This window comes from Gopherus evgoodei, chromosome 3, assembly GCF_007399415.2.
Source record: "Gopherus evgoodei ecotype Sinaloan lineage chromosome 3, rGopEvg1_v1.p, whole genome shotgun sequence".
NCBI lineage: Eukaryota > Metazoa > Chordata > Testudines > Testudinidae > Gopherus > Gopherus evgoodei.
In genome coordinates, this window is record NC_044324.1 from 124,292,096 (window position 1) to 124,436,274 (window position 144,179).

The 144,179-nt window shown below is 43.4% G+C and overlaps 1 protein-coding gene across 1 annotated transcript; it reads left to right on the forward strand.

Annotated features, from left to right (window-relative positions):
* The first annotated feature begins 55,615 nt into the window (after positions 1-55,615).
* PPP1R14C (protein phosphatase 1 regulatory inhibitor subunit 14C) lies at positions 55,616-119,055 on the forward strand. The gene is made up of 4 exons (XM_030554261.1): positions 55,616-55,936; positions 103,687-103,770; positions 105,053-105,085; positions 117,734-119,055. Exons 1-4 carry the CDS (start codon positions 55,649-55,651, stop codon positions 117,806-117,808), a joined length of 480 nt encoding a protein of 159 aa, XP_030410121.1. The 5' UTR covers positions 55,616-55,648; the 3' UTR covers positions 117,809-119,055.
* The last annotated feature ends 25,124 nt before the right edge of the window (positions 119,056-144,179 follow it).

The following is a 144,179-nucleotide window of genomic DNA, read 5'->3' on the forward strand; positions in this document are numbered from 1 at the left end:
CACACGTCAATAATAAAGGTTCTACAGGTCAATTAAATCCACAACCCTATTGCCTTGAATGTCACCTTCTCTAAAAAAGGTACCCAGGGTCACCTCTGCTTATTTTAATAGTTTTTGTACTCCTCCCTGCACAGCCAACACAACTAAGAAAGAAAGTAAACTGGATTCCCTTCCTGCTGTGCATTAACAAAATAAATTGTTTACTAGCTTCCAGTTAGTTGCCCCAGTACAACCCTATGTGCCTGGAACTTGATAAACGGTTATGTGGGTGGTGATCTTGGTTGTTTTGATTCTGCAGGTAACAGGAACAAAAAGCTCTAAAAACTAATCTATCATTAATATAAGCAAAGATGACTCTGATACATTCCTTAGCTTAAGAGGTGATTGTGGCAGATGTGATTGCAGAGCACTCACCTTTGTATCTGTAGCAGAGCGCAGCAGAGCCCCCCTAGCTCCTGCCTCTGCTAGGTCCACAAAGTCACTCTGAAACTCTGGGGGTAGTCACCACTCGTGCAGTTTATTCACAGGCAGAGCTGAATTAACAAATAAACTGGACATAACCACCCTAACCATGCATGTGATTTTTTCATTATGAAGGGCAAAAATAAGCCAATCATCCCTCCTCATGATCAATTATATATAGAATTTTTCATTCACTCCCCATATATATTTCATTTGTTTCTCTAGATGAGAAATTTTGAATTGCATTCTATTTCTGGATATTGTTTGGTGGTTTCAAAGGTCTTCACAGAATGAATAAAACTCTGCTTTAGAAATGCTCCATGGCTCTGCAAGTGATCATGATAGGAACCAGCTCGACTTTTTACTTATAGTATAGAAGGGCAGAAATCTAATAATGATGCTATTTGGCCTAGCAGCAACAATGGAATTGAGAAGCTTATTGGATATTTTGACCTCTAATGGACTATTTCCTCAAACTTCCCTGGATTTATTTCAAACGTTCCCTTTAACTGTATCTCACTACAAAGTATATAACCCATTTTAGAACCACATCTACTTCTATCTCTCACATACTTGCTGCTGTCTAACAGATTATTCCTGTAAGTGATAAACAGAAATACAAAATCTTGAAATTATTGTAGTTAACATTACACATGTTAAAAATCCAACTGTATATCAAGTTTCCCTCTACACTACTTTTTGTGATGTTTTTCATATTGGGCATTTATACACATTGCAAAATGTGGGAATCCTACATTTGGGTCTTGGAATGTCAAGGGTTATAACTACAACAGGCTGGTGAAAAACTATCTACACATTTCATTTACTCTACTTTCTATTCCAGTAAGAATAAGTCAATGGAGAAAGGAATTTCTCTAAGTATAAATTAATGAAAATGTATCTGCATTCCTCTATGCATCAAGAATGGCTCAGATTTCTTTCAAGCACTGTATTGCTAAAGAATGAAATTATTTCAACTTCTCTAACAATGAAATTTCACCAGTGAAGAACATGAAGTGAATTTTCCCACTGTTGTGTATGGCCATGCAAGTTCAACTTCAGTTACATTGGCTGTGTCATATACTATATGGTGTGATGGGCTATACGAACCTCACATTAGCCAGAAAAGGGTTAATGAGCTACTGTGGTCTCAGTCAGTCCTGTCCTGTTACACTTGCCATAGGTGTCAGGCTTGGAGAGAGAGGTTAAAAAGCGAGAACACAGCTCAGCTGGTAGCTGACTGGCAAGGAGAAGAGATCTCCAGCTCTTGCTTTGTGACATCTTTTAAGATGGCTGTCACTCAGAGCTTTCTTCAGGGAAGGTAAGCCTGATGAGGGGCTACTATTCTTATGACTTGCTAGGGGTGACTTGCCAGTGGTTGTTGAAGCAGATAGCACACTGCCTGAAGGGGGTGACAGCCAAATAACCTCTCTGGGTTTGTTTTTTTTACTCTTGACTGGGGCCTTGATAGTGGTTTTGCCTGAGCCCAGAAGTGATCTGGGGCCACATGGTTATAATGACTGGACCAAATTCTGCTCCCAGTTATACATGTGCCACCCATTAATGTTTTTATCTTATGATTAGTATATCTTAGTTTATTCACCTTTATTGCAGTTGTGATGCAGAGGCTTACCAAGTCACAATATACACTACTCTATAATTGACAGAAATAAATCTGTTTATTTATACTAAATTAACTAAGGTGCAACATACATGACTCCAAAAAATGTGGGCTTCGAAGTGATCAAGAATGGCTTTTACCTATTGTCCAAGTTGGACATCAACAGGATTTGTAGGCTGACTCCTATCTGGAAACTTCTACATTCAATCTAAGATTTTCAGGCTGCCTGTAGGATATTTCTGGATCCCTAAAACTTTTAATATCATTACATTGCAACATACATTTTTGATGCAACAGCATCATTTTGTCAAAGGTTGGTGACATTTTGGTGCAACACAATGCAAAACAGTTACTGGTGAAATCTTAGGAGAGCAGGCTTCTTCAATTGCCAATAAGGAGGAGGAACACTAGAGGGCATTTGGTGTTAAGTGTGTCATGGGAGTTGACTCCAGCTTTGACTTTAAAGCTGAAATTTCCCTGTTCCCTCATTGAAAGGAGTGGAGTGTGTATACTGTTGCTAGGAGTTTGCAAAAGACTGAGGAGAGATACATAGGTAGAGGAGTCAGGATCCTTCCTTTAATGGCGATAAAAGAGAGAGCTTTTGCCAAAGTGAAATCAGGACCCGTGGTGTGCAAAATGCATGCTCATTTTCATCAGGCTGGTAGAAATGGCCTTGCTATCCTTGTATAGGAAGTGCCGCAGATGGATGAGGACTGAGTCTTCTCACCTTTCTCTCTCCTGCTGGTTAAAGCAAGGTTGACACTAGAGTGCATTGCAGAATGTCAAGTAGCTGAGTTATAATGGAAGAGATTTCTTCAGCTGATTACAGCAGAGAAAGATAGAATTGAGAACTTAACCCTAAAGCCATTGTTCTCCCCTGAAGACAGCCTTTCGGAAATGTTTGGGAGCCTTCTCTAGTCATGCTGCACAATTAGATAGGTAATCTCCTGCTTAGTTTAAATGTAAATAAATGGAGTTACACTAGGGCTGAATTTGAACTATTTTATCTATAACAATTCACTGAGACATTTGTAACCAAGAGAATATATATATAACACTCACTCACACATTCTCTGTCACACACACAACCCAGACGGTCTTTGTTACAAACATCTGGAAGCAGTCTTTTTATCTGAAAGCATACTTCAGCTTCACGTCCCAGTCTTCTGTAACACACTCCTTGGTGAGCTCAAACAGTCAATTCTTCCTTCCTGGAAGCAGCTCAGTCTCTGATTATTCAGGTTTGGTATCCATGTGTGCTGGTGATTAGGAGAGCAGAAATGGTCAACTGCTGGGAATGGGCCACATCCACTTTGATTGCATTGGGCTCATTCGCATTACAAAAGTGATTTTCACCCCTTTTTGTCAACTGTTGAGAATAGACCACTTCCACCTTAATTGAATTGGCCTCGTTAGCACTGATCCCCCCATTTGACAAGGAAACTCCCATCTTTTCATGTGCTGTGCATTTATACCTGCTACTGTATTTTCCGCTCCATGCATCTGATGAAGTGGATTATATCCCATGAAAGCTTGTGCCCAAATAAATTTGTTAGTCTCTAAGGTGGCACAAGGACTCCTCGTTGTTTTTTCTATAACCTGAATTGCACATAAGATACATACTTTATGTTCAGGATCAAGCTGATATATCTTTCATGTTTCCTATATGCTCTATACCAGTTTTTCTCCTAAGTGTGGGGCATGCCTCCCACCGACAGGGAAGAGGGCATGAGGAACTAAGTGAGGGCATGAAAGATGTATAAATGAAGATGGACTGTCTTTTAACACCACATGTCAGGGCTGAAGGAGGGTGAGTGCTAAGTGATTTCATTTCCCTGAAGATTGGCTTAGCTTTCTAAAGGTTAGAAAACACAAACTATGAACACAATCCAAGCAGACAGGATTAATGAGACTTCAACATAATAGGTCAAATTCAGGCAGGAGTAAGCAGGTGCAACTATCATGTGAGTCTTTGGGCTCACAACCATAGGCGCCGACTCCGTGGGTGCTCCAGCAGCCAAACTCCCCCCTCCATCCAGCGCCTCCTGCCCTCTGGCATCTTGCTGATCAACTCCTCCCCATCCCTCCCAGTGTCTCCTGCACACTGCAGAACAGCTGTTCCATGGCATGCAGGAGGTGCTGGGAGGGAGAGGGAGGGACAGGGATGGCGTGAGCTCGGGAGTGTGTGTGTGTGGAAAGATGCTGGGCAGGGGCAGAGCAGGGGTGGGAAGAGGCAGGGGGCTTGCAGGAAGGTTTAGAGTGGAGGTGAGCCTGGGTGGGGGGCAGAGTTGAGCACCCCCTGGGTAGAGAGGAAGTCGGCGCCTATGATGTCAGCAGTGACAATACACACGGCTGTTAATTTTACACACCAATGCATTCAGTTGACGTCAGTGGAGTTACTCCAGATTTATACTGCCATAACTAAGAGCAGAATCTGAATGGAGAGAAGATGGGGTGTCAAGGTTCCTTCCCCACTCTGAACTTTAGGGTACAAATGTGGGGACCTGCATGGACACTTCTAAGCTTAATTATTAGCTTAGATCGGGTAACTCTGTCACCATCCAGAAATTTCATTGTCTGGAGCACTTCTTGTCTCCCCCAAAACCTTCCCCTCCCTGGGCAGCCTTGAGAGGCTTCACCAATTCCCTGGTCAACACAGATCCAAACCCCTTGAATCTTAAAACAAGGAGAAATTAACCATCCCCCCTCCTTTCCCCCACCAATCCCTGGTGAGTCCAGACCCAATCCCCTTGGATCTTAAAACAAGGAAAAATCAATCAGGTTGTTAAAAAGAAAGCTTTTAATTAAAGAATAAAGGTAAAAATCATCTCTGTAAAATCAGGATGGGAAATACTTTACAGGGTAATCAAATTTGTATAGCCCAGAGGAACCCCCTCTAGACTTAGGTTCAAAATTACAGCAAACAGAGGTAAAATCCTCTCAGCAAAAAAGGACATTTACAAGTTGAGAAAACAAAAATAAAACTAATCCGCCTTGCCTGGTTGTACTTACAATTTTGAAACATGTGAGACTGGTTTAAAAAGATTTGGAGAGCCTGGATGGACGTCTGGTCCCTCAGTCCCAAGAGCGAACAACACCCAAACGAAGAGCACAAACAAAGACTTCCCTCCACCAAGATTAAAAGTATCTTGTCCACTTATTGGTCCTCTGGTCAGGTGTCAGCCAGGTTTACTGAGCTTCTTAACCCTTTACAGGTAAAAGAGACATTAACCCTTAACTATCTGTTTATGACATGGGAAGATGGGAAGGCTGCTTTATTTTATATCTGTTTAGTTAACTTCTTCTGATACCCTGTCCTTCTATTCCATTGACATGTAGGTTTCAGCAGTTTTGCACACCCACTGGATGCTGAATTGGTACAAGTTAAATAGCTTACCCCTCCTTTCTGCCTCAGAGCCTTTCATGCCGGCATGTATGTCAGGGCTAAATTTGCCCCACTAACTTAAAAGTATAAGACAAACTTTAGGCCTACTTTTGATCTCACACCAGTGTAATGCCGTTGAGGATAATGAAGCTGCTCCTGATTTATTCTGGTGTTGATCAGATTTGAATCACGCTCATGCATCACTAAAATATACTTTCTTTAGTTAACAGCTGTGAGAATGTACAGATGTTCAAATTGTTCCATTGATATAATAGAAACTTATTAAGAATTACAGTGTGAAATATTAACAATTTCAGTGGCAGGCCATAGACTTCAAACAAAACGAATTCACAAGTTCCATAATTTACATCAGGACCTATAGGCATAGAAAAGTTCAGTCTCCAGGTCCAATCAACCCTTGGATTTTCTGCTGAGACCACCAACAAGGGTTTCAGGTGTGATACTGGTTTTTGTTCTATGGGCTTCTAGCAACTGGCCTGAGACCAATGAAAAAATTTACTGTGTGTTTTGTAGGTTTGGTCTTCTAAAAATGGAACGGTAGGGTACTTTTACTAACATGGCTTTGAGTCATTACTGTGATGCTCAGAGGAGGAGAAAAGCATATATCTTGTGTGGACAATTGCTATAGCATGATTTTCAAAGTGGAGTTATGAGGAGCAGACCTCTCTGGGAGAGGAGAAGGTGGAGCTGGATGGACTGTTTATAATGTGTGCAACTTATGTTACTGGGTGCTGAATTAAAAATCTGCTCCTCTGCCCAGGTATGAGAATGTCTAAGGGTAAATTAATCCCATTGAAAATGTTACTGGGTGTTACTCAGTGGAATTTGATGACTGATTTATGTCCTGGTAAATCTAATGGGGCATTGTGTAGTGAGGACCAGTCAGGGATTGGTGGTGGCACCTAAATGTGGACAGGGGAAAAAATATGCACTGATACCTCACCTGTTGCAAGTGGAAAATGTTCCCTCATTCGACCCTACCAAAGCGGTGACTCTCCTATAGGACAAAATATAAAACATGTCATCTCTACTGATATTCAGGTACCTACAATGCAAAATATTGAGTCACTGGGTACGTCTTCACTACCCGCCGTATTGGCAGGTAGCAATCGATTGCTCAGGGATTGATATATCGCGTCTTATCTAGACGCGATATATCTATTCCCGAACGCGCTTATATCGATTCCGTAACTCCACCAACTTGAACGGAGTTGTGGAATCGACAGGGGGAGCCGTGGACATCGAGCCCACGCTGTGAGGATGGTGAGTAATTCGATCTTAGATACTTCGACTTCAGCTACGTTATTCACTTAGCTGAAGTTGCAAATCTAAGATCGATTTTCCCCCGTAGTGTAGACCAGCCCACAAAGACATCTGAGGGGAATTCAGATTCAAACTGAAGCCTGAAGTGCACATAAATGCCCTTGTCTCTTGACTTAGCAATCAAGTATATACCTGGTTGCCAAGACAAGCAGTAGTGGCATCTATTGCTTCAGAGTGTGAGTTGTATTCCTCAGGGATGTGCTTGGCCACAGTGCAGTAGATAAACATCATTTGCAGTGCTTTGTGGAGCAGGCTTGTTGTTCAGAGTTGATGCAGGGTGAGAGAGCATCTCTGGCCTGAAGACAGATGTGATCATTGAAGTGTGAGGTAGGAAGACAACAGTACAAGCCACTGGCAGCTTTGCAAACCCTGGTGAGAAACAATGACATTAGCCCTGGAGAACGGGTGATGCAGCAAACTAGCAAGTGAGTGAGTCTTGTGCTGGATGCCCCCAAAAATTAATAGCGACTTCTTACTTTCATATTAGGGACAATTAAAAACTAACAGGGAATAAACCAATCTGTATCTACTGGGGGTTAATAAGAAACTTTCCTTAGAGTTATAGACTAGTTTATGCCCAGAAATATTTGGTATCAATTGAATACAGATTTGTGTATCTGTTATTTGCTAGAAGGTGTGTGTAAGCTGGAGGTTTTTCATGGAGACTTTGAGTCAGGCTTTTTTGAGTCAAATGCAATATGATCTACACCCCTTGCTGCAAGATGGCCCTGAGCTTTTGTGTGTCAGTTTTGTCTATCCACGTTCAGGTATCACTAGTCTTTACTGCTACCTGAATGGAGTCGAGAAGTAGATTGTAGAAATTCAGTCAGCAAAATGGGTCGTAAACACACATGAGAACAAGAATTGAAAATATACCTGTTTTGTGGATAAGTGAAGGATTTCAGGGCCAGATTCTCCAATAAGCCCAATAAGCACTGGACCCAGCTAAGGAGGGGAACCATAAAGATGCTGTTTGTGTCACCCTCTGCCCCAGTCTTGGGGCCATTTCTGCACTGACCTGGATTACTCTAAACCAGGGGTAGGCAACCTATGGCACACATGTCAAAGGCAGCACACAAGCTGATTTTCAGTGGCACTCACACTGCCCAGGTCCTGGCCACCAGTCCGGGGGGGTCAGCATTTTAATTTAAAATGAAGCTTCTTAAACATTGTAAAAACCTCGTATACTTTACATACAGCAATAGTTTAATTATATATTATAGACATAGAAAGAGACCTTCTAAAATGTTAACATGTATTACTGGCACGTGAAACCTTAAATTAGAGTGAATAAATGAAGACTCAGCACACCACTTCTGAAAGGCTGCCGACTCCTGCTCTAAACTATACCAACAGCCTAAGGCCAGTGTTTGACAAAAAAATAATTGTTTGACAAATTTCAGCCTTCTGTAGGTTGCAATTTGTTGTCTATATTAATTGTTGAAATCTTATCAATAATTATCTTGCTTTCTTAATGATTTTCCTTTGTTTAAGTGTTCTGAATTTAGAGATCACATATGGCTGGTACTCTGCAGGCCTCTACAGAGAAGCTGGACATACTCTGTATTGAATAAGGTCCTCAGTCTATGTAAAAGAAAACTGCTGGGATACTGGGCATGTTTTAAAAGTATAATGTGATCCTAAGTCACGGGGACCCTACAAGTCCCATTGAAAGTCAGTGGCACTCTTGAAAATCCCATCCATGGAGTACAAAAAATGCAGTACGGATACACAGCTTTGAATCTTTTTTTTCAAGCAATGTTGCACGAACCTAGTTTGGCTCTGTGGGTATGTCTACACTGCAGTGTAAGCCCAGGATTAGTGGAACTGAAGTCTGAGGACCAGGGGTCTGAGAACTCACGGTTTGAGCGTATACATGGAATGCTGCCCCTAGATTGAGAATTTTTGAACCCAGGCCCCAACCTGGGGCTCCAGTGCCCACACAGCAGTTGACAGGTCTGAATCCAAACAACCATATCCCAGGCTTCCTAGAACCCTCCTGAAATGTAGTTGCTCTAGCCTTTTGTTCATAATGCCGTGTGAGAAAACTTGACTGTCCACCCCCATGCATCACAGGAAGTTTGAGCAGCTCACCAACACACCCTGCCAAGCCTTCATTTTGGTCTGTGGGGTCCCAGCAACCGAAGCCAGCAACAGGGGTGCCATTTCAGATTTTGGTGCGGGGGGGGGGGCAACTTTAACTAATTCCAGGAGCTATTTAGGCATCTGAAAATTCTAAGTTTTTTTTTGGGGGGGGGGGGTTGGGAATAATAACTTCAAAATTAGATAACAGGAGCACTATATCTAATTCCTATATAAAGAAAGAAAAATATATATACAAACACCAGTTAAAGCCATATTTTAAATTTGTATGTAAGTTTAGAACAATCAGGAGATAATACAGCAAGATATTCCCAATCCCAAATCTTGAGGTATTATACTAACAGCCATACTGGGCCAGACCAATGGTCCATCTAGCCCAGCATCCTATCCTCTGACAGCAGCCAATGCCAGGTTGTTGTAGGGCTAGTACACCCCTAGGGGTGGGGCAAGGACAGGGTAGGCCCACGGTTAAAGCCAATAGGATTCCCCTGGACTGCAGGGAAGTGCGGCTCAATGGCCAAAGTCAGTAGGGCTCCCCTTGGCTGCAGGGAAGCACAGCCTAATGGCCAGAGTCAGTGGGGCTCCTCTTGACTTCAGGGAAGCATGGCCTAATGACCAGAGTCAGTTGGAAGTGGTTAGGTGGGCTACCCCCCAAAAGGGGGCAGCCTGGTAGGAGGACCCGGACCCTCCCTAGTCTGAGAGAGCAAGTGCCGCCCCTGGAATTGTGTCACCCCAAGCATGTGCTTGGTTTGCTGGTGCCTAGAGCCGGTCCTGGACACACTGTGTGTGTGTAAGAGAGAGACAAACACAGTGTGTATGAGTGTGTGAGACATACACTGCTCCTTTAAGTATGCTGCCTCTTTAAGTAGATCAGCACTCACCAGTCTGAAGCCTGCTTGTTCAGACACAGTAGCTGCCACCAGCAAGCTCCATCCCACGTCTCACTCCTAAGCCCTGTTGTGTCCCTTCTCCGCTCTGTGGATATGGGGTACAGGGGTGGGGGACACCCTGATGTCAAAGCCCTTCCCTCCCCACCCCTCCCCCCAACTCTGCACAGCAAGCAGGAGGCTCCCAGGAGCAGCTCCAAGGCAGACAGCAGGAACAGTATGGCAGTCGGGGGAGGGAAATCTGAAGTGCATGGCACTTGATAGACTGCTGGGCGGCCATGTGGCCATGCAGCTTAGAGGGAACTTAGGTTGTCACCACCTGTCCTGTTAACTTGGGTGCCTTAACTGCCCTGGTTCAGTGTTCTGACCCCAGCAGCCTGCCTACAACACAACAGTTCCACTGTACTTTCTATCATCCACTTACCTAATTCAGGGGTGACCCTCAACACACTCCCAGACCCACATTTTCCCAAAACCATGTGCTCGGCAACATCCTGCCCTCTCCTGGACCCTTCACAAACATATTAAGGTTTGTTTGTTCCTTTAAAGATACAAGACCCAGAAGCTTGCCACATTAACTGGAGTTAATGTTCACTTTAAATCAGACATAGCATTGTGGCGGTTTAGATCAGTGGTTTCAAAGTGGGGTCTGACATGGGTTATGTGGGAGTCTGTCCCTTGAGCCAGGGCAGGGACATGCTGAAATGGCATTCTGGCACTTTTGCTGCACGGAGGACTCCATTTTGTTCTCAAATTCTGTGAGGCAAACATAGCGTAGACTAGAGCTGTAGTAAGCAGCCCTACATTGCTACTTCAAAAAATCTACAGTTGAGTTGGCTGGGTGCAAGAGGGGGTGGATCAGCATGGGCCCAAAGTGCTTAGTGTTCTAGGGATTATAGGATATGCTATTCCTGGGGGAATTCTGTACCAAAAAAATTAAAAATTCTGTGCACAATTAAAATCCTGCAAAATTCAACATATTTTATTTGTCAAAATAACACAATATAGTCATGCTAGTTCCAATTATTTTGGTAATTTATTTCAAAATATCTGTCAGTAAGTATGTCTGTAACAATACAGACAACAAAAAAGATTCAGGAATTTTTTTTTACAATAGATTCCTTACTAGGCATATTAATATAGAACCTGAGTAATAATTCATTTAAATTACAATACAGAAATGTGTTCCTTCACCCCACAGAAGCAGTGCAAAGGCTTGGAGGAGTCAGGAGTACCAGATGAGCTGAGGGAGAGGGAAGTAATTGCTGGGAGTGAACTTGGACCACTGTTGGATGTGGGGTGGGAGAAGTATGGAACAGGTTTTTTGTGGAGAGGGATTATTAGGGAATTGTGGAGCCTCCCCCATGCAGATCCTGGCTAACCCTAGCCTCTCCCATTCAGTCAGATACATCTGCCCAATCCCTTTGTGTACCTGCATCCCCACTCAGCCATCTCCCTCCCCACATCCCCATGTGGCCTTGCACTCCCACCTCCATTGAGCCCCTGGCCCAATGCTAGCTTCCGTGCCCCTGCCCCAGTCTATTTCTCCCCCCAGTCCTTCTGAAGCCAAGTCTATGTGATCCCCCAGCAACCCCCATGCCCCACTCTGTCTGTCCTCTCCCATATCCCGTGCCTCCTCACCTGGCCGCAGGATGTTGTGAGGAAGGCAGCCTCTCTTCCTCCTTCATAGTGGCTGTTTTGGCCTGGAGCAAGCTGCCTGCTCTTTGGGTGCCACAGCAGCCTTTGCTGAGCAAAAGGTGTAATTGCAACATCTCCCCAGCAGAATGTATTTTCTGTGTGAAAAAAAATCTGCAGGGTTCATGAATTCTGGACATGCGCAGTGGTGCAGAATTTCCCCAATGGTAATAGGCTGTAACTCATAGACAACCTGGGGTGGGCTGCAGTAAACTAGAGTAGCTAGCTTAGGGGAGGTGGTGTGGTGCCTCCTGGAATTGTAGCAAAGAATCAAACCTTGTATATTTAATATAGAGTTATTGCTTTTCCCCCCTCCCAAGTATTATTCTTTAGTATGGATATTTACTCAAGAGCAGATTAAAATCCTTCCATCTGATGTTCCTATTTATTTATGACATGAAGTAGCCAAGAGGGTTGATCACATACATGCTGATGCAGACATTTTGAAACCTTTCAGTTTCAGATACATGGCATTCTGTATTAAGAATGGAAATATTGATTGTGCTATAAATTATAGTGATTATAATTCAAAGCCTATCACAAGCCAGCAAGATGCCTAGAGGGTTTCTGACTCTCGCTCATTTTGAGAGGAATACAGTTTAACCCTCTCACTCTTGCAGTGTAAGACAGTATTCCTGTATGCATCTGCCATCAACTCTTTCACACTCTCTGCTTGGATGCGACTTTTGTGTTATTTGTTTAAAGATAACTAAAATATAGGGCAAAATTTCAATAACACTACACACACTTAGCCCCTTATTCCACAAGAAGTCCCAATGGCTGTGATATTGGAGGAACTATCAAGACAATGCAATTATCATAAAGAAAAGAAAAATCTGACACAATCAGGTTTGCATGTTTTCCTAGACAGTGTTGTCTGGCCCGTGTACTGCTAATGCTACAACCTAAAATTGATTTTTCAGCATTAGCCAATCAATATACTAATTTTCAAGAGAAAAGAATGTAAAAAATACAGAAATCGCTAACACTATCAGTTGGTGGAAATGAAAATTGAGAGTAATTCTTGCCAAAGTAAAGGTAGGGATTGCGGACGCTATCTCTTGGTGAGAATATTAAATGATTCTCACTGATTTGTATTTGTTTCCAGTGTTGCTGTAGCCATGTTCGCCACAGGATATGAAAGAAACAAGATGGGTGAGGTAAGTAGCTTTCCCAGACCTCAAGAAGAGCTCTGTGCAAGGGTGAAAGCTTGTCTCTTTCACCAACAGATTTGCATCCAATAAAATATAGTACCTCATCTACCTTGTTTCTCTGATTTGTGTGTTAACTGAGATGGGCATATTGTAAAAATAACTCGTAGTTGTTTTAATATGTATGTTAACTACTTGTGACCAGAAGTACCCAGGTATTCACACCCTACACACTATTGTAATAATCTTTGTGCAAAACCATTTAAAAACTAGAATAAATTGCTTGTCAATATTCTTGTGTAATGTATGTATGATATGTGAGAGTTGTGAACATAAGCTGAAATTATGATGACAATGTAGTTTACCAAAGAATTCTGGGGTGTGGGTAAATTGGTTTCTCAAAGACAAAGGACAAGCTGATGCCTCTAGCCAGGTGTCACCAAAGATGATTGGCTGTCACCTGTCAAGTGGCAGTTCTTTGGTAACAAACCAGGGCAGAAACAGATTGATCTGCATTTTTTATGGTTAAGAGGAGCCCCTAGATATTGAACCTGGTCTTTGTTGCTGCCAACTCCACCTGGCAGAAAGGTTACATAAAGGAAAGCTGACATTCATATGTAATCACGACTCCCAGAGGTTAGGTTTAGGCACGTGCTATTAGGTCCTGAGCTCAAACCCAGTGGTTCTGCCTTAATCCAGCCCTAGCTGGAAGGCTACATCTTCTTTTTGGTGCTTAATTCCATGTGAACATTCAGTTAAATCTTGAGTTTGAAACCTGGGCTTTACATTGGCAAAAAGGAGAGGAAGAAGATTCTGCCTATTAAATGTTTGCAAAATTTTAAAATTAAGTATTCCTACTGCAGATCTGGGTTTAGAGGGTTAAAATATGTGGTGGAAAACATTACATGCCATTTCCATTTTCCATTACTTGCCCAGTGTAAAACTACTTGATGCAGAGAATTCTTCTCTGGAGGGATCTAACTCAAAGCTCGAATGGCTTAATTCTGAGAGGACTCCAATACTTTTTTTTTCAGTTTCCTTAGTTCACATCACTGCCAATTCACAGGTGGGTTCAATGACAGTCAGAAAGACTGGGTCACCGCAGGAGCACTGCAGTATATGCATGAAAACAGAGTGATCTCAACACTCAGACTCGTAAGTGTTCTTTTGAATTCACTGCTGTTGCCAAACTACAGCCAATTTTTCATCTGACACAGCTAGATACCTAACTCTTTGGTGACAAGGGAGTTTATGATGGATCTTGCTAAAGCAGATTAGACCCTCTCTATATTTCATTCTCTCACAGATCAAGAACCTTCTCTTCTTTCATCCTGGCTGGATGTATTCCCTTTTCATCCACATTCAAGTGATTAGATTTTTTTTTCCTCCCCATGTAGAGATTTTGACTGCCTTCATGCTGCATCTTGTTCTGGTTACTAGTTGGATGACTTTAGGCAAGAGTAAGTTATATGATAAGTTGCTTTTGTTATTGGCTGTCAGACTATTTACTTGAATTTTCAGCCTGTCCTCAAAAGAACCCTTTCAATTGCCCCAATAATTGAATAATGATCTGTGGTACTTTGTGTCTCAAGATTACTTTAAAAGAGTTTGCACAGGAATTTTCCTACTGCTCTGTGAAATCTGTACTTATTGTGTAAAATAATGCACACATACTGTACAGTGGTCATGAAATGTAATATGCAATAATATAATTGCTAAAAGTGTCTACAGTACGGCTAATAGTGCGAGTATAAATGCCATTCTGTTTCCCCCAGATATAAAAACCGACAGACTGTAAGTTGTATGATTATTTGCACAGCAGAGCACCACCATGATGCTTCAGGCAAAATAATAATAAGGTTGCAGATAAAGCACGAATCAGCACAAGTCAGCAGCACTAGTTAATGTGTTCTGTTGCATTATTAGGGATACCTCCTTTCAAATTCTAGCAATTATCTTCAGGCTGTAATTTTTTCTGAATTCTTGCCATCTTGAGGTCTTACTTCTTTATTGATGCTAATGTTTCAAAGCAGTATCTAGGGACTATAAATTCCATTTCCTTTGAACAAGCATAAGGCTAAAGGAAATACTTGGTTATGAATTAAGCCAGGCAGCTAGTTTTCTTGAGATTGAAGACTTATGGTTCCTCATAGTTGTTGAATTTTTTGAGTAATTTATATATGTTATTACTACTTCAGATCTATAAAATATAGATCCTATGTCCTGGGTGCCTATCCCATAAGGCGAAACACAAAACACAACACAAAAGGATTGCCTTATCACCAACCCAGTTCTTAGCCCTTTTCCTCTTTAATAGCTGTGATATACCAGGGTACAAACCAGACCAGTGGGAGCTGTGTCACCCTTGACCTGCAACCTTGGGTGCCTTACAATGCCATGATGAAGTTGCTCACACTTGGGCTACTCACAAACAGCCTTCTAGCATGCAAGCCATACCCTGAGTGTCTGTGTGTACCTGCAGCCTGCCAGCTATACCCTGGCTCCTACCAGCCTTAGTTATACTGCAGAGTGACCCCAACACACCCCCAGTCCTGGATTTTCCCCCAGAAATGTACGTCCTGTACTGCCCAACCCTCTCCTGGACAGTACAGATATTTTAAATCTTTTATGTCTTTAAGAGAATAATATGTCAGCTGATTACCTCAAATAGTTATTCAGAAACTTCAGTTTAAATGCACTGGATTAGAAAAAAATGTAAAACAAGTTTATTACCTAGAAAGAGTGAGATTTTAAGGGAAAACAGGAAATGAGGCATAAAAATCAGAAATGGTTACAAGACAAATAAAGATAAGGCATTTATGAATGCCTATTATAACAAACTATATTATATTCAAGTAAAGTTTCTCACCAAATGCTTCAGCAAATTATTGACCAAAGTCTTAGGTCAGGACCCCTCTCCCTGAGTCCAACACCTGCTTCCTTTGTTGCTTCAAGTGCAGTGAATGCAATGGGCAGGGAGAGAGAGAGAGAGAGAGAGAGAGAGAGAGAGAGAGGGGTGTCCCTTGGGGTTTTTGTCCCTCCTTTTTATAGTTTCAGTCCTCTTCTTGAAAAATCATTTCCAGCTGAGAACCAGGAAACAAAGAGTCTGTGTGGAAGGATGTTCCCCACTGATTTTTGGCAAATAGAGTAGCACCACCTTATGGTATGCACCCTACAGGGCTTTCTGTATGCCCAGGCAGTGTCTCCCATGTCTACACTGCTATTTTGAGCACTGTAGTGCCCTGCTGCCTTATCATTGCCTTCCCCAGAAAAGTTCTGGCAGTGGGGAAAGGCTTTGATGGGGGAGGCTGCAAGGAAAGGCTCTGGCAGCTCTGTCCTTCCAGAATCTTTCCCTGCTGCCTTCCTCCTGCAAGAGGCTTTCACTGCTTCATGTAGCTACACAACTCACTATGGATGCAGACTGCTCTGCACTGCAGTGAGTAGCTACATTTGTGTCTACATGCTGCTGCAAGTGTAGGAACAAAGTACATTAACACTTACTGCACTATATGGACATGATTGTGAGCTGCAAAGTTGTATTTCATAAACGGCACTTTCAACAATGACCCAAAACATGCATAGTTGGTCTTCAAGAGGGTCACTTATGTGACTAGTTACTAGAAGGATCTAGAACATAATTCCATTTCAAATTCAGTTCCAGACTGAAACTGGCTGCGTGCCTAGAGCATTTTAATTTCTTCACACACTTGATGGTTTCCAGCTACTTATCTCTTTTCAGCAAAGCACTTAAGTGCCTATTTAAGTGCTTTGTTGCACTGGGATGGACTTGAGCATGTGCTTAAGTATTCTTCAGAATTGGGACCTGAGTGTCTAGATACTATAAAACTAGGCAGGTGAGTGCATTTAAATCACTTCTTCTTTGACACTGTTTGACAAAGGCCCCAGTTTGACACTAAGAGCCCCTAAATGCCAACCATCAGACAGTTCACTGTCATGTAATAGCAACTCTTTATTAGGCCTGACAAACTGACTACACCTAACACACTGCTATAATAGTATTTATCTATAAAGAAAGTTGTGTGAGATATCAAGTGAAAGCTTATATCATACTGGTCATGATAAGTATTGTGAGATGTACATATGGGCATCATTCAAAAAGTTGTATGTATGTGCTAAAAATATGTTTAAACTATGTAGCTAGTTGATAAACAAGTATTTCCCAAACAAAGGAATGTTAATTGACCTGTCTGCCTAAATCTTTGATGTAAATTAAGCAGGATAAGCCAAATACAAGTGGAGTGCATTTGCATCTGAGGTAAACAGGAAGAACAAGTTAACAGGAGGCTGAGCCTACATCCACACTACAGCTTTAAATCGATATTAGTAAAATCGATTTTATAAAACAGGTTTTATAAAATCGATTTTACGCGTCCACACTAGGGCACATTACTTCGGTGGTGTGCGTCCATGGTCCCAGGGTACCATCGATTTCCAGATCGGTGCACTCTGGGTAGCTCAGTAAAAGAATAGGACCAATAACTTCGATATCCGTCCACACTAACCCTAAATTGATTTAGTAATATCGATTTTAGGGTTACTCCTTTCGTTTAGCTGGAGTACAGAAATCGATTTTAAGACCCCTTAACATTGATTTTAAGTGCCTTGTAGTGTGGACGGTTACAGCGTTAAATCGATTTAATGCTGTTTAAATCGATTTAACGCTGTAGTGTGGACCTGGCCTGAGAAAGCAACATGCTGTGAGCACACCTGAGTGCAAAGCAATAGGAAAGAAGGCTCTTATCTGGGAGTATACTTCAAAAGGATACATTTCTGAGATTTGCTGACCTATAAGAAGAAGGAAGAGAACTGGTTTGTTATCCATCACTGTGGAAGTAAAAAGGACAGTGCTTTTTGCATCCATGAAAGTTGGTTCCTGGCCTTGGGGGCTGGTGACACTGAGAGATTGCTTCACTGGTACCAGAACAGGGGGAGTCAGAGGACCATGGCCTTCCCACATTTTGAAAGTCCAGTTTTCGCCATGGCAAGCCTGACCCCTTCCTCTGCCTCTTCCCCCAGTATCCCCAACCCCCGGGCTCCTGGCCCAGGGCAGATGGAGCTGGAGGGTCTGTGCTGGCTTCCCACAGCTACCCGCACAGTTCTTACTCCAACCCAGCTCCAGCTAGGGGACAGGGCCTCGGAGCCGCAGCCCAGCTATAGTAAGAACTGAGTGGGCAGCTGTGGGGAGCTGCAGCAGACCCTCTCCACCTGCCCATGGTGTGGGGGGGCCCGAGCAACCCCTGGCCCATGTCCCCACCCCCTGGACCTCCCCACCCAGGGCAGGTGGAGAGTCTGCGCTGCTGCTCCCCACAGCTGCCAGCAGGACTCTGACCATGACTGGGCTGTGGCTCCAAGGCCCTGCACCCTGGTTGGAGCTGGGTTGGGGTAAGAGCCGTGCCGCGCAAGCCACTGTGAGTAGCCTGGGTCCCTCCACTGCCCTGGGCAGGTGTCCAGGGGCTGGGGACACAGGCAGGGGGCTGCTTCAGCTTGGCCGGGGGGAGAGGCTCTGGGGGGAAGGGGAGAGGTGGAGATGGGGCCTTGGGGGGAAGAGGAGGGGCCTTGGGGGAACGGGTGAGGTGAGGGAGGGGCCTCAGGGGAAGGGTGGGGCCTCAGGGAAGGGGCATGGCCTCAGAGGCTGGGTCCCTGGCCCCCCCACTTTTGGGAGGGCTCTGCCACCCTTGGGTTGCTTTAGGTGAGAAACTTATCTTAGATAAAGGTTATAGCCTGTTAAAAGTTATGATTAGTCTCTTTGAAGTATGTTATACTTTTGTTTTATTTGTAACCATAACTTTTTCCATTCTTCTTAATACTTGAATCTATGTATCCGTGTTCTTTGTTAATAAATTTATTCTCCTTTTATGATAAAGTCATCTCAGTGCTGTGATATTAAGTAGAGTGTGCCTCCTCAGCTGAATCAAGCAAGCTAGTCTGTACACTGTCTCTTTGGAGGCGGCAGACTTGGTAATTACTGTGAGTGTCCAGTGATGGGGCTGGACACTATAGGAGGATGCTTCTGGGAGGTTCAGGAACTGGAATACACCAAGTATTAACCAGTAAGACAAAATGAGGGCTGCCAGAATGCTGAGAAGTTGTCTGGTGTGGCTAACAGACTGGGGGCAGGGAGTTGTCACCCAGTTAGCAATCGCAAGTGTCTGTCACTGAGGCAGGGGAGCGGGACAGAGTGACCCATGATTCTGGATGCTCAGAGAAAGTGTCACAACTAGGAACTGCAGAAATGCTATGTTACATAAGCTTAAAAATTTTGCTTACTTGGCTTTTGTAGGTACATGTAAGAACGTCTTTATTTTTTTGCTGCCTTTCTTGAAGCACCTAGAATCTAATTTAAAGGGGCCTGGTCACACAACAGATGCCAGATTTCTAGATTTGTCTAATTTAAATTAAAAATTTTAAAAAAATTCAATAGTCTGTCTTCTGCTTATGGGGTATTTACAAGCAGTTAGCAGTTTTTCTCACATGTATTTGTTTGAAACACATTTTTATGTCTGTTTTAAAGTCTGTGGATTGATAGCAAGCCATCTGTCAGCTATCTGAGCTATGTTCGGTAGCTGTGATTGTGCAGATAAGTCATGTGGTACTAATTCTCTTCCCTGATGAGGGTCCCAGTTCTCGAAACCATTCTTGTTCAAGACAGTACTTAAGCATGTGCGTAATTTAAGGAAGTCACTGGGATTTAAGCAAATGCTTAATGGCTTTCCTGAAGCAGGGCCTAGGTAAATGCACAAGCACTTCTGGCAAATGCAAATCTTAAATTCAGTTATGTCAAATACTTCCACATGCATCTTTGCATCTTATTTTTTGTGAACAATATTGCCAGTAAATATATATATACATATTGTACAAAAGTTCATGGAAAGCTAATGCAAAATGGCGTGAACGTGCTGAAGCAAATTCACTGCAAAATATGAGTACATAATTGTGAAACTTTTCCAGTATTTACCTTGCTCTGATATTTGAGTTTAAAAATGGAGTTGTGTCATTACTATAAATGCTTTTTCTATCATTGGCCCCTTAATAATAGAAAACCTGATTGATGACTGAGCTCCCCACTGAGCTAGAGGAGTGCTATTTTAGTCTCCTGGGATAAGAATAAGTGCCTGGTAGTACATAATGATCTCTGATTCAGCAAGAGGTACTGTAGGAACTCTTTTTTATGATCAAACTGAAATAAGACATTGGAGAAGAACTCTGCTTAAATGAATGGTTGGACACTCTGGAAGCTGTTTGGAGAAGCTCACCCTGTCAAGCAATTTTAGCCTCAGTGAAAGAGCACCCAAAATAATCCAGCACTAGTCAAACTACAAACCATGGGCCAAATCTGCAGTTGGAGAAAATTACTATAATTTCACTGAAGTCAGTGGAGTTATAATGATTTATTGAAGCTGAGGTTCCGGCCCCATAACTCAGTCATAGGAACTAATTATAATTATGATGAAACTATGTTTCAGATACTCTGTTCTTGCTAAATACTGGGAAATTGGGTTGGTGACTATGTAATCTAACGTATACTATATACATATATGCCATTTTCCAATATGGTGAACGATGTACGTGATGTTCAGCTGCCTGTTGATGTTGCCAAAGTGGCCACAGGTTTCCCCTCTTATATGCTTGCAGATATGGAAATATGCTAAACTGACTGGAACTCTATTGTCTGTAGATAGTAGATCAGGGGTTGGTGACCTTTCAGAAGTGATGTGCCAAGTCTTCATTTATTCACTCTAATTTAAGGTTTTGCGTGCCAGTAATACATTTTAACATTTTTAGAAGGTCTCTTTCTATAAATCTATTATATATAACTAAACTATTGTTGTATGTAAAGTAAATATGGTTTTTAAAATGTTTAAGAAGCTTCATTTAAAATTAAATTAAAATGCAGAGGCCCCGGACCAGTGGCCAGGACCAGGGCAGTGAGAGTGCCACTGAAAATCAGCTCGTGTGCTGCCTTCGGCACGCGTGCCATAGGTTGCCTATCCCTGTAGCAGATTGACTATCTTTCAACAGTGAAAAAACTTCCTTCTACCTACTCCATTTGATTGGCTACAACAAATTTGTAAAGTAGTGGAGCTGAGCAAGATTGGCCTTGCAGGGGGCTGAGGCTAAAATGATTAAGAGAACCTCTTTATCATGGTGGGATCATTTCCTAGGAGACCACTGCCAACTATAGCTCTGCATGAGCATGGCAATGGAAACTCATCTGAGTTTCACCCTGTGCACAGCTTCCCAAATCATTCCCTTCAAGTGGAGGGGGTGAGGGCATGGCACATGGAGTTTTAGGAACAGTGGTTAAGGTGGTCATTGCACCTTTAAGGTCTGGAACATATTGGGCTGGCTGAATTCAAAATGATTTTTCAGTAGTAGCTGGATGTAGCTGGAGATTGTACCCTAACAGGCCCTCTCAGAGGTCCAGAGAGGCCCGAGTCACTTCCAGCTTTTGAGGCCCCTAGCCATAATAAAAATAAAAAATGACGACACATGGTTTAATCTTGTGCCATCAGACTCGGTGTATTTTTATTAATATTTATGAGTATTTTAAACTCTTTAATATGACAAAAATCTATATCAGTTAACAAAAAAATTATGTCTTTTACCAAATCACATCTCTTATTTGCTTAAATGTGCAGCTCTAAGCTGAAAGAGTGTGTCACATTTTGGTCCGATAGGGATGTGCATAAAAACAAGTTGCAAAATTTATCAAATGCCAAAAAATTAACTAGTGTCTAAATTTGAGGCCCCCTTTGAGCTTGAAGCCCAGGCCAAATGGCCCTCCTGGTCCCCCTTGATTGCTCTATACCCTAGAATTATGTGGAGCTGGATGTCACTCATTAACAAGGACATACTCGATATACTAACTCAATTGTTTCCCCTATGATTTAATTTTCTTGTTATCCTGATAACATTACATCACATTTAGTTCATTAGAAAGGCAAACTTGTCATACCGGATTTTGGGAGACAGTGGTGCTTTGGGGAGATAGAAAAGGGTCTGATCTTCCAAATCCATGATCTGCCATATTTTATCTCCTCTGCCCAGGGAGATGGAGGGAATAATCTGACACAACAGTTCTCTTATTTACACATGATGCATCTAGTGACCATACCCACTATGAGGTCAGGGGAACAGGGTTTGGCCTGTTTTGCATGTTAGAAGGAAAGTGTCCTTCACATAATGCACTCAATCTTCTGTTTGGCCTGTATTTATGCACACTAAATTGTGCCTTGAGTTGTTAATTACAAGCTGAAGGACTCATCTTGCAACCCTCTCACATGAGCAAGATTCACTGCAGTCAGTTTAAAAGAAAAGTGTGGTGTGTTCAGAGGCACAGTTCTGGTTTGGGCTCACTTCTAGCTTGGAAAGGAACCCTGGAACCCCTAGGGAGAATTGTGCCTCATTCTGTGAAGTTCCTTACACAATGCCTCATGTGCTATGAAAATGCAGCTCTCCCCTCTCCTTTGTCTGCCTTGCTCCACTGCTGCTCACTCCTATTCATCCCTTTTCCAATTAGCCACCCCCCGCTTCCCTAGCCTTTCCCTGGTTCCTGAGAAGTGCTAAAACACCCTTTCCTCCTCCTCTGCCTGCTCCCCAGGACAGGTGGAGAGCCTCAGGCCCTACTTCAGTTGCCTCTCTGCGGCTTTGGCATCAGTGACGCTGCTGGCTGTATGCTTGTTCCTTCCTGATTCCTGACTTTAGCAGCATTTGTGTGTAGGGCCGGTGCAAGGATGTTTCGCACCCTAGGTGAAACTTCCACCTTGCGCCCTCCCTGCGTCCCCACCCTGAGGTGCCCCCTTACCCCCGCAGCAGCTCCCCCCTCGCCTTGAGGCACCCCCCCATGGCAGCTCCCCATCCCCCAAACTCTGGTACCCCCCCCCGCTCACCCCTGCTCCGCACAAGAGCACAAGCATCCCAAGCACGCCGTGGCTGCTTCACTTCTCCCGCCTCCCAGGCTTGCGGCCCCTAAGCTGATTGGCGCCGCAAGCCTGGGAGGAAGGAGAAGTGAAGCAGCCACGGCGTGCTTGGGGGGTGGAGGCGGGGCAGGGATGAGCTGGGGCGAGGGAGTTCCCCTGCATGCCGCCCCTCCCCTTACTTGCTGCAGGTGGCCCTCCCCACACTCTCCTGCCCCAACTCCCTCCGCCTAAATGCCGGCGGTGACTGGGGTGGCCGAAAATCCATCCTCCATGGTTGCTGCCGAAGAAAATGGCGCTCTCCGCCAAATCCCAGTGCCCCAGGTCGCCTAAATGGTTGCACTGGCCCTGCTTGTGTGCTACCTATTTCCTTGATGATTCACAACAGGGAGAGGAGTCTTGGAAGCAGGAGGGAGGAAAAGACGGTTACTCACCTTTGTAACTGTTGTTCTTCGAGATGTGTTGCTCATATCCATTCCAGTTAGGTGTACGCGCCGCGCGTGCACATTCGTCGGAAAACTTTTACCCTAGCAACTCAGTGGGCCGGCAGGTCGCCCCCTAGAGTGGCGCCACCATGGTGCTCCATATATACTCCTGCCGGCCCACCCGCTCCTCAGTTCCTTCTTGCCGGCTACTCCGACAGTGGGGAAGGAGGGCGGGTGTGGAATGGATATGAGCAACACATCTCGAAGAACAACAGTTACAAAGGTGAGTAACCGTCTTTTCTTCTTCGAGTGATTGCTCATATCCATTCCAGTTAGGTGAATCCCAAGCCTTACAAAGGCGGTGGGGTCGGAGTGAAATGTGGCAGAATAAAACTGCCGAGCCAGAGGCTACAGCCTCTCTTGAACCAGGGCATACTGCGAAGCAAAGGTAAGGACCGAGGACCAATGGAGCTTCGCGACAGGTCTCGTGGGTAGAAACACGAGCCAGCAAGGCGGCAGATGAAGCCTGAGCCCTGGTAGAATGCACGGTGATGTGGCTTGGGGAAATATGAGCCAAATCATAACAAGTGGGGATGTCCGCCATCACCCAAGATGAGATCCTCTGAGAGGAAAACAAGCAAGCCCTCCCTTTGGCCCGCTACCGGGGCAGAGCTGGGGCACCTTAGGAAATGATTCTGTCAGCACAACTAATGCGAGCACTCCACAGATGTCCAAGGAGTGCAACGGTTATGCCCATTGCGTTGAGCTGTGGGTAACATAAAAGGCCAAAACACCTTAGGGAGGAAAGCCGGGTGCGGTCATAACTGCACCTTGTCTTTGTGGAACCTTCGTAAGAGCTCTGATCTCAGAGACCCGTCTGGCCAAGACTAGGTTGAGGCCCCAGGGCGGGGCTGGGCGGCGCACCCGAGGGTGCAAGCGCTCCAAGCCCTTGAGGGACCTCGAACCCATAGTGGGACACTGAACGTCCATCTTAGCCTGCTGGAAGGTAGGGATGGCTGCTGAGAGTATCCTCAGCGATGATACCGCCAGATCCTGCCGCTGAAGGCCAGAGGCAGGCCAAATAGAGGGGATCGAGACCTCAGCAGGAGCAAGATCGAGCGTACTGCAGCTGTAAAGGAAACGCTTCCACCTGGCTCGGTACGTTGACCAGGCGGAAGGCTGCCTGTCACCCCGACTCAGGTACGTGAGGCGAAGAGGCTGCAGGTCCAAGTGACGAAGCCTGTCATTGCCCTGAGTGATGAGGTCTGGGCTGACAGGCCGAGCAACGTGGTATGTCAGTGCTGCCTGGACCACTCTGGAGTGATCATGATGATGATGCACGCTCCGCCCCTGCGGAATTTGAGCAGGACGTAACGAACCAGTGGGAACAGCGGGAAGGCATAATGCAGTTGGCCGTTCCACGGCATCAGGAATGCGACCAAGGTCGATTCCGAGGAGAGACCTTGGAAGGAGCAGAACATCTGGCATTTCCTGCACTCGCGGTGAGCGAACAGGTCTGTGCGAGGAACCATTTCCACTTCCGGAAAGCGGGACGCCTCACATGGGGCAGAGTGATGACTCGTAAGACAGGAAAGACCTGCTGAGTCAAAGAGATAAGACGTTCCGAACGCCTGGGAGAAAGGACGTCGCCAGCTCCATCGAGTGGGCCATGCAAAAGACCCGGAAATGGATGGCCTCCTGACAAAAAAGGGGGGAGGACTATGTCCCCCCTGAATGCTTATGAAGCACCTGGCCATTGTGTTGGCTGTAAACACCGAGATACAACGGCCTCGCAGCTGCCGATGGAACCCCTGGCATGCCAGGCGGACTACTCTCATTCTTGGGGCATTAATGAGGAATGCCAGCTCCCTAGAAGACCGAAGGCCTTAAGCTCGGAGGTGACCATGAGCACTCGAGCAGAGAGATGATGCGTCCGCCGTCAGGGGCAGTGAGGGCTGGGGCGGATGAAACCGCATCCTGTCCACACCAAGGAGGGAGTTAGCCACCACTCTAGGGAGCCTAAGGCGTTCGAGGGAACGGTGACTACCATGACCATTGGCTCCCTGTCCAAGCGGTACGCCGAGGTGGGCCGGACTTGGAGAGGACGGAGGCGGAGCTTGGCGCGTTTGGTTACAAACTTGCGGGCAACCATGGACCCAGGAGACTGAGACAAGAACGAGCTGAGGTCGTTGGGAAAGCCTTCAGACCTCAGATGATTGATGCCATCGCCTAAAACCGCAGTTGCGATAAGCAGGCTCCGGCTAGGTAGGAGACCAAGATAGCCCCTAGGAAGCCCAACCTCTGCGTGGGAACCAGAGCGGATTGCTCTATTAGTAATCATCAGGCCTTGATCTGTGAATAAGACCGTGACGATGCCCACGGGCTGAGTGGTTGTGTGTCAGAGTCTCCTCGGATAAGCGAATCGTCCCAATACGGAAAAACGCATATCCGACATAGCTACGGTAGGCGGCGACTATGGCCGTAAACCGGGAGTATTCACCGCTGGCTATAAAGCGGAGGCATCTCCCATGCGGAGGGAAGATGGCATTGCAAAAGTACGCGTCCTTCCTATCCAGGGCGGCATAGTAGCCCCCCGGAGGCAAGGATGGAATAATGGTTCCCAGGGATACCATGCAGAACTTCAACCTTATCCCAAACCGGTTGAGTCCATGCAGGACCAGGAAGGTCTGACCTGTGGTCGAGTGGGGGACTAGGGCATAACGGGAGTAAAACCCCTAGCCCCTTTCGTCCGCTGAAGGGGGACAGGGCTGGAGCAATTTTAAGGTGGTACCTATGCTCCATCGTGCGCAGGACCCAGCGACCTAAAAGTAACTGGGGCCATGCCAGGAGAAAGCGGGATCAGGATCCCGTCCTGCGACTGGTACACCGCCCTCCGGTGAACCTTGGAAGGTCCGTCTTTGGTCCCAGTGGTAATTGCGAGGGACCTCGACTTTGGCTTTTTAGGGGGCCTGACGTTTGTCTGCGACCACCTTGGCCTTGCCGTTTTCCAGAGTTCTGCCTCTGGCTAGGCACAGAGTATGGCGGCTGGGGCCATAAAGGCCTGCGTTTGGTCGCAGGCGTATACATGCTGAGACGCATTAGGACCCTATTGTCCAGCAGGCTTCGCAGTCTGGGGCTGTCTCTGCCGCGAAGATGCCTTTACCAACAAAGGGTAAATTCTTTCCCCCGTCCTCCAAGACGGCAGCGAACTCTAGGTGGGAGGTTCGAGGGAGAAACTCCTCCACCCAGGTGCTATAATTATCGCAGCTAAGCAAGGCTTGTTGCTTTGCTACCCAGAGGTGCAGGGCCCCTGCAGAGTACACCTTGCATTCGCCAAGGCTCTTTCCGCTTCGGGGCTGGCGCCCGCTGGCCATGATATCAGGATCGTGGTCCTGAGCATAAAATCCGCGCATATGGGGTGACACGGATGCGTGTCCGGACGGCCATGGAGGTACTAAAAGAGGGCACGGGCCGAGTCCCTGACTCACTCGGACCTTGCCCAACTCGGCACCGGGGACCGGCATCGGGAGGCGTATCGGTACCTGGAACGAGATCCAGACCCGCAACCAGAACGGTGTCGGGAGGTCGACCGAGATCTCGAGGCTCGGAGAAGAGCTACAGGAGTCAAGGTACCTGCCCCGGTGCCAGATGTCGGAACGGTGCCGATAGCGGGTCGGCGAACGGGATACCGACCGGTGCAGTGAGTGTGACCAGTACCGAGGAAAACAGTACCGGGACTGCCAGTGGTGTCCGGCATGCCGACAGGACTTGGAGCGTCTGCGGGACCGTGATCATAGACGGTGCCGCTCTGCTGTACTGACAGGGGACAGTCCCTTGAAGAGACTGTATTACCCGTACCGGCGGTGCCCGGGTCAGGCAGCACTGACTCCGTCATGGCACTGAGAGCCCTCGCCGTTGGTAACATCTCCGGCGCGCAGGGAACAGCAGGCTCAACCACAGTGCGTACTGGGGAGCTGTCAGGCACCGGATTCGACGGCCCTCGTGGGGCCGGGATCCATGGTACCGAGGTCATCAGAGCTTCGGTAGGTGCCGGTGCCGGGAGAACCGAGTTAGATAAGCCGTCTGGCTGGGGTGCCGTCAGCACTGAAGCAGCGGGAGTAATACGCTCAACCACGGCGCGTGCCGGGGAGCCGTCGGGCACCGGATTCTACGGCCCTTGCGGGACCGGGATCGACGGTGCCGAAGCAGGTGTCGGTGCCGGGCGATCCGACTTAGACTAGCCCTCTGGCCGCGGTGCCGTGGGCACGGAAGCAGCCGGAGAAGTAGCTCGACCACGGCGCGTGCCGGGGAGCCGTCAGGCACCGGATACTATGGCCCTTGCGGGACCGGGATCGACGGTGCCGACGTCATCGGTGCCGCAGCAGGTGTCGGTGCCGGGCGATCCGACGTAGACGAGCTCTCTGGCTGCGGTGCCGTTGGCACGGAAGCAGCCGGAGCAATACGCTCAACCACGGCGCGTGCCGGGGAGCCGTCAGGCACCGGATTCTACGGCCCGTGTGGGACCGGGATCGACGGTGCCGACGCCATCGGTGCCGCAGCAGGTGTCGGTGCCGGGCGATCCGACGTAGACGAGCCCTCAGGCTGCGGTGCCGTTGGCACGGAAGCAGCCGGAGCAAAACGCTCAACCACGGCGCGTGCCGGGGAGCCGTCAGGCACCGGATTCTACGGCCCGTGTGGGACCGGGATCGACGGTGCCGACGCCATCGGTGCCGCAGCAGGTGTCGGTGCCGGGCGATCCGACGTAGACGAGCCCTCTGGCTGCGGTGCCGCTGGCACGGAAGCAGCAGGAGCAATACGCTCAACCACGGCGCGTGCCGGGGAGCCGTCAGGCACCGGATTCCACGGCCCTTGTGGGACCAGGATCGACGGTGACGACGTCATCGGTGCCGTAGCAGGCGTCGGCGCCGGGCGATCCGACTAGACGAGCTCTCTGGCTGCGGTGCCGCTGGCACGGAAGCAGCAGGAGCAATACGCTCAACCACGGCGCGTGCCGGGGAGCCGTCAGGCACCGGATTCTACGGCCCTTATGGGACCGGGATCGACGGTGACGACGTCATCGGTGCCGTAGTAGGTGTCAGCGCCGGGCGATCCGACTAGACGAGCTCTTTGGCTGTGGTGCCGCTGGCACGGAAGCAGCAGGAGCAATACGCTCAACCACGGCGCGTGCCGGGGAGCCGTCAGGCACCGGATTCTACGGCCCTCGTGGGACCGGGATCGACGGTGCCGACGTCGTCGGCGCCGGGCGAGCCATCTTAGACGAGCTGTCTAGCTGTGGTGCAGCTGGCACAGAAGCAGCAGGAGCAGTAAGCTCTACCACGGCGCGAGCCGGGGAGCTGCAAGGCACCGGATTCCCTGGTCCTGGGGGACTGGAATCGACGGAGCCGAAGTCATCGGTGCCTCTGCAGGCCGGATAACGCAACTGAGGCGAGCTCTCTGGCTGCGATGCAGGTGGCACGGAAGTAGCGGGAGCAGGGGGCTCAACCACGGCGCGTGCCGGGGAGCCGCCAGGCACCAGCAGGAATCGTAGACTCTCTCGACCTCGGAAGAAGGGAACGGTGCCGAGTCGACATCGGTGCCGGCGACGGTCGGTGCCGGAAGGCCTTGGTGGTACCGGCGGGGTCCGGTGCCGAGGAGGCGCTTCTGCCCGCCGCTTGAACATCGCTCCGCGCCCAAGGTGGAGGGGCAAGTGAAAGTCCCGCACCTTTTTGTTCTCGGCTTAAAAACCTTGCAAATGGGGCACTTATCTGTCAAGTGTGATTCTTCAAACAGGAGTCATGTAGATCTCTCTTCGGCCGCGGCTTCTGGTAAGCCGGGCCCCTTTTGAAAATCCGGTGAGCCATGCATGGCTCCGGCACTGGGCTCATGGAAGGGGCTACTTCCTGAACCCCGCTAACTAAACTAACCATGTTAGCAAGGAAAACACGTATAACCATACAAATATATATATATATAAAAGTGTTATAACTGCATAATTATATACGAGAAAACGAGTAGCTAGGGAAGTGGAGGTCAGCTAAGCCGCGCTCCACTGTTCCAACGACCGACACGGGCGGTAAGAAGGAACTGAGGAGCGGGTGGGCCGGCAGGAGTATATATGGAGCGCCATGGTGGCGCCACTCTAGGGGGCGACCTGCCGGCCCACTGAGTTGCTAGGGTAAAAGTTTTCCGACGAATGTGCACGCGCGGCGCGTACACCTAACTGGAATGGATATGAGCAATCACTCGAAGAAGAACTTTCTAGCATTCAGACCTCCTGGGGAAGAGGAGTAACTTGAGAAAGGATGTTGAAAACTGGCTAGACCGAACCATCTTCAATCCTGGCCCACATCTATGTAAGGTGCGTCAAGTGGCAACTTCTCTTCCAGTTCCTTCAGGACCTTCTACTGAGGTTCTGGCTGCACTTCTTCCCCTATCTCCTCATTTAGGCACACGCCACCTGTGGCCCCATGAAGTTGCAGGACCTCCTTGTCAACTTCCTCCTGGTGCCGGTCAAGATAGCCATCCATCACTCTTGCGGAGGAAGCTGGATGGGTTGTGCTCTGTGACTGTAATGTACGGCCTATTTCCAGTCTCTTGTTCAGTCACGTCTCTGGGCAGAGTTCCACTGGATAGTGTCCAATGATTTCCTGGATACCTTTGAGGAGCAGTTGGTACTACCCGGGTTCTCTGCTTGGTGTGCCCCGCTGGATACCTAATTTTTTATCTTTGTCCTCACTCTCACTCTTGTTTTTTCATTTATTGTCCCCAGAAATCAATTGTAGCCTGGGCTTTGAGGTTTCTGCCCCTTAAATAAGGGGGGTGAGCCTAGACCTGCCTGGACCAGTATTTCAAATAGTAAGGCCCCTGTCATAACCTATTCCCAGATTTGGACCTTAGCATCCAAAATATTGGGGTTAGCATGAAAACCTCCAAGCTTAGTTACCAGCTTGGACCTGGTAAAGCTGCCACCACCCAAAAAATTAGAGTGTTTTGGGGCACTCTGGTCCCCCCAAAAACCTTCCCTGGGGACCCCAGACCCAAATTCCTTGAGTCTTACAACAAAGGGGAATAAACCATTTCCCCTTCCTTCTCCCTTCCAGGTGTTCCCTCCCTGGGTTCCTGGAGAGATACACAGAAGCAAGCTCCGTGAATCTAAACAAAGGGACGCTACCCTCCCTATTTCCAGTCCTGGAAAACACAAGTACCGAGATCTCTAATCTCTCTTCCCCCTTACCCAGAGGGCATGCAAAGTCAGGCTAGTAAATCTAACACACACAGATTTCCCCCTGACTTCTTCCTCCCACCAATTCCCTGGTGAGCTACAGACTCAATTCCCTGGAGTTCCCCACTAAAGAAAAACTCCAACAGGTCTTAGAAAGAAAGCTTTATATAAAAAGAAAGAAAAAGTACATAAAAATGGTCTCACTTTATTAAGGTGACAAATACAGGGTCAATTGCTTAAAAGAAATATGAATAAACCTACCCTTGTGGAGCATAATGCTGGACTGGGACCATAGATACTAGGGTGCTGTGTGCTAGACAGATGACTACTATTAAATAAATATACAGAAAACATTGTAGTACCTTTTAAAAAGAAATACCTGCCATTGTTTTAATATCTCGCTAATTGTCAGTGGTTCTGGTGTGCATTGTTCACAGCTGCCATTGTCCTATATTTCCCAGCAGGAAGTCTAGATTGCTGACAATGCTTCTCTCTTCTTTATCAAAAAGGTGAGGAAAGGAGGTCTACCTGTAAAGAGCTATCACTTCTGCTCTCTTGATGTCCCACCAAATCCTGCCATACTGGAAGCAGGAGTCCAGGGCCATCTATACTCCTCCCAGGCACATGCAGCAGCAGCAGCAGCATAGTTATTGTCCCTACGTATTGCCATTGGCTGGCTGCCCACTAGCTGGGTGCTTGTGCCTCTGTGCAGTGTGTAAAAGCTATGGAAATTACAGCTTGAGCGGCCTGGAGCCTTAGTAACATACTCTTTTTGCAGCATAAGGTGCTGGAGATGAGAATACTCTGTGCAAAGCCAGCTGCATTCCTCGGTAGTCAGGTTACGACTCTTTTTGTCACACACTCAGTCACATTAGTGGATAAAGGCAGTGTGGCAGCTACATCATGGGAGCTAACAGTATTTGGGATAATGGAGAAAAATATAATGGCTATTCAAGGTTTCACTAGATACTCAACTCAGAACTGAATTCCTGAATATTCACTGATTTCCTTCTGCTCTTTGCCCCCCTTTCCTTAAGTACAGTTGGATTCATAGTCGGTGGAGTTGAAATACTGATGCATGTTCAAGATTTCAGCTTCAGGCAATCCAGCTGATTTCAGAACGCAGCAACTATAAGAAAAGATATTACACATAATTCATTATAAAAAAGGAAAAGCCTCATTTCAGCAAAACACTTAAACACTTAAGTGCTTTTCTGAATTGGGGCTTGAAGTCTGCAGCTCAGTCCTTGTAATTATAGGGCACTCTTTGCATGGCTTGATCATTGCTCCACCTGCTGGATGCTTGAGCACCTCTGTGCACAACTATGTACTTCCAAATATCCCACCAGTAGAACACGGGGAATCATTTGTAACAAGTTTTAGAGTTTCGCTACTTTTTGTCTGTTTGCAAACAGATCACACCATTTTCAAATGTATTGGTAGTTTCTTAACACTATTCTTTTGCTTAGATGAATAGCTTTGGAAGAATTCATTGCAAATATTTGATAGTCAAGTTTTGAAATTCACATTGTGTTGGTTTGTTATATAAGATGCATGGTATTGTTTCATTTCCCTGATGGGTTAACTTATATAATGAACCAACACAGCATGCATCTAAAGTAGACTCTTGCAATCAAATATACAATGTGAAATTCACTGTCAGTGAATGTTTGAGCATCTAAGCTTAAAGAGACAGTATCTTTTGTGTGATGGCCTCTATGAACAGGTCTGGCAGCTCAAAGGGGCTGAAGAGCAGTCAGAGCTTGCCCACTAAGAATTACCCCCAAAGTTCAGACGTGAGGTCTCAGCTGGCCCAGGCCTGGCACACCTGCCCTCTGCACTATCTCTTATGCAGTGTTGGAGGAGCAGGCAGGCATGGGGGTGGAGCTGGGGCAAACAGTCAGAAGGAGTTGTGCTGTGTTTATCCCAGATGGCACATGGCTCCTTGGAGACCATTGACAGCTGGCATAGATCTGCTCCAAGCTATGCAATAGTGTAAATACGACCTGAGAAATGGATCCCTGATGTGTCCCCCATTTTACTGTGCCGAACAGAAACATGGTGCAGCAGAGACTCTGGACCAAAATGTGTGTTTTGAGAGTTTTTGTGCTCGTAAAGCCTGATCAGTCAAATATCTGCAGAAAGAAATCACGACAGGGGTATGAACACAGCTACTTTTGAATACTTTTTCAAATTTTAATGAGTATTCATGGATTTTTTTCACCTTGGTTAGTTCAGCTTCCCCCACTTCCCCTACTCCTCCCCATCTCTGGTTATACTCACTACCAGTGTAAATTCCTTCATGAGATTTTAACGTTCTATAACACAGGAACAGAACGTGTTAGCGGTCCCAAGGACAATGCTTGCGGCAACATCTCCTCTTGTTATGGCACATTCCCTTATGCTAAGACCAGAAAATAACTTATCAGGGCAGAAAATCCCATGGTTTGAAGCAAAGGAGGGGTGACAAACTTGCATTTGAATCAACAAGCCATCATTTTAGCCAGAGAGTCAACACAGAAATTGCCAGGCCTATAGTCATAGAAAACATTCAGTGTAAAAGAGAAGTTATACAGCCTGGTATACTTACCTAAGTAATAAATAAATGCTGCTGAATAAAACAATGTCATGTGTTCTCCTCCAGAGCAGTTCACTGGACTGGATTAACTCTCCTGTGGGCCTGGGGCTATTAGATTTTGTGGGGCCCCTCTATACAAGTCTTTTTCCTGGCAAGGAATTTGGTGCAGGAGGGGGCTTGGGCAGAGGATTGGGGTGCAGGAGGTGGTGCAGGATCTAGGAGGGAGTTTGGGTGTAGGAGGGGATTCTGATCTGGGGCAGAGGGTTGGGGTGCAGGAGGGGGTGTGAGGTGCAGGCTCCGGCCGGGAGGTGCTTACCACAAGTGGCTTCTGGCCGGTGGCATAGCAGGGCTCAGGCAGGTTGCTTGCCATAGTCCTATGCTGCTCCCAGAAGTGGCTGGTTCCTAGTATGTCTCTACGGCCCCAGAGGGGAGGGGGACAGCCACTTCCCCCCCACCCGAGGCTGCATAGATGTGTCAGCAGCCAGCTGCTTCCTGGAGTGGTGTGGGGCCATGGCATGCAGGCAGTCTGCCTGAGTACCCTTTTTAGCTGCCTGGAGATCACTGCCTGTGACTTATTTTTGCAGGGCCCCCCCTTGAGCCGGGGTCCTGGGCTGCACCCCTAAAAGCCCTGCCTTAATCTGGCCCTGCAGCTCACCACTACAAGAAAATCTCCTGGGAATAATGGGGAAAAACCTATGGAATCATTGCTTTTCCCATTCAGAAGATAAAATGAAAGAGGAACAATGATTTATTTATTGCAGTAGCACCAAATTTTTCATGAAGAGCTAAGACCCCAGTTTGCTAGACCCTGTACAAACACACAGAAAGATATGAGCCTTGAGCACTGAGTAGCTCAAGAGATTCAGAGAAGCTGTGGGAAGGCATGGTAAGTCTCCTGGCATGGGCAGAATCAGTGTGACGTAGAGATAGCATACGTCCATCTTTGCTTCCTCCGAGGCTGTGTTTTCTGGGAAATGTAGCACAGAATCTAGCCCAGTACCTTTAAAAATTTATTTCAAAAGACAATATTTAATATGTACCTTCTTTTTTTAGCAATCCTTCAGGATTCTTCATAAATCTTTCTAAATTTGGGAGGTAAGTTGCATAAACATGCCACTTAACTAATTCCCTATTTAATACAATGTACATTTCTCTCTATATTTTAAGCAGCTCCTTAAGTACTAAGGGGAGAAAAAAAAAGATTGATCAGTTATAACATTAGCTCTTTATAGCCTGTGTTCATCATTCTTCAAATTAAAACATCAAAGCATTATAATAAGGAAGTAATGTAGCATTTGCAATTTAAGACCCAGAGATTGCAAGCTGCCCCTCATGGGCACAGGCCCACTGAAGTCTTCCATGAAAAGCAATTTGCAGGATTGGGACCAAGGAAAGCAAGCATAAAAGAAAGCACAAGTCTCATGGGTCATACTGTATTGTATTGCTGCTCCTTAGTTACAGTAGGGTATTTTAAAATGTATTTTAAAGTGATGTCAAGGACAGCTAAAGCATAAGGGTAAGGGCCATTTTTTTCAGCATTTGTGAAATAAAATAAATCAATAGGTAAATAGGAAGGCCAGAGAACTACAATTAAAAAATCAGGAATAAGAAGGATACTTTCAGAAATCATCTCAAAACCATTGACCATGCAGCAGTCAAGAATAACTTCAACACCACCACATGACAGAGGTTCTAACCTTGAGGCAGTATAACTATTATGAATAAGGTTAAAAGTAGGCATGGCAGAATTTAATTTATTTTTATAACTTTGATGGATAATATCAATGTTCATTTTTAAGCATTTGTTATTTGTATCTATTTACATTTTCACAGTTGAGCAAAATTATGGGTTAAACATTTTTTTCCTTTTTAAAATTTTCATAGTGGCAAGAAATTATGGGTGTGTGTGATGGGGTGGACTAGGTTTGGAGACCTCCTTCTGGAGGCCTTCTATCCTGCCTCACCCTGCCTGAGAAAAGAGCAGAGGAGAAGTGCTCCAGGCAACCTAGAGTGGCTGCAGGGGACTGCTGGAGTGACCAATCAGGGGCCAGAAGGGCCATATAAAAGGAAGCAACAGAGCCAGAGCAGTCAGTTACTACCTAGAGCTCAAAGAGGGAGTACTGGGTGCCTGGAAGAGCTGTAGGACTGAGCCCAGAACCTAGCCAGATCAGGTGAGGGTACCATGATGGGTCCTGTTGATCTGGTTGAAGACTGAGCCCTAGTGAGGGCTGCTGAAAGGACACCAACTGAGCATACTGAGAAAGGCCCCTGTTGGTCTGTTAAAGAAGGCAGTGCCTCTGGGGAGAAAGCCTAGATGTTATGGCCCCATAGGAGAGCCATGAGCAAGAACTAGAGACCGTATACCCCAGAGTGGGGAGACAGTGTGTGTGACTCAGCTGGAAGGCTGAGTCATGGAAGACCTGCCAAAAGAACCATTGGCCAGGGGGGTGCTCATGAGAGGTAGGTGTCACCCCGTTGTAAGAACAGAAAGAAAAGCAGGCTCACACCCAACCCGAAAGAGGGTGCTCAGAAGAGATGGGTGCTGCAGCTGCCCTGTTCAAAACTGAGTGATTGCAGGTACATATCAGTAGAGATGGGGTACTTGTGAGAGCTGGGTGCTGATGGCGTTACAGGGGGTCAGACAATAATTATTTAATGACAATAGACATTGAGATTCAAAGAGTTAAAGCTTTATAACTATCAAAACAGAAATCCCCAACATCAGATGCCAAAATATACAAAGTTAATAGCCTTAAATCAAACTCAAGTCTCAAGCAGCATTTTTGTTAGTTTTCCTACCTGTACATTTCAGTTATTAATGGAAACTTGTTCATCACTTTGTATATACAGTGAAAAATGTTTATCAATAAAATTCTAATCCTTTGAAGCTTAGTTACAAGTGTGATTGAACAATCATTTAATAAACATGGTGTATTTTTTAAAAAAGCACATTAGTAAGCCAATATTAACCCCCCCCCCACGCACACTTCAATGTGATGAATTTTTTTGTTTCTAAATTAAGTCAAGGCAAGATGGATCATCTCAGAGCAGTGCATCGTAGACATAAAGTGGGAGGTATTAAGATGCCAGAGCAGATGCATCACTGTCAAAGGCAATGGAAATTCCCATAGAGAGATGGAGGGAGAAAAAACACAGCAAAGACAGAGCCCCTACTTCTACTCAATCACGATGTGGTGGCAAAATTGCTAGGCATTCAGACCATGCGACAGCAGAGAGAAAGATGTGTCATTGTTAATAGACACACTAATGGAAAAACATTTAGACTGACATTGCAGATAATGCAGAGGACTCTGCTATTGAGAATGATGTTTAAAAATGAAGGTACTGGTAAGAAAATTGGAAACAAACAGCTTAGTGGTAGTATTAGGAGACAGGCTTATTTAAGACCTCCTATTTTTTATTTATTGTACTTCAGCATAAAAAAAAAGTTGTCATGTCATGTTAATCTATGAACCTAGAAAACTCGAAGTCCATGACCGATTTACAAAGGGAAGAAATAGATCTGTTGAATAAATACACTACTAAATAATCAACTGGTTACTGCTGAATTACTACTTAGTGGTATAATTGATGGTGCCATTAATATCCTGACTGACATAATAGGTATTTTACAAACAGTCTGATGCCCTGAAACAGATGGAGCAAAATGGGGTGCAATATTAATTCAGAACTAATATCTCCATTTCTGATGAGTCACTGCTGGGGATGCTTTGCTTATTTTATTTTAAAAAGAAGCTTCCAAATGTAACCCACCTGGATGTTTTTGCTGCTTTCCTCTGCAGTGATCCAGGAATGTGCTTCTCTTAGCAGACATGTCAGGCTAGAGGTTAAGCCATCAGCCAGGCATGTCTCATTGATTTTTAAAGCATTATTTTCACTTCTAAAACACTGTGGGCCCAATTCCAGCAAACCTAATGGATAGACTCCCCCCCAACTAGAAAAAGTGCATCCAGCAATGAGAGTCAGGGGCAGGAGTTGAATGCACCTATGCTGGCTGTTCTTAAAATCTGGAGAGAGGCTGCTTTGTAGTTTTTCCAAGAATGAAGCTATACAGAAGTTTTCCCAGAGTGTGACAAGATGGACTAGCTGTTGAGGGGACATGGTCTTTGTATTTATGTGTCTATGCTTCAGTGCATAGCTCTGCAAGGCAGATTATTCCAGGTATAATCTACATGAGTGAAACGATACATAGCCTACTGATAGTTGAATCCAAAGCAGACTGAGAAGAGCTACAAAGGGATCTCACAAAAATGGGTGACTGGGCAACAAAATGGCAGATGAAATTCAGTGTTGATAAATACAAAGGCATGCATATTAGAAAACATATTCCCAACTATGCATATAAAATGATGGGGTCTAAATTAGCTGTTACCACTCAAGAGAGAGACCTTGGAATCATTGTGGATAGTTCTCTGAAAATACCCACTCAATATGCAGCAGCAGTCCAAAAAGCTAACAATGTTGGGAATCATTAAGAAAGGGATACATAATAAGACAGAACATATAATATTGCCTCTATATAAATCCATGGTACACCCACACCTTGACTACTGCTTGCAGATGTGGTTGCCACATGCAAAAAAGATATATTGGAATAGGAGAAGGTTCAGAAAAGGGCAACAAAAATGATTAGGGGTATGAAACAGCTTCCATATGAGGAGAGATTAATAAAATTGGGACTTTTCATCTTGGAAAAGACATGACTAAAGGGGGATATGATAGAGGTCTATAAAATCTTGACTGGTGAGGAGAAAGTAAATAAGGAAGTGTTATTTACTCCTTCTAATAACACAAGAAGAAGGAGTCACCTAATTAAATTAATAGGCAGCAGGTTTAAAAGAAACAAAAGAAAGTATTTTTTCACACAACACATAATCAATCCGTGGAACTCTTGGTCAGAGGATGTTGTGACAGCCAAGACTATAACAGGATTCAAAAAAGAACTAGATAAATTCTTGGAGGATAGGTCCAGCAATGGCTATTAGCCAGGATGGGCAGGGATGGTGTCCCTAGCCTCTGTTTGCCAGAAGCTGGGAATGGGCAACAGGGGATGGATCACTTGATGATTACCTGTTCTGTTCATTGTCTCTGGGGTACCTGGCATTGACCACTGTTGGAAGACAGGATACTGCACTAGATGGACCTTTGGTCTGACCCAGTAGGGCTGTTCTTATATGCAGCAGGTGACAGTGTAAAAGTACACAATTCTGCTACTTTTGTAGCATATATACTTTTGTAGCATATATATAACATGTGCCTGATTGGAAAAGCCATTTCATATAGTCCCAGAATCTGGTTCATTCTTTTCCACAGATACTATCCGTATTTTATTTCATTGTCACCTTAAGTTTTTTAGAAAACTGCTTTAGAACTAGCCTACTCATCAAAAAGCAAGTCATTTAACAGGTGTGCCTCCTCAAATGCAATTTCCTCTCATTTTTCTTAGATTCATTAATCTCTTCCTCCTGTTCTAAACATAACCTATGACAGATTGCAATCTTTTTCCATTTACAGCATACCAGGAATATTTTACATACAATATTTTAAAGGTGCATTGATAATGTACTACACCACAATGTATTAGACATCCAAATCTGGGTGGTTTTTTTTCTGTTTAGAAGGGAACTTTGGCATCTTACGACCAATCTAATGAATTTTTGAGCATCATTCTGGAGGAGGCTGGGCTAGTGGAATAGCTGTCACTGAAAATGCCTAAATGGACAGGCAGATTATTAGGATTAATATTAGGCAGTTCTTGTATTTACAAATTAGTGTATTCACATTTAATTCTAAAATGTTGTAAACATGTCCCAAGGCCATGCTATTTCACATGGCATAGCACCTGCATATTGATGGAATTAATTTTTTCCCCCATAACTCATCACATTATGTAGTGGTGCATGAATGAATATAAGGTGCAATCTACAGGACAGAAGGAAACTGAGCTACGTTACAAAATTTGTGCATAGATTGCTGATTTTGCTCTATCTAAAACTAATATATTGATTAGGCCTTGTGAATAGAAAACTGCTCTAACTGATTCCTCCAATAGTTGCTTGAAAGAGACAGATAATAACCATGATGTTGTTTTTACCACTATAGGCAACAAAAAAGGGCTTCTATTACTATGATTCTCTGAATCCCACTTTAGGACACAATTCTATGAAGTGCTGAGTACCCAAACTCCCAAGGGTGCTTAGAACCATCTCTGCCCCAAAAGAGAGAATACCTTTAAAGTCTCAAAGAGTTATAAAAAAAACTGGACTAGTGTGAGTAACAGAAGGGGGAAATTAGGTTTAGGTTTTGTAATGACCCAACCATTCCCAGTCTTTATTCAGGCCTAATCTGATTACTAATACTAATTTCTCCCTACTGTTACTCACACCTTCTTGTCAATTGTCTGAAATGGGCCACTCGCATTACCACTTCAAAAGTTATTTTTCCTCCCTTGGTATCCTGCTGTTAATTGAATTGTCTTGTTAGACTGTCCTCACACTTGGTAAGGCAACTCACATCTTTTCATGTATTTATACCTGCTCCTGTATTTTCCACTCCATGCATCTGATGAAATGGGTTCTAGCCCACGAAAGCTTATGCCCAAATAAATTTGTTAGTTTCTAAGATACCACAAGGATGCCTCGTTATTTTTGCTGATATAGACTAACACGGCTACCACTCTGAATCTTGCTCCTCAATTTTCTGAATGCTCCATTTGCACTGCAAATGCTCCCAATCTTTGTTGAGTTGTTTGTACTAGCCATTCATCTTGTTTGCTTGCTTGCAGTTCCCCCCATCAAAATAACTTTCAGCAGGAAGGACCAGGCACTATGTTGGGAACCAGGTGATCATAAGTTCTAGTGTAACAGCTTTCACTGATCTGACATTAATCATTCTGTGCTCTTCACAACTCTAGTTATCTAGACAAGACCCCAGAGTCTAACCATAGTAGATTGACAACTATCACTCCCACATTTTAAAGATAAGGTAAATGAGGATCTGTGAGATAGCATAAGATTACTTTTCATATCTAGGAATAGAACCCAGGTCCCATCTACTCAGCCATACTACCTTTCAAAATGATTTGATCAAGTTACATGCTTGACAATGCTCTGTAAACTAGGGCTAATTCTGCAGGCCTATCTTCACAAAGCACTTTGACGCATTCAGAGGAATGACCGTTCTGTAAATGCAAAGGATAATTAACAAATAGAATACCCAAGAATCCTAATTCTCAGCTCTCTGCCCCCACTTGACAACACTTCTTGCGCAGAGAAAAGAACAGACTCCAGGTCTCTTGAGTCTCAGAATGCCACTGTTCGTTAGCAACCACTTGTTTAACCCCCTGACCAAGTGTAAGGCCTTGTCTACACTACAGAGTTGCAGCGCTGGTGAGGGGGTTACAGCGCTGCAACTTAGGATGTGTACACACTTGCACAGCACGGGCAGCGCTGCAACTCCCTGGTTGCAGTGCTGGCTGTACACCGGGTCGAGCCTCGGGTGTAGAGGATCCAGCGCTGGATCAGCAAGTGTAGACACCCACCAGCGTTTTTATTGACCTCCGTGGCATAAGCAGGTATCCCAGCATACTCATAGACTCATAGACTCTAGGACTGGAAGGGACCTCGAGAGGTCATCGAGTCCAGTCCCCTGCCCTCATGGCAGGACCAAATACTGTCTAGACCATCCCTGATAGACATTTATCTAACCTACTCTTAAATATCTCCAGCGATGGAGATTCCACAACTTCCCTAGGCAATCTATTCCAGTGTTTAACTACCCTGACAGTTAGGAACTTTTTCCTAATGTCCAACCTAAATCTCCCTTGCTGCAGTTTAAGCCCATTGTTTCTTGTTCTATCATTAGAGGCTAACGTGAACAAGTTTTCTCCCTCCTCCTGATGACACCCTTTTAGATACCTGAAAACTGCTATCAGGTCCCCTCTCAGTCTTCTCTTTTCCAAACTAAACAAACCCAATTCCTTCAGCCTTCCTTCATAGGTCATGTTCTCAAGACCTTTAATCATTCTTGTTGCTCTTCTCTGGACCCTCTCCAATTTCTCCACATCTTTCTTGAAATGCGGTGCCCAGAACTGGACACAATACTCCAGTTGAGGCCTAACCAGCGCAGAGTAAAGCGGAAGAATGACTTCTCGTGTCTTGCTTACAACACACCTGTTCATGCATCCCAGAATCACGTTTGCTTTTTTTGCAACAGTATCACACTGTTGACTCATATTAAGCTTGTGGTCCACTATGACCCCTAGATCTCTTTCTGCCATACTCCTTCCTAGACAGTCTCTTCCCATTCTGTATGTGTGAAACTGATTGTTCCTTCCTAAGTGGAGCACTTTGCATTTATCTTTATTGAACTTCATCCTGTTTACCTCAGACCATTTCTCCAACTTGTCCAGATCATTCTGAATTTTGACCCTGTCCTCCAAAGCAGTTGCAATCCCTCCCAGTTTGGTATCATCCGCAAACTTAATAAGCGTACTTTCTATGCCAACATCTAAATCGTTGATGAAGATATTGAACAGAACCGGCCCCAAAACAGACCCCTGCGGAACCCCACTTGTTATACCTTTCCAGCAGGATTGGGAGCCATTAACAACTACTCTGAGTACGGTTATCCAGCCAGTTATGCACCCACCTTATAGTAGCCCCATCTAAGTTGTACTTTCCTAGCTTATCTATAAGAATATCATGCGAGACCGTATCAAATGCCTTACTAAAGTCTAGGTATATCACATCCACCGCTTCTCCCTTATCCACAAGGCTCGTTATCCTATCAAAGAATGCTATCAGATTGGTTTGACACGATTTGTTCTTTACAAATCCATGCTGGCTATTCCCTATTACCTTACCACCTTCCAAGTGTTTGCAGATGATGCCTTTGATTACCTGCTCCCTTATCTTCCCTGGCACAGAAGTTAAACTAACAGGTCTGTAATTTCCTGGGTTGTTTTTATTTCCCTTTTTATAGATGGGCACTATATTTGCCCCCTTCCAGTCTTCTGGAATCTCCCCCGTCTCCCATGATTTCCCAAAGATAATAGCTAGAGGCTCAGATACCTCTTCTATTAACTCCTTGAGTATTCTAGGATGCATTTCATCAGGCCCTGGTGACTTGCAGGCATCTAACTTTTCTAAGTGATTTTTTACTTGCTCTTTCGTTATTTTCTCTTCTAAACCTACCCTCTTCTCGTAAGCATTCACTATACTAGACATTCCTTCAGACTTCTCAGTGAAGACCGAAACAAAGAAGTCATTAAGCATCTCTGCCATTTCCAAGTCTCCCGTTACTGTTCCCCCCTCCTCATTGAGCAGTGGGCCTACCCTGTCCTTAGTCTTCCTCTTGCTTCTAATGTATTGATAAAAAGTCTTCTTGTTTCCCTTTATTCCCATAGCTAGTTTGAGCTCATTTTGTGCCTTTGCTTGTCTAATCTTGCCTCTGCATTCCTGGGTTATTTGCCTATATTCATCCTTCGTGATCTGACCTAGTTTCCATTTTTTATATGACGCCTTTTTATTTTGTAGGTCCCGCAAGATCTCAAGGGTAAGCCAAGGTGGTCTTTTGCCACATTTTCTATCTTTCCTAACCATCGGAATAACTTGCTTTTGGGCCCTTAATAGCGTCCCTTTGAAAAACTGCCAACTTTCCTCAGTTGTTTTTCCCCTCAGTCTTAATTCCCATGGGACCTTGCCTATCAGCTCTCTGAGCTTACCAAAATCCGCCTTCCTGAAATCCATGGTCTCTATTCTGCTGTACTCCCTTCTACCTTTCCTTAGAATTGCAAATTCTATGAGTTCATGATCACTTTCACCCAAGCTTCCTTCTACTTTCAAATTCTCAACAAGTTCCTCCCTATTAGTTAAGATCAAGTCTAGAACAGCTTCCCCCCTAGTAGCTTTTTCAACTTTCTGAAATAAAAAGTTGTCTGCAATGCAGTCCAGGAACTTATTGGATAGTCTGTGCCCCGCGGTGTTATTTTCCCAACATATATCTGGGTAGTTGAAGTCCCCCATCACCACCAAATCTTGGGCTTTGGATGATTTTGTTAGTTGTTTGAAAAAAGCCTCATCCACCTCTTCCGCCTGATTAGGTGGCCTGTAGTAGACTCCCAGCACGACATCACCTGTGTTTTTTACCCCTTTTAGCCTAACCCAGAGACTCTCCACCCTTCCGTCTCCTATGTCCATCTCCACCTCAGACCAAGTGTGTACATTTTTAATATATAAGGCAACACCTCCTCCCTTTTTCCCCTGTCTATCCTTCCTGAGCAAACTATACCCATCCACACCAACATTCCAGTCGTGTGTATTATCCCACCAAGTTTCAGTAATGCCAATAATGTCATAGTTGCATTTATTTATTAGCACTTCCAGTTCTTCCTGCTTATTACCCATACTTCTTGCATTTGTATAAAGGCATCTAAGATACTGGTTTGATCTCGCCTCCCAGCTTTGCCCTGACCCTCCTTCCTCTCTGCCATTATAGCCCGTGCTCCCTCCTGTTTCCAACCCATCTCCCAGGTCTTGTTCCCCACTTACCTGTGGGCTTTGCTCACCTGTCCCCGTCGAACCTAGTTTAAAGCCCTCCTTACTAGGTTAGCCAGTCTGTGTGCAAATAAGGCCTTTCCCCGCTTCGAAAGGTGAACACCATCTGTTCCTAGCAGTCCTTCCTCAAATAGCATCCCGTGGTCGAGGAAGCCAAAGCCCTCCTGGCGACACCATCTTCGCAGCCAGGCATTCACCTCCACGATGCATCTGTTTCTGCCCGGACCCCTACCTTCAACAGGAAGAATCGAAGAGAACACCACCTGCGCTCCAAACTCCTTAACCCGTACTCCCAGAGCCCTGTAGTCACTCTTGATCTGCTCAGCATCACACCTCGCAGTATCATTTGTGCCTACATGGATGAGTAGCATGGGATAGTAGTCAGAAGGCCGGATAATCCTCGACAAAGCCTCTGTAACATCTCGGATACGGGCCCCTGGCAGACAGCATACCTCCCGGGATGAACGGTCAGGGCGACAGATGGGTGTCTCCGTCCCCCTCAGCAGAGAGTCTCCAACCACCACTACCCTACGTTTCTTAGCAGTGGTGGCAGCAGTCCTCCCAGCCTTAGGGGTATGAGGCTTCACCCCCTTAACTACTGGGGGTGATTTCTTCTCTCCTGTATCAAGAAGAGCATAATGGTTATCTTTTACCACAACAGGAGGGTTCGCAGCAGCGGTGGAGCACTGCCTGCTGCTAGAAGTAACCAGCTGGCTGTGTCCGCCCTGAGCCTCCTCCTCCACTGGAGTGTGAAGCATCTCCTCCACTGGAGTGTCAGTAGTCCTGTCAACAGGGACAGCACCATCAGCTGTCTCCACATGGATACTGTCCAGGAATTGCTCATGGACATGGATGTTCCTCAGCCTGGCCACCTCCTCCTGTAGCTCTCCCACCTGCTGCCTGAGAGATTCCACCAGCAGGCACCTTTCACATTGGATGCCACCCCCAGCCTGGATATCAGTAAGTGGAAATTGCAAATTACAGTCTTTGCAAGCCCACACCAGAATCTGGGTAAAAGCATCCATGCTTTGGTGCTCTGTCTGGCTACAGGCGCAGGTGGAGGAGACAGAAGTAGTGCTAGCACAGGTGTTGCGGGTCCTCCTCACCATTGTAAGCCTCCCTCTGTCAAACTCTCTCAAAGTCCTCTCTGCTGTAAACAGAAAGGTTTTCAATGTGGTCAGGTTATGGGTTCAGGGGACCAATGGGTCACAGATGAGACCGACAAGGGACACCCCCTCCCTTCCTACTCCCCTTCCAAACTCCCTTGCAAAACTCCCTGTTAGCAGCTCCTGTTCGCTAAGCTCCCTGGTCACTTGTGCGCAGCTTTATAAAGCCCTGGCCTGAGTGAATGCCCCGCCCACTGGTTAAGGTTCAGCCAATTACCAGAGGCTTCTAGCTTTCAAACCTTCCTAGTAGCTCCACCTCCAACTGCCAGCTACAGCACACGGTCCTTCAAACAAACAAACCAAACAGACTGACAAACACAAGCTCAGCACACAGCAAGTAACCCCCAAACACACACACAAACCCAAACACTGCAGACAGTCACTTACCCCACAGATGCTGTAGGTGCTTCTCCTTCACCTGGAGAACTCCCTTGCAAAACTCCCTGTTAGCAGCTCCTGTTCGCTAAGCTCCCTGGTCGCTTGTGCGCAGCTTTATAAAGCCCTGGCCTGAGTGAATGCCCCGCCCACTGGTTAAGGTTCAGCCAATTACCAGAGGCTTCTAGCTTTCAAACCTTCCTAGTAGCTCCACCTCCAACTGCCAGCTACAGCACACGGTCCTTCAAACAAACAAACCAAACAGACTGACAAACACAAGCTCAGCACACAGCAAGTAACCCCCAAACACACACACAAACCCAAACACTGCAGACAGTCACTTACCCCACAGATGCTGTAGGTGCTTCTCCTTCACCTGGAGAACTCCCTTGCAAAACTCCCTGTTAGCAGCTCCTGTTCGCTAAGCTCCCTGGTCGCTTGTGCGCAGCTTTATAAAGCCCTGGCCTGAGTGAATGCCCCGCCCACTGGTTAAGGTTCAGCCAATTACCAGAGGCTTCTAGCTTTCAAACCTTCCTAGTAGCTCCACCTCCAACTGCCAGCTACAGCACACGGTCCTTCAAACAAACAAACCAAACAGACTGACAAACACAAGCTCAGCACACAGCAAGTAACCCCCAAACACACACACAAACCCAAACACTGCAGACAGTCACTTACCCCACAGATGCTGTAGGTGCTTCTCCTTCACCTGGAGAACTCCCTTGCAAAACTCCCTGTTAGCAGCTCCTGTTCGCTAACCTTAGAAGCCTCTCTGATAATCATGCAAACTCCACTGCCCTGGGCTCACCTGACCCCTCCTTTAAATGCCCCGGGAATTTAAAAAATCCCCTTCCTGTTTGCTCAGCCAGGTGTGGAGTGCAATTAATCAATCAATCACTCAGCGACCATGCCTCCACGCACCAAACGAGCCCCAGCATGGACCAATGCAGAGCTGCAGGACCTCATAAGTGTTTGGGGAGAGGAGGCTGTGCAAGCACAGCTGCGCTCCAGAAAGAGAAATTATGATACCTATGGGCAGATATCGCAGTCCTTGAGGAGAAGGGGCCATGAACGGGACGCGTTGCATTGCAGGGTCAAAATTAAAGAGCTGAGGAGTGCTTACTGCAAAGCTTGTGAGGGAAATCGCCGCTCAGGAGCTGCCACCATGACCTGCCGTTTTTACCAGGAGCTGGATGCCATACTTGGGTGTGACCCCACTGCCAATCCTAGGAGCACGATGGAGAGTTCAGAGCAGGGAGAAGTGGGGGAGATTGTAGAGGACGGCGACAGTGAAGCTACTGGTGTGGAGGGAGACACCCCGGAGTCCCGGTACACATGCAGCCAGGAGCTCTTCTCAAGCCAGGAGGAGGCTAGCCAGTCGCAGCAGCAGGAAGTTGATGGTGAGGAAGAAACTGAGGATCGTGCTCGGGGTAAGTAGATTTTTATGTTTTGGGAGAGGAGGGTTTTGGGTATGGCTGCCTGCATGCATGCCTAAACGTGGAATAGCCCATTGATTTGCTCTATCACGGATCTGTAATCTGCCTCGGTAATCTCTTGAAAAGTTGCAGCAAGAGCGTTTGCAATTTGCTTTCTCAAGTTGATTGGGAGAGCCACCGTGGTCCCTGTCCCGGTCAGGCTAACTCGTCCGATCCACTGTGCAGCAAGGGGTGGGGGGACCATGGCTGCACACAGGCAAGCTGCATAGGGGCTAGGGCGGTATCCACATTCCTGTAGAAGACCCTCCCTCTCTTCCAGGTAACACGCAGCAGTGATATGTCTGGCAGTAGGAAACCCTGTTGAGAATTTAGGGATACTTGAGTGCAGGGCGCCAGGTTAGCGTTTCCCCAGCCCATTGCGCTCTGTTGTTAACCCCCCCCAGCACGTAGCCAGCCACGCGGTGTGCTCCAGTGTTCCCCACCTCCCAGCACGTAGGCATCCATGCGGTGTGCTCCGGTGTTATGCACCCCCCTCCAAGCAGGCATCCAGCACTGCAGTGTGCTCTGGTGTTATGCAACCCCCTCCAAGCAGGCATCCAGCACCGTGGTGTGCTCCGGTGTTCCCCACCCCCCCTCCAAGCAGGCATCCAGCACCGCGGTGCACTCCGGTGTTCACCACCCCCCCTCCCAACAAGTAGGCATCCACGCGGTGTGCTCCGGTGTTATGCACCCCCCTCCAAGCAGGCATCCAGCACTGCGGTGTGCTCTGGTGTTATGCACCCCCCTCCAAGCAGGCATCCAGCACCACGGTGTGCTCCGGTGTTCCCCACCCCCCCTCTAAGCACGCATCCAGCACCGCGGTGCGCTCCGGTGTTCACCACCCCCCCTCCCAGCACGTAGGCATCCACGCGGTGTGCTCCGGTGTTATGCACCCCCCTTCAAGCAGGCATCCAGCACCGCGGTGTGCACCGGTGTTATGCACCCCCCTACAAGCAAGCATCCAGCACCGTGGTGCTTCTCTCCCCCCCCCCCACCAGCAGGACGGCGTGAACGGGGACCAAAGCCCAACCCCCTCCCCCCAAGCAGCTCACCACCTTCCTGTTCACTACTGTCCCCTCTTCAGGACACCAGCTACCTCCTGTACCCATTGCAGATAAACCCCAGTGACCCATTGGTCAATTCTCACTCCCAAGGGGAAATCGGGGGAAAACCACTCACCCCATTGCTCGCCATGACTTTTAGCTTCCCTGCCCTCTCTGTGTTAGGTGAGGTATGTGAAAAGGATGCTACCAAAAGTCTAAAAAGTCCTTCACTGTGTGATAATAAACAATGTAGCCTCTGTGTATTACATGGTTCTATCTCTCTTTTTTCTAGTGACCTTGACTACTGCAGCCGGATCACCGGCCTCACGTAGGTTGCAGAACTTGAGAAGGAATCCCAGAAAATCAAAAGAGGAATTGATCAAATCTGTTATGAGTCACTACAACAGAGAAAGTAGGAAGACACAGGAATGGAGAGAGAAAATGTATGAATGGAGACAGAGTGTACATGAATGGAGGCAAACAGAAAGCAGGAGAAAGGAATTGTCTGCCAAAAAAACCACAAAGCAGATGATAAGCCTCCTGGCTCGCCAAACTGAGTCTTTCGAGTCTCTCGTAGCCATGCAGACAAATATGTACCATTGTAACCCACAGCCCTCCCAAAGCCCTCTTCCTTGTTCCCCAGTATTTCCACAAAACAACTTTCTCCAGCAGCCAGTTCCTTATTATCCCCAGCTGCCCCCAACACCTGTATGATCACCTACCAGCCCTGATAACTATAATTCTTACCCTGTTCACTCCACCCCCATTATCCTGCAGCATAGTAATCCTGAAGTGCAGCAGACATTGAATAGTGATCAAAATAGGACATATTCAAACCTGTGAATGTACAGTCCACCGCCCCAACCCCCTTGCCTTTTATGTACTGTATGTTGAATAAAGGATTTTTTTTCTTTTTCACTACATTATATTATTGCTGGAAGTGGTAAATATTGTACACCAAGGTAAAGCAAAGCACATCAAATGCATCAAACATTACTGTTGGCTCTCAGCATCAAATTGCTCCCTTAAAGCATCCCTAATCCTTGAAGCCCTTTCCTGGGCCTCCCTATTAGCCCTGCTCTCTGGCTGAGCAAACTCATCCTCTAGGCGTTGAACCTCGGAGGTCCATTCCTCACTGAATCTTTCACCCTTCCCTTCACAAATATTATGGAGGGTACAGCACGCGGATATAACAGCGGAGATGCTGCTTTCCCCAAAATCTAGCTTCCCATAAAGACAGCGCCAGCGGGCTTTCAAACAGCCAAAAGCACACTCCACAGTCATTCTGCACTGGCTCAGCCTGTAGTTGAACCGGTCCTTGCTTCTGTCAAGCTTCCCTGTATATGGTTTCATGAGCCAGGGCATTAAGGGGTAAGCGGGGTCTCCAAGGATCACAGTGGGCATTTCGACGTCCCCTACTGTGAGCTTGCGGTCTGGGAAAAAAGTCCCGGCCCTCAGCCTCCTGAACAGGGAACTGTTCCTAAAGATGCGTGCATTGTGCACCTTTCCAGGCCATCCTGAGTAAATGTCAGTGAAACGCCCACGGTGATCCACAAGCGCTTGCAGAACCATGGAGAAATACCCTTTGCGATTAACATACTCTGATGCCAGGTGGGGTGGTGACAGAATAGGAATATGTGTCCCATCTATTGCCCCTCCACAGTTAGGGAAACCCATTTCTGCAAAGCCATCCACAATGTCCTGCACGTTCCCAAGAGTCATGGTTCTTCTTAGCAGAGTGCGATTAATGGCTGTGCAAACTTGCATCAGCACCATTCCAACGGTAGACTTTCCCACTCCAAACTGGTTCGCCACCGATCTGAAGCTGTCTGGAGTTGCCAGCTTCCAGATTGCAATAGCCACTCGCTTCTCCACTAGCAGGGCAGCTCTCAATCTCGTGTCCCTGCGCCGCAGGGTAGGGGCAAGCTCAGCACACAGTGCCATGAAAGTGGCTTTTCTCATCCGAAAGTTCTGCAGCCACTGTTCGTCGTCCCAGGATTGCAGGACGATGTGATCCCACCACTGACTGCTGGTTTCCCGAGCCCAAACGCGCCGTTCCACGGAGCTGAGCACGTCTGTTACTGCTACAAGCAATTTACTGTCTTCACTGTGAGGCGATTCAATATCATCGTCTGACTCCTCACTGTCACTGTCACTGTCACTCTCATTTTGCAGCTGAAGGAATAGCTCCACTGCCATGTGTGATGTGCTGGCAACATTCATCAGCAAGGTCGTCAGCAGCTCAGGCTCCATTTATAACAAAAACCGCAGAAATCACGCTGCAGAATCACAATGCCGCCGAACTGCTCGAAATGTGTAGCAAAGCACCACGGGGCCTTGGAACAGGAAGCGGAAAGACCCTCACACTTCCTTCCCCTTCCCACAAGCCACAGCGCCGAAATGGGACGAGGTGATCTGTGGGATAGCTGCCCAGAATGCACCACTCCCAACAGCGCTGCAAGTGCTGAAAATGTGGCCACACTGCAGCGCTGGTTGCTGTAAGTGTGGCCACTCTGCAGCACTGGCCCTACACAGCTGTACGAACACAGCTGTAACTACCAGCGCTGCAAAACTGTAAGTGTAGCCAGGGCCTAAGAGTGTTGCATCCCTCCCTGCAGGCTGGATAACAGCTTACTATTGTTACCTATTATTGCTTTAACCCAAGTGGTACAAGTTAGAGCTGTAGATTCTAGGGTCAAAAACTGCTGATGACTCATTAGGACAACTTTGATTTTGGCATATTTTAACTTTTTTTTGTCAGTTTACTCTTTGGTATGGAATAAGAAAAAAAATTCCATATGTCAAAATCAATGCTTCACCTTGCACATTGCATCAAAAGGTTAACACTTCTATTTAAACATAACTGGGCTCTGGGTCACAACAGAAATCAATATTAATAGAGGCTATGTGATTTTACCCATCACTGCCAGTGTTCTTTTTCAAACCTTTTATATTATTGATTCCCTATCTTTCCACCAAGCCCCTTCGTAAAAAGGAAGCACATCTACATCTTTTTTTGTGAAAAGCAACAGACTGCATGGTAACGTGTGTACACATAATCGGATACATACCCAGAACACTCAGCTATAGGGCTTGCTTGTGCCTACTGCAGAGGCAATATGGCCCTGCCCTGTGCCAGAGGAGATCTGGGAGGAATTTTGGCCTCAGAATTCCAACTTTTCAGCTGGCAGGAAACTCTCTCCCCTCCATCATGTGGGGTCAGCTCTTTGGTTGGTGCACAGTGAGAAACAGAACCATGACCCCACCTGTTTCTTGCCATGCTTGGGGTGGCTTGCACCCCTTACTGTACAAATAAGGATTGGTTCCTGTACTTTGGGGAGTGCACGAATTGCTAGCATAACCATACCCAGTTGCTCTGTAGAAGTCTCTCTGTGTGTGTTTGTTTGCACCCCTTTCTCCTTTCACACTGATAAAGCATCTGGGCACAGCCTGGCTTGTATTGTTTGCAAATGTCTAGCCATCTTCTACTGAGGTACAATACCCTCTTACATTTCAGTATGGAGTCTCTTAAAATAAATGTACTATTTAAAACTGATAGACTAATACAATTAATATAGTAGTATATAATTAGTTTATTAGTAGTAGTACTACTACCACAAAACTCCATTAAGTTGGCATTAGAGATAAAAGGTACTGAAAATTCAGGGTGCCACGTCCTGCTAATCTCACATAGGCTCTCTGTTGTGACTTTGGAGTGGTCCAGACAGTGGTATGCAACATTGCTGGAAGGGAAGGTGGAGAAAGCTCTGTATTAAATCTGTATAAAGGTTCCTGTCTAGCTGAATTACTGTAGTATTCCATGAGGGTGCAGCAGTGATGCAGAATGGAATAATGTAGAGAGAGCTGGGGATGAAAGAAAAGGGCAGAGGATAGAACAGGGGAGACAGGATACAAAAGGAAAAATGATAGGAGTATTGAGGCATGAACGGTAGGAGGTAAATGGGGGAAGACTATAGTAAAGGTAGAGACACTGGTCTGGATCCTCAGGTGCATGAGTAGGACTTTGCTCAGCACACTTGAGGAGAAGCACTGGTTTCCTCCTTTGATCCATGGGGCTGAACTGGCCTCTGGCCCAATTTAAAGCAACTAGAAGGCTGCATCTGTTTTTCAACATATTTCTAGGGCAAGCTCCAGCAAACTTGTCTTCATCTCCACTCACTCTCATTTACTTTTGGGATTCACAACCTGCAGAAAATTCAGCCACTTCCATCAGTATGTCTCCATTCAATTTCTCATTTTTCAGCTTAATCTGAATCACCTGGTAGGGAGCTGGCTGATCTTTTTTATTTGGGGGGGGGGGCGGAAATTGGCTGTAACTCTTCAGGTACCCTTTTTTATTGAAGTTTCCTCCTAGAAGGTCAATTTACACGCATCATTGATTCTAGACAGGGTTCTAAGCCTGACTACCAGTAGACAGAAAAAGCATAGTATTCTGAGGGTGTCACATTCTGGCTACCCTTTGGTGCTATTGGATCAATAACCATCTTTAGATTAAATATAATTGTGTGGGTGTAACATAACTGCTGGGATATATTGTCTATGAAGCCTTGCTTTATAGTGCCTGAATATACTCTTCTAGCCAGGTTTGAGATCTGGACTGGTAATGAGGAGATAGGGAAGATTTCTTCCTTCCCACACACAAGTTCCTGTTTTTATCAATTAAAGGTTCCATCATCAGTGGTTTTGGAAAATTCTTTAAGGAAATCTCTGTAGCTTCTTTCTCTAAAAAGTGGTTGTTATTCATATCTGACTTCAGGAGTAAACCCTATAAAATCTGTCTATGCAGTAGCATTGATCATTCCCAGGATATTAATACTTGTTCTAGAAGTTTTTCCTCAAGTTTGACTTTCAAGCAACTTGATCATTCTCTCAACTGAAGCAAAATTGTAATCAAAATTCTTGGCAGTAATATTTGTCTTGGCTTCCTGAGAATGCATTTTCTTTAAAAACAGAATGGAAAACCAACTGTGCATGGAAACTGCCTTCTGAGAATGCTGCTCTCAGCTCTATCAGTTCCCCTTTCACCAATCACTGCACATTATCTTAATAAAAAAATATTACATTTTTGTCTTTGAGGAAATGAGTTCTCATCTTCCACTTTTAGAGTGTTTTTGAAGTGTTTATTTTGAACAGCAGGTGTCTCCTCTTTGGTGCTTGTACTGATTCTGATGTCTGTTAGTACAATATCGAAAAGGTATTTAAGTTACATTTTTTGGGAGTATCACACTTAGACTAGGTAAGAACACAAGCCACTTGCACACCTGATATTTGCTACAGCAGGACACAAAAATCCAAGGCTGAATGTCTTGAGCCTTAGGCCCCATGTGTGGGGACATATGTGGAATGTCTTGGTGCTCTATTGCCTTTGGAAAGTTTCCTGCTATGAAATTTGATATGGGTCTTTGTGCTCAACTCCCCTTAAGGGAGGGGGTACTAAAAGACAGAAAGTCAGATCCTCAGAGTGGCTCACAATAGAGGCTCTGGCCCAGAGTAGCCTAGATTTTTCTCAGGAAACTACTGAACTGTATCAAATTCTAGTAATCAAAGCTAGAATCTGTCTAGAAGGGATTTGATAAAAACTTGAAAATCTCTCTGCTCCCAGGAGAGAAGTTTGAACTTATATGGTGGGAGAAACTCTGGACCAGACTTTTCAGATGACATACAAAGCTTAAAACCCAAATTACAAGCATCTCAAAACACAAACATTCAAAAGGCAGCCACTCCCCTCCTTAAACCCTCATCGTTTTCTTTTATGGTTTCCATAAGTGGCAGAAGCAGTTGCTGACAGTGACCCTTTCTTACTCTCCAAGCCTATATTTCCAAAAGCTAAAAAGCACTCTAGAGCTGGAGCCTGATAGACTGGTGTCTACATTTGTCGGGACAGAAATAGTGAGACAAACCAAATGGGAGGGAGGGAATGGTGGCACTCTTTTTCAGACTCCTCTCATAAACATAGTGCCTGGATGTTTCTGCTAAAACGATCAGTAGCGAAATAATTAATCAGGTTAATATTGAAAATGTGTCATACTGATGGTGATACTCCTTCCTACTTGGCCCATAAGCAAGCCAAGCAAGTGAGATTTCATTAATGTCAATATGAGTTGCAGGTGCTCAGAACTTCTGAAAATCTTAAGGTGCCTAAAAGGTGCTTTACTTTTATGCAACCAGATTTTAAAATGAAACCATTTTTTAAAATGAAAATGTAAGCCTTGTCTACACTGGGATTATGCATGTGACAGGTATAAACCATGTCTTCATTACTAGAGCAGCTAGCATGGTACAGCTACAATTGTGGCTGAAAATCCAGGGTAGCTAAAAAACTTATGGAGCCACCAGAACATTGCTAGTACACTGTACCACCATGTACATTATTGGCTTTATCCAGATGGTAGGCTATGGATAAACAAACTCTTTTTTTACAAGCATCTTTGCTACCTGTGACCTGGAGGTCCCCACTGAACAGTTTTTGAATTATGCTAGTGGTTACTGGTGGTCATAACCAGGTTTCTGTGTATGGGAAATGAAATCTGTGGCTGTCAAACCTGATTTTTATAATACAGTAAAAGAACCTCCTGCAGTGGATGTTTCAAGGGGAACTTTCTGGTTATAAACTAATATAATAAATCAAAATACTAATCTCAAGAGGTTTGCAGTGTTGCTGTCCTAAACAGCATCTTTCAGATAAAATGTTTTAATTTGCTAATTATTAGAAAATCAGTGTTAGACTAAAATTTTTGCTGGGTATTTGATATCACTACAATGGAAATATTCAGCCTCCCTACAAAGAAGATGATTATGATCAACATTTTTATGCTCCAGTATCTGGATATGTAATGTTAATAAATGCAGTTTGTATTTCAGGGCAGAAATACCTTTAAAAAAGTATTAAGGGAAAAATACTGTCTTGTGTAAAGATCATTGATTGCTGACTTCAGGCTTTGCTAGATGAATATGAAAAGCTAAGTGAAAAATTCAGAGGAGCACAATCTGCCTGGAAAAGATTTGGATTTCAATGGTGTGATTATCCAGATTGCAAAAGTGCTGCATGCAGTCACTTGTAAATTTATGTTGCAGATTTGTGATATGATGCATGTATGCAAGAGCCAGAATAAAAAAAAATTGTTTTACAGCCAAATCTGCAAACATTTGTGAGGGATCCAGGTATACTGCTGACCACCCAAGTTAATTGTCTTGAAAACATGTTTGTGTGTATGTGTATGTGTGAAGAAGGGTATACAGCATAATTACTTGAAAAGGACTCTGTGAGAGAGAGATACCAGGCAACTGCAGGAAAAGGCCTGTATATGTGTGATATTTATGCTTTTGTCTCTGAAGCAAGAGCTTGAAAGGGTGCCTGTGTGAGAGAGAGAACAAGGGAGAGACCACTTGCCATGCCTGTTTTATTATCACAGGTAATTTTATTTTACAGAGGATGTAGAAACCTTCAGAGCTGCATGGTGAGTGCACCTTTATAACAGCCAGCACAGATAGACGCTGGTAACCATACACTCCAGCAGTAGCCCACCCCACTGGCCATGTCCTCCGGCTGGAAACAGCCCGATCCGCCTTTTTCTGACCTAGGGCTGTCTGCTCTTCCCGGGGCACAGTTTAAAGAAGAAAATCATCCCTATTAAAGAAAAAATAGCCACAAGCCCAAGCCCGACAGTCCCCACCGAGGCTACACTCCCCTTGATTGCACTGAGAGCTTTAGCCAAGTAGGACCCATAGAGTGTACGAGGGGCAAGACTGGCAACATCCAGGGGGCGAACTGCTCTTGGGCCAACTAGCGCGTCCCACCACTCTTCGCTCCAGCCTTCCTGCTCCAGGAGCAGCGACTGGCGCAGCTAGGCCAAGCCGGGGGCCGCTGCGAGCAGCCAGGGAAAGCAGCAGAGGTGTGGGCGGAGGAGCTCGTGGGGCGGGCGCTGCTTCTCCCCGCCTTCTCCTCCCGCTTGGGGGCCAGAAGCACAGCCCTCCGCCCCTCCCCCAGCTGGGCTGTGCGCGCCCGGGCAGCAGTCACGCCGCAGGTGCGGTGTGGAGCGGAGCCGCACGAGCCGACGCTGCTGCTGCTGCACCGGCCGGGAGGGAGCCGCGGGCGCCGGAGCTAGGCAGCCCCTTGCCGCGGCCAGAGCCCGAGCCGGGCCAGCGATCTCCGTAGGGGCGGCAGCGGCCGGGCGCGGAGCATGTCTGTGGTGACCGGGGGCAGCGAGCCGGGTGCCGCTGGGGGAGGCGGTGGGAGCCGGGTTTTCTTCCAGAGCCCCCGCGGCGGGGGAGGAGGAGGCGGCGGCGGCTCCTCCCGGGAGGACTCGGTCTCCCCGGCGGCGGCGGTGGTGCAGGTTCAGCAGCAGCAGCAGCAGCGGCGCCACCAGCAAGGCAAAGTGACGGTGAAGTACGATCGGAAGGAGCTGCGGAAAAGGCTGGTGCTGGAGGAGTGGATCGTGGAGCAGCTGGGGCAGCTGTACGGCTGCGAGGTACCGCACCTGCCCGGGGCGCGGCTGGGAAAGGAGCGGGACTACCCGCGTGCGGTGCCCGGGGAGAGCCCCTGGGGTGGGGGCGATCGCCCGCTGCGCCCCCCTGGCCTCGGGAGACACGCACACGCAGAGGTGTGTGAACAGAGCGGGGCTCTCCCCTTGGCTCCCCCTCTCTGGGTGTGCGTGTGCGTGTGTGTGATCTCCCTATGCTGCCTGTGCCTCTCCCCGAACTCTCTCTACCTGGAGACACATTGGGGGGTTGGTGTTTAAACTTTTCCCTTTTGAGCGTGTCTATGATTTGATTAATTGGAAACGCTGAAGTGTTGGGTTTTTTTTAAACCCACCTCTAAATGACATTCCCAGCTCTAGTGTCCCCTGCCCCCTCTCATCCCCCTCATTTCTTATGTTCGTAAAGCAAGATGCAAGCTCCTCTGTTAAGCCGTTTAATGAATTCCGTCGCAAGGATGTCTTTCAGCGGGAATAGTCACTGCAGAGGCGCAAAGGGCTTTTTTGCAACTGACTGGTTGTAGGATGCCTGAGTGTTAAAAACACGTTTAGTGGCCATGTGTAGAGCAAAGGGGCTGAAGTCTGGTTTGCACTGATCCTGAGCAGCTCTGATTTGTGTGAAGGCGATTGTTTCTTTTTTCTCTTTCCTTTCCCTGGCGGTCCCCCAGAAAGGAATGGAGGGAAAACAAGCCTTCTGTTCAAACACTATTGATAATCATATACATGGCATGCCATAAGCTGCTCTTGATCCTCCTGCCTCTTAACCTGTCTCTTGCTGCATAAAGGGGTTAGAAGTACAAATTGATTTAAGCAGTTTAAAAAGGATCTGATTGTGGGCTGGCTTCAGTTACTTAGGCTGTCTCCTGACTTACGTGTGTGCAGTGTTGCTGTAGACATTTTGGTTCCTAGGGTATTAAAGAGACAAGGTGGATGAGATAACATTTTTTTTTATTGGACCATCTTCTGTTGGTGAGAGAGACATGCTCAGACCAGGGATGGGCAAACTATGGCCCCTGGGCCACGTTTGGTTCGCCAGCTGTTTTAACCCGGCCCTCAAGCTCCTGCTGAGGAGTGGGGTCTGGGGTTTGCCCCTCTCCCATGCTCCAGGTAGGGATAAGGTTCAGGGACTGCTCTGCGCGTGTGCGCTATGGCTCCTGGAAGCAACGGTTTGTCATCCCCCCCACATTGGCTCCTATGTTTAGAGGCAGCCAGATGGCTCTATGTGCTGCCCTGTCCGCAGGCGCTGCCCCTGCAGCTCCCATTGGCCAGGAACTGCTTGAGGTAAGTGCTGCCTGGAGCCTGCACCCCTGACTCCCTTCTATGCTCCAACCCTCTGCCCTAGCCTTGATCCCCCTCCTGCCCTCTGAACCTCTCAATCCTAGCCTGGGGCATCCCTGCACCCCAAGCCCCTGCCCCAGCCCGGAGCCCCCTCCTACACCCTGAACTCCTCTTCTCCTCTTTTCTGTCCCCACCCCAGGTCCTGCACCCCCCAGAGCTCTCTCCCCAATTTTGTGAGCATTCATGACCTGCCATACAATTTCTATACCCAGATGTGGCCCTTGGGCCAAAAAGTTTGCCTGCCCCTGCTTTAGAGCTTTCATAGAGCTCTTGAAGAAAAGCTTGTCTTGGTTGATTCAATAAACAGTGATTCAACAAAAGATATTACCTCACCCACCTTGTCTTGTCTTGTCTTACATGTGAGTCTGAATGGAATACTGTCATCCTATGAAGTAACATTGTATAGAGCAGCAAGTTTGTTATGTTTACAGTTTACGTAGTATGCTGCTGAATGACTATAATATAACTGATGCTTAGCTGTACATTAAAACATGTTTTTAAAATTTAGGATTGCCTCCAAACCATTCCTTCCTTTAACCAAGTAATTGCAGGAGGGAAAGCTAGCAGAAATATAAGAAGTGCTTGTCAGGGAGAAGCTAAATTGAGTCACTTTGTGGGCAGTGTTCTTTAAAGAGGATATTTTCTCTTTAGGCTACAGTGTGAATGTTAAGTCTCTTGTATGTATGGGCCTATTAAATGAGAATCTGGGATATTATGTTTTGTATTCTGCAGCATTTTAGTAGAAAGAATAGCAATGGTTGGATATTGACTGCTGCCTTTAGCATTGTTCACTTTACTGGAGACTAATTGGTTGTAACTTGGGAACAAAAGGGAAGCATTCCAGAGGCTCATCATGTTAGTGAATAACATATTACACACATTCTTCAGAATAAATGGAGAAACAAGTGCTTGATTCCTACTGCATTAAACATAAATTAAGTGCTTATTTAATTACATTCTTTACCTTACATGTTTCCCCACTTCTCTGTGTTCACAGAAACGAAGTGAATGTATTAAATTGGGGAATCAGCCTTTGAGCTCTATAGAGGCTGTGGTAATATGGTAAAATATATTGTGTACACTGTAGGATACAATAGTCTTATCAGAACATTATAGCCGCAATTCTGAAGATTGCATTTATGTGCTGATGTTATGATCAGTTCTGGACAATATTTTAAAAATAAGTACTTGCTCCAGAGAACTTGCCACTTAATAAAACTAGTACATATTACAACATTTCTCTTTCAAATATGTGATTATAAAGTCACTAGGATGAAAGAGTTCAGCATTCTGAACTTGCATTATTACATGGAAGCAGTTGATAACAAAAGCTTGGGGAACAGCAAAACTATCCTGTGTTAGGAACAAAACACTTCTTTTTGCGAAGAGTAGGTGAACGTGGGGGAGGATTTCTACTGAAGACTATGCAGGATAACATATACTGTGAGTGATTCCTTAGTTAAAATGTCTTTTGCTAAAGCATAGGTAAAATAAAATAAAATAAAATGCTCCAAAAAACCCCACAAAAAGCAACCCCTGCATCCTCAGGACTATAGTTTAGCATTTACAAGGTCTCAAAGTTAGACACTTCTCAGCTGAAGTTCCAACGTTGCCTTTCCATGTCAGCTTCTGCCTCGGGATCACCTCTTCTTCAGCTTTTGTTCTGAGGTGAAATCCTGGTTCTATTGAAGCCAATATTAATTTTCCACTGACTTCAGTGGTGCCAGGATTTCATCCCAGGGTCAGGAGTGCCTGTCAACAAAGAAGGAAAAGTTTGACATGTCTTGAAGTGCTGATGTCTACATTAGATGTGAGGTTTGAATAACCAGGCCTTGGGCATCTTACACACATGCATCTTTAAAATCAGCATGTCTATATTTTAAAACTAGTTTTATTATACTGTCTGAGGTTGCTCCCCCATTAAGAAATGTGTGTAACAAGTTCAAAGGTCTTAACTAATCTGACACATGGACTTTCATCATCAACTGAGGGAAGAGGATAGGTGGGAACTTAGTAAAAACCAAACAAACATTGTAAATTTAACAATGCCTTCAGACAGGCTGCCTCCCCCCATCCCCAAATGATGAAAAAAACATTCACCTTTGGTCTGAAAGGAGCAGGGGATCTCTTTTAGAAAACATTAACAGTTAAATGGAAAGATAATTCAAAGATAAATGTATAACTATTTTGCTCTTGAAGTTTCTTGTTTTTTAGCAAACTCTCATGACTGGGTCATTTCAGATCTGTAGAATTTACCTACGTTTTTTAAGAAAATAGTGTAAAGCTTGGATTAGAAATACTAATTTAGGTTAATGTCTTGGTTTCCCCAGCTCTTGCTAGACATGTTACTTTATGGTTAAGGCCCTACCAAATTCAGTCCATTTTGGTCAATTTCACAGTCATAGGATTTTAAAAATTGTAAATTTCATGATTTCAGCTATTTAAATCTGAAATTTCATGGTGGTGTAATTGTAGGGATCCTGACCCAAAAAGGAGTTTTTTTTGGGGGGGGGGGTCGCTAGGTTATTGTAGGGGGGGTTGTGGTTCTTCGACCCTTACTTCAGTGTTGCTGCTGGTGGCGGTGCTGTCTTCAGGGCTGAGTAGCTGTAGTGTGGTGGCTGCTGGCCGGTAGCCCAGCTCTGAAGGCAGATCCGCTGCCAGCAGCAGCACAGAAGTAAGCATGGCATGGTATGGTATTGCCACCTTACTTCTGTGCTGCTGCTGGCAGAGCTGGACCCTCAGTCAGCAGGTGCTGCTCTCTGGCCACCCAGCTCTGAAGACAGCAGTGCAGAAATAGGGGTGACATGGCATGGTATTGCCATCCTTACTTCTGCGCTGCTGCTGGCAGGGCATTGCCTTCAGATATGGGCACCTAGCCAACAGCTGCAGCTCTCCAGCTGCCCAGTTCTGAAGGCAGTGCAGAAGTAAGGATGGCAATACCGCAACCCCCCTAAATAACCTTGTGACCCCCCTGCAACTCCCTTTTGCATCAGGATCCCCAATCTGAGAAATGCTGATCTCCTCTGTGAAATCTGTATATAGGTAAAAGCATAAAAAAGACCAGATTTCATGGTAGGTGGAGTGGGGGACCAGATTTCAGGCTCTGTGACATGTTTTTCATAGCTGTAAATTTGGTAGAGTCCTACTTATGGTACTGTGTAGTGTCATGGTATATCTACCCAACAACTAGACACCAATGGCTGGCCTGTGCCAGCCAACTCAGGCTTACAGCGGTTGAGCTGCAGGGCTGTTTCATTGCTGTGTAGACTTCTGGGTTCTAGGACCCTCCCACCTTGCAGAGTCCTAGAGCCCTGGCTCCAGCCTGAGCCTGGAAGTCTGCATAGCAATGAAACAGCCCTGCAAGCCCGAGTTGGCTGGCACAGGCCAGTTGCAGGTGTGTACTTGCTGTGTAGACATACCTTCAGAGTTGATGGCAGTAGTCAAAGGGCTGAACAATTTCTAGGCTGTCAAAATTCAAAATAGTATTCAATATCTATAGTCTGGTGGCAAGTGTGATGAATAATGTGAAATTCTTTGCTTAAACTATTTTTAGGTTTGGCTGTAGCTCCCATATTGAAACTTAATCACACTGTTAATAACTGAGTGAAAGCTGGTTGGGAGGAATTGGTCAGCTTAGCTTCTATGAAAGATCCAGCACAATTTCATAATATGGTGATGCTCAGATTTTGAAAGAATTTTAATCCTCCAGAATGTGTCACTAAGCTGTGGAATGGATAATTCTGAAATAGCAAGTCCATGGTAATGTTTCCTGTCTAATCTGTTGAGGGACTCAGCATTTGCAGTTTTCACTGATAGTGGAACTGAGTAATTACCATCCATTCTTGGGGAAAAGCAGAAGTAGGGAGATGAGGGGTACTTTGTAGCTTAGTGCAGAGGATGTGTGCAAAATAAATCTTGGACTCTAATATTGGGACTGGGTAAATTTGCTGTCCGCCCACTGATCTCCATTTAAATAGCTTCTTTCTAATGAATTACAGTAAGACTCATTGGTAAGTAAATACTTCCAAAACCAGAAGTGCCCCTTTATTTGAAACCTGAAATGTGGTCCTGTGTCTCGTCTTCAGTGCTTGAGAGAACACAGGGTATAGGAGTTGAGAACAGGATTTTAAAAAAGTTTGTGACTTTGAAAACCTTAATTTTTTATTTAAAAAAACTGAAACTGAAAGTTAAAGTGGATAATGAAAAGCTTTTCATTAGAACATCAATTTTTCTTCAGAGAAGTCTTTTATTTTTATAAAGACACTTGCCACAATTACAACATACAAAACTTGAATTGCCTTTAGGAAGACTAATCATATGTAAACAATCATTTTAGAGTTGTTATGTTGGGGATCAGGGGTGGCTTACATTGTGAAGGGCTGGCTATTTTGAAAGCAAACTTTGCAGGACCAAAGAACTTGGAGTAGGAGTGAGGTTGAAGCATTTCAAGTAAAGGTGCTTTGAAACAAGGTCCAATAGAATCCAAGGTGATCCAACCCAATCATGAATTTAGTTGTGCCAAGTTCTCAGGATGACTGGCCTTAAAAACACCAATATGAACTCAATTTAAACTCCTGTTCACATGACCTCTGGCACTTAAGTGAATTACTCTGGATCAGGACCACGGGGAGGGGGTGGGAAGTGGGGCAATTTGCCCCAGGCCTTGGGCGCTGCGGGGGCCCCACAAGCCGCTTCAGGTTTTTGGTGGCACTTCGGCAACAGGCCCTTCCCTCGCTCTGGGTCTTTGGTGGCGGGTCCTTCAGTGCTGCCGAAGCCTGGGAGCACCGCTTGGTGAGTATGAGTGCTGCAAGCGAGGGGTGTGTGGAATCCGTGGTTGGCGGCACTTAGGTTGCTCTACCACTGCCACTTCATTCTTCGGCGGCAATTCGGTGGTGGGTCCTTCCCTCCAAGAGGAACCCGCCGCTGAATTGCCACCAAAGACCTGACCCTGCCCCAGGCCCCCTGAATCCTCTGGGTGGCCCTGTTCTGGATCAAGGATTCTTATCATTTGTCATAATGAGTCTCTCTAAGCTTAAAAGAACCTCTCAAAACAATTGCGCCTCATTGCAAAGAATGAGAATATAAAAATGGCCATACTGTGTCAGACCAAAGGTCCATCTAGCCTAGTATCCTGTTTTCTGACAGTGGCCACTGCCAGGTGCCCCAGAGAGAATGAACAGAACAGGGAATCATTAAGTGGTCCATCCCCTGTTGCCCATTCCTAGCTTCTGGCAAACAGTAGCTGGGGACACTATCCCTGCCCATCCTGGCTAATAGCCATTGATGGACCGATCCTTCATGAACTTATCTAGTTCTTTTTTGAACCACTTATAGTCTTGGCTTTCACAACTTTTTCTGGCAAAGAGTTCCACTAGTTGACTGTGCATTGTGTGAAGAAATACTTCTTGTTTTAAACCTGCTGCCTATTAATTTCATTTGGTGACCCCCTAGTTCGTGTTATGAGAAGGAGTAAATAACACTTCCTTATTTACTTTCTCCACACCAGTCATGATTTTATAGATCTCAATGATATCCCCCCTTAGTTGTCTCTTTTCTAAGCTCAAAAGTCTGAGTCTTATTAATCGTTCCTCATATGGAAGCCGTTCCATACCCCTAATCATTTTTGTTGCCCTTTTCTGAACCTTTTCCAATTCCGATATATCTTTTTTGAGATGGGGCAACCACATCTACACGCAGTATTCAAGATGTGGGCGTACCAGGGATTTCTATAGGGGGCAGTATGACATTTTCTGTCATATTATCTATCCCTTTCTTAATGATGCCCAACATTCTGTTCACTTTTTAAACTGTTACTGCAGATTGGGTGGATGTTTTCAGAGAACTATCCACAATGATTCCAAGATCTCTTTCTTGAGTGATAACAGCTAATTTAGACTCCATCATTTTATATGGATAGTTGGGATTATGTTTTCCAATGTGCATTACTTTGCATTTATCAACATTGAATTTCATCTGCCATTTTGTTGCCTAGTCACACAGTTTTGAGAGATCCTTTTGTAGCTCTTTGCAGTCTGCCTGGGACTTAACTCTCTTGGGTAGTTTTGTATCATCTGCAAATTTTGCCACCTCACAGTTTACCCCTTTTTCCAGATCATTTATGAATATGTTGAACAGGACTGGTCCCAGTACAGACCCCTGGGGGACACCACTATTTACCTCTCTCCATTCTGAAAACTGACCATTTATTCCTACCCTTTGTTTCCCATCTTCTAACCAGTTACCAATCCATGAGAGGACCTTCCCTCTTATCCCATAACAGACTCTGGTTAGTCTTCTACTGAGCAAGACTACTGCATGACTTGTTATAAATTTGACTCTGTCCAGTGAATGAGAGAGTGACCTGGATTTTTTAATGGTTTTAAACTCGTAATTAATAAAAGTTCAATATTTACTGCAAAAAAGATATTTTGTACAAAATAATAGGGGCCTGTAAGTTGCATCATCTTCTGTAAGTTTATTTGCATTTTTTCTGTGGCAGATTCATGATACTTCCCCATTTTTGGCCATGACAAACAGCTAACCTTTATCATTCCGGCTTACATGTAAAGAGTATTTTTTCCAAGCCTTTAAATAAAGTTTAAATTTTAACAGGAAGAGCTTTTCTTTTGTTCCATTGCCAGGTGTCCCAGAGGGAATGAACAGAACAGGTAATCATCAAGTGATCCATCCCGTCACCGTTCCCAGCTTCTGGCAAACAAAGGCTAGGGGCATCATCCCTGCCCATTCTGGCTAATAGCCATTGATGGACCTATCCTCCATGAACTTATCTAGTTATATTTTTTGAACCCTGTTATAGTCCTATGCTTTGCAAGAGTATGAGTAATCCTCAAATATAATCCTATGCTTTGCGAGAGTAGAAGGGCTTTGATCAATGTAATTATAATAAGTGTATGAGTGTCAAAGATACTAATTTTAGTTCATAAAGCACCTTTCATGTTCTCTCATAGGTCTGTTGAAAAAGAGTACAAATCATAACAGCTAAAATAAAATTGCACAAACATTTTAGGAAATCATAATGCCAAACAACCTCTTTGTGCCAAGTAGCTGAGGGTGCACAGTTTTACAGGTGTCTCCTGGGTCAACTATATGCAGAATAGTGCACTAAAGGGGCATGTAAAGTCTCTATTGAGACCCAATAGCCCATTGGTGCTCACAATCATTGCAAAATGTATCTATGGAATATAGTTAAGAAGGTATTCATCTGCACTGGAAATTAGGTTCCTTTAAGTTAAAGTAGGCCACCTGGAGGTGACATACCTCAGACAGGTTCTGGTCAGGCAGGTGGTAGTAGACACTTACCTCTCTGACTAATTTTTGTGTGCTGTGTGTCTCACAATGTAAGTCTACCTGCATAGGGAGCCACCAGCTCATCAAGATTGTGAAACTGACAAGTTATCATGAAATCTGTAGGAAAGAACGCACAGCAGGATGGTGTCCAGTTCATGACTAAAGATCAAAAGGCTGTTTTGATACATCTGGGGTTGCAAAGAGAGAGAGAGCATCCATCACTGAAGAGACAAGCTGACAGTATGGCTTGTCTCATGAAAAAGGGATTACAGCCTTCCGGGCTAGAAAATGCTGGTGCACAATACTTACGTTAGACATAATATCTTATTAAACTTAGTCTCTGGAATGCATGTTATAAAATAAAACCAAAAGTAACAATTTGTTTCCAATATTTCTATTTGTTTTTGCCCGAATGGTAAAACTGTTTTAAACAAACTTTTACTTGTTTTTACTGTAAACATACTCAAGTTAAATGAAATGGTGCTCTGAGGTGGAACTGGCAAGTTGGGTGTACTGCCTCTTTGGGAGTAGTGAATCTGTGAATGCTCTGAGTGTCCAGTGAATTGAGGCGGCTGGACACCACAGGGGGATGCATGGAAGGCTCAGATGCTGGAGTGTGCCTATTGCTAATCTGCAGCTGTGTGGGGGTGACAGAGTCCGTGGGCAGGGAATCAAGAGTTTAGTGCTCAAGGTCATCAACACTTTGTGCTCCACATAGGTCAGGCATAGCTGAGCTAGTAGCTGGAGTGACCTTGGCCATGAGTACCATCGTTGTCCCTGGGGCTGGTGGAGCTGTCACCGGCTGAGACCAGCTGGTTAGGCTGTATGGGCACTGTGGGGAAGGCAGCATGAGGCCCTGGCTCCCCCTGAAACCTGACCCAACCAGCTACAGAGACCCTATACCTGCAGTGACACTTCCCTGGTGTGAGTGGCCAAGCTCCAGAACCAGGAAATAGGGAGGAAAGTGACGCCAAGGGCTTTTGCAGAACTTACTTTGGGATTGGAGTGATGCTCCAGCAGCACTACATCCCTGGCCAAAAGAGAGGAAACTGGCCCTCTGCCCTGGCACACTCTTTCTCCTCCTCAGGAAGAAGAGCACCCCATTGTTTGAATACCTCTACTCTAAATTATCCAAAACTACATACATATTTACTAATGAACCAGTAAAGTGAAAATGTAGTGCCTAAGTCATATTAGCCTTTAGTAGCACAAAATTTAGCAGCCCTCACTGGACTAATACTGTGTAAATTCATTCTGGTCAGTTTTTTTCAACTTCTGCAATGTCTTTTTTTAGTTTTTTAAAAAAACTTTCAATCTTTTTGTAGGAGTATCTTTCTCCACAAGTCTGGCACCTTTAAAACTCCTGACCAAATTCGTAGGTGATGAATAAGGTTTTGTAACTGATGCTGCCTTAAAACCACTTGAAAGTGAATAAAAGAATCAAAATTGGTGTAATTTATAGCATCTGGCTGGTGGCCGTGTAAGTTACACCAGTGTGGATTTCCATATGCATAGTTTGCCTTTGCTTTATATTCACCACCAGATTTAAAATTTTACACAGTCTCTGGGACAATTTCAGAGATCATCACATCAGTTCTATAAGTAACTTTCTGTGCTGTGGTACTTTCTCCCAATAGGTATATCTGTAATAAGTAGGGCCCTACCAAATTCACCGCCACGAAAAAGGTGTCTCGGACTGTCAAATCAGGTCTCTTGTGTGCTTTCACCCTATGCGTTACAGATTTCACAGGGGAGACCAGCATTTCTCACACTGGGGGTCCTGATCCAAAAGGGAGTTGCAGGGAGGTCACAAGGGGGTTGTGGTATTGCTACCCTTACTTCTGCACTGCCTTCAGAGCTGGGCAGCCAGACAATGGAGGCTGTTGGCCAGCTGCCCAGTTCTGAAGGCAGCGCCCTGCCAGCAGCAGCACAGAAGCAAGGGTGCAATACCATACCATGCCACCCTTACTTCTGTGCTGCTGCCTTCAGTGCTGGGCAGCTGGAGAGTGGTAGTTGTTGACTGAGGGCCCAGCTCTGCAGGCAGCAGGACAGAAGTAAGGGTGGCAATGCCTTACAATGCCACCCTTACTTCTGTGTCGCTATTGGCGGCAGATCTGCTGCAGAACTGGGCCCCAGTCAGCAGCCGCTGCTCTTCAGCTGCCTAGCTCTGAAGGCAGCACTGCCATCAGCAGGAGTGGAGAAGTAAGGGTAGCACTACCACAACCCCCACCCCTAAAATAACCTTGCGGACCCCTCCCCCCCAACTCCTTTCTGGGTCAGGATCCCTTCAATTACAACAGCATGACATTTCAAATTTAAATAATTGAAATAATGACATTTTAAAAATCCTGTGACCATGAAATTGACCAAAATGGACCATGAATTGGGTAGGACTCTAGTCATAAGGCATAGTGGTGGCTACCTGCTTATGTGGTGAACACACATGGCGGGAATAACAGCATGTAAAACCTACAGTGAACAATGAGGAAGAATCCAGTTTGTATTAGATTGTTGGTAGACCTGTGGTGTGTATGCATTTGTATACTAGAAAGCAAAAGGGCTTCTAGTATTATAAATAAATTCTTCTTTTGGGCCTTTATAAGAGTTGAGGACATTATCCAACCAATAAGGTTCAGGACAAGTTCACTATCAAAACATTCTTTGCTTTGTATAGAATTTGGATCATGGCAGGTAGAGGTGAGTAGATGGTGGTATCAGTACAGAAATATGTGCTCGTTGTGCATGCCTATAATTGGCTACTGGATTGTGAGAATAGGTGGTCTCTGTCCAGTGAGACAAATTACTTTGCAGACTTTAGATTAGATGTTGAGGGTTTAGATTTAGATTAGATGTTGAGGGTACCTGGAAAACCAAGAGTTGACTTCAGATGGCTTTTCTTTCCTCGCATTCCTTCTGTTGGCTGTAGACTGTAAATCAAATTTGAATGTGAGCAGGACATGTCTTGCAGCCTTTTGTTACTTTCACTTCTGTCTACTTAATTTAAATTGCTCAGCTATAAAGTTTAGAACAACAGAGAATTTATTTTATGCTTGTTTGTGTTTTTGTTCAAAACTTTGATTTAGGGGGCCAGGGTTCAACAGGTAAGATATGGATAGGTTTCAGTAGCCTATCTTGTCTTGCCTGGCATGCATTTGTCCAAAAAATGGAAATTATATTATTCAGATTATCCTATCTAGGTTACATTTTTTTTGAACAACCTTATGATCTCAGAGAAGCAACAGTAGGTATAATACGATGCAGATGACTTGCTCATATTGTGGGAACTGGAAGAAAGGGTGGTTTGGTTGTCTAGGAGACCGTGTCCTATCCTAGCAGACTATGACCAATCTCAGTAATAAGTGTGTCTGTTACTGCATTGCATTGCTGTAGTCCAGCCAGGAAGTATACCTGGGAATGAAGCAAGAAGCAATCCGCCTTTGAGGAAACTCCCGCTAGCACAGAACGCAGCAGCATGTCTCTTCAGCACTAGGAACGAACATAGGTACGCTAAATCTGTCCCCACAGAATGTAGCCAAAGTGAAGATCTTAGTCTTTATCTTCAACTTGCTTAATAGCTTGGGCCTAGGATACCTAAAATCATCTAAAACTCCAGGATGAAGGAGTTAGATTCCATGTTTCAGCTCTGCTTCCTGGGGACAATGGAGTTATGCTGTCTGCCACAAGGATGAAGCTTGTCAATGTAGATGTAGATTTCTTGGGAGGCCCATGCAGAGCTGGGGAACAGACTCTCAAATGGTCCAAGAACAGCTTCAAACCTTACTACTTTCCATTCCAAGTGTAATGTGCCCTTTTCCATGTTGCCTTCCATAGTAAACACAAAGCACAGCAGACGTAAAACAGTTATGGGAACCTCCAACAAAACCTCTTGCAACACTCCCTCTAGAAATGAGGGAGGAGAACCACACGTGACAGATGCTAATTGAGTTGCCTAATGGGTTTCTGGAAGCTGCTCATACTATGGTGATAGGGTGCTATGTAAATCTGAGCACAATAAGGGATTTGGTCTTAACTATACTAATCATCGTAATCCTTTCCAAGAACAGTACCAAAATGGAGCAAGTTAAAGCTACTACAGTTGTACTACAAAAGATACAGTTACTAATTTACAATCTCCTCTGAATAGGACAGGTCTGAGAGATGAGCCCTATTGGTCATATTGTATTGCTAAATATTTCTTTAATGTCATCATTCATGGCATTTCCAGCACCGATCTCATTAACAAAACACTAGTCAAGGCTAATGGGTATTAACAGGTACACCAGAGATAATACTGTATGTGCTGCACCACTGAACACGGCACATTGCATCAATTTCTATATGCATTCACGTGCTAGTGAGCCAAAGCTTCTTGTACATCTCTGATTACCTCAGCTATTACAAGGTGCCTGCCTGGGATTTTGTGGCTGCCTGCCTATTCACCTCTGGTCTTCCACAATAGTACTGTCTGTCTGTTTCAGCCCCTACCATCAACTGCCACTGTGTCTGTGCCATGCAGACCTTAACTCTCTGAGGTGGTTGCTATGGTTACCAGCAATCTGCTTGTTCTGCATCTGCAGGAACAGTACATGGAAGCGTTTGCAAAATCTAGGTAAAACATTTATTTTATTTATTTGGCACATCTTATCCTCGTTGAAGTCACTTGTGCTATTTTTGTTGACATTGCAAATTAGCTATATGGATTTGATGGGCTGATGCTGTATAGTGTACTCTTTATCCTGTTTTTTGGAGCAATGGTTGAAATATTCTTTATTTTTCTTGCAGAGTTTCTTATTCCAAAGAAGATTGGACCCCAGTTGGGTAAAATATTGCTAGGGTATAGAAATTTAGTGCCAGTTGTGTGTGTGTCTCTTTGAAGAGATTCCCTTTAATTTGGGTGGAACCCCACGCTCCTCAGGGTAATTGGTGTCTGTATTAATTCTTGAATAGAGTGGATGTGGCAGGAAAATGAGATGCATTAGCAATAGTTTGGGGAGTGAGGGAGAATAAATTCTTCACTCAGATATGAGTAAGTAGCTAGACTGTGAATTTTTTTTTCCTCAAGGAATTCAGTATGATAACCCGGTGCTTGAACAACTACAGCTCCATTCAAGTGTTTTGTTTTATTTATTTATTTAGAAACATCTCTCAGAAAAACTTAACTCAGCACTAGTAATGAAGTCATCTAAGATGACCTCCTTTAGAAAACCGATCAGGAACGGCCTAGATTTCGTAGTATATTGCCCCCACTTACTACTGAACAGATCTATGCTAGTGAATGGAGTGCTATGATCAGGGCTCTTCACAAAGGTTAAATACTCAGGTAAACAACACTAAGATATATGAAGCAATTACTCAGCTCCCATGAAGTTAAAGGCATGGACCATGCTTGGTCTAGAAGTACCTAAGGAAGGAAACAAGTTTCAGAGAAGTAGCTGGGTTAGTCTGTATCAGCAAAAACAATAAGGGGTTCTTATGGCACCTTAGAGATTAACAAATTTGTTTGGGCATAAGCTTTTGTGAGCTAAATTGGTTAATCTGTAAGGTGCCAAAAGGACTCCTTGTTGTGGTTGTTTTTTTTGTGTTGTGTTTTTTTTTAAGTAAGGAAAGTGTATGTTCCTTTTAGATAGAGAGGTGCTGAGCTCACCCACCTGCAATTGGGGATCTTAGGAACTTGCAGGAATGGTTTCTCAGTCTCTCTTTTTGTTTATGTAAATGTGTTACCTAAACTTCTGTAAAATCTGGAAACAAGTTTTTTTAATTCTGGCTTTGAACACAACATTCAGCTGTCTCCTCCTTCCTTTGTCCTCTTTTTGTTGTTGTTGTAACTTTAGGGATGTTGCCACCTGAAGGAACACAGGAAAAGGTTGTATTTTCAATCATGTAAATATTGTATAATTTTGTTGCCTTTTCAGCATCCTGATCATTATCATGATTTTAAAACATAAGAAGTGTCCTTGACTTCTGCTTCGGACTTTAAAGTTGACTTTGACTGTCTTCATTTAACCATCTTCCCATGCAGATGAAGTCCCTATTTACTGATTACTGATGGTCCAGAGATGAACTAGTTAAACTGGAGAACTAATTCACTTCATCTTTTTTTTTTCTTTTCCCTTTTTTCTCTCTCTCACTCTAGGAGTGTACAGGTCTTGCTCTTTGTGGTGGGGTGTGGCTGGCTTTTGACAAAGCGAGGAAAAGATGAGTCACTTATTTAAGTATATAATTGTACTCGTTATAAAACAACATCTGTAAGCAGTAGTTATAAGATTTTTTCTGCCTTTAGGTAGATAGCTTGATATATGAAGCTATTTCTGTTATAAGATAGTCAACCAAATTTTGTGCTGACTTGCATCCCATTAACAGGGTGCAAGTCAGGGCAGAATCTGGTCCAGTCCTCTCATCTTGCCATAGAAGCGGATCTAAATTCTGCAACTGAAACAAATATTTGAAACAAAAATAACCCTCTTTAAATGAAGAAAATGTTTATTGCATGTCACACTCCAGTTATGAGGCACAGTGAAATGTCTCTAAATAGATTTGGTATCTGGATAAGAAGACATTCTAATAGAAGTAAAATCTCACTTTCCAAATAGTGAAACGTTTCAGGTTTACCCTGTGAATAATCTGATTCTGTACTCCTTTGTTTGCATATACCGGCTGAATTTCCTGTTTGTAGTGCTTCTCATTACTTGAAAAGATGCTGTCCCTGGACCATGACCAGCAAACATCTCCAAACAATCTCACTGTACGCTAGCAATAATCTCTTCATTTCCTGTGCTCACAAAGAATTGCTTTGCATACAGGTTTAAATATGTACTTGACCTGTAACCTGAATCAAAGTGAATGGCAGACTCCTCTTACACAGCAGAAGTATCAATCTATATTCTTCTTGCAGACTTTCATCTTGCTTACCTACCATGAGAGAGTACTTTTCTCTCATCTTCCCCTTCTTCTGTCTTCCTGGCTACCCACCCACTGAGCTCCAGAAGCTTCAGCTTGACAATACAAATTGAGTAGGTTAAACATAACTATCCATCTGTCAGTTCAGCTGCTAGTTGCGTGTCCTAAAATGTTGGCAGTTTAACAAACCTGGTGTGACACACACAATGGAATTACACAAGTGATTTTCTAGAGGTTATCAACACTAGAGAAAGGGAGTCAAATTTAAAATCATATATCTGCTGCATGTACTGCTGTCATTTTTATAAGCAATTATTTCAGAGGTTAAATAAACTTAACTATTAAAGATAATGGTGTTCTTGGAACAAAGGAGCATGAGTCTGAGTACATATTGGGGAACAAATCTTCATTAAGGTGATTGTAGATCATAAATTGACTTACGTTCTGGTAATTGATAAAATCCTTTATTTAAAAATCCATCATGCTGTTCTAGGAACCTGTTCAATACATTATCCAAACTATTTCCAGGGAATAGACAAAATGCTTTCTGTGTCTATGACCTGTGTCTGTTTTGTCTGTATGGTAGTTACCAGTAGTGGAGATAGTGTACTTAAACCTTGATGGAAGTCATAGTGTTTTGTGTGTGGACTTCAATTATTACAAAATTGATAGCTTTGTTAATCCAGTGAAACACCCTTCTGGCTCCAGTATAAAACTATCACACTAAACATTTGCTATTATGTCTCTTCATGTTTTCTTATCTCTTACTCTTATTCAGAAGGCTCTAATTTATAGGTGATTTTATTAGTCTATTATAGTGCAGTTTTTTGTTCTGAAAATAAAAGGCATCTTGCATTTCTGACTACATTGCTAATGTGAGGATTGTAAATTTAAGTTTTGTATGCAGGACTTTATGGAATTACAGCACAATCAGTGCTTCATAGTGAAAATCCTCTTATATGACTGTCTCAACAGGATCACATTCTAGTAACTGTAAGCTTTTTGCATTTGATTTAAATATTAATAGGGTAATTGTAGTCGTATATAATATGCAAATAGGTTCAGCGTCATGTTCCTTTCATGTTGCACTATAAGTTTTTATGTAGACTCTAAATGCCTGACTAAATTGTTTTTTGATATTCAGGTCTTCCCTAATGCACTTTCCTCACACACTTTATAATGGTACAAACATGAAACCTGAGCTCATCAAGGGATGTAGTTGTCTGCACCTTTATATGGGAGTGGAGTCCCACTGCAGTAAAAAGGACTCAGTTACACCATAAAGGTCTACCTTGCATATGCACCTCTTTCTGTGGTTAGGGCCTTGATGTCCTTACTATGAACATCATAGGTTTCTTCTGTGGCTGGGATCAACATGATTATCTTGAAAACGATGCACAAGTATAATAAAAAAAACTTAGTGATAAGTGAGGTACTCTCTTTTCATGGAATGGTGTTGCATTCTCTTAAGTGACCATAGACTCTAGTCTTGGTTGGGACTCCATGGGAAACTTACCCACCAATATAGCAGTGAACCACTTTGCAACATTTGAAAATAGAAAGAATGATGGCAAATCAAGGTCCTACCTTAATATTTGAAGACTTGGCTGAGAAATTAACAGGGTAAGGCAGACCATTTAAAGACTCAAATTTAGCACTGTGCTGCTTCTTCACATTCTTTCCAACATCTCTGTTAATTAGAGCCTACTGACTAGGCTGAAGTTCTCAGCTGCAACATTACATCTGATTGATTGTTCTGAAATCCAGTCCTCTAGGCTCTGGATGTCTGCTTGGTCTAACTTCCACAGCACAAATGGTCATTTAATCGTGTTATCTAAAAACATTATTTCATTTAAATCTCTGTGTTTCTCTGGAAATCCAGTCTCTCCAGATTCTACAGCATGTGGCCAGAATCTGGTATTGTTTGACATAGCATGAATGATCCTGGTTTCCCCCGATGCTGCCAGGAGAGCATGGTATGGGTTGTAGGATGCCCTTGTAACAATTCTTGGGATCATTCTACTAGTATAATGAGGCTGATTATTTCATCCTGTCATAGAAGGCTTGTGATGGTTCAGAACTTTACGCTTACCAAGTATTAATGTGTAAGGGTGAATTAAAGAGTACAACATGTATAAATATTAATATTGAAATGTTTCTGCTTTGTGTGAAGGATGAGAACAGGAAAACCATGTCCCCTGTATCTGTATTGGAGCAGCTTTATCTAACAAAAGAAACAATTGAGAATAGGGTTAGCATATTGTATTGTTGTACCAGAAGATGAGGTATTTGCTTAGAAGATACTACTTGAATTTGACAAATGGCTGCTGAGACTTGACCAGTGTTGTGGGGGTGGTTAAGAAATTCTGAATTTTTCCTTCATCTGCTGTAGCTCAGTGCCTCTGCTTCTCATTTAGCAATTTCATGCTTTGATCCTTTCAGGCAACAATAGAAATACACAAAGTAGACTACAGTTCCATAACTTGTTTTATACTGACATCTTTAAATAAAGTGAAGTTGTTTGGACATTTGAGCAATTAAAACAAAGAATATCAAGCACTGCTAATGTAATAGAGTAGACTAAATGAAGCTGAAACCTTGCTGTAACGGAATGGCAGCTCACTCATACTTACAATAGTAGAGTTCTATTACTGTGAAAATACTACAGATTTTCTCTGCGTAGTTAATGGATTTTGAAAGCTAAGCAAATTGTTAGGTGCAGCACACCCTGCATTTATCTTTTTTTTGTTTTTTTTTAATCTGAAACAGTTGATTTTTAAAGTCTGCTTGATACCATGATTGTGGAATTTTTGCTAATCTTTTTAATATATGCCAGAGATGACAGTACCAGACATGCTGGATTTAGTTCTCTGGTAGCAGTGATGATTGCTCATAGTCAGATGGCAAATTCTGGGCCTGATCATTCAAGTTGCAGAGAACCCTCATTTCTCAGTCCTGCAGAGTTGAATGTGTGCAGCACCTCATGTTTGGGTGTTTGAACTGTGGGCAACTTGAGGAGGTAGAATAGTTCTAAGCCTTTGCTACCATTGCTCTTTTGCAAGAAAGACTCTCTTGCAGGACTAATATTTCAGTCACCATGCTCAAGGTAGAGTTTGCTTATTTTGAGAACTTTGACTTGATCTGTAATGATGTAGTGCACATACTCTTAATATTGGTTAGACAGATATCTTTCTCCATTAGACTGTTAATTTCACGACAGGAAATTGGTGTATATCCATGTAATATTGCAAATCCTGTTAGCGAAGATTAGCCTACTGTTTGGTCTAGGCCACCATTTTGCTAATATTTGATGCTTCGAGGAAAGCAAAAACCAACAACAGTATTGCATGAGAGTAGGAAGAATGTGTTCCTGAAACACTGTAGGAAATTGGCTTATACCCTGAAGCTTGAGACTTGGTCAAATTATCACTTGTAGAGCTACAACATTAGTAGACATAAATGAATCCAACCAAAGTATTTGACTCCACAACTGCCTTCAGGTTGACTATGTTCTATGTAATTGAGAGCTTCATTTTATTGGTTCTAAACTTAATGTTGTCTTAGTTTCATGTTTCTTTCCCTCTGAAGGGACAGGGTAAAATTGGAGGATGGATCAGTTTTTACTATGCCCTTGTTATTTTCAACTACCTCCATCAAATCCTTTGACTTTTTTTTCCCCCTTTGTCAAGCTAAATCCTAGTTTTGGAATATTTTATAATAGGAAATACAATATAGGTAAGAAATAAAAGCAACCTCATATACCAATAAATACTTGTTTGCTTCCTGCTGGAAGAGCCATTTACTTATAATTGTTTTAATATCAGGTCTCTAGATGTGCTGGAATTCAGTTTTTTCCCTTTTGCTTGCTCAGTAAAGAATCTGAGGGACTAAGGATCAAGGGCCTGATTACTGAAGGCCAGATTTGGAAATCAATGAAAGTTAAGCACCTAAAGACCTCTTAAAAATCTGACCCAACCATCAAACAGTGAGATCAGGATTTGAAAAGGCATGTCCACTCTGACAATAGATATCAATAATATTGCAGAAATAAGGGTGGAGGCATAGAGTGGAGACAGGAGTGGCACCAGGGTTTTTGGCGCCCTAGGCGGGGGTCCTTCCGCACTCCCGGTCATTGGTGGCAATTCTGCGGCAGAGGGGTCCTTCCGCAGCTCCGGGTCTTCGGGGCACTTTGGCGGTGGGTCCCAGAGCAAGTGAAGGACCCGCCGCAGAATTGCTACTGAAGACCCGGAGCACGGAAGGACCCCCCTGCCGCTGAATTGCCGCTGAGGGTGGCAAAATGCCGCCCCTCCCAAATCCTAGTGCGCTAGGCGACCGCCTAGGTCGCCTAAATGGAAGCGCCGGCCCTGAGTGGAGAGGGCATTAATAGGGGGTGGTTGTGTCTTCCTCACACATGCCTTCCAAAAAGAATCAATATTTAGGACTAGTACCTGCAAGAACTCAATAGTGAGGAGTAATTCCTCTGAAGTTCAGTGTCTGGGGCTCAAAGCGCCTAGCTCTGCTGTGCTGACTGCATTATAGCAGTAGCACCTGTGGATGCGGTGATTTCCCATGCTGGCTGATCAGCTTAGGGCTACTATGGAAAATGTATGTGATAATGATCTTGTGGTTAGTATTCTCCTGTTAAATATGGAATATGCTTACGTCTTGAGGTTAGCTGCAGAAGCATCTGCCAGTTACTTCCCAGGCAGAATACGGTACTTAATAAACAGCTGGCATCTAACTGTACGTTCTGGTTTTCAGAACCTAATTTATTGTGTGGGTTTCTGGAGCCAAATGTTCTGGCTCATGTGAGCCCTGATCAGCATTCTGAATCTCATTTCATCCTTTCCCTTTTTATATTTCAACAGTTATGCTAAAAAAAATTTGAACCACAGAGGCTTTTAAGTGGAACTCTGTGAAATCTTCATTGACTTCATATTTAACAAATCCACAAAAGACATGCAAGGAAATCCTGCCACAAGCTTCAAAAACAAAAAGAGGTTTTAAATTATGAACAAATCCAAGAAATACTTCATCTAATTTATGGTGCACCCAAGTTCTCTGCTTTCAGCATGTTGCAGATTCATTGCATTGATGAATAACCAAATTATAGATGTTTTTGGGAGAAGAGTTGGAGGCTTTGCCTGCTGGGGAAGTGATGAGGCATGCTTGGTACCTGAGAGAGTCTGAGAGGTGATTTGATCTTCTGGCATGCAGGAAGTGGTTGAGGCTGTTGGTGGCAGACAAGGAATGCAGCATCTCTTCCTCATGAGTAGGATCAGAAGTTACTTGCACGGTGAATGAGGAGCGGAAAGTACTAGTTCTGTTCTCTGTTCATCTCTTCCCTCCCTCCCCTGGCAGTAAGCCACACCATGGCCCCCACATGGCAGTATTTATCACTGCATCCAACAGTGATAACTTAACATCAGGGAGAGGAGAATTGTGGGTACAAAAACTACTCCATTCTATAACTTTGGGGTGTCCCTGTGGATTTGGCTCCATGCTAAGTATTATAGAAATACTAAGGTTTCATTTGGCAGAAAAGATAAGCTTTTGCCTGATAGACAAGCTTTTGTCTTGGGTTTGCACTCTGTTGCAGTGCGCTGCTACTGTGTTATCATTGACTTGGAGAAAACTCTGTGCACTCAAATAGCAACAGTATAAGTAGAAATTTACTCTCTCCATCTCAGTCATCTCAATGAGGTGAAAATTTCCAATTCTTATGGTCCATTTAAATGCCAGTATTAAACACACAACATCTTTTCTGTCTTTTAAAAACCAAAAGTCCCTGTGTGATTAAACAAAAATACATAAAAAAGTGTTAGTGCAACATTAATCTTACACAGTTAAGAACAATCAAACAGTGTAAAGACAAGGTTCTAAAAAACAGTGTTAACTCTGCCCTTTTGTACACAGAGTAGTTCTGTTCCTGTTTCCTGGCTAAATGTGTTTTGTTCTAAAGCACTGTCAATGCAAAGACTTCAAAATGGTTGCGAATGTTTATTAACTAAACCTAAACATTCTAGTGAGCTGCCCATGTATTACTTGAGTTTTAGATATGGAGAGACTAAGGTAGGTCTATACTTAGAAAGCTGCATTGGTGCAGTTGTGCTGCTGTAGCCCTTTAGGGCTGGTCTACACTGGCACTTTACAGCACTGCAACTTTCTCGCTCAGGGGTGTGAAAAAACACCCTCCTGAGCGCAGCAAGTTTCAGCGCTGTAAAGCGCCAGTGTAGGCAGTGCATCAGTACTGGGAGCCATACCCCTCGTGGAGGTGGTTTTTATAGAGCTCTCTCCTAGCGCTCTGCTGTGACACAAGCCACGTTAAAGCACTGCTGCAGCAGCGCTTTAGCATTGCCAGTGTAGACTAGCCCTTAGTGAAGATGTGACCATGCCAACTGGAGAGCTTCTCCATTCAGTCTAGTTAATCAGGTGGTAGCTAAGTTATCAGGGGAAGCTCTGCTGTCAACATAGCACTGTCTGCACCAGGGGCTAGGTCAGGATAGTGGTGGTCAGGGGGGTGGATTTTTCATACCCCTGAGTGATATAGTTATACCTGTGTAAGTTTGTAGGATAGAGCTGGTCTTAGTCATGATGAGGTTAAGTGATTTGCCCAAAGTCGTTCCGGATTTCAGGGTAGGTCCTCGTTACCAGATTCCAACTCCCATTGTTCTGGTTTAATCACCAGACCACCCTTCCTCGCTATTATTTATAAAGCATACTTCCTGAAACTAGGTGTCTCATGTCTCCACTCTTTTATAAGGTGGATTACATATCAAGAGTACCAGTATCTTGTGGCTATCCTTCCCCTCCCTTTAAAACTATATAGTAATCCTATGGCAACTACAGCAAGTACTTGCTTGGTCATAGTGCGTCTTTTACCTTCTCTTAATGCGACCTTGTAACAAGAAACAAGGAAGACTGTCAGCAATATTATGTAACCTGCTAGCTCTTCATAAGTCCCTAGCAGTCCACAGCTCACAATGTTTGAACTTCGGCAGTACAAATCTTGTATTTTTGCAGAGAAGAGTTCCTGTTGTTGGAATCTTAAATCTAGCACATCCTGTTTTTAATATTCTAATAGGCGTTTGAATTTAAATATATAGTAATTTAATTGTTGGGAATGATGTTCTAGTATCTGAGGTCAATATCAGTATGTTTGATAGGCTCTAACAAGCTTCCCCTGACAAGTGTATTCTGGAAAATCATTTAAACTCTATTCAGAGGAAGTGCTCCAGCAAGCCTCCTGTATCAATCTTGCTTTGTAAGAATGTTTGGTGTTCAAGGTGCATATTGCTCTCTACGCAAGCTAGGGGTGTCTTCACTGCAGAGTTAACTCCAGTGATGTGCATTTAGATTTGAGCACCCCCTGTTTGCCTGGATCATGTGTGAGCAGCCACTCTGCTAAGCCATTCCTGAATTATTGTGTCCGCACACTGGTGCTGCTGTCACCTCTGTGGGGCTTTGGACTTCTGGGGGCATAGCTCATGGTGCTTCATGCTGCAGTAAGCTGAGCTGCTCTTATTCTTGTAGAAGAACTTGTTCTTCTTTCTGAGCACAGGTGGTGAATTGTGGGCAGGCACTGGAGAGCTATTTGCAGTGAGGACACAAACTAAACCACTCAGCATAGGCAGGTTACCAGCTGGATTGTAGACAGCACTCAGACTTTAGCTTGTACCCCAGGAGGGGCGAGCTAGCCCAGGTATAAAGCATCATCACCCTTAGCTGAGAGCCTTTTGTGAGTGGATGAGAGCTGGGTTGGGGCAACACCTGAGAGAGAGACAGAGTTACTCCTTTAGTGAAGAGAAGCCTGAAGGTGTTGGCAGCTCCTCTTCAAATTTTCCTTTGGTGCACATTATTAAAGAACAGTCATGTGAGAAAACTAATTATGGCTCGTAAAGCAGAGCAAAACTTCATGAGGTTGTTCTGATGTGAAACGTTGGCTCAGTAAGTGAGACTGTACATACTCATCGCACCTGAGTGAGGTTCCCAGACTGAGTACACTTCTAACACTTACCAGCTATCAAGCTGTAGATATGCAGCTCTTGTTCTGTGCAATATCTTGTAACTCTAGCTTTAATTTGCCTTCCTTAAGTATTTTCTTGTGTAATTCAATCCTCCCAAGTATTTGGCTGTATCACTGTACCTCCATGATTTAGGCACTCTTCTGACTATAACGAAAAAGCATTTCAGGATGCACACCTCCAAATCTGTGTTTGGTATTAAATGTAGCCTGGGACCTTTCCAAAATTGAACAAGTGGTTGACAGTGTAAATGTCTGAGGAACAGCATATAAGGACATGGCGAGGCAATTTAATTGCCTCCATGGTTGTTCTCGAATATGCAGCTATCAAAATCAGTTTCTATAACTGCCAGAACAAAAATCTTTATAGAAATCTCAAGTGAATCTAATGCCTGGGTTTTTCTAATGAAATCAGTGGTCATTAACCTTAGTGTTTTGAAGCTAACTTCACAAGTTTGGGTAGAAAGTATATATTTTTGTCTTGAATATCATTCATCTAGAAAGTCTTTCATGTCCTGATTTATCTTTTTATTAAATAATGGCACCAAAGTTATTAGACCAGGGTCCTTCAAACTCCTTTAAAGGGCAGAGCACCGTCTAACAGTGTGTGTCTTGTGGATCATCTCACTTCCCACTTGCAATTGCATCAAATCCTTGTGGCAGCTACCTAATATTCATAGACTCATAGGTCCTTTAGAGATGGGCGTTTTAATGCATTTTTAGCTGTCCTTTAATGTGACTTTAGCTGGTGGGAGTGAGGAGATGGTATCATGTTGCCACTCAGTACTCCACAAATCAGTTACAGAACCTCTTTGCATTAGACCATTCACCAAGATATAGATTCAAATTATTATTTATTTTCAATTGCGATAAAGCTCCACAGGTGTCCATTGTGCTGCACAGAGATGACCAAAAATAGGGTTACTATCAAAATCTGCTTACAGCGTAAGGGTTCAAGCCTGCAAAAAACTTACTACTGAGTGCAGTGTTTCCTTGGGTGAGCGGCCTCGCTGAATCCGGTAGGGCTACTTAAGGTAGTAAACACCATCTGCATGCACATCTCCACAGAATAGCTTTCTCTTTCTGATAAAAGAGAAGTGAAGTCTCTGGCTTTCTGACAAAAATGACAATTTAAACAATAAACATTTTAAACCAATATTGTGCTGTCTCCTAGTCTGCAAATGGCTGCAGGGCCTGGGTGATGCTGCCCAGAACTCTTGCAAGCTTCAGAAGGATGAAGGTTGATCATCTGGTCACTTCTCACCCTGGTGCTGCCTGGGGGAAACTGAGTTGCCTGATTTGGCACTGGGGAGAAGGACCCCAAAATGGAGACTGGGATTGGATGATGTAATGGAGATGCCTCTGCATGTTATACAGAAGGCTGAGGGAGGGGTAGAACAGCTGAAATCCCTGTGTATGCTCCCTTGGTGCAGCCAGGAGGTGCAGATGAATAGATTTTCCTCTACCTGTCTCTAGCAAACATGGGAAAGTCTTTGGGGGAGGTTTCATGTTTAGACACCTGCTAGCCTGAGGCTGATGTGAAATGTGGAGCTCCCAAGGCAGTGTCCAGAAGTTGCAGCTTGATACTTTCAGCACCTTCCATTTTCCTAGCCGGTGTGAGGAAAGGCTGAGAGGTTTGCCTTCTCATTAGGGTATTGTCCTGGATAGTAGCACCGCCTTCTGTATTATTGTCCTTGGGCTAGTAGGTTTCTTTCTGTAACTCTAAAGTGTCTGGTAAAATGTTCAAGCCCAAGGGAAGTATAGGTGGAAGAATGGAAGGGATATGCATCCGACGAAGTGGGTATTCACCCATGAAAGCTCATGCTCCAATACGTCTGTTAGTCTAAAAGGTGCCACAGGACTCTTGGCTGCTTTTACAGATCCAGACTAACATGGCTACCCCTCTGATACTTGAGAGGGAGAAGGCTTTTTTCTTATTCAATTGAAAGTGTAGTGCAGTATAAATATATAGTGATTCTTGAGGGAACGGAGAGGAGAGACAAAATGTAGAGGAGGAAGCAGAGGACTAAAAGAATGGATGTATAGGGAGAGAAAAGGAAGAAAGTGATGACAGTGCAGAAAAGAAGCCCCGTGGCCTTCTAGGAAAGAAGAATAAAAATTGAAGGAGATGTAAGAAGACTTAACAAAACCAGGAGAAATGAACTAGGTTGCATTTTAAAAAAAGCATATAGAAAGGTGATTGTATGCAATTAACATTTGTACTTTTAATCTGCAGAAGGTGAGGCTCTGAGGGTATGTCTACACTATGGGATAATTCCGATTTTACATAAACCGGTTTTATAAAACAGATTGTATAAAGTCGAGTGCATGCGGCCACACTAAGCACATTAATTCGGAGGTGTGTGTCCATGGTCAGAGGCTAGAGTCGATTTCCGGAGCGTTGCACTGTGGGTAGCTATTCCATAGCTATCCCATAGTTCCCGCAGTCTCCCCCGCCCCTTAGAATTCTGGGTTGAGAGCCCAGTGGCTGATGGGGCAAAAATCATTGTCGCGGGTGGTTCTGGATAAATGTGGTCAGTCATTCCTTCCTCCGGGAAAGCAACAGCAGACAATCATTTCACGCCCTTTTTCCCTGGATTGCCCTGGCAGACGCCATAGCACAGCAACTATGGAGCCCGTTCAGCTTTTTTTTTTTTACGGTCACCGTATGTGTACTGGATGCCACGGACAGAGGCGATACTCCAACGCTGCACAGCAGGATTCATTTGCTTTTGCATGATAGCAGAGATGGTTACCAGTCGTTCTGTGCCGTCTGCTGCCAGTGTAATTTGGCAATGAGATGACGGTTATCTGCCCTTCTGTGCTGTCTGGTGCTATCATGGGTGCCCCTGGCTGAGATCGGCCGGGGGTGCAAAAGCGAAACTGGGAATGACTCCCCGAGTCAATCCCTCCTTTATGGTTTCTAGAAATAGAGTCAGTCCTGCCTAGAATTTGGGGCAAGTGTACTAGAGAACCAGTGTACCAGAGAACACAGCTGCTCCGTGTCAGATCCCACAGAAATGATGAGCTACATGCCATTCACGGGGGGTGCCCCTGCAACAACCCCACCCGTTGCTTCCCTCCTCCCCCAACCTTCCTGGGCTACCGTGGCAGTGTCCCCCGCATTTGTGTCATGAAGTTATAAAGAATGCAGGAATAAGAAACAGTGACTTGTTAGTGAGATAAAATGAGAGGGAGGCAGCCTCCCGGTGCTATGACAGTCCAGGCAGGACATTAAGCGGTGTGGGGGAGAGGAGCCCAGCATGCCGCTGCTATGATAGTCCAGGCAGGACAGAATCTTTTATTTACACAGGAAAGGGAGGGGGCTGATGGAGATCAGCCCCCAGTGGCTATGATGAAGACGATTACCAGCCGTTCTGTCCCATCTACTGGGAATGACCAGGAATCATTCCTATTTTTACCCAGGTGCCCCTGAGGCCAGCCAGGGGCATTCAGCAGTTATCAAACATGTACCGTCTGCCACCAGGGAGAGGAGAGGAGTGGATACTGCTCTACACTGCTGCAGCATCGCGTCTACCAGCAGCATTCAGTAGACATAGGGTGACATTGAAAGAAGTCAAGAAACGATTTCTTTCACTTTTCTTTCACGTGGGTGGGGGTTAAATTGACGATCTAGTCCCTGAACCACACCGGACAATGTGTTTGAACCTACAGGCATTGGGAGCTCAGCCAAGAATGCAAATACTTTTCGGAGACTGCTGTGGACTGTGGGATAGCTGGAGTCCTCAGTACCCCCTCCCTCCCTCCGTGAGCGTCCATTTGAGTCTCTGGCTTCCCGTTATTCTTGTCACGCAGCACTTTGTAGCCTGTAGATTTTTTTTTCAAATGCTTTGGCATTTCGTCTTCTGTAACGGAGCGCTGATAGAACAGATTTGTTTCCCCATACAGCAATCAGATCCAGTATCTCCCGTATGGTCCATGCTGGAGCTCTTTTTGGATTTGGGACTGCATTGCCACCCGTGCTGATCAGAGCTCCACGCTGGGCAAACAGGAAATGAAAATCAAAATTTCGTGGGGCTTTTCCTGTTTACTTGGCCACTGCGTCCGAGTTCAGATTGCTGTCCAGAGCGGTCACAGTGGTGCACTGTGGGATACCGCCCGGAGGCACCAATACTGTGGATTTGCGGCCACACTAACCCTAATCCGATATGGTAATACCGATTTTAGCGCTACTCCTCTCGTCGGGGAGGAGTACAGAAACCGATTTAAAGAGCCCTTTATATCGAAATAAAGGGCCTTGTAGTGTGGATGGGTACAGCGTTAAATCGCTTTAACGCTGCTAAAATCGGTTTAAACGCATAGTGTAGATCAAGCCTGGGAGTATGTCAGTACAGGTATTGGAAGCCTAGTCCCCAGGCTAGTATACATTGAGTATATATTTGAAATCCAGGTAGAAGTTAGTGTGGGATTTGCAGGTATAGAGGAAAGTTGTGACTGTATTTTGTAGAGTGCATTGTCTTTAAACTGCTAGAATAATTCCTCAATGTTTCATGTCAACTGTTTATGCAGTAGTTTAAGCTGCCACTGATATGGTCATGCAGAGCTTGTAATGAATGCAGTTTCGTATAATCCTGGAGACTTCATGTCAATTGTCGGGTAAAGTTTAAACTTTATTTTCTCTGGTGAGTTCAGTGACTAAGATGGTTATCCTCAAATGAAACTGATGACAAATAAATGAGTAATAAGCCAGCGAAAGGAACAGATTGTGCCACCTTGTGATGACATGCATGACACTTCAAGTGCTGTCAGCAAACAAAGCATACGAGTTCTACTGAGTGAGCTAGAAAGAATGCCTTTTTTTTTTTTGGTGCCGTGTGAATCTGGTTCACTTTTGGGGCCTGCGTACATGCAGAACCTTCCCCTGTATGTTAAGGGCATGGAAGGAGTTTGTCTCGCTTGGTGGATGCAGGATGAACAGTGAAAGAAACTTATGATCATAGAAATGTAAGCCTGGAAGAGGGCTTGAGAGGTCTTTTTCATCCCCCTGTGCTGAGGCTGGGCTGGACCAAGCATACTTGGACCATGTCCAGAGGTGGATTAAGGTCTCCTGAGCTGGAGCAAGTGAGGGGCTCTAGCACCATAACTGTGGCCCCACCTCAGTCCTTCTGCCAACAGCCGTGGCCCCTTCTGCCCACAGCCCCACCCCACTCACTCCTTTCAACCCACTCATTCCTGCTGCGGTCCCAAGACTGGAGGCTCACTGTGACCCCACTGTGGAAGCTCCTTCAGCCCTAGGGCCGTGGCAGGGGAGATTTTTCTGGGGGCCTCAAGTTAGCTGGGGTCCTTGGGCATGGGCCCCCACCACTGACCAGGTCTGACAGATGTTTAACCAATTCTTAAACTGCCACTTCTCACTTTGCTCTTATATTTTGGCATCTCTCGCTGGTCAGTTGTTGATAAAATACTAATGTTTCTTTAATGTTTGAAGATGTCAAAACTATTCACTTTAACTTTTAATTTGAAACTGAGTATTCTGTTAATATTACTCTGGACCTGAAGGAATTTTAAAATCCATCTGCCACTTTGATTATACTGACTCTCTTCCTCCCGTAGAAGTTCTCCATTGATAAAATGAAGGTATTCTAAAAATGTGATCCCTCACAGATATTAAGTATGCACTCCAGCAGAATTAGAATGACCAGAAAATGAAGTATGGGAAGGACCAGTGGAAAAGGAGCGACTGTACACAATTTAGTGTAACATTTTCATGGCGTCACAACTGAATAATTTTTTGTGACCTCAAGCACTGGGTCCCAACGATGATAAAAGTAAGTTGTGAAGACCTCCTAGACTGGTATTAGGCAGTGCTTAAAGGCTGAGCAAGAAGGGATTTAATGTTTGTGGGCAGGAAACCTTTTCCAGGCTCAGGCCAGCAGATGGATTTGCCAAACCATTTCAGAGGAAGGCCTGGAGGCTTTTGCTTTATCTGGTGCCAGTTTGGATTGCCATCAAGACAGGACAGACATGTTTTGGGGAACTAAATAACCTTGGTTGCCATAATTCAGGATAAAGAGCTAAAACACAGGAGGAAAGAATATCTTCGCAGCAGGAAAGTTGCCTAGTTAGCATGAATGTCAGGGAACTTTATCAGAATTAACTGCTACATTTTCCTAAGTAGGAAACTTTTTAAAAACTTCTACGTTGTATTGAATTTCAGTTTCATAAGCCTCTTTCTACACCTCCCAAATGCAGAAATCGTATTTGATATCTTGAACTCAGACCTACAAAGAGAGGAACTAGTTTCCTTTCTGTTGTAATATAACAGTCTAAATTGTGTCCATTTACAGGACAATGTTGCAAGGGATCCAAACCCAATTACAGTATGTTACTCTTTCCTGAGTGGATCATACCCCCTGTTTCTGTTAGAGATCTCAAATGAGGCTACCTTTTTTAATATTTTGGCTACTCTTGTATAGCTTGCCATGTCAATAAAATCTCATTGAACTGAACTGAAATCTTACTACTATTTCCTTCTTGGCTTAGCAGTACAATGTCCACTTTTAAAATACTTAAAAAATATTCCGCCTCCCCCAGGGCCGGTGCAAGGATTTTTAGCGCCCTAGGCAAAACTTCCACCTTGCGCCCTCCACACCCCCCCCCGCCACGGGAGAAGTGAAGCAGCAACTGCATGCTCGGGGAGGAGGCGGTGCAGGGAGTTGCCCTGTGTGCCGCCCCCCCTTACTTGCTGCAGGCGGCCCTCCCCGCGTTCCACTGCCCCAGCTCCCTCCACCTAAATGCCAGTGGTGGCCGGGGCAGCCGAAGATCTGGCCGCCATGGTCACTGCTGAAGAAAATGGTGCCCCCCAAATCCTAGCGCCCTAGGTGACTGCCTAAGTCGCCTAAATGGTTGCACCGGCCCTGCCTCCCCCCAAGAAATGTTAGTAAGAAATCAGAAACCTCAATGTGAAATTGCTTTTCAGACTAGATTTGTCATTCTCTGGTTTTAAGGTTTTGTTTATATAGAGTGAATGTTTGATGTCCCCTGTTGGTCATGGTTCCAGGTTGTTAGAGACATTAATGTGATTAAATGTTTTAAATTGCTTTAATTATATTGCCGTTAAAATGTATTAAAATACCAAGCGACAGGAAAGACTCAGCTTTTTCCTCTCCTTTCTTTCACAGGGGTTCCAGCTTAGCTCTTGTTCCTCTCCAACTGTGTGTGCATGCGCACACTTATGCATGTTTTCTTTACTATTCCCTCTCCACTATGTATCATCAGCAGGGACTGAACCCACAAATTTCAGATCCCCAGCACAGTCCTCTTCCACATCTATCAGAATTCCTGGATTCTCTTCCTGGCTTTGTGAGCACATTTATATGATGTAGTGCCTAGAGGCAGCATAGCCAAATATAAGGACACTTTGTTTAGTTCACTTGGCACTGAGCCTGGGACCTGCGGATATAAAATTATAAGCCTCTAATTCTGAGGAAGTTGCAGACTCAGAAACCTCAATATGTGGTCTCACCACAGAAAGTGACACAGACCCCCCCCTGGGTAAACCCTGTGTCATATAGCTGCTCTAGCACATCATTAGGCTTGTTTCATCTGAAAGACAGGCAGAATGTCTGAGACTTTGATATATTAGAGACTTGAGTCCTAACTCTTCCTCGCATGACCTCTCAGTTGTTTTTCATACAAAATGGTGAATAATACTAACTTTCCCTGAGAGAGGTATGAAGCATTTTCCACTGATATAGATGCTTTTATTTGCTGGAGGAGGGGAATGGCCTACCTATCCTGATAGAAATTGCCAAGTCTCTTGTACTAGCATTGTAAAAATACCAGTCTCCTCTCTTGATGTATGGTTTTAAAATGGCTCTGTGGAGCCATAGGGTTGCATGTAGGTCATGTCTTTTAAAATCACAGTTGATACTAGGGTTGTCATAAGTGCTGTGCTCCAAAACCCCATAGGGATGGGAAGTTGAGTGTAATGGCAGCATACCTTTTTCTCCTTGAAAACACTAAAGTAGAAACTTGTAGCATCTGTAGGCCTGTAAAGGGAAACCTGCTATCATTGAAAGTGGCCAGGGAGAGGAAGGAGTGTTGTCAAAATGCTAAAACAGATCAGGGGAGTGAGGAGTAAAGAAGATGTACCTCAGCTCAGAAAGCATCTCAAAATGGAGCCCTAACCTTCTACAGAGCGCTTCTACAGAGGGTTGCTTAGAAGAGGATGCATTGGCTAGAGCAGATGGATCCTGGCACAACAAAACTAGGTGTAGCAGTGTTTTGAGTTGGAATTTTGCATTCACATGAAGAGACTTGTGCACTTTCAACCAGGCTCAAATTTAACTGTTTTAAAACAGTAGGTTCCTGCCTTATCTCACATTGTGATGTGAGGATCAAAGTACTGTATGGAGTGAGGTACAATGTAGGGTTTCTGGGTTTAACCGTAACATTTTTTTGTATGTGATAGAGAACAAAATATTTTCAAATTTGTTCTTAAACTTTTTTTGTAGCTAAGATTTGTGCCCTGCCCAGCCCTCCTCTTTGTAATAACAAAACTTTCTGACTTTAATCCTAGTTCCAAATGACTTTCATCCAAATACTATGGTTCTTTGTGTTTCTGATACAAAATGGTTGACTTCAAAAGTCAGCTATTTCTTGGCTTGCTGCAGATTACTGTGCTCCATTCTCACATGCTTGTGACTTCAAATGAGTTTGAGCCCTGCTAGAATAGATACTGAAGTTGATCAGTGAAATTTAGGATTAGAGCTTCAAAAAAAGTAGTCACTTCAATTTTTTTTATGCTATCATTTCTGGAATGGTAGTTGGTACAGAGCTTGGTAAGATTTCTAAGCTTACAAATATCAGAATTTGTAGAGTTATTTGACAATTTAATAGAGCTTATTGTACATCTGCTCTGTCTAGTTTGCCACATGGCAGAGTATAATTAAGCCAGAATACTGATTGAACAGTGCATTAGCAAAACAACTTGCTCGTGTACATTATAGTGGTATTAAGTTTGTTGATACATTCATAAAATGTTTAGCTGGTCTGAGTTCCATCCAGTCCCCCAACTCGGGTGCTCAAATGAGGGTGGTAAATGCAGTAGAGGTGGATAGAAAAGGTTTGTCTGAATCCTTACTGGAGTCCCTGTTCTTTTTCCTTGTACTTCCATTATCTGTTTTTCTCAACAGATGGGCAGCAGAGCCAATTACAATCGCTTTCCTTGACATCCCCTGCTGCTACTGCAAGAGTTTGAAATACAATGCTGTATGCAGATTAGACACTTCAGTCCCTCTTTATTTTGTACACTCATACTGGGCCAAAGCAGCAAATAGCTGGCACTGCCCTTCTCAAACATTCTTTATTTCCATGTGTTCTAAATGAATGTTCTTTCAGTCTCTGATTGTGGAACTGTAAGTCTTTCTCCCCCTCTTTTATTAAAAAAGAAAAGAAAAAAAGGTCACATATCATCCATAACTGTTAATTCTCCCTGAACTGTCCAGAACGGTCACTGGAAACAGAAACATACACTTTCCTTTGGCCAGTGATAGTTATCCACTTTTCTGGAAACTAAGGATTTTTAGTTGCGACCCTTGATTCTACTATGAGTCTCTTGACAAGTCAAAACTAGGGGGAAAACATAGTGGTCTTCGGTGCCCTTTTAAAAATGTTAGCACTTCTTATAGACAGTGTTTAGGATGTTTAAAGACCTGTTAGCTTGTCATGATCAGCCCGAAGAGGTTTGGGAGGAAAAAGGTGACAGCAAGAAGATTCATATGGCTGCTTCATTCTTAAGGGATTTAAAATTGATGACTTGGGTTGGTAAGCCCCTGAAGTGTATTTTGAGAGGAGGGTTGGTTGAGTCATGGTGCATGGGCTCAGGAAAGAGGTTCCAGGCATATTTGATCATGTGAAGACCTGTTCATGAAGCACAACAGCACAAGAAGAACAACTCCACATGGACTCCTCCTGAGGGTTGAAATAACAGTCTGGACTTATACATTGAATGCTTCCGCCGACGTGCACAGGCAGAAATAGTGGAAAAACAACATCGCTTGCCTCATAACCTAAGTCGTGCAGAACGCAATGCCATCCACAGCCTCAGAAACCACCCTGACATGATCATCAAAGAGGCTGATAAAGGAGGTGCTGTTGTCGTCATGAACAGGTCAGACTACCAAAAGGAGGCCGCCAGACAACTCTCCAATACCAAATTCTACAGGTCACTTCCCTCAGATCCCACTGAGGAATACACTAAGAAACCGCAACATCTACTCAGGACACTCCCTACACTAACACCAGAAGAAATCAACATACCCTTAGAGCCCCGACCAGGGTTATTCTATCTACTACCCAAGATCCACAAACCCGGAAATCCTGGACGCCCCATCATCTCGGGCATTGGCACTCTCACTGAAGGACTGTCTGGATATGTGGACTCTCTACTCAGACCCAATGCCACCAGCACTCCCAGCTGTCTCTGTGACACCACTGATTTCCTGAGGAAACTACAATGCACTGGTGACCTTCCAGAAAACACCATCCTAGCCACCATGGATGTAGAGGCTCTTTACACAAACATTCCACACACAGGTGGAATACAAGCTGTCAAGAACAGTATCCCTGATGATGCCACAGCACAAGTCTCTGCTGAGCTCTGTGCCTTTATCCTCACACACAACTATTTCAAATTTGATGACAATTTATGTCTCCAGATCAGTGGCACTGCTATGGGCACTCACGTGGCCCCACAATATGTCAATATTTTTATGGCCGGCCTGGAACAACGCTTCCTCAGCTCTCGTCCACTCACACCCCTTCTCTGTCTACGCTACATTGATGACATCTTCATCATCTGGACCCATGGGAAGGAGACTCTCTGAAAAAATTCCACCACGATTTCAACAGCTTCCACCCCACCATCAACCTCAGCCTGGACCAATCTACATGGGAGGTCCACTTCCTAGACACCACGGTGCAAATAAGTGATGGTCACATTAACGCTACCCTATACCGAAAACCTAACGACCGCTATGCCTACCTTCATGCCTCCAGCTTCCATCCCAGACACATCACACGATCCATTGTCTACAGCCAAGCACTGAGGTACAACCGCATCTGCTCTAACCCCTCAGACAGAGACCAACACCTACAAAATCTCCACCGAGCATTCTCAAAACTACAATACCCGCACGAGGAAATAAGGAAACAGATCAATAGAGCCAGACGTGTACCCAGAAGCCTCCTACTGCAAGACAAAGCCAAGAAAGAAACCAACAGGACTCCACTGGCCACCACATACAGTCCCCAACTAAAACCCCTCTAACGCATCATCAGGGATCTACAACCTATCCTGAACAATGATCCCACACTTTCACAGGCCTTGGGTAGCAGGCCAGTCCTTGCCCACAGAAAACCTGCCAACCTGAAGCATCTTCTCACCAGTAACTGCACACCGCACCATAGGAACTCTAGCTCAGGAACCAATCCATGCAACAAACCTCCATGCCAACTCTGCCCACATATCTACACCAGCGACACCATCACAGGACCTAACCAAATCAGCCACACCATCACCGGTTCATTCACCTGCACCTCCACCAATGTAATATATGCCATCATATGCCAGCAATGCCCCTCTGCTATGTACATCGGCCAAACTGGACAGTCTTTACGGAAAAGGATAAATGGACACAAATCAGATATTAGGAATGGCAATATACAAAAGCCTGTAGGAGAACACTTCAACCTCCCTGGCTACACTATAGCAGACCTTAAGGTGGCCATCCTGCAGCAAAACTTCAGGACCAGACTCCAAAGAGAAACTGCTGAGCTTCATTTCATCTGCAAATTTGACACCATCAGCTCAGCATTAAACAAAGACTGTGAATGGCTTGCCAGCTACAAAACTAGTTTATCCTCCCTTGGTTTTCACATCTCAACTGCTAGAAGAGGGCCTCATGTTCCCTGATTGAACTAACCTCATTATCTCTAGTTTGCTTCTTGCTTGCATATGTATACCTGCCCCTGGAAATGTCCACTACATGCGTATGACGAAGTGGGTATTCACCCATGAAAGCTCATGCTCCAAAATGTCTGTTAGTCTATAAGGTGCCACAGGATTCTTTGCTTCTTTAGTGCTTATAATGACATTCCACTTCACAGCAACGTTCGGTGGCTAAATCGTGGCAAGGTTTTGGTGCACTTTGTAAACTGTTTTGATTCAATCAAGGCCTTTTTGTCGGAAAAAGAGCAAAACTACCCTGAACTGGACGATGACAAATGTCTGTGTAAGCTCATGTTTGTAACCACTCACCTAAACGAACTCAGTCTCTGTCTCCAGGGTGCAGGGCAAATGGTTCTGGGTCTTTATGAAGCCTGGAAGGCATTTGTTGTAAAACTAGCAGTTTTTTCTCGGGATATTTGAACTTTGACTTTCTGTGACTTCCAACACATAAAAGAGCTATTGACAAGTTGCATTGTCAGTGTCGATGAGATTGTAAATACAAGAACTGGAATCAGAATTTTCTGACAGGTTTCAAGATTTCCAGCGATTTGGTCCAATGGTTTCTTTTCTAATTAACCTGAAAAGTTCAATGGAAGCGACTTGGATTTGTCTGTATTTCAGTAGATGGGTGTTGAAGATTTCAAAATGCAACTCATTCAGTTTAAAAGCTCAGAATTTTGGGCATCAGAGTTTGGAGATCTGCGGAGATCATGGGGCCTCTATTCTGACCTGCTGGACATCCCTGCTAGTGAAATTTAACTGTTTTGAAGAAAATTGTGTTTGCAATGCTTTCAGCATTTGGATCCACATACCTGTGTGAACAGGTATTTTCATACATGAAATCTGTCCTCTGTCCTTCTCCAATCTGGTTAACAACTGATCCCTCAGAAGCCTGTGTGCAGCTTGAAATATCCAAATACATGCCAGACACTGAAAAACTCAGCAAGGAAAAGCAAGGGCAAGGATCGCACAAAATTGATAAGATCTGCATTTTAATTTATTTTTAAATGAAGCTTCTTAAACATTTAAAAAACCTTATTTACTTTACATACAACAATAGTTCGGTTATATGTTATAGACTTTTAGAAAGAGACCTTCTAAAAATGTTAAAATGTATTATTGACATGCAAAATCTTAAATTAGAGTGACTAAATGAAGACTCGGCACATCGCTTCTGAAAGGTTGCTGACCCTTAGCCTAACCTGTTTTTAAAAACTTGCAATGATGGAGATTCTACAACCTCCCTAGGTAATTTGTTCCAGTGTTTAACTACCCTGACATTTAAAAAGCTTTTCCTGATATCTAAACAAAATCTTCCTTGGGAGAATCTAAGTTTTTAAACAGAAAAATAAATTTTACATTTAAATAGTCTTAGAATCTAGTTAATCTTTAGGGTTGATGTTTTCAAGCTTTTACAATCTTGAGTTTTTGTAAAAAAGCAAACCCAGCTCTATTTTATCATACTAGTGGGGTCTGAATCAAGACTTCTGAGCACTTGACGCTAGCCGTATTGCAGCATCCTTATGAAAAAGCTTAAGCTGCATTATGAAAACGGGCCAGATCAGGAACCTGACGCTTAGGCTCTTCTATGGACTGTGACCACTTAGGGTGTGTTGTATTTTTGTTTTGTGAAACATGAAGTGGCACAATCTTTCTGTGTGGCTTATTAATATAGTTTAAATTCATATTCCATGCACATAGTATATTTTACTGTGTAACAATCCATATTTTGTGTTGCCCAAATTCTGAGAAACTTTAGTTGCACTGAAGATTTGCTTCTGCATCTGTTACAAGGCATCCTCTGAAATCTGCCCCACCTTTCTTTCCATTAATAACTTCTCTTCATCTTGGGGAATCTCTTTATACTTACACAAGCATTTGTATAGTTAACTTGCATTTCCCTTCTCCCTTTCAACTGGCTTTTGACAACTGCTCTCACTTCTGTTGCCCTCCCAACCACTAAGCACCCATTGCAAAGTGCTGTACTTGTCAGCTGTATTTGTACTGGTATGAGACTTAAGTATCTGACTTTTATATTTAGCATTTGGATAACCTGTAACCTAGGTAATGAGTTTGTCCAGGGGAAATTGGGGGTGTACTTTCTATAAGGTTTCTGGTCTGTAGTCTTGTAACTGAATAAAAAAGACAAAGATGCAGTGGCATCAAAAAAGACAGCAGCTGTTCCTCTGCGCCATGTCTATGTAGATTAACCTTATTTTCTCTGTGGGGATGTGTTCAGTGAAGCGTGGTGTGGGAGGGGAAGAGGGGGGTGGAAATCTTTGTTCCGTAGTCCTTACATATTGAGGTCTGTTCCCCATCCTCCTCCATAAAGACTTGCCACAAAGGGGCTTTCAAAATAGCTGCCTTAAGGCATATTATTTCCATCACTACCCATATATCTCCCCCACTCAACTAAAATTAAGAGCAAAGCCCTTCAAAAGGAAAGTATTGCTTTGGAGCCCCAGATCTTTGAAGAGAGCTATTGGAGGGTATTTACAGCCCTTTTCTGTAAAACTAGTGTACACAGTGTTCATTGCCAAATGGAATCTAAATTTCAGAACAGTACTTGTAACAGCATTAATGCTGTTACTCCTAACTTATCTCCTTTTTAATCACAGAAACCCTATAAGGATACAACATGGTGTGTCAGTGCTAATTCATAACAAGGGACAATGGTCTACAAATATCTGAATAAGAAAGTGGGTCTGTTTTTTAGGGTTGCCAGTTTTGGTTGGACATATTCCTGGAGATTTCATCATAACATAATTTTAAATTAAAGATTAGTCTCTAGTTTCTGGAGACTCCAGGAGAATCCTGGAGGTTTGGCAACCTTAGCTCAGATTATCTGAAGTGGAGGAACTAGATTTAAGGGAAATTAATGACATATTTGCATACTCTACTCACACTTACTGAAAGGATTATCACTGGTTATTAATTACTTAATGTGTTCTCAGCTGAAATAAACATGAATTTGTAATGAATTCTGTGCGTTGTGTAATCAAGGCCCTGCAGGTGTATTTTCCATTCTAATTCTAAAAACAGATTTTGTGAATTTTGGCTATATAAAACCTGTTGTGCTCCTGTTGATGTGTGTAAGGAATATAGATTTAGGGATATTGAGATCAGGTTTTTAAGCTTGTCCATGAGATCTTTGCAAACTGCTGGTTATTGCCATCTTGTAACTCTTTCCAGGTAAAGAAGTCAGTCTGCAACTGAGTAGGGTGTGCTAAATGCACAAAAAGGCATTTAAGATACACTGACTGCCTAATGTGAGGCACTCTTTCAAATCTTGTTGGCCTCATTTTTCTGGGCTTATGCTGTATGTGGTATGCAGGTCCTGTCTAGTGTTACAAGAAATATAACTGAAATTCTTCTTCTGTTTTTAAAAAAAATTGCATGTCTGAATTTACTTATAATGCTTTATGTGACAGCACTTAGAACAAAGTTCAAAAGATTTTGTTTTCCAGAACTGGAAGAGTGAAATTGCCTATTCCCAATCAAATCTGTTTAACAACTTCAGTTGAAATTGTGTTAGTGGAATCCAGGTCCTGTTGACAGCCATTTAAAAACTTTACAAGAAAACTTTTTTGTAGGTGTAGAGTTAAGGGATCTAACTAGTTTTTTTTTTTCATGTAATCTTTCATCACTCAATATTGCCCTACCAGACCTGTGCTGTCATCTCTTAAATCAATAGGGTGCTTGGAATAAGTCAAACGCCTTACAAAAGTCCAAGTTATATTATATCTACAGAGTTATCTTTATCAACCTCATTTATTTCTTCAGAGAATGAAATTGGGCTTGTTTGACAAGACCTATTTTCCACAAAATCATGCTGATAGGCATTAATTATATTGCTATTCTTAATTCAACTGAATTTCTTAGTAGCTTTTCCAACATAAGAATAGTCATCCTGGGTCTGACCAAAGGTCCGTCTAGCCCAGTGTCCTGTCTTCCGATAGTGGCCAATGCCAGGTGCCCCGGAGGGAATAAACAGTATAGAAAATCATCCATCGCCTGTCGCCTATTCCCAGCTTCTGGCAAACAGAGGCAAGAGACACCATCCTTGCCCAACCTGGCTAATAGCCGTTGATGGACCTATCCTCCATGAATTTATCTAGTTCTTTTTTTGAACGCTGTTATAGTCTTGACCTTCACAGGCAGAGTTCCACAGATTGACTGTGCATTAGATGAAGAAATACTTTCTTTCTTTTGTTTTAAACTCCCAGTTTTCATTCATTCCTGAGATTGATGTTAGTTTAATTGGCGCATAGTTACCTGGGTAAGACCATTTGCCCTTTCTGAGTATTGGCACATTATGATCTCCTTAGCCAGCTCGTTAGGAACTTTTGGTTGCAAGTTATCTGGGTCTGCTGACTTAAAAATGTTTATGACTAGTAGATGTTGTTTAATATTCTCTCCAGTTACTAATGGACTGGAAAGTAATTTATCCTCATGATACAAGCACATCATCCAACTTCTTTCCAAATACAGAATAGAAGTGTTCAGTGAATACTTCTGCTTTTTCTCCATCATTAACAATTTTGTTAACTCCATCTAGTAATGTGCCTATACCATTGCTAGGATTATCTTTTGTTTCTAAAGTACTTAAAAAGCCACCTTATTGTCCTTAGACCTACCAGCCATAAGTTTTGCCATGATTTCTTTAGCCTCCCTTATCCATTTTCTACACTTCATAACTTCTAATTTATATCAATTGCTATCTATTTCCTCATTTTTAATTTAATATTGCTTTTTTTCCTGTTTCTTATTACTGCCTTCAATTTTCCTCTCAACTGGGATGGCTTTTAGCCAAAATTATCCTCTTTCTTTACTGTGGAATTGTGGCTTTTTGACCATCTAACCAACTCTTCTGAAAGACCTCCCAGTTTTCATTCATTTTTTCTGTTTTAAACTTTTCCTTCCAGTCAATTTTTCTGATTATTTTCCTCATCTTTGGGAAATGAGCTCTCTTGTAACACTAACTGTATATATTGCTGGTGGGAACAGTTTTCTGTTTGCCAATTTTGAATGTAATCAGGTCATGATCATTAGCCCCTAGGTAACCACCAACTTCAAAATCAGGTCATGATCATTAGCCCCTAGGTAACCACCAACTTCAAAATCAGTGATTAATTCATCTTTATCTGTCTTAATGAGGTCTATATTGGGCAAAATATCTCTCGTTGGAAAATTCTTATTTTTAGAAACTCATAAGTCTTACTACTGGCTGCATGAGACCCTCCAATATGTCTCCCAAAGTGAAGTCCCCATAACACCACAATTTGTTTTTGATGCATTACAGACAGGTGCTTTAAAAGTGACTTATCCTGTTCTCTAGATTTGATTTGGGGGGTCTGTAACAGATCCTCACCATCACACCCTCCATTGATTAATATGCATTCAAGAGCCTGTAGGTTCTGAGTTATCAATAACTCTAAAATAAGGAATGGTATTTTTAATATACACTGCCACCCTCTCATCTTTATCCTCCCCGAACAGGCTTTCTGTTAGGGGGCTCTGAGCCATGAAGGAATTGAGGGCCCGCTGGCACTTCTACAATACAGATAATATATCTTTGCAACAACTTGATTGAATCTTCCTTGCCAACCTCTTTGCTCCCATACACCCCCATCCCCATTAAAATAAATACAGTAAATATACTTTCTCGAAGAAGGCAACTGAAATGTCTCTTCCTCCCAACCTAGACTTCTCATAACTTGACCATGGTATGAGCCATATGTAATTATGTGGGACTGGTAAATTTGTGGAGGGGAGTGTGAGAGTTTAAGAATTGGGGTTTTAACAGGAAATTGGCTTAAACCTTAACCATGCAATAACTACCACTATTTGTAATCAAACTTCTGAAGTATGTTAACAAACTACATTTCCTTGCCTGTTGTCTACAAAGAATTCGTGTGACTTAACATGTAACACCTGACATCGGAGTAGAATCTAGATGTGCAATATGGCAGCTCAAAGTCTCTGCCAAATCTTGATGTTTGGGGGAGGGATAGTGAGGAAGGTCTGCAGCTAGGGTCCTTGATTTCAAAAGGGAAAACTTAATTTTTTTTTTTTAAGGGAATTAGTTAGGGAAGGGGACTGGACTGAAGAACTCAAGGATGTGGATGTGCTTGCTGCTTGCTTGAAATACACTGTGTGATCTGTTTGTTTGGGGACCCATATACTGACCGTGTGGGTGCTGAGCCTAGCGGCCTGCTAGGCAAGGCTGAGAGCTTCTAAATGAGGCTTTGATCTCTAAGCCCTCTAGCATCCATCAACCCTTCAGGGCCACCCAGAGGTGGGGGCAAGTGGGGCAATTTGCCCCAGGCCCCACAGGGTCCCCCACAAGAGTTTTTCGGGGCCCCTGGAGTGGGGTCCTTCACTCGCTCTGGGGGCCCTGGAAAACTCTCGTGGGGCCCAGGGCCCCAGAGCTGCTTCTGCTTTGGGTCTTCGGCGGCAGGGGGTCCTTCCACTCCGGGACCCGCAGCCGAAGTGCCCTGAAGACCCGCGGCGGGGGGTCCTTCCACCCCGGGACTCACTGCTGAAGTTCCGGGTCTTCGGCAGCAATTCCACCGAAGACCCCAGGCCCCCTGAATCCTCTGGGCGGCCCTGCAACCCTTAACCGGGAGGAGGGGCTACTCAGGAAGACCAAGGCTTTAAAAAGCCTGCTCCTAAGTGACCAGAGGAGTGGCTAATGGGAGTTTTGTGACGGAGTTTACAGAGGGGGCGTGTGTGGGGGGCTATATACACATAACATTAGTTAAACTTAAACCAAAAACACCCCCAGTAAAAACAAAACAACAGCAACAAAAGAACGAGCTTCAGGAGTAAAAAGAGAATGCAGGCAGAGTCCAGCAACAGAGTAGGGACTATCCAATTTATTGCACCCCATGCAGCTTTTATGATTACCTGCCCTGTGGATGGGTGGTATCTGTGTGCATTCAGTGCAAGGAGCTCCTGGCCCTCAGAGACTGGGTACGGGTTTTGCAGACCAGAGTGGCTGAACTGGAGGAGCTGAGGGAGACAGAGGTACATAGATGAGACTTTCCAGGATACAGTAGAACGGTTCCTCCCCCGCTCTGACAGTGTCTGTGCTATTGAGGAGGATGAAAGTCTCAGTGAAGGAGAACATCCAACTGGAGGAGAGGGAAACTATCCCATAGTTGAGACTCTCCTTCCAGATGATGTTGTGATATCCTCCCACACTGAGGATGCCTCTCCGGGGCAGAGAACTCCAGTTATTAGGAAGAGACAGGTAATAGTTTTCGGAGATTCAATCATTAGAAACATAGATAGCTGGGTTTGCGATGACCGGGAGAATCGTATGGTGACTTTCCTGCCTGGTACAAAGCTTGTGAATCTCCTGAGACATCTAGATAGACTTGTGTGTAGTGCTGGGCAGGAGCCGGTGGTCGTGGTACATATAGGTACCAATGACATAGGGAAGGGTAGGAGAGATGTCCTGGAGGCCAAATTTAGGCTGCTAGGTAAGAGATTAAAGTCCAGGACCTCCATGGTGGCATTCTCAGAAATGCTTCCAGTTCCACTCACTGGGCCAGTTAGACAGGCAGAACTGCAGGGTCTCAATGCGTGGATGAGATGAGGGTGTAGGGAAGAAGGGGTTTAGATTAATTAGGAACTGGAGAAACTTTTGGGAAATGGGGAGCCTATACAGGAAGGATGGACTCCACCTAAACCAAATGGAACCAGATTGCTGGCACTTAGCTTAAAAACTGCTCTACAACCTTTTTAATGTTAAGGGCTGGGGGAAAGCTGACAGGTGTGCAGGAACACATTGTTCAGACAGAGACATCCCTTAGGGGAGGATCTACTAATGGAAATTCTCTATGTCCTAGTAAGGAGGAGAGGATGGAAGAATATAAAACACAGGTAGGATCTGATGAGAAACTGTCAAATGGAAAAAAAAATCCCATTCAATTACATCATGTAATGGCAGACAGCTAAAAAGTGACAAGTTTGTAAAGTGTTTATATACCAATGCTAGAAGTCTAAATAAGATGGGTGAACTAGAGGATATTGATGTAATAGACATCACAGAAACTTGGTGGAATGAGGGTAAGCAATGGGACACAGTAATACCAGGGTACAATATATATCGGAAGGACAGAACATGTCGTGCTGGTGGGGGAGTGGCACTATATGTGAAAGAGAGCCTAGAATCAAATGAAGTAAAAATCTTGCATGAACCAAATTGTACCATAAATCTCTATGGATAGTAATTCCATGCTTTAATAGTAAGAATATAGCAGAAGGGATCTACTACCGCTTCTCTGACCAGGATGGTGATAGTGACTGTGAAATGCTCAGGGAGATGAGAGGCTATTAAAATAAACTCAATAATAATGGGGGATTTCAATGATCTCCATATTGACTGGGTACATGTCACCTCAGGACTGGATGCAGAGAGAGTTTCTTGACACCTTAAATGACTGCCTCTTGGAGCAGCTAGTCCTGGAACCCACAAGAGGAGAGGCAATTCTTGATTTAGTCCTAAGTGAAGCACAGGATCTGCTCCAAGAGGTGACTGTAGCTGGACCCCTTGGTAATAGTGACTATATTATGCTTAAATTTAACATCCTTCTGGTGGGGAAAGCACCACAGTAGCCCAACCCTGTGGCATTTAATTTCAGAAAGGGGAACTATGCAAAAGTGAGGCGGTTAGTTAAACAGAAATTAAAAGGTACAGCGCCAAAAGTAAAATCCCTGTAAGCTGCATGGAAAGTTTTTAAAGACACCATAATAGAAGCTCAACTTAAATGTATACCCCAAATTAAAAAACATAGTGAGAGAACCAAAAAAGAGCTACGTGGCTAAACAACAAAGTAAAAGAAGCAGTGAGAGGCAAAAAGGCATCCTTTAAAAAGAGGAAGTTAAATCCTAGTGAGGAAAATAGAAAGGAGCATAAACTCAGGCAAATGAGGTGTGAAAATATAATTAGGAAGGCCAAAAAGGAATTTGAAGAACAGCCAGCCCAAAACTCAAAGTAATAGCAAAATGTTTTTTAAGTACATCAGAAGCAGGAAGCTTGCTAAACAACTAGTGGGGCCACTGGACGATTGAGGTGTTAAAGGAGCACTCAAGGACAATAAGGCCACTGCAGAGAAACTAAATGAATGCTTTGCGTCGGTGTTCACAGCTGAGGATGAGGGAGATTCCCAAGCCTGATCCATTCTTTTTAGGTGACAAATCTGAGGAACTGTCACAGATTGAGGTGTCATTACAGGAGGTTTGGGGACAAATTGATAAACTAAACAGTAATAAGTCACCAGGACTGATGGTATTCACCCAAGAGTTCTGAAGGAACTCAAATGTGAAATTGCAGAACTACTAACTATAGTCTGTAACCTATCATTTAAAACAGCTTCTGTACCAAATGACTGGAGGATAGTTAATGTGATGCCAGTTTTTAAAGAGGGGCCCCAAGGTGATCCCAGCAATCACAGGTCAGTAAGCCCATCTTCAATACCGGGCAAATTGGTTGAAACTATAGTAAAGAACAAAATTGGCAGACGCACAGATGAACATAATTGGTTGAGGAAGAGTCAACATGGTTTTTGTAAAGGAAAATCATGCCTCACCAATCTACTAGAATTCTTTAAGGGGTCAACAAGCATGTGGACAAGGAGGATCCAGTGGATAAGCTGTAATGGGATAAGAGGGAAGGCCCTCTCATGGATTGGTAACTGGTTAAGAGATAAGAAACAAAGGGTAGGAATAAATGGTCAGTTTTCAGAATGGAGAGAGGTAAATAGTGGTGTCCCCGAGGGGTCTGTACTGGGACCAGTCCTATTCAACATAATCATAAATGATCTGGAAAAAGGGGTAAACAGCGAGGTGGCAAAATCTGCAGATGATACGAAGCTACTCAGGATAGTTAAGTCCCAGGCAGACTGTGAAGAGCTACAAAAGGATCTCTCAAAACTGGATAACTGGGCAACAAAATAGCAAATAAAATTCAATGCTGATAAATGCAAAGTAATGCACATTGGGAAACATAATCCCAACATAAATTAGCTCTTACCGCTCAGGAAAGAGATCTTGGTGTCATAGCGGATAGTTCTCTGAAAACACCCACTCAATATGCAGCGGCAGTCAAAAAAGTGAAAGGAATGTTGGGAATCATTAAGAAAGGGATAGATAATAATAAGACAGAAATATCATATTGCCTCTGTATAAATCCATGGTACGCCCACATCTTGAATACTGCGTGCAGATGTGGTTGCCCCATCTCAAAAAAGATATATTGGAATTGGAAAAGGTTCAGAAAAGGGCAACAAAAATGATTAGGGGTATGGAATGGCTTCCATATGAGAAGAGATTAATAAGACTGGGACTCTTCAGCTTGGAGAAGAGACGACTAAGCGGGAATATGATTGAGGTCTATAAAATCATGACTGGTGTGGAGAAAGTAAATAAGGAAGTGCTATTTGCTCCTCCTCATAACACAAGAACTAGAGGTCACCAAATGAAATTAATAGGTAGCAGGTTTAAAAGAAACAAAAGGAAGGATTTCTTCACACAACACACAGTCAACCTGTGGAACTCTTTATCAGAGGATATTGTGAAGGCCAAGATTATAACAAGATTAAAAAAAACAACTTGATTATATTCATGAAGGATAGGTCCATCAATGGCTATTAGCCAGGATAGGCAGGGATGGTGTCTCTAGCCTCTGTTTGCCGGAAGCTGGGAATGAATGGCAGGGGATGAATACCAGTTCTGTTCAGTCCCTCTGGGGTACCTGGCATTGACAACTGACAGAAGACAGGATACTGGGCTAGATGGACCTTTGGTCAGACCCAGTATGGCCGCTCTTATGTTTGACTTTAGAATTCTGACTTCAATTGAATGGTGGTTTTTTAGTCCACACAATACTTTCAAAGTACCTTTTTTTTTTTTTTTAACCCTTCTTACACTTACTTTGTACCTAGTTTTGGGGAAGAGGTTGGTGGTTTTGTGTGTGTGCGTGCATACAGTATTTTAGGGGAAAAAAGAAACTTCCAGTTGAAAATATTTTTGATTTTACTCAATGAACATCCATGCCTAACTACTGCTTGAAGTGTCTGCTGCAAAGCAGTACATTTGCTAATCATGCAAGTGACTTGCATTCCAGATCCATATTGATATTATCTAACAGTCTGCAGTTCTACACTAGGGTGTTTGTGACATTTCTACTTTTTTCAAAAGGAAAAAAATCCATCCACAACCCTCATGAAATAACAAAATGCAAACTTAGCTTAAAGGAGAAGCGTAAGTCTCTGTCCTAGTTGGTGTTTTGTTTGCTGGTGGAATCTGTGATCTGGCTAGTTTATTTTGGTGGTATGAGTAAAATGAATCTTGACTGCTAATGTCAAGATACTTGTAAGTACAGAGGAACAACTCTGACATTACATTTGGTCAGACAGTTAAAACGCTCAACAGAATTTTTTTTTACGTAATTTAAATGCAGTAAGCAGGGATATCTAAATTTAGCAAAAATGCTTTCTATTGGAGAGACTGAAGAAGTATGTAGTACTTCAAAATATATGTATTGCTGCTCATGTTTCCTAAAACTAGTGGGCAGAAAGATCCAATTTCTGAATAGTTTGGTCTCGCATGTAACATCTGTGTAATTTCAGTGGTGATTCAGAAGCTCTGGGATATCAATTGAATATAAAAATCTTACGGGGAAAGACTTTGTGTGTGAGATTTCTCGTTTCTTCATTGTGGGCACTAGAAATCTGAACTTTTCAGCTGGGGACTTGGCTGTCACTTTGTGCTAACAGTGAATGAGCATGACTTTCCATAACTGAAACAAGGTAGGAACAGCCAAAAGGCCAATCCAGAGTATAATTTTCAAAGCAATTCTTTTGCTTCTCTATCCCTTCCCGCACACTGAGCACTTCATTGGCTCCAATCCAAGGAGGGCTGTATGCTGCTCTTCTTGAAGTAGTTAACACTGTTCCTGAAATTATCAGAAGAGATGATTAAAAGAAATCTTCCTTCCTATACTACTAAGGCCTAGGCATGCTGCATGTGACCTCTCTTGGCCTAGGAATAAAGAACCAACCTGGTGTCTCTAATTGATTTTTTTCTCCTCTGACCCTCAGCAAATGGTAATGCACATGCTATTGCTAGACCACCAGCTCAGCTTTTAGGTCGAAGGACAACTTAATGCACTCAACCGGATTTTTCCTTTTGCAGGAAGAAGAGATGCCAGATGTAGAAATTGACATTGATGACCTTCTTGATGCAACTAATGAAGAGGAGAGAGCTATCAAATTACAGGTAAAATATTTTTCCTAAAGTAAACTTGAAGATAGCTGACTTAACATATCGGGGTCACTATATCTTAATTCTGAATGACTCCGTTCTGGTGGTAGCCTTAGAATGAGTATTTCCTAAATTTGAGAAAAGGGAATTTAATGTAACCTATCTAGGACTACTGTCTGAATGTAAACAGATTCCCTAGCATTATGAGGAAACTCCTTGAATGAGGTTGACAATAGTGAAAATACAAGGTCCAGTACGCCAGTGAGAGAGAGAATTATTCTGAGAAGTAGTAGAGCACCTTAACTTTTCTCCAAGTGTAATTCGTATTGTAAAATATGAAGAGGGAAAAACCCATGAGTAACTTTAAGAACCTCAGAAATCAGTGAATCTTCTGGTCATGACAGTGTTGGCATTCTTCTGTATTAATGCATGTATACTGATCCCTGTGGTCTTCATTACATTACTAATCTTTTCCTAGCCATGAAAAAATAACTACAACTTCTATTGAAACGTGCAATTTTTTGAGCTTAACACATTGGTAGCCATTCAGGGCTCTATCTAAAAATGAGCAGAAAAAGATCAAGATAGTCAACAAGAAACAACAGAACAGGGAAATCCAAAGTATGTCAGTTGAATTAGGCAATTACAGTAGACTTGCTCTAATTCCATAATCTTGTTTGAGGTAAATGTTAATGAAATGGAGCAGGGGAGGGAAGAGTGGGGAGAAAGGAAGAATAACTGTGTGTCTGGAAATGACACTTCAAGCCAATGCGGGACTTGCAATAAAATGGGTAATAGATAAGATAGATGAGAGGAAATGGAACAAGATCTAGTATACAGACATTCATCCCAGTTCACATGTTATGAACCCAGTTAGTGATGCCCTAGTGAAAAGTTCCCAGTAAAAAGTTACTTGAATCTTGGGCTGTGTTGGGGGTAGTGTTTGTATGCATGAAATCTTAACTTCTCCTCCTCTCTCTCATCTCCTTGGCGATGTACAAATTGGGATTTTGAATGTAGAATTCCTTTTTAAGGAAGCTGCTACTACTTCCCCTCTGAGCCCAGTGGTGTTATCCCTTTCTGCTAGAGATACTTTGCTCTACCTATGCTGCTATGCTCTGTAAAGATTGCACATCTCTCCTCTGTAAACTACATGAAAACTAATAGACATAGCTTAATTATATATGGGAAAAACACTATGAAAGTATGATAATCTAGATTATAGATTTGTTTTTACTTTTCAAAACTGACATGATTTAATACAGAAACTGACAATTCTTTCATGTTATACTTCTAGGAAGCTCTTGTAGACTGCTACAAACCAACTGAGGTAAAGTATCCCTTTTCTTGAATACCATTTTTCCCTGTTAAACAATGTAGTTGTACTATAGCTATCTGTATCTTTAGGTAAAAATATGGGAATGCTGATTTGGAGTTGAGGGGGTCTGAACATTTCAGGCCTGACAGTCTCCCCTGGAATGCTAGAGTTCTGTTATTTGACTTGAGCAGGATTGGGCTTTTTGGAAGAAAGTTGATTATTCCTAGCTAAGTATTAAGGTTTTGATTTCTGATGCAGGTAAAATGTGCAAACTATTAATGTGGTGTTACTTGTCCTTCTCTAATGCTTTGGTTGCCTTCAGGAATACCTAAATCAAGATGTGAAGCTCAGATGTAAAGAAGTGAACAAATGGAATTACTTCATCTGAAATGATAAAAATCTAACTGAACGAATTACTATATTTGTGTAAGATTGTTTCAACCTATTAAATGTATTGTATGGTCTCCTAAGCAAGACCATTAGACTCTCGTCTTTTTTAGCTTATCTTTGGGGAGAGACTTGCATCTTATTTTACAGACATTTGTTTGAGCTGTATGGGTCCAGCCACCTTATAAATGGATACAAATACAATACAGTGGAATGATTAAGCCAACAGACTTCTATTAAGTGGATATTTGCATCAAAGTTGAGAAAATAGTTGTATGCACCTATACCACAATTGCACATGTTTACTAGGAAGAGTGAGCCTGGTGATCCAACAGATATTTTGGCTTTATGCATAAAACCGCAATAGTTGAACTACTAAAATGCATGATCAAAGCTTTTAGGTTACTGAACAGTTTTTATTTAAAATAAAGTGGTCCCCATTATAAAAATCAATACTTTCTGAACAAATGCCAAATAGTGGTATCTAAGATACTGCAGTTGTGGGTAGGAAATGCCTGGTAGCTTGGATTCCACTATTTGATAACTGCTGTAGCCAAGCTGTATTTGACAGGGGGGTGTGCCATTATTAAACAAGACTGTGGGCAACTGGTTCTGTGTCAGGGGAGAACAGGGCTGAAATGGCTGTAATCTGAGCTGCTTTCTTTAACATAGAATACTGAAGCAATCTGTCAGGCAAAACCTCTGTCATGGTTGAAAGGACAAGTCTTTGTCTATTTCTGCCTTAAATTCTTACAGAACCTTATACTGGAGAAGTCTGTTTATGACTAGTTGCTGCAGCAATGGCCAATGAAGTCTTTTGTTTGTGATGATGGAAATGTTGCTCAGAAAGGCTCGAATACTAATGCTTGTATAGCTTATTCTTCAGTGTAATGGAAATGGTAGAGGTGATATGTTCCTGGGATTTCTACAGAGATACTAGGCTAAAAGGCCAAGTCTTCCTGATGTGTCTCACAGTAGTTGTTCTACATTTGAGTTGAACCAGTCAACATATTCCAGCAAAGGCCATTGAACTTCAATTGTTTTTCATGCTATTGGTCTGGATTACTGATCTGGTGTCAGGAACCTGACATTGCTGATGTCCCTTGGCCTCTGAGGTGGAGGAGGTGGAGAGAGGAAGGGTGAAGAGATGCAGAACAGGAATAGCTCAAATGGACTTATCGAGGGTGGCTTTGAATGGGTGTCTTCTGTTTTAATCTTGCAAGATTACCCTGTTATCCCAATTAGATAAATGTGTGAGGATGGCTTTTTTGGGAGCAAAGGGTAGGAGAAGAGGGATCAATTAAAAAATTAGTTTAAGATAAAATTTGTTTTGCTTAAAAATCTGTTCATTATACTAAAATTCTGTCTAGTTTTTGAGACAGATAAAAATTTTATTTCTTTATTTTAAATGCACACCTGACACTTGAGAATGAGGTAGTGTTCGGTGTTTAACATAATTTTAGAAAATATCTGTATGCATGAAGGAATGCACGTACAATAAATAAAATAAAAATAGGGTTGATTGGTATGGCAGCTTAAATGGAATAGTACATAAATTTGTGTGTGCACTCAGGGCTGTCCTTAGCCATAGGCAGAACAGGCAGCCTCCTAGGGCACCACTAGGTCTGGGGGCACTGCTCTGCTGGGAGCCTGGACAGATGGGAAGCAGTGGAGCATATAAGAGCAGGGCTGCTGGCTCCTAGAGAGAGCTGAATGTAGCACAGTCTGAGGGAGGAGATTGGCTGCTGGGGTCTCTGGGAAGGGGTGGGGGAAGGAACTCACCTGTAAGATCACCAGATGTTCCGATTTTATAGGGACAGTCCTGATTTTTGGGTCTTTTTCTTATATAGGCTCCTATTCCCCCCTCAACCCCCATCCCGATTTTTCACATTTGCTGTCTGGTCACCCTAAGTGCGGGTAATTGGTACCTATATAAGACACAGCCCCAAATATTGGGACTGGCTCTATAAAATCAGGACATCTGGATCTGGTCAATCTAGCTGGGGAGCACATCTCTCCCCCGGGCTGGCAGTGATCCATCTCATCCGGGGGGAGCTGCACAGGGCAGGATGAGCTGCTGTGGCTCCATGGGTGCCCCGTCCCTGAGATCAGATGCTGTGCTAATTTCACCATGGTCAGTTGGGCTGGCGGTGGTGCCTATTGGCATGTGATTGGACCTGAGAGTTTGCTGCTGTAGTTGCCACTCTGCACCCCAAGAGGTGGATTTTGGGGTCCTGCAGTTTTCCACCCATCTCCTCTATTGCAGCTGTTGGACCAGCAGGCTGGGGGTTGAGCCAAGCATGAAAACTATACTGCGTTGCCATTTAGATTGTCATTTTACAAATTTTTTTTTCCCAAAATGCTTGCTAAGAATCCTGAATTTGATTTCAATATTATTTTTTTTAAAAATCAATATCTTAGCCAAAATCAGAAAATTAAGTTGTTGACAATTATTTTCCACAAGTTTGGTATGGGGAAGGGAGTGGGCCAGTTTTCATCAGAGAAACAAAAAACGTTGACTGACTTTCCTTATAGCCCTGTTACTGCTAAATAGAGCCCTCCAACAACTGTAATATGCTCATCTCCTTACTAATGTATAGAGCAGGGGTCAACAACCTATGGCACACGTGCCAAAGGTGGCACGTGAGCTGATTTTTGATGGCATGTGGTGGTGGGCTGAGCGGTTCAGCCTGCCACTGTTTTGGGGTTCTGGCTGCTGCCCCATTGTCACCCGGGGTCCTGGCCACCGGCCCCACTCAGCACCCACTGCTGGCCTGGGGACCCCCAAGGAACCCCAGGCTGGCAGCAGGCTGAGCAGGCCGCTGGGTGAAACCCCGGCTGAGCCACTCAACTCGCTGTTGGCCTGGGGTTCCACTCACTCAGTTGGCAGTGGGCTGAGCAGGACTAAATTCAATGAAATAGGAAAACAAGAGCAACTAATGACGAAGTGCAGGAACCTAGAGCAGTGGTCCCCACCGTGGCGGTGGATGAGCATCCGCCGAAATGCCGCTGAAATTCGGCGGCATTTCAGTGATGACGCCTCTGGATGATGCTGCTTATCAGTGGCAAGCAGTGTCACCCAGAGGCGGCACCGCCAAATTTCAGTGGCATTTTGGCGGATGCTCGTCCACCGGCCAGTACACGGGTGCACTGAGAGGCCCCTGCGGGCGCCATGGCACCCACAAGCACCGCATTGGGGACCCCTGACCTAGAGAGCCTCCTGAAGCCCGACAATCATTTTGATTTAAATGGACTTGAACTGTATGAAGATTTGAGTACACTGTCATCAATGCTGGCACATGCAAAATCGATGATGGACATTGTACAGTTTACTCATACCAGCAAACCTCTTGACATATATCCTAATGTGTACATTGCCAGTCGTGTTCTACTGACAATTCCTGTAACAGGAGCATCAGGTGGAGAACGGAGTTTCTCAAAACTAAAGCTCATTGAAAACAATTTCCGCTCTACAGGGAGTCAGGAACACTTGACTGGTCTTGCTATTCTTTTAATCAAACAAGACATCACTTTGTCTTTGTCATACGATGACATTCTTACTGATTTTGCACCCAAAAAAGCCAGAAGGATTGTTTTTAAGTAAAACCAAATCCTTGTTTCAATACCTCTGCATAGAAATTTCCAATAAAATGTTGACAAATTAAAAAAAATATATTATTTGCATCATTCTGTCAAATCAGAATGTTTTCTATAGTGCTACTTCTTTAGTGCTAGTCCATCAGCATTACAGTGTGCTTCACTACGTTAAACTGGTTTTAATAACATGCGTGTGGCAAGTTTTCCAGTAGTGTAAGCTTATGTTTGTGTTGCTAAGAGCAAGACAGGCACAGGGGCACCAGTTTAATAATCCCGCCTAGGGCACCATAAATCCTAAGGGCGGCCCTGTGTGCACTAACGTTAAACCTGTTAACATTAAACTGAAAGTGAAGAGCCAAAGTTTGATGGCCTCACAATAGGGGGTTAGATTTTAGTATTCTAAATTCTTGTCCTTGACTCCTGTGCCAGTGAAGTGGAGGCAATGCTCCTACCTTGAAGAGTCTCCTCTCACTCCCTTGGTGGCCCTTTGAGCTGGCATGGGAGTAGAATTGACAGACTGCAGTGAGCAGGATCTCTTCTTCCTCTGCCAGTGGAGTAATCTGCCCAGTTTGGGGTTGAGAAGGGGAAAAGAAAAAATCCTGAGACATATATATATATATATATATATATATATATAAACATAAACAAATACACAACATGCGCACACATTTTTGTGTGTGTGTGTATCTGGCTGTTATCACACTAGCATGTGAACCATTTCTATAAGAGCAAGAGAAGGAAGTGTGTGCGTGCATGTGTGTGCATGTGGAGAGAAGTGTAGTGTGTGGCATTTCTCCTTCTAAGGAGCTGTAATTCAGACATGATGAGAAGTTCTGTTTCTGGCAAGATTTAACATTTAAAGATCTACCACCTGAAAAATGCTTGCGATCCTGAGTTCTAAGTAGAAAAAATTAATGTAGTATGAAATCTGCAATTTTACAGCACATGAAAGGAAAGCCAATAAAATCAAAGTTCAGTAACTTGAAGCTACGTTATATGGATGATAAAGTGTCAGTTCTGCATAGTTTTGTCAACTCTCTTAGGAGGTGGAAGGTTAAGGAAAGTTTCAGGAGTTACTTTTGTGCATTTATACTCAATGGCTTTTCCGATCAGAAGAAACAATTATTTAGGTCACTCAGCGGGTGGCAGATTTTAAGGTTTTCTCTTTTAAATTATCTAAAATAATAATACTTCCTTCAAAGTAAAATACAACTAGACATCTGAGCATGCTCAGTTCTTCTAAAAGCTTAGGTTGTGTAAGACAGCAATTGCTGCTAGTTTCACCTGAACGAAACATGTTTAAAGCTGGCATATTGCAGTAAATTATCATTTTCATGACTTTGTCAACTTAATTATTCAAATAAAGAAATGTCAGTCATTCAGTATTCTCAAATCATTTTGATTAAGAAGATATTATGGATTATAGTTTAGCTTGCATATAAAATAAGACCCACTGACTAAAAGCTATTTTAATATATTCAGTGTAACATCTTAACCAGGAAAAATGTGTAATGTGACTTGTTTGTCCCCTAATCTCAGAAGCAAGTTTGGTCGTGTGTGCCAGGAACTAAAAATGTCTTCTGGGCACATGATGTCAACTTGACTGTGTTTCTAAAAAGCAATGGCTAAGAGGCACACTTTGCAGGCTACTGTTAGATCCTAAAGTATAAATAATAAAGACCTGCTTCCTTAATGTGATTAGGTCACACCTGCTGAAGCGAAACGGAGATACCTCTAGAAAACCCAGGGTTAAAGAAAAGCCTCCAAGTCTGGCATGCAAACTGAAATTTTCGAACGTGGGCAAGACTTTGAATTGTATTGGTGAAGTCTTTCCACCACCTAAGAGTGGATACTCCTTTCATTATACACAATTCAAAAATTGGGGATCCTTCTGTGACAGACTGAATGACTATTCTGGGGTGAATGAATATTTTGGTAGACTACTGTAGCTCCTTTTTTCAGATGGATGGAGAAACTTAAAGAACATTTTAAGTCTCATCTGCAAAATAACTGTCATGAAGAGGTGAGGAATGTATATTGGGTCCATATTTTTCTTTATCCATGAGGGTCACTAAATAAATTTTCATGTTCCAGTTGACATTTATGTATTCTGCAATAACTTGAGCCTCTGTGCTCAAAACAGCTAGCCATTCTCAGAAAAGAATACCCTCCCTATACTCTAGCATGCAGAAGAAGCATGGCCTTTCTGCACTGCCCTGGGAGTGAGAAGATCAAGACAGATCTGGGGCAAGTCAATATTTCTGTTCCTCAATTCCCTATCTGTCAAATGCACGGTTGCTTACCCTGAATCACAGGGGGTGTTTGTGATGATAAATTAATATTTGTAGCACTCATGTTGCAGTGATGAGCACCACAGAAAAGCCGCTGGGTATCGTCACCTGTCAAGGAGGACACTAGAACTTACTTTTTTGACGATCTATTGAAAATTGAATATTAAAGAACTGTTGTGGACAAGAATGAGTTTTTATCAAGGCATCTATTTTGAAGAACTTGAGGACTCTGTCTGTATTAACTTTTGAGAATCTCCGACTGGTGCAACTCCACCATTGGTAGCAATACTGAGAGTGCTAGTATCAGAGCAAGTCTATTGTGGCTGGTCTATGTTAGCGCTCGCGCTGGTGGGGCTGCCACAGTGACTAGCACAATGGTAGGAGATTTCCTGTTGTAAACAAGGCCAATGAGATTGGTAATTCTGATAATTCATGTCTAGGCTGTCTCTGAGATGGGGGGTGTGTGTGTGTGTGTGCGCGCACGCGCGCTTAACATGCTTCTGTATCCATGAATGGAGCCATCAAAAGAAAGTACAGGACTCTATTAGTCAAGTGACTTAGTCAGTTCCCCCTGGCTACTTGAACAGTTGGAGCATTTCAGAAGTTTTCAGTCCTGCGTTGGTAGCTTTGTAACAAAGCTTTTGGACTGTGGTTTGGGCATGTCTCACACAATGCACATATTGTGCAGTTTACTTTACAGATGTGGCTGGCAAGTTCAATTTCTAACTAGAAATTTACAACCTCAAAGCCAAAAAAATCATAAATTTGCAGCAGCCTTGAAACAACAGTAACAAGTTCAAAACTTGATCTTTAATCACAAGGCTGTAATATTTACTGTTCAAAATCAAGTAGGAAACTAAACACCAAAGAAATGCACCTTTCACAAGAGAGGAAATGCAGTAATCCAAATACACAGAGTATAGAGAACATAGGGGCAGTTCTTCTGATGGTACATAAATTCTTAGCTCCGTTGACATAAATGGAGCTATGTCAGTTTGCAGTGGCTGAGGATCTGCTTCATGTTGTACAGTGACACTGGAGAGCACTAGATTTGCACTCTTAATACCACAAACATAAGCAAAGGATGAGAAATGTGTTTCCATTGTAGTGATATTGGTGCACTGTGTGAGGGAGAAGAAAAAGCAAAAACAGCAGTGCCTGCAAATGGTTCAGAAGGTGTGGGAATACTCAGGGTACATTATCTCTTCACAGTATACCTTGCACAATCCACTAGCTAAATGCCACAATAGAGATGGGAAAGGTCAGTCCCAATGAAGTGGCACTATCCCCTTTACAACTTGGAGGAAGAGATTATGTCTCCGTGAGCAGCTTAGTGTGCAAGAGGACTGCTATCCACTCATGCTTTGGACCAATATAGATTGGGGAGAGAAAGTAGACCCATGGCTCCACCTCCTTCCTTCCCCTTTTGAGGCACCTGTCACCACCCTGCTCCACCAAGGGATTGTAGTGGGAACAAACCCTGCATTATCTTTAGCACACTGCTGGCAACTGAGGATTTGTATATTTTCTTCCCCACACACACCTGTGTAAAGACCTGTCAGTTTGTTCCTTTATTGAGACCAGGTAGGTGAGGTAATATCTTTTATTGGACCAACTTCTCGAATGTCCTGGGACCAACACAGCGATAGCCACTATTCTTGTATTGCTCCAGCTGATCAGTGTCCCTCTGAAGAGATGTCCTCCGCCTGTGGCCAGTGTTGCTCAGTGACCCCATCAGGAGTTTTACTTGGTTGTGGAGAGCTAAGACTGTGGAGGGAAAGGTTACTTTGTGCAAATGAATACTGCCCCTTATTTGGCTTGTCTAGTAAACCAGACTAGAAATGCTTCTGTATAGGATTCCAAGTATTTATAGGATAAGAGGATCTAATCACAAGTATCCTGTACATGTGGAGAAACTTTTGTAGGGATGGTGTCCAATTAGACTCTGGAACTAATTGGAATAATTTAAACAGGAAACCCGGAATTCATTGTTGGTCATTAAAACTGTGAATTACACCTCCAAAGGGAAGAGGTGAAATGATTTCTCCTCTTGCTGAATTAGGATTTCATCATTTATTTTTTTTTAAATCTGCTTTATCTGAACTGCATGCCTGTAATTCTAGGAAAAATGTTAGAGGGGGGAGACCAGGAAAATGCTTGAAGGTCTGAATATAAATAAATTCAAATGAAATATAGATTTAGTCTCAGTCTCTCTCTCTCATGCAAATTTGCTCTTTGAGTTAGAAAGGCATGTTTTCTAGAAACAATGGCCTCCCATGGTTCATTAACGGGGATCTCCTCATTTGTAACAAATTGTGTTTACAGGTGACCTGCAAAAGAAATTAAACTAGGTTTGTGACTTTTTTTTACTGCTTTGAAAATAAAGGCCTTACTTAGTGTGTTTCTTTGTTTTTTCTTTAAAAATAAGAGGAGTGCCAAGTTTTGCTGCAGGGATTCCTTGGAGATTCAAAGAGCGAACTTTCTTAGCCCTTTGATTCTTTAACGGAACTGTTGTTCCTAAGTGTTTCTCAGGCATATGAGTTAAATAGATGTTAACGAAACCAGGGAAGGGAAGGGAAGTGTTTTTGATTTTTTAAAAAATTGGGTTCTTTAACACAATCAGCTTTTATTTGCATGGTAACTGTCAAACCTACCAATTCTCAACCATAATCAATCAAGCATTCCAAGAAAAACAAGGTAGAGAGAACCAGGGTTTCTAATGTAAAAGTAAATAGTGGGAAACCTGTTTCTGAAGGGGTGTGTGTGTGGAGAACAAATAGCCCCCCACCTATTAAGCTGCCTCCTTATACATTTGTAAAGAATAAAAGATGCAAACAACCAATTTCAATCCTTTTCTGAGTAGCATTTAAAGAAAGCAAAGGGCCATTGCTGTGCCAGAAGTATTGAGTTAGCTAATTTGGTGATTATAAAATGAATGCACAATAAACCATTATGAAGCATCTTCCCATCTCCCAATCAGCCAAGGAAAACAAATCTGCAGCCTTGTGAGATCCTTCTTGCTTTCTTTTTGCATGCTTTCAAAACAAAGAACAGCTGAGTATGTGAGCAGAAAGGCACAGCTGTGTATTAGTATCTGAGTTTTATGCAGGCATCAGGTGCAGAATAATGCCCAGTGCAAAGCAAAAGTGTGCAGGAAGCACTCTGATTAGGAACTTGCTTCACTGCATACCTGTGGCATATATTAACTACTGCGTGGTGTGAAGTGTCTGCAACCTACAAATGCATTGATAGTCCTAAGTTTATATTTTAGAATTCTTTTTCACAAATAAAATTGCTCCTGAGGGGGAAATCATTTCTAATAACTTCATTTATTTCCTTAAATCACACACATACCATTCATTTATCTCCTTTCTTGATCAACATCCTTCACTTAGCTTAGATCTGGCTGGGCATTTCTCTTCTCCACTTACCAGCTAGCCAAATCAGCTTATTTTGATGTTCTGTTGAGAGTATTAAGCAGCAACCAGCTGAAATTTCCAATGTAAAATGAAGGCCTCTTGCTCTGTATGAGGTGTAGGAGGGTAGTGGCTGTACTTCAAAGAGGGCTTCCCCCTCCTTTTTTTTAATTTCTAAACCAGTGTTTCTTCTCGTGATTGCTCGTAATCTCCCATGCCTATGTTGGCTTTCGTTTTATACAGAGATTTCAGCTGAAAGTAAGCTGGTCATAGTTAAATTGGATATCAGAGGGGGGAAACTATTGAACACCTCCTCTAGGAGGAGGGATGAGAGAGGAGCTCAGTGGAATTCCATGGCCACGTTTCAAATAGGAAAACCTGAGCATGCCACTATCAGAAGTGCAGCTATAAGGGTTCCTCTACTCACTTCTTAGGTACACAGGTTGCTGATCAGCTCTTTTGTGTCCCATTGATGTTAAGGAGTCAGCCGAGTTCTGAGCTCGATGTTTTGCAGCTGCCTAGTCAGGGAGCAAAGAAGGTGAAGTACCTGCAGCCTTTTATGGGAGCAGATAGAGAAGTTCCAGGCATTTAGAAAGGGAATGGGAGACTGATCAAATAGGGCAGAAAGGAAGAAAAAAATGTCTCCTCCTCCTAAAACTGTCCTAATTCGATGTTTGAGACATTGATGCATACTTCTTTCATTTGGGACAGCCGAGGGAGAAATCTATTCCATGTTTTTAAAAGTCTGCTTCCCCTAATCAAATCTCCTCTAAATGGGCAGGGAGGAAACTTGCTTTCCTTCTGCTGCATTGGAATAATGTGTTGAGAATCACGCAGTCCATCCAGAAACATGCTTACCCCTCTCTTGAGTTAAATATATATCTAATCGTAAATATTACTGATAGGAACATCTCCCAAAGATGCTGTAGCCATGATAGCAAACAAACTTAAGCACTTGTTTTATCAAGGTTTCAACATGTGTATTTGAGCCTATCAGTGTGGCGCATAGGTGCTGACTTTGTTCACTGGCATTTCTAACCCTTCCCCCTCTCCCCCCCAAATGAAACTTGGAAGTGCAACTTCTGTTATGGGCTAAGCAAAGGGCTTTATTTTTATTTAATATCACTATAGCGACATTAATGAAGATATCTTTTAAATCTAGGTCTGATAACTTTCATTTCCATTTTGGAATTGAAAGTAATCTTGTCAGCTATTTCCTGGCTTGCTACCCATATCTATATTATATTTCAGTATTTAAGAACTTAATGGCCAAGCTGACACTCACGTGCTAGTACTTATGTCAACAAATTGCCATATGTTTTTACAGATGGCACTACTGGTAAACTCAATTATCCAGAAGTCTCAAATGACATTAAAAATCTTAAGATTAGATGGAATTCCAACAAAAACAAATTTTGGGATCTAATCAAAATTTTGATTCAGGGGATAAACTAGTTTTGTATAATTGGTTTGATTTTTACCTGTTTTAAGAGGTGATATTGTACCAGAATTCATTAAATGTAAATAAAAAGCTATGATCATATACAAATAGTAGTAGATTTATAATAACAAAGCAATTTTAAATTGTGGCCTATTTCTGCAAACTGTGACTTATAACTAATCTTTAAATGTGAAAGAAAAAAACCTGTTGAAGTCAATCAGACTACTAGCTTGATTGAAGACCAAGCATGTGCATACGTTTATTATTTTAAACAGCACTGGCCCTTTTTAAGTTTAAAAACCATCCTTAAGCACTCAAATTCTATCTAGATGTTAGTTGCTGGTTTTGCCTGATGTAAGCCTTGCCTACACTAGGTAAATTTACATATATTCCCACCTATGGTGACCCAGCTTCCACAGAAATTGTGAAAGCACCATTGGGAGACCTCATGTGGGCAAGAATCCTTCAGCCAGACCCACTATCATTATGTCAATTAAATTTCCTTATATTTAAAAAGGCGGTAAAATGGGGTTTTGGCTCTGGGACCCATGTAGCACTACAGGGAACCCTAGTGTGACTACTTGGCAAAAGTGGGGCTAACAGTGATGGGGAAAGTGAACATTTTTGGCAAGCTTTTCCACTGTAGATGTGGCGTAAATGTCAGTAATTTCTCAGTAGTAACCACAGCAGTTAGAGGTTTCATAATGACTTCATATTTTTCAAGATTGTAGCTTTCTGAAACTGTCCTCCTGGGGATGAAATTTCCTGAGCTTGATCTTTGTCTGAAGGTAAAATTTTTCGAGGGCAGGTTACCAAAATTGCCTCTATTGTGTTTGAGGAAAGTGCAGGTGAAAACACCTTGTTGCACTTAGATTTTAACTCTGATCTCATACAGAGCTACATTTAAAAAAAGAAAGACTAAGAGCATGTCTACATTTACCAGTAGATTGGTACTGCTGCAATCAATGCAGTGAGTGTGATTTAGTGGGTCTGCTGAAGACACATGCTAAAGCAATGGGAGAGCACTCGCCCATCGATTTTATGCACTCTACTTCCCCAAGAAGCATAAGATGTAGCCACTGCAGTTAAGTGGATTCAACTATGCCGACTTCAGTTACGTTAGACTGATTTTATCATGGAACTGGAGACCAACCGTTAGTTTGAAACATAACATTTGATGTGAGCTGCTACTTCTAGCTTTTGAAAAAAGCTGCTCAGTGGACAACAGTCAAATAGACTTTTGTAATAAAAGGGTGGAAGATCAATAGCAATTGAGTTGTATTGCACATGGAGGAAATAATGAGTTTCTTTCCTTTCCATTTCATGATGGAATTGTGCATGTAGCCTTTACTTTAAGGTTCCAAGAGCTCTCATAAATTCCACCTTATCAGTAAAATCTTATCTCCTGGATAAGCTTGTACAGTTTGCTTTAGTGTTCCTCTTTTAAAAACAAAAAACAAAAAACCCAAAACTATGTCGTTTTAATGATGCAAAATATTGATTATTTCTAATCTTTTTTTTCCCCTAGGAATTTATCAGAGAACTGCTAACTCGGATAAGAGGGATGAGAAAGCTAAGCCCCCCTCAAAAGAAGAGTATATAACTACTCAAATAGTAGCACTCTTACAAGAAACCTAGCAAGGGAAATGGGACTTGAACTACAAGACCTTTATTAAAATAGAGTTGTCTTTCCGAGCAACGTTTGTTTGATTTGGTTCAGTTTTGACATTTACTCAAGGGAGTCCTATTTCATCTGCTTTTAAGGTTTTTTTTTTAAGTGTCAATTTTTTTTATCAAGGATACCAATGTTTTTGGATGCTGCTCAACTATCCTACTAAAGGATTATTGAACCAGGTGAAGAACCCAGGCATTAGTGACCACACCATAGCAATGAAGGGCAGCAATCCCACATGGTGAATCAGAAGAGTATGTAAACTTGCAGAACTAGAAGAATTGCCTTTTTATTTTCCCCTAGCAACTAGTTGGATAACATTTTTAGTTGGTTGTACATTTAACTCATGGATGTCAAGTTTCTTGTGCTTGTATGTACATAAGTTGTAAAGTGGGGGTGTGAATACTGTTTCACGTGGCTGGAAGGGGAGCTGTTACTGTAAACTATTTAAATGGTGGCTGAAGCAAACGTGTTATCAGAGGGCAACTGTTTAGATTACCAAAATGAGTGCTGCCATTTTATAAATCCATTTTAAAGCACCAAGGTAAAGAATTTCAGCATATCTTCTCATACAAAAAGCGACATATGAGAACTGGGGAGTTTCTTAAGGGCTTCATTTGTAGACTTCTAATTGTTTTATTGACTTTGATGCTTTGCCAGATCATTTCCTCTTCACCTCACAGTGTGTTAGAGTTTTATTAACCTACTGTATAAGAGCCTGACATGATACCTTGAGAAATGTCAATCACCATCTAAAAAATGTTTCAAGGTGTGGAGGAAAGAAGTGCTACTAGAGCAAACTAAAAGCACTGTTTTGCATTGAAGGTTTTAATGCAGATCCCCCTCTCAATAAAGAACAGTGTAGCATTTGTTTATAGCTCTGTCCCCAGAACTAGGGGGAACTTGTTAGTTATGGGTCCTCCTTTCTTATGAAAGCAAGAATGGAATACTTTCAGTGGATCCCTGACACTTCTTAATTAAGGACATTTTCCAGATGTTCTGTAAGCTACCATATGCCAGTAGATGAATTTAGTCAGGCATTTTATATCAAAGGTGCTCTGAACATATTTTATTTTTAAAAATAAATACATGTTTGTGAATTTTATGTATGCTGGCAAGCTTTTTTAAATGTATTTAATTTTGTAATGTTTATCAATGATTTTATTTACCAGATATTTACTCAAATAAATGGAACAACTTGTGATTCTTGTTACATCTACACTTCCCAAAGCTACTAGTGCCTATATTCAATGATAGTTATACAGATGTATACACAGATGGAATGAGTTGGTCAATACATGTTAGGCCAGCCTAAGCTGGACTAACATCCTGGCTTGGTGGGAGGTCAAAGGTGGGGAGTTTCTATGAAGAAACTATGTGGAGAATTCTCTTTCTTTTAAAAGTCATCTGAAAAGGGAGGATTTTTTAAGAATTATTTTATTTAGTTATTTGCTGTTTATATTGGATATAGCCTGAAAACTGCTTTCAAAAAAGCCTTCCCTGCTTAATTTTTACACTAGACTATTTGGAATATGAAACTTTCTTTTCCTGATATACTTTGGATGACCGAAGAACTGGAGTGGAAAATTTCTGTCATCAGTCGTAGAGTGGAGGTATTGACTCTGTCACCAAGGGGACCTTTTTATCCCAAGCATGGTCAGGAATCTATGTAGATCAAAAAGAAAACAGTTTTAGGTTGTCTTAAAAACTGTCTCACAGCAGCTCAGTTTTAAGTCTTGTCCCTCTTGATGTCTTGATCCAGCTCAGTCTTCCAAAAGAGTGTCTCAGGGCTTGTCTTCATGTACAGCATTATAGTGGCACAGTTACACCGGTGCAGCTGCCCCACTATAGCGCTTTAGTGAAGACTCAACTACATCAATGGGAGAGCTTCTTCCATCGGTGTAGTTCATCCACCTCCCCAAGAGGCTGTAACAATGTTGGCAGGAGAAGCTCTCGCATTGACATAGTGCTGTTTACCCGGGGAATTAGGTTGGTATAACTTCCTTGCTCACGGATATGGATTTTCCACACCTCTGAGGGGTGTAGTTATACCGTTATAGGTCTGTAGTGTAGAGCTGGCCTCAGCAAAAACATTGAAGTTGAGACTTCAGGTGAAATCCTGGACCCACTTCAGGTGAAATCCTGGGAGTTTTGCCATTGCTTTAACGGGTCTAGGATCTCCCCATTTGACACTAGAAATATCAGGTAAAATCTTTCCAGGTGTTAATGCATTATAAAGAAGCAAAAGAGCAGAAATACTTCTCTTTAACTCTATTGCAGGTCTCTTAAGACTAAAGTCACTGTTCTAATGTGGAGAGTAGTCTTGGCGAATGCTCCTTGTACAAGATGATATGCTGCAAACTGACTCATGTTAGAATGTCCGGAACCACACTACATTTTAAAAAAAATGACTAATATGGGAACCTTCCTTAACTTACCACCTAGCCTCAAATGTTTGAGTATTAGATTTCAATAGTCTCTGCAGACTGAAGTCAAATTCTGGGTTTGGTACAAAGTTAGTTGTCCTTTCTAGATTAAAGAATACATTATGTGAGATGATTCAGGGACTTTCACATGCCTTTCTCTAGAAAACTTACTGCCATGTACACACTTAGAGATCTTTTCAAGTCTCCAAAGTAATAATTCAGTGAAATATTGACAATGAGAGACACTCCAGTTTGAGAGATTTACCACTGGCATGGAGACTAGTGGTTATATTTATTTTGTTACTGGAACAATATTGACTTACGTGAATATTATTCCCCTACTATCTCCCAGCTTTGGATACCTGTTTCTCCTCAGGCATATAATGGAGACGGGCCTAGAACAACTCTTTAGTTCTAAACGCCGCAGAACTTTGCTTTCTCTGAATAATGCAGCTGGCTTATTACTAGCAACATCCTAGATCTGAACACCCTGACAGTTGTGGTATTTGGAATCTATATCTGAATTTTGTGACTCGGCCCATAAAGGTTTTATTTATTTATTTTAAATATGGCAAACTTTCTAGTCCTGTGGTAATAAAGCATAGTACAGCTAAAGCTACACCAAATCACAAATATATTAATAATTACGCTGCTGTTTGTTCTTCACAAACAATAAATTGCAACTACATTAAATTTTACCTAAAAAATATGTACAATGTTGCTAAATGTTAATTAGCCAGAAAGCTGTAACATGCTCTCTTTGTCGTTAATGGCATCCTTTGTGATCTTCTGATTTGCACACAGCAGATATTGCTGGAAATAATGGTACTATCCTTTGAGGAGCTGTTTGGAACAGATAAATCATGTCCTTAAAGCTGATTTTGAAAATCAAGGATAACGTCTGCGATTTTTGTTTTGCCGGTTGTGTGGCTATAGAAGGGCCAATGCTGGGAAGGGCTTCCACTTCCCCAGCTTAAGGCTGAAAATGCTTCACTCTTAAGAAGTGTTCGGTAAGCAGAAATGAACTCTAAATAGCCTTTCTTTCCAGCTACTATAATGTGCCTGGGGACCTACAAGGTCTGATTCTACTCTTTGACTTTTAGTGGAGCTATCCTTGGCTCACTGGTGTGAGAGGAGAAATTAACTTGTTGATTTAAGATCTTATGGTGCTTTATCTTTTTATATGTGTGGGTGTTCCTAGCACTTTGCAGTACTTGAGTGTCATTTGAACAGGACACACTGTTAGTGAAACTAGAAATAAGATGTTGCAAGTCATCTTCACTGCCTAACTGGGCCACTTGAATAAAAAGGGCCAAGTTTGGCTGCAATGCAAATTTCCTTTGGCTTTAAAAACTGCTAGTGAATTGTACTGAATTGGCTCCATAATGAACATTGAAGCAGAGTTTTGTTTTGCCCCTTTAGTGTACAAGCAGAGTTGCCAACAAGAACATAGGTTTTCAGGGTACACTCTTTGCATAATTCCACATTAGTGTTTGCATATTTTACAGAAGTAGCTGGCACCAAGCAGCGTGGAATCTTCACTATCCACTCTTCCCAGTGGCCTAAACTTAGCTGGAGCATGCAAGGATTTTGTTTCCAGCCCACCTGACTTTTAATCACACCAGCTATGTGACTTTGGAGGCAACGAGCACAGGTAAGTAAATTCCTGTGTTAGAGAAGAAAAGATAACTTTGTTGTCCCAAATACTCACCTATTAAAAACTCTTCTAGTCTAGCTTGCTTTTTTCCCACAAAAGTAAATGTATAGTTGGCAATCCTGAAAAGAGGGCATTTGAGGGATGGGGGGGGGGGAATGTCACCTTCCAAGGGGATTACAAATAACAAGGCAGGGAGGGAGGAAGGTCTAGCTAAGAGTCTTCTTATGCACTTAATGTTGAGACTTTGAAGGTAGAGGGTGGCACCAAGTAATAAATAAGTGGGAGAGGCTCCTCCCACAGGTCGGTAACCACACAAAACACTGACAACTGTATTGCCAAGTATGGCTCTGATCTTTCAACTAGCTTGATGGGTAGATCCCTATGCCTGCGAACAGCCAGTTGAAGAATGGGGGCCTATGTTACTTGGAAAGTTTAGTGGTGGCAAACTTCTGATTATGAGTGTGTGATAGGTACCACCAAGGTACTATCATAATAAACACAATTATTAATTAATAACATCTGTTTGCCACTTCTGGATTTGGCTTGAAAATGCTGCCTGAGGTGCGGCAAAGGCAGGTACAGCCTGTACATTGTAATGGAGATTTAAGTCCTCTGCAGCAGTCTGAAGGATCTAATTTCTTGGTTGACTACAGTAGTTACACAGAGATTAATTTGGCCCTTAACCCTTAATTAAAGTTGTGTCTCAAGGACTTTCACACCTTGTACAAGTAATAAATGATCTTCAGTGAGTTCCATCCTTCTGTTCTAGTTTTAATTTCAAGCCTATCAAAGCACTAAGTAACCAAATAAGTTTTAGAATCTCTTGCCTCAAGCTTTGTCGTGGTGAATTCTTCCATAGCTTGAATTAATAACGTTTTCCCTACTCCCACAGGACTATCTTGATTATTTTTTGAAGAACCTACTTATAATGCAGTGAGTTTTCTTGCCAGCTCAAACTTGAAGAATGTGCAATTCTCTCTCCCCTGTGCGTATCCCTTAAACTTTAGTCTCTGTCTTAATAGGTATAACTGCATGCAATATCATAAATTAACAACTTCCTGAATTATTCCTTTTCTGAGTGAAAAAAACAATCGTTGGAATGTTCCTTGACCCGGTCCTATTGAACTTGACACCTCCTATATCCAGATTGTCCTCAATCTTGGTCTTCCTGGCCATCTCACACATCCCCCTGGAGGAAGAAGTCCAGTGCTGGTTAATATTTGCTGCTTCTACATGATACTAGTCCTGGGGGGAGTTTAAAGTGTAGCTAGTTTATAAGATCCATGTCTTTATACTTACAAAAGTGCTTTCTTTCTGTTTCCATACCAACAGGAGCAGAGAACTTTTTGCAATGATAGAATTGACACTCTAGGGTTTTATCTATCTCGAGTCATCTTTTTTCTTTTTGTTCTCAGATGTACCTTGTGTGTGAACTGCTAGTTATTGTATTGTATTATGTCTTCTCGTATGAATCTGGGCATTGGGCTTAGTCCTTAATCACTCTGAGGCTGGGTTCTCTACCCTTGACACAAGTACAAACTGATTTTTAAAAAATATCTGCCTAGCCTCTTCAGAAACAATAACTTGGGGAGCCCCTACAGTCTTGCTTCTGCAGGAAATATACCGGGTTAAATGAAAAGATTGATTAATAACTGCTTAACTTTCCACCTCTTTGTTGCTCTTCAGACTCTCAGGGGGATCTGGAAACGTGCAAACGGTTTGTAAGGTTTAAGATGGATTTTTATCTGACCTCATTATCTGGTCTCTAGTCTTTTTGTTATGGTTGTAATTGGCACATGACTTAGCCCAAAAGAGCACTTCGTTCTCCTGTTGGCATTCAGTTTCTAAAGGTGTGGAAGGCAATAAACTTGTTTTTAAAAGATCCTCCTTGGCTTTTAAAAAAATAGATTATTGCTTTTACCACCTTTGTGTAATTCAAACAGGAGAAAGAAATATATTGCATGTTAAATCACAAGTCCTTTGCAGTGATAGCATAAGAACTAGGGAAGGCCACAGGAGGTGAGATGGATGGGACCCAGTCCAAAACATGAACTGACTACAAGAGAGCTTGATTTCATGAGATTAGTAGCCCAATTTCTATAACATATTAATTTCTGTATCAACTTTGGATAAGAACCTGAGCTTTTGGATACTTTATGCCTATTATCTGAAGTGTCATTAACTGGAAATCTAGAGCTGTTGTCAGTGATGTACAGCAGGATTATAGATGGACCCAAACCAAAAGCCAGGATTGGAACAACCTTACGCTCAGGGGGTTCCAAGCATTGCCACCCTAGATGTTCATAAAACCATGAGACAAGTGCTGTGCCCCCCTCCCCACTCTTCCCACTGACCCTCCCAAAATCATGAGACTTTAAAAAAAGAAAAAACATTTTGGGTTTTTTAATTTGAGTTGTGGGTGGGTCACATTTTCCTGGTTTGTTTCCCCCCCCCCGCAATGATGAGGGCTTGAAATGTACTTTTAAATGAAAGCTGAGAGTCTCATGTAATCATGTCCTTCAGTTACTGGGGTTTTAAGAAAACCTCCAAATGACCTATGATAAAATGATGAGTCAGTCACACTGCAACTGGCCTTTTTTAAAAAAATGGTCCAAACTAAGGGCCTGCTCATGCAACTGGATCTGCACAAGCAGGCCCTTGGGTTGGCATGTAGCCCAGTGAGCCTAATGGTTCTCTGTGGAGGTGCCCATCTGTATGCAGCTGCCAAGGAGGGACATCCCACTTTAACATCCTGAATTTTGGTATGTCTAAAAACTCAATCTGAATTTTTCAACTCAAGTCTGTTTCTATTTATGATCATCCACTTAAAAAAAAAAAATCCAAAGACTGGCCTTTTTGTTAAATGATAGATGCACTTTCGCTAAATTGGGGCTAGAGAATAAAATTTTAGCTGATAACTTCTGTGTTTTGCTGGATTATATGAGGAAAATGGCTTCTGCTCACTGGGGTAATGTATTTGGTTGCATAGTATGAGGAAATTGCTCTCAAGACATTTACAAATTATCCTCTTCAAAAAGAAACAAGCTGGTTATAAAATGACTTCAGGCTGAAAATGTGTTTCAGTGGAGTCTAGCTAACACCCAAAGCCAATTACACTTCACTTCCCAAATTGTGCCTTTGGGGGAAAACACAACAAACATTAGACCTGGTCTGCCTTTATAGCATAGGCTGACATAGCTATGGTGCTCAGGGTGTGAAAAATCCATACCCTTTAATGCTGTAGCTGTGTCAACCTAACCCCCAGGGTAGATACAGGTAGGCAGGGCCAGTGCTATCATTTAGGCAGCCTAGGCAATCGCCTAGGGCACCAGGATTATTCGGGGGGAGGGATTTTGCCGGGGGCGGGGGGTGGCAGGTGGCTCCGGTTGACCTGCAGCAGGCATGCCTGTGGAGGGTCCGCTGGTCCGCGGCTCCAGTGGAGCTGCCGCAGTCATGCCTGCGAACGGTCGGCTGCTTGCACGGCTCCGGTGGACCTCCCGCAGGCATGCCTGCGGCAGCTCCACCAGAGCCACAAACCAAAGGACCCTCTGCAGGAATGACTGCGGCAGCTCCACGGGAGCCATGGGATCAGCGCGGGGGGGGCAGCGAAATGGCCATGTGCCTAGGGCGCGAGAAACCTTAGCGCCGGTCCTGCAGGCAGGTCAACAGAAGAATGCTTCCATTGACCTAGCCACTGTCACTTTGGGAGGTGGAGTTCCTGCAGCTGTGGAACAGCTTCATTTGTCATTGATCCCAAGGTTGAGGACACAGATTGCTGTTTTATTTAACCTTTTCATTAATGATCTTGGCACAAAAAGTCGGAATGTGCTAATAAAATTTGCAGAGGAGACGAAGTTGGGAGGTAGTGCCAATACGGAAGAGGTTTGGAATAACATACATGAAGATTTGGATGACCTTGGAAACTGGAGTAATAGAAATGGCATGAAATATAGTAGTTCAAAGTGCAAGGTCATGTATGAGAATCTAACAGGAATTTTTGCCACAAGCTGGGTATTTACAAGGTGGAAGTGACAGAGCTGGGTGTATTGGTTGACCACAGAATGACTGAGTCACTAATGTGATGCAGATGTGGAAAAAGGCTAATGCAATCCTAGGGTGCACCAGGTGAGGTATTTCCAACAGATAGAGGGAAATGTTATTACCATTGTCCAAGGCACTGGTGACATCTCATCTGGTCTCCTCTATTTAAGAAAGATAAATACAAATTGGAACAGATGCAGAGAAGGGGTACTTGAATGATGAGGGGAATGGAGAACGTGCCTTGTGAGAGGGGAGTTAAGAAGCTTGGCTTGTTTAACGCAACAAAGGCTGGGGGCAGTTATGATTGCTCTCTATAAGCAGGGCTGGCCCTAGACCAAATGGCATCCCAAGTGAGGAGCCTCTTCGGTTGCTGCCCCCACTCCCACATTCGTTAAACTTCTGAATACTTTACTTTGTTTTGCATTTGTAGCCCATTTCATGACTTTGATGCATGATTTGCATGCATGATTTCCGTTATACAAGATACATTAGCAGGTTAGAATCTGTAAATCTGTATTCATTCATGCCAATATAAGCAAATAAAAAAATTAGTTTCCTCTAAGCTTATAGAAACTTTTTAATTTTAAGAATAGCTGAAATGTACTAACATAAAGAAATTGAACTGTGCACCAATGTTGGATGGACCAGTATTAAACAGTGTTATAGTATGTGACAGCCTTAGAATGTTAACCCAAGTCCTTTAGTTCAGAAGGTCACTTTTCTCACCTTTGCCCTCGTGAAGTGAAGCACGGCGTCAGAGAGATCCAAAGACTGGCAAGTGGAGATTGCTTCCCATGTGGCAAAATGTGACTGGTGTCCAATTCGACATAGAGATCTTCATTATTGACATGAACATTCCCCATGTGTCAGCATCTGGTGAGGGTCTGTATGTACAATAGTTCAAGCATGTCTTCTTGTCCGCTGGAGCTTACTAAGGTCATACAAAAGCCCTTAGGTTTTTTGTGGTGCTTCATTTGCCCAAACCTTTCTTCGATGGACACTCGAGCAGTGTAAACCAGCTAGCAAAAAACTCCCCTTTGAATTTTAATTTGGATCTTCACTGTGGGACAAAGAGTAGGTGATGGGATCATTATAGCATTCATGGTGTACAAGCGATTAACGTGTGCTTTCCCCTTATCCTCCCTAGAAGGAAAACAGAAGCTACCCAAGAGAGAGCTGCTGCCTTAGATCCTGCTGTTGCCATCTTTCCAGAAAAGGACAGTATTTCTGCTTCAACCATATCCAGGAAAGTCTCCTTGTAGTAAATACATCACCTATTACTTCAGATAGAAAATGCAAAGACCTTCTCAAAGACCCTTCTTTATATCTACATGGCACTGCACCATGTAAAGTCAAGCTCAGTTTTATTACACTAATGTAAATCTAGAGTAACTTAACTGAAACCAGGTTTACACTTGTGTAGTAGGAAGCAGAATTTTGCCCCCTGTTCATGACAATTAAATATATTTGTCAAATGTGCTGAAATAAATTGTATTGCAATGTAATACATGCCGAATGCAAAATTGATTATATATTTGATATATTTGAATCCAACTTTTGACCTATATTGTGTTTTCATTTTATGTCCTACATAGACTTTAGTGGAAAAAAAAGAAAATGAAACTGATCCAGACAATAATTAAATTGTTCCCCTCTAAAGTATTTTGGGGGGCTTAAATTCCCATAGGATTTAAATAGGAATAATCTCTTAAAGCACACAATTCATTTGTTAAAATACGAGAGACTGGCAAACACTGTTGATTAATACAAGAGTTGTAACCAAATCCAAAATTCTTCTAAAATTAAAACAATTAATTTTCTTTGTTCTTATGCCTCCCCCCACCAGCATGCCCAGGTGACAGTCAACACTGGAGTTGCGAAACTGAGAAGAAACCCTTTTCCTATTATGTGTCTTCAACACATACAAGTGGCCTATTTTATGTATTGAAGTCTCCTTCCCTTTGAAAAAAATGAACAAACTATCCTGTGTCTAATACTAGGTCTGGCAGCTACAGCAGAGGTAATTTCTTGTGTGCAGTCCCTGTCTGTCTGTCTCAATCTCCATCTTGATTTCCAGTATTCTCCCTGTGAACCAAAAAAAGTCAGTCCCATCAATTTCCTAAATGCAATACTTCTGGTGTCTAAATGGTATATCAGCACCTTTCATTCCTTATCCTCCCCCTCCCATATTTCTAGTTTAGCGAAAGTAATAGAATAGCTCATTTTAGCAGCCGACATATCAAAAGCAGCCAGGAAGAGAGAGGCAAAAGTTGGCAGTGACTTGGAAAAATGAAGCAAAATCTCAGGGAGTCTATTGGCTGATTAGCTGCTTTCTAACATCTTCCCCTACCAAATTGTCTTCAGCTACTGAGTTGGAACCTTCCTCCTGGGAACAAAGCACTTTTTCCAAGGTAAACTTAGTAGTAGTAGCAGCAGGAGCACTATTATATATGTTCTTAAATGCCTGGGATTAATCCTTTTTGCTGTTTTAAAGGCATGTCCTTAAGCTACACCCTTCCCCCACACCTCAATTGATCACTGGCAGAAGACCTCAGTAATAAACTATTGTAAACATATATTAAAATATATTTGTGTATGCCAAAAAATAATTGATGCAAACTTTATATGTCATCTGTGAAGAGCCATTGTGCTGGATGTAACAACTGGAAATCCTGCTGGTGAGCGATTGATGTTACTTTATTATATTTCCAAGGCTTAAACAGGCTGTAAGGTATTTATTGTTAATAGAAAACAACCCCCTCCACAGTAAGAAGCACCATTTTCTAAGGTGGATAAACAAAAAAAATAGGGGAGAGAGTGCTACATTCTTTTAAAAAAAAGTTACAAATTTTTCTGCAGGCAAATATTAGTTTCTGTAGTTTAGCTGGTGTGGTTTAGAGATCTTTGAGCCAAAGTTATGATTCCCATTGACAGCAAACCCCTCTTTCTCCAGCCCAGAAAGCGTGCCTCCCAAATTGTGCTGTAAGCTTTCTAAGGTCCATGGCCAAGATTTTGGGTACCTCAATTTCTAGCATCCCTCTAAATAGGCCTGATTTTCAAAAAGTGACTGCTCAGCACTTTCTGAAAAACAAGTCCCTTTAAGGTGTGACAAGTTGGGTCCTAAGAAATTGAGGTTCCCCCAAACTTGCTGGTCCCTTTTTTGGAAAGTCTTATTTATAGAACTGAAGGCTGTTCTCTCATTAGGCACTAATGTGGCTGCTTAATGCCATAGGCATGGCGGAATGATATGTAGGTAAATATGCAACTCACTTACATATGGCTAAATAAACTGCCATTTTCTGAAAGCACAATGCTGCCCTTTGCTGAACTGTATAGAGGGCAACCCTTTCCTCCCTTATTTAAATAATAAATTGAATAAAAAGAAACCCCTAAACAAGTCTCCCCCCCCCCCGTGTCAAATAACTCTGTAAATAATACAGAAGCGAAGTATGAAGTATTCCTATTACGGCATATTTAACTATGACTACTCCTTTCCTCTGTCTTTTTATGTATAAACTACTAATTCTGCTATTTTAACATGAGAAGAGGCGTTTCAGTGAATTCTCCCTCAATTCAAGGTCTGCATCACCCTCTGCTACAGAGCGTGGTCTTAGTAAATAGTCTGTGGAAAGAACAAGGTCACATGCTACAGACTAGGGAAGGGAATTAATCAGTGAAATGAGGGAAGACATTTACTGGTAACTGAGAATAAAAGAAAAGGGTTTGGGTATAGAATGCTCTCTCAAGGAATAAAGCCAGTGAAGGTGGCTTTAAATTCCTCAAGCCAAATGCCACATACACTTTCAAAAAGATACTGACTTTCCCACAATCATGATCAGATCTTGCAATTATGGTGGCTGAAGGAAGGTCAGTTTGAAACAATATTCACTGACAAATGGAATGGATTAGGTATAGTGCATTATCTCTGCTGGAAGAAGCAGAGTTATTTGAAGAGATGGCTTGGATGCAATACAAACCCCACACCCTGACCAGAGTCCAGAGTTTCAAAATGAACTTATTTTAGGACAGGCAAAAGTTCATTTAATTTATTTGCCCAGTAGTTTTCACTTTTCTACCCCATTTGGAGCTAGTCTGGATGCGGAGTGACAAAATACCGTTAGAGAAGTTGTTACTGGTACAGCTACAGAGGGAGGTGAGATCTCTTCAGCACCTGATTTTGAGAGGGAGGCAGCCTGGTTCACAGCCCTAAAAGCTTCAGATGATTTGAATAAGCTTGGAATACTAACGATGGTGTTTACCTGGAGGAGTGGGTGGGTTTGCCTAATTTGTTTTGAGTCCCACTTATATTTTCATCTACTGCACTGGCTTCTCAATTTGTCTTATTTTTATCACCTTTAGTTTTAGATGATATTTGGCAGCCTGAAACCAAGTACAGTACTCAGTTTAAAAAAAATGTGGCAGGAGGGGGAAGGAATGGAGGCAAGGGGGTGGTAATTATAAATCTCACACGCCATCCCATGGTAAAGCATAATCATTCCAAGTATTGTTGTTGTTTATTCCCATTTTATTCGTAGGCTTTCTCCTGTTTAGAATTAAACCTATCACATTACAAGCCAAGTTAACTGAATGAATTAATAATACGGAGAAGAAGGATGGTCCAGTGGTTAGGGTGCTATCCAGAGACTTGAGAGACCCAAGATCAATTCCCAGCTTTGCTACAGACTTCCTATGTGACCTTGGGCCAATCACTTAAGCTGTGCTATCACTTACATCAGTATAGCTTATGTCGCTCAGGGGTGTGAATACATTACACCGACCTAAGCACCAGTGTGGACAGCGCTATGTTGGCAGGAGAGCTTCTCTCATTGCTCATTGGAGGTGGATTTATTAAGTCAATGGGAGAGCTCCCTCTCATCTGCTTAGAGGAGCTGTGCTAGCGAGCTTACAGCAGTGCAGCTGCATTTGTGCAACTGTGCTGCTGGAAACTCTCTGGTGTAGCCGTAGCCTTAGACTCCCTGGCCCAGATCCTTCAAGGTACTTAGGTGTCCACTTAGCATTGCTGTGCCTACCCCCAAAGTGCCTTGCTGCCCAGTGGAACTTTGAGCCCTGAGCTCAGTGCCCAGGCTTCCGGTACAGTGCATTAGGAGAGGAAGGGATTTGCAGAAGCAGACCAGTGGAGCAGGGAGGTGTCTAAACTAGCCAGAAGTGAAATGCTGAGGGGTGGGCAGAGGAGAAGGATTTGGGCACCTAAGCGTATGTCTAAATTGCAACTGGGCAGCCGTGGCTGGCCTGTGTCAGCTGCCTCGGGCTCATTGGGCTCAGGCTTGTGGGGCTGTTTAACTGCAGTGTAGATGTTTGGGCTTGGGCTGCAACCTGAGCTCTGAGACCCTCCCACCTTGCAGAGTCCTAGAACCCAGGCTCTAGCCTGAGCCCAAATGTCTACACTGCGGTTAGACAGCCTCTTAGCCCGGTCCCGAGCCAGCTGCAGGCTTTTAATATCAGTATAGGCATCCCCTCAGTGACTGACCTGGTGTGCTTGGCTGTTGGGTCAGAGACAAGCGCCTCTTTCTATGTGGGATTCTCAGCTGTGAACCTTATCCTGGAGACAGGCACCTACCCAGGTCAGCTGCTTAGGTAGCTCATGTCCTACATCTGAAACTGTCTTTCTGTCTCTTGCTCATGCTTGATATCTCTTATGCTTGCCCTCCATTTGCCTGTGCCCCCCACTACTGCTGTCTTTTGTGTGGGCGCTCTGTTGCCTCTCCATCTGTCGGTGGGGGCTGGCAGGTAAAAGGTGTTAGGCATGTTCTGAGCAAGCCTCTGGGCCTGGGCCTCACAGGTGAGAGAGGATTTTCTCCCATGCCTAATTTGAGACTCCTGCTTTGGGGCCTTAGGGGCTTCAGCATGAGCTAGGGCTTTGGAACAACTTGGTAGCTATGGGGTGGTATCCGCACTTAGCTGGTTTGGCAAATGCCAGCTGGCAGAGAACTTAGGTATGCAGATGATTTAAATATCATGGGGACTTAGGTGGCAACTGAGTGATGACTTTGTTAGTGACACCTGTATGGTAGACCTAGATGCCTGGAGGCAAATAGGCATCTAATACCTTTATGGATCTTTCTGGGCTTCTATTTCCCATCTGTTAAATGAAGTTGTTAGTAGTTCCCTACCTCATTGAGTGTTAGGATAAGTTCATTAGAGATTGTGAGGGATTCAAATGTTATGGGAAAGGGAGCCATATAAGTACCTTAGGTAGAATTGAATACATAGCTGCAAGCTATGTATCAGGTTTTTTAAAAAATTATACAATATTCCATTTAATATTTTCATTCAGTGGAAGGTATTTCATCAGAAGTATTTATAGAAAGGCTATCTCAATTATCTGAAGTGCAAAACATAAACCAAATTTTCAGCATGTATAAACTACCAAAGCAGGTTATTTTTAGCAGTGTAGGTAGGAAGTGCTGTACTTGTAAGGATAGTGCTAACTACAGTAGATGCTTTACATTTTATTCCCCAGCAATAGAGCCCTATCGGGTTACTGAGCTGAACCTGAATACGCCACAGTGCCAATCCCCATGTTACTATTGTAAGGGACGGCATGGATTTGGTGTGTTGTTGTTATTTCAGTAGTGACTATCAATGGCAATATATTTCAGGCAGTGTTAATGTTTCTGTTCAGCAATCTCCCCCCCCCCCCCCCCAGGTAAGTTATAATGTGATCAATAAAAACATGAAATATCTGCTGCATAGTGTTGACTCTGGTTTTTGATAGTTTGATGGGTTGGCTTACGCTGAGTGAAACGTTCTGGCTTTCCTGTGTTGCTTGCTTTTCTTTCATCTACATTAAATATTTCCAGTCCTAGAATGTCTCATGCTCTTTTTCTAAAAATCTTATCCATTAGTAGGATAACTCTGTTTTCTTTTAGATCTTTTTAGTTGTCTTGATCTCTCAAATATTTAGGATTGTATTTTCACAGGATCCACAATCCTGCCTCTCCATTCATAGACATGATATTGAATACACCAAAAAGCTGAGTTTCAGCCTGGTAGTTAGATATCTTTCTAGCCAATTTATACATGGAAATGATGGGTCAGTTAATTGTAGATGTGGTTTTTGCAAGTTTTGGGCCTAATTTTCTTTAGATGTTTGTATTGAAAAGATACTTTGTTACTGTTTTGATACATAACAAAGCTGCTGCATCACTAATTAAAAGTAAAGCTGTTTGGGAAATGATTACTCCCCACCCTGCTTCTGTGAAAATTCTCAACAAAAGTAAGAAATGATTCATCTCCAAAATTTCCTGAGGTGGAGAAAAAAAAACCTCTGACAATTTTCAGTGGAAACAAACTCTTCCATGGAAATTTCCATTTAATCCAGAAAGTGGTGTTCATGTTTGGGTGCTGATGGGGAAACAGGTCAATGAAAAATGTTGACTCTAGTGAATAGTGACTTGGCTTCTCACCACCTCACACTAATCCAGTATACGGTGCATCTGCCAGGAGATATCAGATATAATTAAAGCAACAGGATTGTGAGAGACCATTTATTGTGGGGCAGCAACGCTACCAGTTCATTATCACATCCCGCAAACTTCCAAGTTAAAAACAAAAATGGTAAAAGGAAGGTGATTGTATCTACTACTTCTTCGAGTGATTGCTCATTCCACAATCGGTGTGCGTGCTTGCCCTTTGCACTGGTGCCGGAAGTCTTTCCCCTAGCAGTACCCTTGTCTTTCTAATATCCTGGGACCAACATGGCTACAACAACACTGCATACACAACTATTACATCAGTTATAGGCCAATTTGAGCTATATAACTTTACTATAATCCTGTTGATTTATGGTAAGTATCCCATAATACCTTGCATTAGTTGAAGTAGGCTTTGACTTAACTAAATGGGAAAGCTGTGATTAGGACATATGAGTATTTCACCTTAGCAACAGGAAAGGCATTGTCACAGGCCTGCACAGGAATGTCCCATAGGAAGAGGACAAGACATATGGTTGTCCTACCATAATATATAGCCAGGAGGTGCCTTCATGCACTTCGGTACCTGGAACCCAGGTGTTCAGAACAAAGGAATAAGGGGTACACCATGGTACCATAAAAACAAGTAGGAAGATGAATGGTTAAATCTGGTTTCAGATGGTGTACATAGTATCTTTTACTGGTAAAAAGATGGCTTTGGGGTGTAATGTGGGGAGCACACTTTCTGTGTAAGATGAATGTAACAATGCTGGACAAGATGGCTTCCCAGGGACTGGTACCATATTGAACCTTTTTTCTGTGCTATATTCTTATTGGCTTAATAATAGTGACTGACAGTGGTTATTTGGTCTCTTAAATATATTTTTATAACAAACCGAAGTGTAGTCAAGCAATTGACTATACAAATGCATCAACAGAATGAATGAATGGAATGGGGAAAAAGAAATGCTGGATGTGATTCCTGCTCTTACACCAGTGGGAAATAAGGTGTAAGTCCATAGAATTCAAACTGAGTTGAGCTAATGTAAAATGCATGTAAGTGAGCACAGAGTCAGGCCTTGAACATTGTGTGAGGGAAAGAAGTGAAGAGGATGGATGAATGAGTGAGATGTAGGGAAGCAAAGTGGGCAGGAGTTGTAAATGAGGGATAGAATGGAGGGAGAGACAAAGGAACAGTTAGAGATCAAAGGGAGACTGAACAAGTAGACTTAAAAAAAAATCCAGTGGAAAGTTGGAGCTAGAGAACAGATAAGGAATGGCTGGAAGCTGAGGAGATTAAACAATAAATGAAAATTAATCGAAAGCCTCTAGGCCTGCAGAAACAGGGGAGAGTAGCGCAGAAAAGAGACAAGGATCAGTACACACACAGGTGTACATAGATTTATTTGTAAGCGTGTGTGTATAATTTATGCAGTTTATATGTAATGCAGATACAAAACACACTATTTTCTCTTGAGGGACGCTCAAAAGTATTGCCCAGTGTGTCCCTGACCAGAGCATTCTGGGCACCGGCCATCATGTATGACAATGAATAATTACAGGCGAAGCTGACAGCACCACTTAAGATTCCCTGATATTTCCTATTATTAGACCCTGTTTTCAGTTGCTTATAACTTTGTCAAACTTTAACTGTTTGGGCTGAAATTTTCCATGCAGCTTGCGAACAGGGGCTGCTAACAGGGAGCTTTGCAAGGGAGTTCTCCAGGTGAAGGAGAAGCAAATACAGCATCTGTGGGGTAACTGACTATCTGTAGTGTGTGTGTGTGTGTTTTTGTGTTTGGGGGTTACTTGCTGTGTGCTGAGCTTTTGTTTGTTTGTTTGTAGGACAGTGTGCTGTGGCTGGCAGTTGGAGGCCATGAGCTTCAAAGGAAGGTTTGAAAGCTCGAAGCCTCTGGTAATTGGCTGAGCCTTAGTCAGTGGGCAGGGCATTCACTCAGGCCAGGGCTTTATAAAGCCGCGCACAAGCGATCAGGAAGCTTGTGACCAGGGGCTGCTAACAGGGAGTTTTGCAAGGGAGTTTGGCAGGGGAGTGGGAAGGGAGCGGGAGTCCCTTGTCGGTCCTACCTGCTCCCCTGTAGTCCCCGTAAAACCTATAATCCAAACCATATTGCAAAACCCCTTTCTTTAAACCACCCTTTCATTAACTAGGAGACAATGCAGGCAGAAGCCCAGCAGCAGAGTGGGGGCTATCCAGTTTATTGCGCTGAGTGTAGCATGTATGATTACTTGCCCTGTGGGCGGGTGGCATATGTATGCAGTTGGTGCAAAGAGCTCCTGGCCCTCAGAGACCACGTACGGACTTTGGAGGCCAGGGTGGCGGAACTGGAGGAGCTAAGAAAGGCGGAGAGGTATGTTGATGAGGCTTTCCGGGACACTGTAGAATTGTCCCACCTCCGCTCAGACAGCCCCTGTGCTGTTGAGGAGGAAGAAGGGCCCAGGGAAGCAGAGCAGTCAATGGGAACAGAGGGAAACCTTCCCATACTTGGGACTCTCCTTCCAGATAGTGCTGGAGTTGCCTCTCGCACTGAGGTTACCTCTCCGGGGGAGGGAACTCCAGTTGCTAGGAAAAGGCAGGTGTTAGTAGTGGGAGATTCGATCATTAGAAACATAGATAGCTGGGTTTGTGATGACCGGGAGAACCGTATGGTGACTTGCCTGCCTGGTGCAAAGATTGCGGATCTCTCGAGGCATCTAGACAGACTTATGTGTAGTGCTGGGGAGGAGCCAGTGGTCGTGGTACATGTAGGTGCCAATGACATAGGGAAGGGTAGGAGAGATGTCCTGGAAGCCAAATTTAGACTGCTAGGGAAGAGACTGAAATCCAGGATCTCTATGGTGGCATTCTCAGAAATGCTCCCAGTTCCACGCGCAAGGCCAGGTAGGCAGGCAGAGCTTCAGAGTCTCAATGCGTGGATGAGACAATGGTGTAGAGAGGAGGGGTTTACATTCATTAGGAACTGGGGAAACTTTTGGGATGGCGGGAGCCTATACAGGAGGGATGGGCTCCACCTAAACCAAAGTGGAACCAGACTGCTGGCACTAAACATTAAAAAGGTTGTAGAGCAGTTGTTACACTAGGAGATGGGGGAAAGCCGACTGCTGCAGAGGAGCATGTGGATCGGACACAGACTTCTCTTAGGGGAGAATCTGGTTATAGTCAGGAGCAGAGGATGGAAGAGGATAATGTAAGGGCCAGATCAGATGATAAACAGTCACATAAAAAAGAATCTGGCACATCAGAAAAAGGCAGACAAATAAACAGGGACAAGTTTTTAAAGTGCTTGTACACAAATGTTAGAAGTCTAAATAATCAGATGGGTGAACTAGAGTGCCTTGTGATAAAGGAGGATATTGATATAATAGACATCACAGAAACCTGGTGGACTGAGAGCAATCAGTGAGACACAATCATTCCGGGTACAAAATATATCAGAAGGACAGAACAGGTTGTGCGGGGGAGGAGTGGCACTATATGTGAAAGAAAATGTAGATTCAAATGAAGTAAAAATCTTAAGCGAATCCACATGTTCCATAGAATCGCTATGGATAGAAATTCCATGCTCTAATAAAAATATAACATTAGGGATCTGTTATCGACCACCTGACCAGGACAGTAATAGTGATGATGAAATGCTGAGGAAAATTAGAGATGCTATCAAAATTAAGAACCCAATAATAGTGGGGGATTTCAATTATCCCCATATTGACTGGGAACATTTCACTTCAGGACGAAATGCAGAGATAAAATTTCTTGATACTTTAAATGACTGCTTCATGGAGCAGCTCGTACAGGAATCCACAAAGGGAGAGGCAACTCTAGATTTAATCCTGAGTGGAGCGCAGGAGCTGGTCCAAGAGGTAACTATAGCAGGACCGCTTGGAAATAGAGACCATAATACAATAGCATTCAACATCCCTGTGGGGGGAGGAACACCTCAACAGCCCAACACTGTGGCATTTAATTTCAAAAGGGGGAACAATACAAAAATGAGGGGGTTAGTTAAACAAAAGTTAAAAGGTACGGTGACTAAAGTGAAATCCCTGCAAGTTGCATGGGCGCTTTTTAAAGACACCATAATAGAGGCCCAACTTCAATGTATACCCCAAATTAAGAAACACAGTAAAAGAGCTAAAAAAGAGCCACTGTGGCTTAACAACCGTGTAAAAGAAGCAGTGAGAGATAAAGACTTCCTTTAAAAAGTGGAAGTAAAATCCTAGTGAGGCAAATAGAAAGGAGCAGAAGCACTGCCAGCTTAAGTGCAAGAGTGTAATAAGAAAAGCCAGAGAGGAGTTTGAAGAACGGCTCGCCAAAAACTCCAAAGGTAATAACAAAATGTTTTTTAAATACATCAGAAGCAGGAAGCCTGCTGAACAACCAGTGGGGCCCCTTGACGATCGAAATACAAAAGGAGCGCTTAAAGACGATAAAGTCATTGCGGAGAAACTAAATGGATTTTTTGCTTCAGTCTTCATGGATGAGGATGTTAGGGAGATTCCCAAACCTGAGCCGGCTTTTGTAGGTGACAAATCTGAGGAACTGTCACGGATTGAAGTGTCACTAGAGGAGGTTTTGGAATTAATTGATAAACTCAACATTAACAAGTCACCGGGACTAGATGGCATTCACTCAAGAGTTCTGAAAGAACTCAAATGTGAAGTTGTGGAACTATTAATTAAGGTTTGTAACCTGTCCTTTAAATCGGCTTCGATACCCCGTGACTGGAAGTTAGCTAATGTAACGCCAATATTTAAAAAGGGCTCTAGAGGTGATCCCGGTAGTTACAGACCGGTAAGTCTAACGTCAGTACTGGGCAAATTAGTCTAAACAATAATTAAGAATAAAATTGTCAGACACATAGAAAAACATAAACTGTTGAGCAATAGTCAACATGGTTTCTGTAAAGGGAAATCATGTCTTCCTAATCTATTAGAGTTCTTTGAAGGTGTCAACAAACATGTGGACAAGGGGGATCCAGTGGACATAGTGTACTTAGATTTCCAGAAAGTCTTTGACAAGGTCCTGCACCAAAGGCTCTTACGTAAATTAAGCTGTCATTGGATAAAAGGGAAGGTCTTTTCATGGATTGAGAACTGATTAAAAGACAGGGAACAAAGGGCAGGAATAAATGGCAAATTCTCAGAATGGAGAGGGGTAACTAGTGGTGTTCCCCAAGAGTCAGTCCTAGGACCAATCCTATTCAATTTATTCATAAATGATCTGGAGAAAGGGGTAAACAGTGAGGTGGCAAAGTCTGCAGATGATACTAAACTACTCAAGATAGTTAAGACCAAAGCAGATTGTGAAGAACTTCAAAAAGATCTCACAAAACTAAGTGATTGGGCAACAAAATGGCAAATGAAATTTAATGTGGATAAATGTAAAGTAATGCACATTGGAAAAAATAACCCCAACTATACATACAATATGATGGGGGCTAATTTAGCTACAATGAGTCAGGAAAAAGATCTTGGCGTCATAGTGGATAGTTCTCTGAAGATGTCCACGCAGTGTGCAGAGGTGGTCAAAAAAGCAAACAAGATGTTAGGAATCATGAAAAAGGGGATAGAGATAAGACTGAGAATATATTATTGCCCTTATATAAATCCATGGTACGCCCACATCTTGAATACTGTGTACAGATGTGGTTTCCTCACCTCAAAAAAGATATTCTAGCACTAGAAAAGGTTCAGAAAAGGGCAACTAAAATGATTAGGGGTTTGGAAAGGGTCCCATATGAGGAAAGATTAAAGAGGCTTGGCCTCTTCAGCTTGGAAAAGAGGAGACTAAGGGGGGATATGATAGAGGTATATAAAATCATGAGTGGTGTGGAGAAAATGGATAAGGGAAAGTTATTTACTTATTCCCATAATACAAGAACTAGGGGTCACCAAATGAAATTAATAGGTAGCAGGTTTAAAACAAATAAAAAGAAGTTCTTCACACAGTGCACAGTCAACTTGTGGAACTCCTTGCCTGAGGAGGTTGTGAAGGCTGGGACTATAACAATGTTTAAAAGGGAACTGGATAAATTCATGGTGGCTTAGTCCATAAATGGCTATTAGCCAGGAATGGTAAAGAATGGTGTCCCTAGCCTCTGTTCATCAGAGGATGGAGATGGATGAGAGATCATTTGATCATTGCCTGTTAGCTTCACTCCCTCTGGGGCACCTGGCATTGGCCACTGTCGGTAGACAGATACTGGACTAGATGGACCCTTTGTCTGACCCGGTACGGCTGTTCTTATGTTCTACCTCAGCCTGAAGTGTTGTGGAAAGTTTCAGCAAAAATTGTTCATCTATGTTCAAGAACAAGATTAGGAAAAAATATATTTTTGTCCCTGTTAAAAAATTTGGACGGCCTTTTCTTTGAGAAGCTCTTGCACCCCTATGCACTGAAACAGGGTCTTGAAATTTAGTAGGAGGGTATCTGACCTTTTTTTGCCTTTCACAACCCCCATGCAAATTCAGCCAAATCTAGCCAAGTTATAAGCCTTTGAAAAATCACAGGATAAGTTCAATAGAGACTTACTAGAGCATTTCAGCTAAATTCCCTGAAGATTCTATCCACACTGAGCATGCTCCAGCCCAGGGATGATCAAGTCATTCACTTGCAATTGCAGCTCTGGATCGCAGTGGGTGAGGCCAAGCATGGGAAATGAGAGCAGGGGGTCTGTCTCTCTTGTTCTCTCAGTGACTCCCCTGCTGGCCAAGGATAGGTGGAGGGGAAATATACCTGGTCCAGATGCAGAGGGTACAAGAGTCAGCCTTGGGGGTTGGGGCATGGGGAGTAGACTAGGATGGGGAGTCTGGGAATGGAGTCTGGCACGGGAGAATAGACAGAGACTAGGATTATCTGGATGAGGAGGTGTGGTGGTGAGTAAACTGGGGATGGCTGGGCCTGTGTCTGGTATGGAGCCTGAAGGAGTGAGACTAAGACTTTCTGGGCAAGGAGACTGGGATGAGAAGCCTGAGGAATGAAGACCATGTAGGTAAGGGGAATGGAACTGAGCTGAGAAGCCAGGGGTTGGAAAGACACACCACTGGGACATAGAGATGTTGAAGGGAATGGGGAAAGAAGAGGATAAGCTTGGAGGGGATTTTTTTTTATTTTTTTTTTTTACCCTAGGACATTATACACACACAATTACATTGAAAACATTAAGATTGCAAAATCAAGCACTCAAAAGCTAGAAAATTCCAAAATTAAGGTTGATTGTACAACCTAATTTTGGGCTCAGTGTGTGTCTGCGTTATGATGCAGTCTTTAATTACATGACTGCATACTATTTTTTACACAGGTCCCTTCCCTCATTCAATGCTACAGAGTTCCAATGTGATGCTAGTCAATTCACTTAAACCATCCTTTTCACTGGTGGCGACTACTTGTGTGTTTCTCGTTTTCTGGGTGCCTGACTTGAGACCTGACTCTGATTTGCAGAAGTGCAGCTGCAGGTGGAACTGTGCGTTGAACTTATAAAGTGCTATAAAATGGTAAGTATGCTAAAAATCAATTCCTAAATGTTTCAAATTGGGCATCCAAAATTAGTAGATACTTTTGACTTTAATTCTCAGTGCCTCAGTTCCCCATTTGTGAAATAGGGTTAATAATCACCCCTTGTCTCACAGGGATGCTGTGAAAATTCCATTAATGTATGTGAAGTACTCAGACACCTATAGTGATAAGTGCTGTAAAAAAAGATGAGGAAATTAATCATTCTGTATTCAGACCATGATTTAAATGGTGTACAGTGAAGAAGGCCTGTCCCCATCATACATTGAAGAGACAGGAGTAGCAGAGAGTGCAGGACTAATCCAGAGTGCTTGTACCACTCTTGGGTGTAAGTGGACAAAGAATGTCGTTGCTAGAAAAGAGAACCTATTTCTGTTTTAAAAAAAAACAAAAAAAAAACCCTCGGACTGCACACCCCTAGTTGTCATCTACCACCCCACAGTGGATCCTACATGAGATATCATCAAAAACTACAACCGATACTCAATGGGTACCCCATCCTGAAAGAAATCTTTCCTTAACTACCCTCTTCTGTTCTGCAAACAACTCCTCAACCTCTCCAAGATCATCATCAAAAGCAAGATTCCTGCAGTCAGGACACACCAACTCAAAGGAGCACCAGACACTGCCAGAACAACAGATGTAAAATCTGAAGCCATATCTCCATTTGCTACAGTGATCTACACCCTCATACAACACACCTTTCAAGATCCATGGGTTCTACACATGCCTATCACAACATGTGAGTTTCCTCATCCAGTGCACTAAATGCCTCAATAACTAAATGGCTGAAACCAGAAAATCACTATGCTCTCGAACTCACATAGGATGTTTTCTTTATCATTTTCCTATCACCTGTGGGTGAACACTTTTCACAAAGAGATCACTCTACATCTGACCTCTGTGCTCATCCTCAAAGGAAATCTGCCCAGCACTTTCAAACTGTGAGCCTGGGAGCTTCAATTCATAATTTTGCTAGGCACTAAAAATCATGGACTGAGCAGAGACCCTGGATTAATGGCTTACTACTGGGGTAGGCAACCTATGGCATGGGTGCCGAAGGCGACACACGAGCTGATTTTCAGTGACGCTCACTCTGCTCGGGTCCTGGTCCAGGGGGCTCTTCATTTTAATCTAATTTTAAATGAAGCCTCTTAAGTATTTTAAAAATCTTATTTACTTTACATACAACAACAGTTTACTTATATATTATAGACTTATAGAAAGAGACCTTCTAAAAACGTTAAAATGTATTACTGGCACACACAACCTTAAATTAGAGTGAATAAATGAAGACTCGGCACTCCACTTCTGAAAGTTTGCCGACCCCTGGCTTATTACAACAATCTGTAACCCACTAACAGCCCCCCATCTGCTTCACCCTCCTCCTGGTTCCTTTGCTCTGTATGACTGGAGGGGTGTTAATGGGCCACTTTACCTTGAATGGTCTCTTGAAATATATGTTAACTACTTATGCTGAATAATCTGTATTTAGCTGTGACCCTCGGAGGGCAAGACTACATTATACCGAAGTTATGGTGACATACAACCACCACAGTAATTTAATTGCTTTTGCATGTCTGCACTATGCTCCTTGTGTTGGTGGTGTAAATCCTCGCCAGGAGCACTTGCACTGATTTAACTGTCAGTATGGGGCGATACAGGACAGCTTCTGAAAGGCAGCAACAGTCAATATAAGTAATGCAGTGTCAACACTAACACTGTGTTGACTTAGCTACATGAACCTAAGCCCTATGTGTCTCATGGAGGTGAAGTTATCAAGTCAGTGTAGTGGGTGAGTTACAGTGGTGGGGGCTGCATTTTAGTGTAGGCCAGGGGTAGACAACCTATGGCACGTGTGCCAAAGTCGGCATGTGAGCTGATTTTCAGTGGCACTCACACTGCCCGGGTCCTGGCCACCAGTCCGGAGGGCTCTGCATTTTAATTTAATTTTAAATGAAGCTTCTTAAACATTTTAAAAGCCTTATTTACTTTACATACAACAATAGTTTAGTTATATATTATAGACTTAGAGAAAGAGACCTTCTAAAAACATTAAAATGTATTATTGGCACGTGAAACCTTAAATTAGAGTGAATAAATGAAGACTCGGCACACCACTTCTGAAAGGTTGCTGACCCCTGGTGTAGGCGCTTAAAGAGTTAGGTTGATGTAAGCAGCCTTATGTTAACCTAACTGTGTAGTATAGACCAGACCTTAGTAAGTTTCCCAAACCTGAAGAAGAGCTCTGTGTAAGTTCTAAAACTTCTCTCTCACCAACAGAAGGTGGTCCAATAAAAGATATTACCTCACCCACCTTGTGTCTCTAATATCCTGGGACTGACATGGCTATAACACTGCATACATCCACCAAGGAAAGCCTAGTTTAAACAGTTAAGTCTTACACTGTGCTCTTGGCGTCAACAGGCTTTGGATTAAGCCGTAAGAAAGGCAAGGCAAGAGTCCCTCCTGCTATACTGCAGTAGAAAATTCATTAGTTCTTCAAGAATTCCTTGTCTCCAGCTCTAATCTGTTCCATCCTGGAAACCATTAGCTTCACTGTTTTGCAGGTAGGTCAATGCAGAGGAAGAACTGATCTTCAGCTGGTCATGTTGTAGCCCATTGTGGGTTTTAAAGAGGACTGGGACCTTGAATTAGATCCTGTACTGAATGAGTAGCCAGTGAAATGTGCAGAATAATGGAAGGACATGTTCTTGTCTGTGTCCTGCTTAGGAGAATAGCTGCTGCTGTTTGGACCAGTTTAGCGTCTGCACTCAGCTTCGGGTACAGCGCATGGCAGTAATTCAGCTTCAAAGTAAAGGATATGTAATTCGCTAATGGCTAGGTTTTCATTTATGAGGAAGTGGACAGTTCTGAATTGTGTGAGGTCTTCAAAGTGCTTTCTCTTACCACAGCATCATCTCCTACCTTACTACCTGGGTTATGCTTTCACCAGTTGTTGTTCATTCAGGTCCTCCAGATACTGGGGTAACAAGGTAATGGCATTATCTGCTTTGGATGAGAGAGCTAAGGGCAGCTCCATATTATCAGCAGCATAATGTTGACACTTGAGCCTGAAGTATGATGTAGTACCCCCTAGTGTTTTAACCTTATAGTTAGATGGGAGTGGGGAAGGAGACTGCAGCGTAAGGGCCTTGGTGAGGCCGAGAAGTTGCCTCTCTTGGACATGCAAAACCTGGCCCCTGAATAGGCA

Coding starts and splice junctions, on each gene's coding strand:
- PPP1R14C (XM_030554261.1), top strand. CDS start 55,649: ATGTCTGTGGTGACCGGGGGCAGCGAGCCGGGTGCCGCTGGGGGAGGC. Junction 103,771..105,052: donor AGAGAGCTATCAAATTACAG/GTAAAATATTTT, acceptor TTATACTTCTAG/GAAGCTCTTGTAGACTGCTA. Junction 105,086..117,733: donor ACTGCTACAAACCAACTGAG/GTAAAGTATCCC, acceptor TTTTTCCCCTAG/GAATTTATCAGAGAACTGCT.